The 144,179-nt window shown below is 34.9% G+C and overlaps 1 protein-coding gene and 1 pseudogene across 1 annotated transcript; one reads left to right on the top strand and one right to left on the bottom strand.

Moving 5' to 3' along the window:
* The first annotated feature begins 23,012 nt into the window (after positions 1-23,012).
* Positions 23,013-143,307, top strand: SEMA3D (semaphorin 3D). The gene is made up of 17 exons (XM_016219562.2): positions 23,013-23,201; positions 41,397-41,557; positions 59,762-59,824; positions 67,976-68,095; positions 72,782-72,875; positions 75,426-75,554; positions 84,282-84,424; positions 99,960-100,074; positions 101,218-101,287; positions 103,951-104,095; positions 115,673-115,895; positions 118,042-118,130; positions 120,589-120,630; positions 123,478-123,635; positions 125,820-125,884; positions 131,737-131,876; positions 138,989-143,307. Exons 1-17 carry the CDS (start codon positions 23,051-23,053, stop codon positions 139,406-139,408), a joined length of 2,328 nt encoding a protein of 775 aa, XP_016075048.2. The 5' UTR covers positions 23,013-23,050; the 3' UTR covers positions 139,409-143,307.
* On the bottom strand, positions 53,888-53,971 carry LOC148092261 (U6 spliceosomal RNA; annotated as a pseudogene).
* Positions 143,308-144,179: the final 872 nt, after the last annotated feature.

Here is a 144,179-nt window from a genome sequence, read left to right as displayed (position 1 = left end):
ATAGGTATGAGTAGGTAGGTACTCATCATTCTTGTGATTATTTCTTTTTAATTTTTTTATTGATTTCAGAGAGAGGAAGGGAGAGGGAGAGAGAGAGATAGAAACATCAATGATGAGAGAGTTGTTGCTGGGCTGCCTCTTGCACGACCCAACTTGGGACCGAGCCCACAACCCGGGCATGTGCCCTGACCGGGAATCGAACAGTGATCTCTTGGATCCTAGATCGATGCTCAACCACTGAGCCACGCCTGGCCAGGCTTGTGATTCATTTTTAAGATGATCTTTTTGGAAATAATTTTTGCCTTATAGGTAAGGTATGAGTGACAGGGTTATGACTGAAAAGAGGAGAAAAAGTTTAGCGAATCGCCAGAAATAGACTTGCTTTTGCTGTTCCTTTTTATAATTAAGGTGTCACTGTCTTAGCATTTGGCATTCCCAGAGGATTCATAATGTAGCTCAAGAGAAAAATATTCAGGAAAAAATATATAAGATGGGTTATATTTATTTTGAGAAACTATCATTCAACCAAAGAAGAAAAGGTTATTACATTCACATCATGTTGCTGGGCTGGGAATCTTTCTAGTGAGAAAGCAAAAGGAGCCATAAAATTAAAGAAAATATTGACAGGGTTTTTAGACACTAAGAAATGACATCCCACTTTCCTTTCTTATGAAGAACCTCATCCTGGGATCTCTGAAACCAAACAAATATCAAAAGCCTTTGTTCTTTTTTCTAAACCTTGTCTGCATCCTGCTTTCTGAGATCCCGTGATGAATGCAAATTGGAGGAAATGCCTTATTACCACAGAGAATGATTAAATAAAAATAGGAAAACCATGAGATAGATTCCTCATTTCCCTGATGTAGTCTGTGTCTTCAATAAATAAATTATGACATCCTCAAAAAGTTTTTATCAAGTTTTAAGTAAGGTTGTAATTTCATGTCTAGAGAAATAAATTTTGACTCTAAAACAATAAAATTCATCTCGAAATACCTCTAGTTGATACTGAGGTTGTAGATAAAACTAAGCACTTTTTCAACATTTGACTAGATATTTTTGGTTCAAAATCTGTTATATTGATAAATAAGTCCTCAAGATTTAAGTAAACAATTGAATAATTTAAGAATTGGGAGAAAAATACTGAAAAATTACCTTTTTTCAGTGTTGTCGATATATTGTTGCTTAGAAATTCTTACACACCCAAACAAACCAAAATGCTTTGCCAACTTCCATATAATTCAGAGGAACACATTTTTTTCTTTCTTTTTTAAAATTACTTTTTGGGGGGTGGTTGTTACAATTTAACTTATACATTAATGTATTAAAGCTCTGTGTAAATGCATATTTTAAAATTCTCTTTCTGTTCTCTTTAAGTGCAAAGTGCATCGCACACATCATAAATTAAAACTGAAAAGTCCAAATTTACCCCAATAGGGTCTCTCAGTGCCTACTTTATGAACTCGGCCCTTGTTTATTCTGTGTGTGGCCACTTTGGTTATTAGTAGGGGTTACACTGACTGCCTTTTCCCAGATTTATGAGACTTGGCAAAAACCTTGAGAAAACAGAGCCCAGCTTCCCTCGATAGAAAACATTATTAGATACTAAATAAACAGTAATTTAGGTAAACTGGTAGTACTCAGCCCAACACTAATACACCTTTATTTAGATTTTAGTCTGGTGGGTGAAAGAATACATGGGGGGCAGGGACTTGCTTTATAGAGACCACAGAGAATAATAGCTGAGCCCTTGTCCTCAGAACACCTTCCTGCTCGTTCTTGGCGAGCGGTGTCCTCTGCCAGGGCGACGTGCAGCATGTCCTGCTCCCGGTGGAGAAGCGTCAGAACACTCAATCTTTTTAAAATTAGCTCAGACCCATGAAAGCAAAATGATTAATTTTCTCAGGATTTCAACAGAAGCTTTGAGAAATAGGCATACTGTGCAGTTAGTTAGCACATGGTTTTCAAATAACTTGTAACTTTTGATAACTTTGAAGTTATGAAGACATTAAAGCATTTTTTAAAGGATAACTTGAATCTATCTCTTGCCAACAAGTTAATGGCCTGAAAAAGTAAAAGAGGGGTAATGTGCGTGCTAGATTAAAAATGATGGAGACACTACTAGGTCCAGTGTGTCACATTAAATTTAATCCTGAGTTGGACAGACCGGCTATAAAGAACAGTTTGGGACAATCTTGAAAAATTTTGTACGGATTGGATAATTTAAAAAATGCAAACTTATTGACAGGTAAAGTGGAAATAATTAAATTATAAATAAGTTGCACAATAAATATTTGTTATAAGCTCATGTGATAAAATGTATTTATATATATGCACAGGAAAATATGGAGAGGTGAACCAGATTTTAACAGTGATGATTTCTGAGTGGAGTGTGACTAGGAATGGAGTTTTGCTTTTCTTTCTTTTTTTGGCTTATCTGTGCTTTCACTTTGTAGAGTGCAAGCATACTACTTTTGTAATAAATACAATCTATTAGTAATAAAATCAAAGGTCCAGAATGGTTGCCAATTCGTGAAAGCCCTCGCCCAGGTTCATGGTTGGCACCTTCTCACTGTGTCCTCTCATGAAGTAGCTAGGAATCCCTGGTGCCTCTTTCTATAAGGGCACTAATCTCATTCATGGGGGTTCCAACTCATGACTTAAGCACTTCCCCAAAGCCCCTACTAATACCTCACCTTTGAGGATTAGGATTTCAACATACAAATTTTGGGGAGGGGTACAAACTTTCAGACCATAGCAAGGTCACATAAATTATCTAAAAAGAAAAAGCTTGCTGGTGGCAGAACCTGACCTCAAGTTCATGTTGAGAACATATGATGATACTGCTTTCTTCAGATCAATAGTCAGATGTTTTGTTAACAATGATGTTTTTCATTGAAGACCATTCCACCATTGCAAAAAGGTGTAATGATTGCTGTTATGGTGGCTGTTAAAAATAATGAAAAATTCTAAAAGGGTGAAAATAAAATTTCTTGAGTGTGCACTCTGTGTGAGGACTATGCTGATTACACTGAATGCGTTTAAAGTGATGGAGTTATTAAAAAAATTTGTGTTACCATCTAGTCTGATATTAGCTATTTTTTAAATATCAGTAGTGTTATTCCAGGTTAACTCATAAAACAATTCCAGGCTGTACTTTTCTTTTCCCCATGCCTTTATTATGTTTGCAGATAAAACATACATTTTCTGTGAGCCATGAAATGAAGTCATGTTTTATATTTGCCCCTTCTTTGTTTTAATTCTAATTGATTTCTAGTTGATTATCATTATCAGACTTTTGATCCACTTTTTAACAGTTTATGAACTAGTACTTCAGCAGGAGCATTATCTTTCTAGTTACTGATACAGAACTTGCCTGTGAAATTCCATCGCAAAGATAAATAAGGAATAGCATCTCTATGCTGAAAGTAAGACAGAGACACAGTAGGCTATTGATTAAGTACTGCCAAAATATGTTTGGCCAAGAAAGCCGGAATCTTATAAAGATGAAAGATAATCTAATCTGCTAATTCTTATCTTCTGGTCACATAAAAATATATTAAATCTTTACTTCCTAATAATTTTAGGGCAAATATCATTCTACATTTGTACTGTTTGTCAGATTCTTCATTACAAATTTACATGTGATTTCCAGGTTATTCAAGAATACCACTTATTTCTCTTAGAAAATTTATAGCATCTGGCATGGCATGCACAGAATTAATTTAATGTTTTAAGCCAGAAGAGCAGATATTTTTATTGTTTTCCCTTTATAATTGGTTTATTTCTTATCTATCTAATAAACATTTATTGGGCTTCTACTTTGATTCTATTCAGCTACTTGGACCATTTGAGGTGGATTTAAAAGAATATGCCATATATGCATAGATCATGGACACAGACAATAATGCGGTAAAGGCCTGGGGTGGGGTGGGGTGGGGGCTGGATAGAGGAGAGCAAAAGGGGGAAATGGGGGACATCTGTAATACTGTCAAAAATACAAATAAATTTTTAAAAAGTGCGCATTTTCTGTGTTTAAGCATCGTTCAATATTTTTAGAGAGGGAAGAAGTGCATACAATTCAGTCCATATACAAGATAATTTGGCTATAAGTTAAATGTGGTAGAGAAAAATGTGCCGTTGTGATCCTGATAGTGAATGTTTTGACCTGGAATTTATCCAGAAATGCTGTTTGGATGAGCTTGGATCTGAGAAGGAAATGAACATGACTTAGATGGTATGTGTTCGTTGACCATCTTGACTGGAACAGGGAGTGCACATTGAAGAACAGAGAGAGAACGTAATTTATTTAAAGAAGGAACTGGCATGCCAAGCTAAGGAGTTTATTAAATTAGAGATGGCATTTTGAAAGCAAACACTTTAAGAAAACAAATCTGGAAACATCAGGCACTCCCAGGACTGGAGTCTATGGGCAGAGTCCAGAATACCAGCCGTAGTAACCTAGGCATACAGTCATAGCAACTCAGGGCTCCATTAATGGCCTTGAAGATGGGGTAGAAAAAGTTAATCCTAGAGACAGAATAACATGCACGTTATTAAAAGACATCACTGACATTGATGACAACTTTGCTTGGTGGTTAAAGAACAGATTTCCCTTTTTCTTCTGCTCTACATGTTACCTTTCTCTTTGATAAAAAGAAGTTAGACTAAATCTAAAAACATGTATTCTATTATCTGACTCTGCATTAGATAAGATCCAATAACACTGATCCTTAAGAAAGCAAAATTGAATTAAATTTAAAAAGTTTAACCTTTTCTTAAAAGATTTTAATTTTCTTAAATTGAAACGTGTCTTTTAAAAATTATATCTTCATATATCTTGCCTGTTAATATTTTAAAAAATATTTACATGCACTGTTCTTTACTAGAACTCTGTAATATCCCTGTTAAGGCTGATGACATATCAACGACCTAAATTTACTCAAGACAACTCTTTTGAGTGGTTAATTCCTGAAGAGAAGATGTCTTGTATGAGGCAAAGCAGAAAAAAAAAAGCTGTGGTACATTCACAGAATGGAATACTAACCACTCTGCCATAAAAAGGAAGAATTCTTACCCTTTACAGCAGCGTGGATGGACCTGTACAGCATTATGCTGAGTGAAATAAGCCAGTCAGAGGAAGACAAGTACCATATGATTTCACTCATATGTGGAATTTAATGAACAAGTTGAGTCAGGTCTTTAGGCTCTCAACTCAGTGCTCTTTGTGCTATAACATGATTCATCCATCCTCATGTCTCTGCATCCTTTATGAAATAACTCGAAGCTGACATATATTTAAAATGTCAGGTTTTAATAGTTCAAGTTGTGAGACAAATATCTGTAAATAGCAAAATATTGAAAATGTCGTCTTCTAGTTGATGCAAATTCATTTTTAGCAGCAATAAGGCATAATTTGCTTTCCGATGGTAATGATTTTCCCTTGTTATAGCATTTCAAGTAAAAACATATTGTAGACAATTGTATAATTTAACTGATATAAACTTAAATAATCTTGAAACATACAGATTGTAATAATTTTTCCTAAAAATATGAATTTATAAATTTGCACTACATACATTACATATGATTGTTTTAAATGAATCAAATGCAATATTTGAAAAATCAAAGTTGCATGACTACTGAATAATGATGCTTGTCACAGTTTCTGGCAGTTAGCGCTCTTTGAGTGAATAAGTAGAACAGTACATAAGGTAACTTTTAGAAAGGAAACTCTTAATTTTATTAGAGTCATGCAGTCTGAGAGTTTTACTGAAAAGCTGATTTTTAGAAGTGCCATGGATAGGAAAATACCTTTTTAATTGTTCCTATTCAAGAATTTTTCCAGTTTTATTGAGATGTAATTGATGTACATCAGTGTCTAAGTTTAAGTTATACAATAGTCAAAAATTCTTTGTTCTTCTTTGACATTCCAGAAGATAAACACATGCACTATTACAATTGAACTTCACATTCTTTCTTGCCCAAGACAGCAATAATCTTTACATCACTACTTTTTTTTTTCTAAGTGGCTTGCATATTTTATCACTTAGACACTGCTTTTCCATCCCTTTTTAATCTGGATGTGCATTTACTTAGGAAAAGGTAAGTGCCATGAATGTTCCTGGAATGTGGGAATTATAAAGACAGGATGAATGTTAAATGGATAATTCTTTTTTAAAAATTTATCTTTATTGTTCAAAGTATTACAGATGCCCCCCATCCCCCATTGATCTCCTCCACGTGGTAATTCTTAAATGTGTGCTTAATTTCTGATAATGTTCAATTTTATGTTTCATCTTCTGCATAACTCAACAATCGACAGAAAGAAAAGAGAAATATAAGGAGACAGTAAAAATCACATTAAAATACCATTTTCTAATCATAAAACTTTCTCTACTGAGACCATGGGGTTAGGAGGGTTGGAGGGAACTTAACAGAATTTCCTGAATTGCTAGTGAGCATTTGCTCACTTCCAAATCATAGGTACCAGCAGGGTTCTTTGGCAGACCATACCCAGCTGGGGGAATGAGGCTGTCCTCATTTGTAATACGGAATAATCATTGCAATGGCCTGTGTTTATTTTATACTTACCATGTGCTTGTAGGGACTTTACTATATATTATTTCAAATTGAATAACAAGAAAGTTGCCATTTTTTCCTGAATTTTGAAGAATTGCTTGTTCAGAAAGTGATAAAACTGGAATTCATACCCAAGTTCACTTGACTCCAAATTTCAAATTCGTCACTATTTCACGGCCCCATTTTACATAGAGTTTTGTGTAACATTCTCAAATAAGGTTAGAGAAAAATGTGATTCTTAAAATCTTTGAAAAAAGATACCTTAGGGATACCAAGAATGTCCTTGACCCACCCAGTTACTTCTTTTATTTTTATTTAGGCCTGAATCTTTGGAGCAGCCATTGGTCATTTCAGTTTGATCTCCAAATTCCCACATGTTTCTGGTGCTCTTGAGGTTACACAGTTTCTCATGTCTTCGTGATTCATGATGACACATACAGGGATTAAATATAGGGATTTTAGCTACTTCATTGCCATACACCATCAGGTGAGCAAGTAACAGAAAAAAGAACATTTATTTAACAAGTATATGGTCATCTCCTACTCTGTGCCAGGCTTCAGGTTAGGCTTTAGAGTTTCAGTGGTGAATGTGATTGATGTCCCTGCCTTTATGTGGCTTAAAAGAAGTACATGTGTCCCTAGATGGAGATCACACTTGTTCTGGAATGTACAAATGCAAATTGTGAGATGTAGGCAATGACTTAAATATTATTGGGAACAGGGTATTTTTTTAACTGTGATTTTACTGTATTATAATAGTTTATTGTTTTGAATACTTTGATAAAGTACAACAATTATAATTAAAGCTAAAGTTCTTTATTTGTATAAACTCTTTTGCCTTTTATATATCCAAATAAGCTTTCAGAAGTAGCTTTCAGTTGGCTTATTGTCAAAACTGTTTATAAATATTAATCTCTGTTCTAAGACATCCTTTATAGACTTTTGTTCAAATGTATTTCGTAACCCCAAATTGAATATTTTAAAATAAAAACATTTCTTTTTCACTCTATTTATTTTTATTTTCTAACCATTTCCATATCCATTAGAGCAATTAAGTGTGTTATTTTGTTTAGGATTTCATTTTGGCAGTGCATTTGGACTCAACAAATTGGAAGTTCAGAGAAAATAATGTATTATTATTATTGTAATGGGAATCTTATCTAATTATGCATTGAAAAACTTCACAATATGGAATGAAGATTGGAAACTCTAATGCCAAATCACACAAACACATTTGCAAGCTGGATAGGAGAAAATGGGGGTTTCCAGGTTTCCTTTTAAGTTTCATATTCAATTAATATTTTTGGAAAATTAGTTGCTGTCACAGTCCATACAAAAATGGAAAACCTTTAAGATAACTTTTTTGAGAACTAGCTATGTGCCAGACAAGATACTAAGTGCTTTCCATGAGTTATTCTGGCAACAATCATCTCATAAGAACTGATAATCCTATTTTATAGATGAGGAAACTGAATTTAGAGAAATTAAGTGAATTTTCTCAGAGTGTAAAGCTGATAAGTCGCAAAACAAGGATTACAACCCAAACCATAGCAGAGCCAGGGCCAGAGTTCTTCTTAGACTCTGTTACCCCTGGGAGAATCAAGAATTTTATCTCAGTTGCTATATAGCACATGGTAAAAATAAATGCATTCAGTTATTGAGGATTTTGAGAGATTATTTAAGATGAATTCCGTATTTTAAAATCCAGACTACAGTGCTAGTTTCACTTCTGAGTCAACTTCAGAAGTCACGTAGCAGACGGGTATAGGACATTTTCTCTAAGAGAGAAATATGTAAAAAATAAAAATGGGAAATATCACCTATAGCTGTGTGCTCAACTAAGGAATCCCCTGTTTATCTAAGTGAGGCAAAAAGATATGAGATGGTCATTTAAATCTAGTTTTTCAGATATAGCTGAGAAAATAAGGATGGGATTAAGCAGTTCAGAAACTGGTATTAAAGATACACAATGTCACATATCAATTATATCTCAAAAAAGAGGAAAGAAGCTGATTCTAATAAATAGGGAACTAGATAAAGATATGATTAGGGTGGGAGAGGAAACTGCATAGTTCAATATTCAGCACATGGCTTCAACAGAGCAATTATGCAAAAAAAAATAAAATAAAATAGGCAAAATATGTGTACATAAGGAAGACCAGGAGTGTGTTTAGAAATAAGGGCTGCCTGATAAAGAAGTTGAAATTTCTGTACAATTTCATAAGATAGCGTCCCAGTCTATTCTTTAAATAGGTATACGGCTCATGCACTGAGTAATTGCAAGTTCCTATTAAAATATGAATATGTGAGTCCAGGAACTACTCTCTTATATGTATTAAGAGAATGTAGGTAAAAGGGATTAATTTAGCTTTAGCCCTGAACTTTTTAACAGGGTTTACCACTGTGCTTCTGTATTGCATATTCAGTGAATCTAATAGTGTTTCTGAAATAAAATTTTGTAGAGTCATACTTTATGGTGGTGTATATAAACAAAGTTTAAAACTTGTATTAATTATAAAACAATATTTAATCATTTTACAGTAATGCTATTTGGTATTATACAATAGTCATATTTCTTTTTAGTTTTATTTGTTTCGGAATGACATGAATTAATATTCATTTTGAGAGCAATAAAGATAATATTATACAAACATTGAATTCTTATGCAAATGTTATTTGAATAATTATTAAATATGGAAGTAATTTGTAATGTGTGGTATTTATATACCATCTCAGGGCTAGTAGATACATTAAGATGTTCTAAGAGATATAATAGGTCTTTGAATTTCTGGGAGAGACAACCTCAAATCTTTGGCATGCTATAAATACAGCAATCTTGAAACCTATTGTAAATAATACTTGGCATGTGTACAGATCTGGAATGGTTTAAAATATAATTGAAAGTTTTTTGTATTTTTTTAACTTACTTAAACCTAATTAAATATTAACATAATATCTAATTTTGTCATACTTTCAGTCAGGAGGTATTGCTTCCATGTTTTCTGGGTTATTATAGCCAATAAGCTAAAAATTATTTTTGAGTTACTACTATATATCAAACATAATAAGTTTTGTTGTTATACTATAAGGTGTTAATAATGAAGTTAGATCATCCATGTTTTGTAAGCTCACAGGAATTTCAAAATAATACTTAATAATAAAATGATAATTTTAATGTAAGTAAAAAAACTTGTAAAAATTGATCTTGGATAAAATATAACTGCTTTTAAACATGACTCTTTTTCATGCAGGAAAATTATTTTAATTACCTATTAATACTATATGACCTGGCCAATGTGGCTCAGTTTGGTTGGGCATTGTCCCTGCACCAAAAGGTTGCCAGTTTGATTCCCTGTCAGGGCACATACCTGGGTTGTGGGCGCCACCCCAGGTAGGGGGCATGCAAAAGTCAGCTGATCAACATTCTGTTCTGACATCGATGTTTCTCTCTCTCTGTCCCCCTCCCTCTTTCTCTAAAAATCAATAAAAATATTTTTTAAAATTAAAATAATCCTATATATACATCAAGCGATGTCAGCAATTTATTAAACTGCGAAAACTTCTTAAGCACCATCATAATTAGTCATAGTAATTTGTTTAACGAAAGTCAAAAACAAAGAACTTTAATAAGATTTTATTAAAGATTTTTATGCCCATTTTAAACATAAAGGTGAGGTGTGGTAATGCAAAGTAGCACTACATTGAATTAAATAGGATAGATGGATAGCTGCATAAAAATTTAAAAGTATACATAAGGGAGTTGCAAGATTGGGTAAAAAATGGGGAAGGGATTGAGAAGTACAGATTGGTAGATATAAAATAGCCATGGAGATGTAAAGTGCAGCATAGGAAATATAGTCAGTAATATTGTAGTAAGTATTTATGGTGTCAGTACTGGAAATGACAGGGAGAAAACTTTGTAAAATATGATTGTCTAACCATTATGCTGCACACCTGAAACTAATACAAACTAATATTGAATGTAAACTAATTGTAATTGAAAAAATAAAAAAAATTAAAAGTGTATATATAACATTATTATTCAATACAAAAAATAGAGGCAAAAGTTAATGCTGTGCTTTGAATATATCATTAAATATACTCTATCCTTCAATTTTGTGTAACCCAGAAGGTTATTTAAATTCCAATTTCCCTTTTAAGGCTAGTATCCTGTCTGGAAAAGACACCAAGAGAAGCCCAATTCTTTTAATCTTTTTAATACAAGTGAAAATCTTAAAGTCAAGTATTATACGTATTGACTTTATTATTTTATTGGGTATCTAGTTATTTTTCCTTTCTTGAAAAATTACATGATTAGATTTAGATGAATAACATTGGAAGTACTCCAGATACAATTATGCCTCGTTCTTCATAAATTACTGATTATCTCTTCATAAGCCATAAAAATGGAGTTTATCTGCTTGCATGCTCATTTGTTTGTTTTGATGATCTGCTATAATTATTTTCTGCATTTGGGTCCATAATCTTGGAGGTTATATAATATTTTCCTGGAATCTCTATTATAAAGGACTTATAAACTGTAAGCATATGTTCAGGTTGTTATTAACTGTCTTTAAAACCATAATTTGCTGTTGTACTTAAAATAATTTTAAAAGAAAATTAGAATAAATTGAATACAATAATTTTTAAGTGGCTAATACTCCTTGATTATTTTTTATGTACTGGACATAGGGCTCTAAAATAGAACCAAGGTGGAAACCATTACTCTATGTCATTATCACTAGAAATATAAACAACAATCATTAAAGAACTATTACTGTTAAAGTGCTGGACAATTTTTTTTATTTGTTGGATAAAACTGCTTTCATATTTTTTAAAGAAAATATATCTTTATTGATTTCAGAGAGAGGAAGGGAGAAGGAGAGAGAGACAGACAGAAACATCAATGATGAATGAGCCATTCATTGATCTGCTGCGTCCTGCACTCCCCTGACTGGGGATTGAGCCCATAACCCGGGCAAGTGCCCTGACAGGGAATCAAACCATGATCTCCTGGATCCTAGGTTGACGCTCAACTGCTGAGCCATGTCTGGCAGGGCTGTCTTCTTTATATTAATCAGTTGTCCAATTCAATATTAATTTATTCATTTATTAATATAAAATAACATTAATTACATTTACAGTCAATTGTTATTTTATTTATTCAATTTTTAGTAGCCAAGTTGGATCAAATATCCTGAAATTCAAATCTGATATGAAGACCGAGTTCCTAAATTCTACATATGCACAATGTTCTTTTCACACACTGCTTATTTTTAATCCTAGATAGTGTTATGTTTGTGAAGTGAATTATTTAAACTCTTCTTCCTATATATATGGAACTTACCTTGTTAGAAATGTTTAATTCCCTGGGCTGTTTCATTAAATAGTGAAGAAATAAACAAATTAGTGTTAATATGTTTAGCACATCTTTTACCTTTAAAAAAGAATAAGACAACATAGGAGTCATTTAATTTACTATGTTTGTTTGTTTTTTATCTCAAAATACATGCATTCCTGGAGAACTTTTGTGGATATGAAGTGCAAGCTTCCATTTTTTCCTGTTATATGCTGTTTTTCAATAGTGTGGTGAAGGCCTGGGGTGTAGGATGGAGGGGGTCAATGGGGAAAAAAAGGGGACATCTGCAACACTTTCAACAATAAAGGTAAATGTTTAAAAAAAGAAGGTTGCTGTTAAGTATTGGAGTTGCTAATAGGTTTGATAAGATTTCATTTTTTTTTCTATTGTTCAAAGTATTACAGATGTCCCTCCTTCACCCCCCACTGATCTCCTCCACCCGGCATTTCCCACCCCCACGTCTTCTCCACACTATTGTCTGTGCCCATAGGTCATGTATATAGGCATCTAAGTCCTTTGATTAATCTCTCCCCCACACTCCCCACTTCCATCTTCCCTCTGAAATTCTTCCTACTCCTCCATGCTTCTATGTCTCTGTATCTATCTGATTCATCAGTTTATTTTCTTTAGATTCCACATATGAGTGAGATCGTGTGATATTTGTCTTTCTCTGCCTGGCTTATTTCACTTGGCATAATATTCTGCTGGTCCATCCATATTGTCCCAAAGGGTAGGAGATCCTTCTTCTTTACAGCTGCATAGTATTCCACGGTGTAAATGTCCCACAGCTTTTTTATCCACTCATCTCCTGATGGACGCTTGGGCTGTTTCTAGATTTTAGCTATTATAAATTGTGCTGCTACGAACATAGGGGTGCATAAGTTCTTTTTAATTCGTGTTTCGGGTTTCTTAGGATATATTCCTAGAAGTAGGATCATTGGGCCAAATTGCCATTCCATTTTTAATTTTTTGAGGAAACTCCATACTGTTTTCCATTGTGGCTGTACCACTCTACATTCCCACCAGCAGTGTACCAGGGTTCTCTTTTCTCCCAGCACTTGTCATTTAATGATTTGTTGATGGTAGCCATTCTGACAGGTGTGAGGTGATATTTCTTTGTTCTTTTAATTTGCATCTCTCTGATGATTAGTGACTTTGAGCAGTTTTTTATATGTTTCTTGGGCCGTCCATATTTCCATCTTGGAGAAGTGTCTGTTTAGGTCCTTTGCCCATTTTTCAATTGAATTGTTTGCCTTCCTTTTGTTAAGTCGTATGAGTTCCTTATATATTTTGGATATTAACCCTTTATCACATGTATCATTGGCAAATATATTCTCCCATACAGTGGGCTCCCTTTTCATTTTGTTGATGGTTTCTTTTGCTGTGCAGAAGCTTTTTATTTTGATGTAGTCCCCTTTGTTTATTTTCTCCTTTGTTTCCCTTTCCCTAGGAGATGTATCAGCAGACATATTGCTACGAGAGATGTCTGAGATGTTGCTGTCTAAGATTTCTTTATTTAAAAGTGTTAGTTTTAAAAAGAATCCTTAAAATTGTTCTATACTATATGTCTTAAAAATGACTTTATTAGTTTATTATTATTGACTAGTTTAAATAGTTACAATCTTAAATTATAAATTAAATATAGTGGGGACCCATGTTATAGGTTAGATTTACTATAGGAACTTACTTAAATACTTTTTCCTATGCATAAGTGGTTTTGTATAATAGGTTGATAGCAGTTTTACAAATTGGTAACTAATAACCTCCACATATTGTTTTTGAGGTAATGATGAGATAAATCTCTGATTCATAGTCCTATAAAAAATGCATTAAGTGATAAAAGATTTATTTTCTTCCTTTAACATAGTACTCTTTTCAATAAATATTTTAAGTTGAAAAATATAATTACATGTGCAAATTGTAAAATACAGGATCACTGCACAGATCAGGAAACAAAAAGGAATTCATGTTATTCTCATGTTGGTACCATGCTCTTCTCTTTGTAATCTTTGCATTGGTTCCACTTTAGTATATGTGCTGCTGAAGCAAGCAGCATGATCTTTTTATTTATAATATAATAAAATAACTTGGCTACTTTGAAAGACAGGTTTCCAAGTGCACAGTTTTTCTGCTGATACAAAAACCATGGGCTACAAAGTTATTTTGCATATAGACTATTTTGTGCATTTTGTCATTGGAGAGTCAATTTTTAAAAAAAGGTTTTAAATCCAGTTATTGCTCACAGTAGCAGAAATGTGAATCTGGGAAAACCTTTATTGGATATATAACTCAATGTCTAAACTAATAACTGAATGTGTACTTCAGGGAAGAAAGTTAAAATTTTGGGGTATTTACCAAAATATCACTCAGTTTGGTAATAATGATATTCCTAAGAGATATAAGGAATAAAATAAATTAGAGAGAGGACCTTCTCAATAACAAATATATGGTTATTCTTATATTATTATTTCAAGAAAATGTACTTATTTTGCCTTCTTGATTTCAGTAATTTCTAATTTGCTTTATTCAATATTCTATTTATAAAATAAAATTCTTTAAACAGTAGGGGGCACATACCAGACTATTTGAAGTGGAGGGTGTTGAGTTTTAACAAAACAATCAGTTTAAATAACACGTATGTATATTTTGCATACAAAAGCCAGACATTAAAATTTGACACTTTTTCTATAATTTATATAAATATTTCTATAAAGTATCTATAAATATTCTACAATTCTCAAAAAGCATATCAGAATACCAAAGGGTAAGGAATATGATTATCTTGGTCATGGAAAGGTGCATGATTTAAAATGCTCTCTCAATTGTGAGAATTTGAAAAGGAAAATCATAAATCTTTGAATTGTGGATTAATTAAAATTTAAATATGTTTTTTGTGCTTTCTCTGACCTACAAATTGGTAACTATCAGTGCTCTGCTTTGAATAGCAAATTGATATAATATTTAGGATAAGGAAGATGATTAGCAGTAAGATTATTTACAGTAGTATTTTATTATTTTTATGTATATGTGTAATTATTTGAGCAGTTTAGACCCTAGGGACTCTTGTGTCTTTAGGACCACTTTACAATGTAAGAATTGTTTTGTTGTTACTGTTACGTTCAGGAAAAAATGCAATCCACTATATTAAATCTAACAGGTTGCACATGTATTTTCTGAAATATCACTATTATATTATTTTCTATTGAGATGGATTCATTAAGGGTAAGATCCTGAAGGATTTCATCTGGCTATAAGTACAAAGCTGTAAGGCAAGCAAACCCAAGCAACATGTAACAATGGTGTTTTGTTGAGCAGGTATTTACACAACACTATATTTTCAATATATTTTATAAATGTAAACATTGTGTTTAAACCACTGCAAATAAAAATGTAACTAGTGTAATTTATCTTTACTGACAGTTACTGACAACTGATTACTGGTATGGTCATATTTAGTTCTATATGTAGTGAAATATCACTGGCTATTATCATAAAGATGTCAAAAAGTAGATTAACATTTAATTAAATATAAGTGTCTTTGAAGAGTTTAAATATGGTGGCGGACTGAGTGGAAGCTACACTGAACTCTCCTGGCACCAAACTGGAATTACAACTAAAATATAAGAAAAAAATCTTGAATAAACAACTACAACTGAAGGCTAGGTAGCTGGAGAGCACCCTCATAACCAAGGACCTAAAGCAGAGACTGCATAGAGACTGGTAGGAAGTGTGGAAGCACGAGAGGGCTGGCTGGGCTCCCACAGACAGCAGCTGAAGGTCTGGAGGGATATCTCAGCTGTGGGGGATTCCCACTGAGGACTCTGGGGACTAAGCCCCAGGGTGGGCTTCCCAGCCAAAAGCACCAGAACTGAGAAAGGTTCCCACATACCATCTGGCTGTGAAAAGTGGCTGGGTTTCTATGTGCCAGGGGAAATGAAGGCACCCTCTTAAACAGCCAATGCACAAAGTTTCATGTGCAGCCATTCACCTTGGGCTCCAGCAGAGGGAAGAGAGGGTGGACTGGAGCTGTGTGAGGAGAATCTAGGATTGTGGGCTTTGGAGATAGAGCTCAGAGTGCATCCCCCTGGATGCCTGTGCTGAGTCATTCCCCCATACTGCAGAGGACATCTTTCTCAAGCAGACATTTACCTTCCAAGCAACTTTTGCCTAGGCAGGGGGGATATTTTCCACCCTGCTGGAAAATATCTTGCCCTACCCACAGGAGTTTCTATAGTCTGAGGCTCATTAAGAAACTGATAATAATTAGCCACCCTCCTGTGGAGTTTCTACAGCTTGAAGATCATTAAGAGAATCACATTAATCAGCCTGCAGGCAGAGGCAGACCTCAGAGTGCTTTGAGCCTTTGCTTGATCTGCTTCTGGACCTGAGCCTTGGAAAAGCAGACTTTGGTGTGCATCTTGGTTTTGTCCAACCACGCCCACCCTGCAGCAGAGGAGACCTCAAACTGAGAGTTGTTGATAGCTCCAAATAGGAGCTATCAGGGCCAGTAACAAACTGCGTCTGACATTGGCCTGCAACAGAGATCCTCTAAAAACACTAAGAGTCCTAGCAGATCTACCTAATACATAGAAACAAATCCAAATACGCAACCAAAATGGGGAGACAAAAAACAAGCCCCAAATGAAAGAACAAGAGAAGTCTCCAGGAAAAAAGAAAAATGAAATGGAGATAAGCAATCTATCAAATATAGAGTTCAGAATACTAATCATAAGCATGCACAACTGCATGAAAAAAAAATATGGAAACTATGAAGGAAATTAAGAATGACAGCAGAAATAGGGAATACATTGGATGGAATAAACAGCAGATTAGAGGAAGCTGAGGATTGGATCAGCAAACTAGAAGACAGGGTAGGAAAAATGAGTCAGAAATCCAAAAAAAAACCCAAAAACAACAAACAGGAGGGAAGTCTAAGGGAGCTGTGGGACAGTATGAAATGTAACAATATTTGCATCATAGGAGTGCAAGAAGATGTTGAAAGTAAGCAAGAGTTAGAGAGCCTGTTTGAAGAAATAATGGCAGAAAACTCCTTAACCTGGTGAAGGAAAAAGTCACACAAGTTCAGAAGGCACAGAGAGTCCCAAACAAGAAGAATCCAAAGAGGCCCACAAACAGACACATCATAATTAAAATGCCAAGAATTCAAGGCAAAGAGAGAATCTTAAAGGCAGCAAGAGAAAAGCAATCTGTTACCCACAAAGGAGCTCCCATAAGGCTGTCATCTGACTTCTTTTCAGAAACTCTACAGGCCAGAAGGGAACCGTACGAAGTATTCAAGGTAATGCAAAACAAGGATCTGAAACCAAGACTACTCTATCCAACAAGGCTATCATTCAAAACAGATGGTGAAATAAAGAGCTTCCCAGACAAAAAAAGGCTAAAGGAGTTTATCACCACCAAACCAGCATGGCAGGAAATGTTGAAGGGACTGCTGTAATTAAAAGTAGAAATAGAAGCATTGCAAGAAATGTTAAAGGGACTGCTGTAATAATAAGAAGAAACAGAGAGAGAAATATAGGCATAAAGAATTAAAATGGCAATAAATAAGGATCTATCAATAATAACCTTAAGGACAGTAAGGGAGAGATCAACAGCAATACAGTCATAGCCATGGACTTCAGCACCCCACTGACTTCACTGAATAGATCCTCCACAGTCAGCAGAGAAACAGTGACTCTAAATGGCATACTAGATAAGATGGATTTAATTGATATTTACAGAACATTTCACCTCAAAGCTTCAGAATACACATTCTTCTCAAGTGTACATGGGTCATGCTGAAAGATAGGCCACATGTAAGGACACAAAATAAGTCTCTACATGTTCAAGAAGACTGAAATCATATCAAACATCTAATATCACAATGCCATGAAATTAGAAATCAACAGTAAAAACACTCAAAAACATTCAAACACATGGAGGCTAAATAGCGTGTTATTAAACAATGAATGGGTTACCAATAAAATCAAGAAAGCAATCAAAAACTTCCTGTAAAAAAATGAAAATGAACACACAAAAACCCCAAATCTATGGGACACAGTGAAAGCAGTCCTAAGAGGGAAGTTCATAGCAGTGCAGGTCTATCTCAAAAAGCAAAAAAACTTTTAATAAACTATCTAATCCTACAACTTAAAGAATTAGAAAGTTCTTCTGTGAAGCTGTTCAGACCATGGACTTTGTTTGCTGGTAGTTTTTTTTATTACTGCTTCAATTTCATCAGTTGTTATTAGTCTATTCAGGTTTTCTGATTCTTCCTACTTGAGTTTTATGTGGTCTCACTCATATATGAAATCTAATAAACAAAAATAAACTGTGGAACAAAATAGATCTAGAGACATAGAAGCATGGAACAGACTGATGAATCTCAGTGCAAGGAGGGGGGGTGGGGAAGTGGGTGGAGAGAGATTAATCAAAGAATTTATATGCATTACCCAAGGACACAGACAATAGTGTGGTGAAGGCCTGGAGGGGTCGGATGCAGGGTGGAGGGGATCAATGTGAGAAAAAGGGGGGTGTCTGTAATACTTTCAACAATAAATATTAATTTTTAAAAAAGATTGTCTTCTACATGATATCTGAAAAATCAGATGGTCTTCCAGATTCTATGGGAATGTATCAATTGATGAAGGATTCATAACATCTGAAAACAGTGAAGTCCATTAATGGACCTTTAAAGTTTTTCAACCAAAATTTGCTGCCCTATAAATTCTACTCATTGGTAACAGTATTGTACACTTGATTAGTGATTGCCTACCCCTCACTGCAATGAAGTAGCAGGATATTATGTATATTAGAAAACAAAGAAAGACATTTAGAAAGGATGAGATAAAATAAGTGTATATTTTAACATTCCAACTTAGCATTCCAAGCTCTATCCTGGTGGATCTTTCTACATACTACTTGCTTTCTTTGATAACACTGCACTTGATCAGTGGAATATAAAATAGCCTTCTGCTAACATAAAGCTTTTTGTTTACCTATATTGTTTCTTTGGCTCTCAAGTTTCTTTAATTTCTGTTTGGTTTCTTGTCTGTATTTTTGACATGAAGTAGTGGTACTAATAATTCAATTTTGTGTACCTTACAGGAAAGCCACCTAATCAAACAATAACTAAAAAATATGAGCTACAATTAGGCCAAAGTGAGATTCCACTTTTAATTTGGGGGTGGTCATGGCTACTTGTGTCTCTTGAGTTTAAAAAAGTTCTCAAGTGACCTCCCCTTTGTGCACTACAAAGGTATGGAGAACAAGTATGTCTTTATAAATTTAAAAAAACCCACAAAAACCCCCACATGGGTTACTTTCCTTCCTTTCCATACCTACCTACCTACCTATACACACACACACACACACACACACACACACACACACACACACACACACACACAGAGCCCTGAGAAAGGAACTGAAATCTGTTTAAGGCTTTCATGTGTGAAGATTTAGTGTGTATTTCAGTTCATGTCCTATGTATAGAATCAATTTTTTCACCATAATTATACATTATCTTCCCTTAGTGACTTTTGGAACAAATGGATATAACTAAAGAAGGCAAATCTATGAAGTTCACTTATAAAATCATCTATCCCTTACTCCTCAAATAATATTTTTGACGAGTTACCATCCATCTAATAAGTTCTGAACTCTGCATTCTTTTGGAAAATGGTACAAGGCCTTTTTGAGTGTTAGATTATGCATTTGGATCTCTGATTTAGTGGAACAGTGTAAAAAATCTCTCATAATCAGAACACTCCCTATTGGCTCCACATCTGAAGATCCCCAAGAGTGCTGTTTGTCCCAGTGAACATCTGGAATAGATTACATGCAGTTAATTGGCTCCAGGTCCAGCTTGTTACAGACAGTAGCATGCAGTATAACCTATGCAATTCACTAAATCCACCCACTTGAGGTTAAATCGCACCTACTTCTCTCTATAATTCTTCCCAGATGCAGGACACACACGTGTGTGCATATACAAAATGTACACAGACAAACACACACACACAGACAGGCAATGGAAGATAGCAAAATATGAATAAATTAGTGGGGAGGTTGTTGGCAATACATTTAAACCATAAATTATTTCAATTAAAAGATTAACTATTGAATTCAAAAGATTGTTGGGAAGAAAAACAAAGAATCAGGAGCAGCAGATTTTAGAGAGTGACTGTTTTATAGTAGAAAAATATTTAAAGTCAAATAAAAAGTTCCAGCAGGTTCAGGATTTGTGTTTTATTTTGTCCCTCACCCTTAGCATATGCTTCAGCACGTGTAGGTACTTATCAGAATGTCATAGTAGCAAGGAAAGCAGTGCTTTGATTTTTAACTTATTTAACAATATTAATGAGTTGGGTTACAAGGAACAGTATGACTACTGTTCATTGAAAACCAAAACATCAATCTTCTTAACTTATAGTGTTGGAGGCACAGGGCATGTCATAGCGATTAATGACCAGTTGGAGGAGTAGATATCTCAATACATAGCCAAGGGCCATTAACCCCAACTGGCCATTAATTCCCAGGAAATGTCCTGTACTGAAGTCATTATTGCTAATAAAATGCACACATGGAAAATTTCCTCTCTTTTGCCTCTTTGCATAAACATACATTCACATTACATGCATTGTTGAATGTCATGAAAAAAGTAGTATTTCACATGTCCAGAGGTCCAGAAAAACTAAGCCTAATGAAAAATTTAACATATACTTAATCTCTACATTCAATTTGCCTTTCGCTTTTTTTTTTCAAAGGGTATGGCTAGGTGGAGGAATACATGTTTGTATGTCAAGGCTGTGGATCTGCTGCAATCGGATACCTGTGTTCTGCTAACACGTGCATATAGGGAAAAGTGAAAGGAACAGGCAGATGGGATGAGAGAAACCTGATGAATATGGACAGAAGCAGCACCCATGATCTATTAGCAAAGGCAGTGGGGAGTCACGGCACAGTTTGCGTCATAATATATTAGGTACCGGGACAGGCATGAGACACATTTAAGAGTTAGGTCAAGTTCTTTGGTGTCTTCTCTTTTCCACCTTACTGGATTACACTGCCGTCTCTGCCTTCTCCTCAGCAATCTAACCAAGTCTATCATGCTTCTGGCTTTTCAGGAACCCTTAAGTAGGTTTCACTATTTTCTTGAACTGCCTCTTTTTTGCTTTCCATTCTCCTTTATCTGTCCTCCATGAAACTAATCTTCCTTAAACCTATGTGCTGTTTCTTTGAGCTGTCTTCCCTAAAATTCCAGAAATATCTCAATTTTAGGAATTATTTCATGGTAATTTAATTATTTGTATATAACCAACCCCTCTTTTCAGAAAAGAATCTTATCTTTATTTTCACTTTACTAAATGAGGTTTAGCTGTGGTTTTAATGACTATTAACTGTGGGTATGTATGTATATATATATATGCATGTATATATATATATATATATATACATATATATATAAGCACACGCACACACATATTCTTATATGTATATAAGCAGGAAGTTTTGAAGGAGAATCAGGAAGTCAAAGAATGCATCTATTTTACTATGTAAGTGTCTAATTGAAAAGTTACAAGGATGTATGTTTTAAGTGTCTGAGTAATTCAAAAACACATAATTTAAAATTAATCCAGATAAAGTGACTCTGTTTTGTGGCAATGGCAAGATCCTTTCTGTGGGTGATTTCTTAGGAAGATAGCAGTAGCTTTGTGGAGAAGGAAGGGAAGTTGAAGGACTGCATCAAGAGTTGAAGATCACTTGAGTCTGCCATAGTGAAAAGCACCCAAAGACTTAGGGATTTAGAAGGCCAACTTTAGCTAAAGCCCAGAACAAATGTTTTAATACATCTCTTATTCCCTGTGTGACCTTGAGAGAACTATATAAATCCTACCTTAGTTTCCTCATCTGTGAAATAATTACCCATCTTTCTTGGCTGTCATTGGCATCAATAAAAACAATAAAACAAAGGGAGGCTTATTAAAATTCTTAAAAGTTTATTTGAGCAAAAATCAATTTGAAATGGGCAGTGCCAAACCAGAAATGGTTAGGAGCACTCCACCATCAGGAGTCAGGGAAAAGACTTATATAAAGAAAGTGCGGAAGCAAAGAAAGGAAATTATTTGATTAGCTGTAGCTTAAAGCTTAGTTGGCTCTTTGTGATTGGTCGTCCTTAGCATTTTGAGTTCATAACTTTTAGTCATTCATAGGCTTAGATTTCAGTTTGCTTAGGTAGGCCATCACGGCCTTTGAGCCACATTGGTCTAATGGCTTCCTTCTTTAATTAATGTAATAGGATTAAGTCATTTAATTTATGTAAGACACTTTAAAAACTATCTAGTATATATAAATGCTCACTGAATGTTATTTGTAATGACTGTTATTAGGGTTATTTTGAAATATGTGAGTTTTGATCTCGTTCGTATCTTAACAAAGACAACCAAGGCAGCTTCTTTATGGCAACCTAATAACCACCTCCTTCCTCCCATAAACCCTTTATTTTACAGTTTGTTTTTCTATTCATAGTGTTGTCCTATGTAGAATAGTATAGGTGCAAGTAAGACTGCATTGTCCCCGGCCTAAAATTGTACTGGTGGCCCTGACCTGATCATGTCCAATTTTCCCAATTTTAGGTAGACACTTAAAATATCTTTTAAGTCAGAAGCAAAAAAACTCCCTCAAAACGACAGCTTTTATTCATTTTTGCTTGGGGATCTTTTCCTTTGGGGATGATATGGGGAAAGAGTACGCTTCTACCTGTGGTTTTATCTGATCAAGGAATTCAAGTTACGGAAAGAATGGGTTCCTCCTACATTCGCATAAAAAATTTAGTAGAAGATATGCTAATTAACATAAATTGTTGATTTTAAGTTATGCATTCATTTCCACAACTGAGTAAAGCCAGACTTGATTTCATTCTCATTTTTGAATCATTTTCCTGGAGACAATTTGCAAGAGCAAAACAAGAGAGAAGGAGCAGTTATTTTTTTAAAATCTATTATAAATTTATAATAGTAAGTCTTGGAAAATCTGCAAACTGCTTTGTTAACAGTTCTTTTCTTATTTTTAGATTGTTTCCACTGTTTTAAAGAGAACATTGTTTTCATCATGAATGCTAATAAAGATGAGAGACCAAAGTCCAAAAGCTACTATTTTTACCTTTTTCATGCCTTGATGATGCTAAGCATGACCATGCTGTTTCTTCCGGTCATTGGAACTTCTAAGCAAAATATTCCACGGCTCAAGCTAACCTACAAAGGTAAGGATGTAAATGTCTTCAGATTGTCTTTTTGATTACTGTATTTCTTTTATTTAGAAATGAATGCTGACTTCACTGACATATTTATAGTGTTGGCTTCAGTTAATAAAAAATATAGAACACAAAGGCCAATTATTTATTATTTTGTGAGGAAAGTAGGTGCCCAAACTGTACGTGTAGATACACTTTTCATTCAGTTATTTACAATGATCAACTACTTGTGGGTATAATTAGGAAATTTTGGTCTGCAAGTTGTAACAGTTTTGTATTAAAACAAATCAATACCCCAAAACAGACCCCAAAAACCCCACACCATTATTTAATGTAGCTGCTACTAATTAGTTTATTCCTAGAGGAATTTTTTTTAAAAAAACACAGTAAGATATCTTCAAAAAAATTTTTAACACACTAAAATACCTTTAACATCTGAAGCATATACATATTTTATTATTTTAAAAAGGTGGTATGAAAGGTTTAAAAGGATCAAAAAACTGTTTCAGAAATGAAATCTGTTAAGCTAATTGGTTTTTAATATTTAAATTAATATAAAAGCTAAGTTCATATAAGTTATATTTAATCATCTTGTGATCTTGTGTATATGTATGTACAATACATATATGTATATATATATATATATATATGAGAGAGAAGACAGAGTGCCAAGTTTCATGCTCAAAGATTTCTTTTGTTCTCTTTTCTATGATGTACTCTTGGCTTCTTTAATACCTTAAATAATGAGAGGAATGTAGACTCCTCTATTCTGGACTTGGCAGGTAAAAAACTATAATGGTGGTTTTAAAATACTCTGATCTTTAAGACAACTTATTTTCAACTTAAATTAAATATCAATAATAAAATCTAATTTGATGTCAAGTGTAAGTGGAATTAGCATACCTATTACACATTTTTATATGTTGGTATTTGTTTGGAATTTATATCATGAATTAACATACTATTTTTGAGTTTTTATAGTCGTATGGAATTTCTAGAAAGATAAAACTAATCTATGGTTAAAAAAATTCAGAACATTGTCTTTCTGTGGTCAAGGGAGGATTGACTGGAAATGGATAAGAGAGGAAACTTTTCCAGATTGTGGAAATGCTCTCTCTTCTCATAAGCATGTTAATTGTTTAATTATATGGATTTTTCATAACCCTTCATATCGCACATGCTAGATTTGTTTATTTTAAAATGTATTTAAAATTATCTTAAGAAAATAACAGAAAACAAATATTAACACTAAACAATAAAAGATATATAGAAAGATTGAAAATAAAGATATTAAAGAAAAAATGGCAACATTATCTGATTCTACAATTAGTGAATAACAGGAATATTGCATTCATAAGATGAACAATATAAAATAAATCAGACTTGTGAAGAAAGTTTAATAGTAGTTAATAATCAGTAACTGGATTTATTAGGAGCAAAGCACTGGTGTAAGAATTGTGTGTGAATTATGTCATTTCATCTTTACCACCACCCTGTGAGGTGGGAATTATTTTCATTCTCTTTACTATGTATGAGGTTATTGAGGTGCTGAGAAACTGAGAAACTTGTCAAGGTAGAAAATTAGTGCATGGTTCAGCTCATGAGTCAAACCTATGCTGAATAGAACCTTGATGCTTAATCCTATTTTGCAGACCCTAGACATAACTGGTTCTTTCCTGAGGCACTTACCCACCAGGGTGAACTTTATGAGTTTCAATAGTTAAAACTGAATGGAGTCGAAGAAGACCACATGCTATATTTAAGATCACTGGATGGCCAAAAAGAAAGAAAAAAAGATCACTGGATGGCCAAAAAAGACTTACAGATTTATGGAATTTTATGTCCTTTGATAAATTTCTGGAAAAAGCTAAGTAGATTGTCATTGTGATAATTGGTGTTCATAATCAAATTTTCATACAAGGGATTACTCAAATGCAGTAAGCTGATCATTTAAAAATAACATGTTATTAAAAATAGAAAAACATTAACAAAGTTTTTCCCAAGTTAGAGGTTTTTTTTGTATTAATAAATGTTTTTGGACTTGGACTCAACCCTATAAGAGATTAAAATCTTGTTTATCTCATAGATTCTCATGCCTCTCAGCACCTAGTGCTTATATAAAAGGAGAACTGGTATAAGTGTTGTATTAATAAATTAAGAACTCTTCTTTTGATGGTTCTTATATTCAGTATACTTCGGAAATGTAGTTTTTAGTTTTTGATCTACATGTAGGTTATCTACATATCAAGGTTTCTAAATGTAGCAAAGATTGAATGCAGGGTAGGAATTTTAGAAAAGTCTTCCCAACTCAACCTCAGTAGTAACACAGGCACACTCCAGCTGGCTCCAGTAGCTGCTATTAACCATTCATTTCCAGGTTGTATGCCAATAATAGTCATCTTGGCTATGAGAATTACTGACAACTCTTCTATTTCCACTTTAAAGAATGTGGGCACTCTCTTTGGAAATCATCAGTTCAGCACTATGAAGTCTACATTTCCCATCCACTTTTACAAATTTCAACAGTTGCCTTATCTAGAAAGTTCAGTCCTGACATACTGCTTCTTAAAACTGGCCTACTCCTAAATATACAAAATTATGACGTAGAAATTACTGCTAATTTAGGGTTATGGCAAGAAAAATTCCTTGTATACCACTTCCTACTTTTTTAAGAGAATAACCAAAATCTCCCTTGGCATTTTCTACCTTTCTTTCTCTTATGATTGTGACTAATGAATTGAGATCAGCTAGTACCACCTATTGCTTAGATAGTTTTAATAGAGTCTAAAAGTTTGTACTTGGGCAGTAAAACACTAGCAGAATGTGAGGTTAGAAAAATCAGCCAAAATGAAAAATTAAGTTGGGTTTCAAAAATAACTAATTTTTATGGGCACAAAATCAGGGTTGTTTTGTTTCCTTTCCATAATTCATGCTCCCTTAGGTGCTGATCAGAGACGCAGCCAATATCACTAGAGTTAGCTATTTCGAACAGCTGGAAGATTATTTTGAGGAATTTCTTAAAGGCCAAAGGAAATGTAACAGCCATTTTATCCAAAGAATGCCTTTTGATAAAGACTTAGCTTTGAACCTCTAAATCCACAGGAGCTTCTTTGGTTCTATTGTTGTATAAAGAGATTTCTCTTCAGTTGCATATTTTGCATTCTTGCACATTTATTCATGCTAAAGCTGTTTCTTGAGTAATAAGTAAGGAACTTTGAGTCAGAAAATTCTATATTTCTGGATTTTGTGTTATAAGATATGTATATTTTATAACATATATATATATATTACTACAAGATGGGCTTCTCACAGTGACTTGTACAGTTTATACTACAGATGAAGTAAAAATAATTTTTAAGAGATAATTTACTTCAATCTAGGAATAGTGTAAACATTTTCTATCTCATAATCATGAAGGAACTCACATGGTTTAAGGATATTTATATGTAGAATCACTAGTATTGCAATGTTATTTGTTTGGAAAACTCCAGAAGATGAGATAAATAACATAGCTAAAGAGGAAATGGACAAAAACTTTAAAAAGGAAGAAGAAATGACAGTTAACTAATATATAGAGATCCATCCCTTAAGATGAATATCTTTTATCTTTTATCTTTAAGATGAATATCTTTTATCTTTTTTTAATTTTTTATATCTTCTCTTTAGCCTTTCTTTTTCTTTTACTATTTTAGATGTTAGTATTAACTTATATTTTAATGGCTTATAATAAAATATAGATTTTTTTTTAATTTTATTGAATTTATTGGGGTGACATTGGTTAATAACAGTATATAGGTTTCAGGTGTACAATTCTATAACGCATCATCTTGTATATTGTATTGTGTGTTCACCACCCAAGATTGTATAGTCTATTTTCTAACTATATCCTTTAGAGCCTATAATGAGCATTCAGGCATGAATTGCATTTCAATATTTTACCCACAAAAGTCTTGCTATCCCAAAGAATCACAGTAAACCTACAAAGCACCAGCTAGTTAATACTGAACCCACACATATAAGACATCAGGAAGGACACTAACTTGCCTAATAGTTACCATATATTCACCTGTTCTACAAATATGTATTGAGCAATCACTGTGCCTCGCACTGTCCTATGTCAGAGAAAAGTCACTATCCTCTTGTAATTTCTTTTCCAGATAGGGAGACAGACAATGAACAGGTAAACAAAAAAATGAACATTGTTTTAAAATAGTGGGAAGTGCTATGAAGAATATAAAGCAAGAGAGTGACTGGTTCAGGAACCTTCCTTAGATTATACCATGTTGAAGTTTTATGACACCCTGAAAACCATCGTCTTTATACCCATTATATAGATAAGAAACCTGAGGCTCAGAGCTGTAAGGCCTTGCCCCAAAGCAAGAAGCCATTAAATGGCAGAACTAACTTGTGTATTTTCATCTCTCTAGTTCAAGGCCCATGCTCTTGCCACCTGATGCCCAGGTGTGTAGGAGAGAAATCAGGAGTTTCGTACAGAGTAAGTTAAATTCAAAAAGTAAAGGAAAAGGGATTATCAGTAGTGTCATATTCAGCTAATGTGCTATGAAAGATGACAAATAAAAATTAACATTAGATTTGACATCAACATTTCACTGTTGTTGATGAGACCAGTATCTGACTGTGGGAGCCACAGCACAATTAGGGTGTATTCTTATGAGCATAAGCTGGGGGACTAGAGACAATTATAGGTAACTTTTTCAAGGACTTTTCCTGTAAGGGAGACACAGGCAGTAGTAGCTGGAAGGACAATGTGATGAAGAGAATTGTTTTTTAATGTGCTAAATAACAGCATGTTTATATGCTAATTTAAATGATCTAAGAGAGGAATGATTGATGTGGTGATGCAGAAAAGATATGGGATAATCCATACACTATTGAAGAAAATATTAAAGAAACTCCATTTTTCCCCCTCTAAAAATAGGCTACTTTTAGAACTTATTATTATTATTAGAAGTTAATAAAAGTGGCTTATTTTACATAATAAACTATTATTTGGTTCATTATCAGTGTCAACTGTTGTCTGTATGGAAAGAGAGGGTAAAAAGATTTAAAATATATTCAAGGAAGAATGTGTTCAATTTGATATAGTGATATGCTATAAGTACTATACTGTATATATATAGTATAGTGCTATATAGTATAGTTTAGTTGGAACTAAAACTCCAGAAAGATTAAATAATAACCCCAGGGTCACATAAATAGATAATTCAAAAACGGATCCAAGTCGTCTACTTTTCAGTTCAACAGTGTTTGTACTTCAACTTACCTATGTCCAACCCTATTATTCAATAATAATTAAAATCTATTTCACTGTATGTGGTGCACTCTTCTAAACATTAATTTGTGGAGGTTCACAAAGTGGTGGAAGTTACACAATTACATGAGGTAACATATGCTGTCATCTTGCCATACAAATACCTTTACAAAACACACTCCTGGAATTAAGAAGATCCATAAAAATCAGTGAGATCTGCAGTGGTCAGTGATGTCCTCCTGGCAAGGTCAATGAGATGCTTTGGTGTGTCTTTGGTTATACATAAATGTGGAAGGGACTTTAGAAGAGCCATAGTTTAAGTAAGGGCAATATTTTGAGGGATTAAACCCAGTCAACTATTTTTGGTTAAAAAATGTTTTGTTTGAACAGATTTTATATGTAGTTGGTTTACTATTCTATAAATTATTGAGGAGATAAAAACTTTTATATGCAACTACTTGTTTTATTTTTTCACTTACCTAAAATTTGTTTTCATTCCTTAGGTCTTATTAAAGGAATTTTTACAGTAAATTCTTTCAATACATGTATAAAATATAAATTTATGGACATTTTAAAAATAGATGTTATTGGGTCTTTTTTAACAGAAAATCTGACAAATGGCCCTCTGTTTCTTAAGAACTAGTAATATACATTTTGCATTTTTGTAAGAGTCCGATAAACATGATTTAATTCTATTAATTCAAAAGAGGCATACATTAGAACTAAAGTGCTTTTTACTTATAAAGAAAGATACTCATAAAAAAGTTTATTTGTCTAAAGCCACAGTGTGCTAGACACAGTAGAGAAACTAAGATAAATATTTCAGTAATCCCAATGGAATGGCGAAGTGGAAGAAGCAATAGGAGTGAACTTGTCTGTGGGTATAGTTCATAAACGTAAGTAGAGTTGTTTTGATAAAGAATTGTGTTTTTCTAAGTAATGCTAAATCTTAAAATATAAACTATAGCTGTAGTGGCTAATGGGGATTAGAGATAAAAGACATAGATAGGTTTTAGCTCTTTCTCTGGCATGTACTGTTCATGGTGCATTAGAATGACTGTTTGCTCTGACTCAAGGTTTTCTCATTTGGAAATTAAATAATATAGGGAAGCCTCCTTGGATGTTATAAAGCACAAAATGGATGTTTGCCAGGCTACAAAGAGAGAGCAAACATATGTTATTGAATTAATTGAAGTAAGATATGATGAAAATTTAGGGTCTTTAAAAATATAATTATATTCAGGCATCATAGGTAGAATTTCTGCTGCCACAGGTAACAGGAAATTTACTTAAAAGTCCCTAATAAATCACAGGTTGTCATCTTTGCACCTTCCTTCCAGGTTAATGCATATTAAATGAATGTACTTTCCTTCTATGTATGAGAAAACGGGTTTAAAACATCATTGGTTTAATCTAAGCAGGTCATTTATCACTTATAGCAATTAAGCTCATTATAACTTAAATTAATTAAGTTAGGGATGTACAAATTTGACCAATGTAGAACTGTAAAGGAAAAAAATAATAATTTGGTCATCTTGCATAAAGTACTACATGTTGTCATTTAAAGGTTTGAGAGAGATTCTCATGTGAAGAAGGAAGGCGTCCAGCTCTGCAGTGCAATGGGCCACAGTGTTCTTTAGCTTTCCTATTTCAACTGTGGGTCAAGGACCAGTAGCATTAGCATAATCTGGGAGTTAGAAATGCAGAATCTCAGGCCCCCTCCCAAACTTCTAAATGAGAGTCATATTTTAACAAGAATCCCCTTTGATTTGAATGCTTGTTTAATTCTGAGAAGCACTGCCCTAGAGTGTTTGTTTCAGAACAACCCCCTTTCCCCCCCTCCCCCCGTGCCCAACACACACACACACACACACACACACACACACACACACGAGTATTTGGAGATCACTGCGGGAGCCTCTTATGATTGCAAAGCATTAGAGCCACAGTTGGATCTTTAAATGGCACATTAACCTCTCTAAATTATTAATAAGCCTGTAATAAATCCTGCCTTAGATGAAAGGTAGATAAACCAATGCAAACAAGAATCACTAGTTTGAAAAATCACTAGTTAAAGGTTTATTAGACTTATGTGCAAGAAAAGATGAGGAATTACCACAGTGATTTAGGCATTATTCTTATCTGCAAGGGCCTCTAGTCTTTTTAAGGGACAAAATAACTGCAAAAATTAATGCCATAGGATTAGGGTAAATAAACTAAACATTTACAAGAATTTCAGAGGCAGATGGGTACGAAATTGAACTTTGAACATTGGAGGAAACTTAGGGTTTACTGAATGAAGTGTATGTTGGCATTTGAGGATTTAGATCATGAAATTGACCTAATTTAATTGTGATTTATGGGGGGAAAATGAAGTAGGCAGCATTATGTGGTAAGGATTGGCAAGGGAGGGGTACATAGAACAAGGTTGTTTATGAGCCTGTTACAATAATTTAGAGAAGTAGTAATATAGATCTTAGCCTGGCTGACAATAGGAATAAATATTTGATGAGAATATTATAGTTGCATGACGGAAACTATAATGCTTTAAATTTAGCTGGATGTTGGTGTAAGTGAAATGAAATAGACTTAGAGCTACCAATTAAATAGGGAAAAAAGAGTAAAGGAATACAGAAGAGAACCTAAAAATGATTCTCATAATTCCAGCGTGGGGACTAGGTCATGTCATTAAAGTCAGTAGGATGAGACATTTGAAGGAAAATGACAATACATAGCAGGCTATTGGAATTTTTTTTTAAATTTAACTTTATTGTTGAAAGTATTACAGATATCCTCTCTTTTTCCCCTCATTGATCCCCTCCATCCTGAATTCGCACCCTCCAAGCCTTCCTAATGCTATTGTCTGTGTCCATAGGTTTTGTATATATGCATATAAATGCTTTAATTTTTCCCCACCTACTCACCCACCCCAGCCTTACCTCTGAGATCCCTCAGTCTGTTCCACGCTTCTATGTCTCTGGATCTGTTTTTTTCACCAGTTTATTTTGTTCATTATATTTTACATATGAGTGAGATCATGTGATACTCTTCTTTCTCTGACTTGCTTTTTTGCTTAGCATAATACTTTCCAGTCTGTTACTTTGAAGAGGCAGTGGGATTTAGTTTTGTCTATTTTGAAGTCATCAGTAGAAAACTAACAATTTATGACAGAAAAACAATTTATGGGAAACATTATTTCATTTCTTATACCCTATACATACTGCCTAAATTTCTGGAGAACATTGTTTATAATGTATTTTAATCTCCTTTTTGGAAGTCCATGTGCATATTCTGATACAAATTCCCTGCACACCTATACCAGCAGTATCCTACTTGGGCAGTTGATCAAAGGATCTTTTCTGGAGAAAACCTAGAGAAAAGCTCCACAGGTAATTGGCATCTGTTTATTCTGAATAAATAGCCAAACTGAAAATTTTCTGAATCAATGGAAATTAAATTTCAGATCACTTCACACTGAGTACCCAGCATGATGAATGAAAACAAACAAATAAAAACCAACAACAAAAAACCAACACATATTAGGGCCAATTATTTCAAATTTTCATAATAACAACAGTGAGGCACTGATTCAAATAACTACCAAGAAAAATAGAAACATTCAAAAGCTTGGGAAAGGTATAGCATCAGACTTCTCGACTGTGACTTTGGAAGCTGGAAGATAGTGTATAATGCCCCAGAGCTCTGAGGATGAATGCTGTTCAACCCAGAATTCTGTAGTGGGCCCAACTATCAATAAAAGTAAATTAGAAACATTTTCACACCTGGAAAGTTTCCATAATTTTAAGTCTCAGTCAGCCTTTCTCAGGAAACTTCTAAAGATGTGCTCACCAAATTAAGAAAATAAATCAAGGGGGAAAATGTGGGATCCCGGATTCATAATGGAAAAGAGGTAGATGGAAGTTTGAGGTAGCCGTTCCTCAGGCCAGAGAACAGCCAGTCCAGATTGTAGAAAGAGAAAGAAAGGCTCTAAAAGGAATAACTCCAGGAGAAAAATAAAAACACTGACAGAATTTCGTCTGAAAATTTTGTGGAGGCATTTTTTTAGAAAGTGTAGAAAAATTTGATCGTGATCTTATGAAATAATAAGCAAATGTAATAATTGGGAAATTATTAATAAAAGCAACATTATTTAAAGAAAGAAAGCATAATCAGAAAACACTATTTTTCTAAATAAGGAAGAATATTTACCTTGCACTAGTAATGGAATCATTAAATGCATGTTTCATAAAAATTGACATTATAATAAGAGCTTGGTTGGAAAGAGAGGTGGCAAAAAGAAGCTAAAGTTCTCAACTTCTGTAAAAAGAAATTCAATGGAAATGTCTAAAAATTACACTTTAAAAGATAGTATTATATACATATTACATATACATATGAAAATGAATAGAAAAATAAACTACTAAATGTGTTAATGTGAGGGCTAGATTGGGGGTGACCAGAAGATGGGAGAGGAGACAGATGGGCTTATATATGCCTTTTAACGCTTTTTGATATGCATATCCTTAACTTTGATTAATATAATTAGTTTTTAAAGTAATATTTTAAAAATTGTTATCTTTTCAGTTATTCTTGTAACTCTTTGCTGTATAAATTAATTTGTGGTGATCTTAGTTTGAGAAATTATTTGCTCTGGCTACATTTGTCTTGATTTTTAGAATCAGTAGTAGATGGTGCATTAAGATATGATTTTTCTGAGTTTTTAAAAATTAAATTCACACACTTGATTAAAAACAAATCCACATTCATTTATGATAGGTGTCTTGAAATTTGAAAAGGGAGAAATTCTCAGTACTTCGAAGGGAGTTAAGAAAAATAATTGTGCCCGCAGGGCATGGCTCAGCAGTTGAGCATTCTCCTAGGATCCAAGAGATCGCTGTTTGATTCCCGGTCAGGGCACATGCCCTGGTTGCGGGCTCGATCCTCAGTCGGGTGCATGCAGGAGGCAGCCAATCAATGACAGCTCTCTCATCATTGATGTTTCTGTCTCTCTCTCTCTCTCCCTCTCCCTTCCTCTCTCTGAAATCAATAAAGATATATTAAAAAAAAAAAAGATTGTCGAAGTAGAATCAATCTTCCTCTGAATTATCCTCTATTTCTTAGGAAGTTTATTTTATTATCACATTGTTCTTGAAATTTACTAGGTATTTTATAATGCTAACCTTTAAAATATTTATTTATTTATTTATTTATTTATTTATTTATTTATTTATTTATTTTTGAGAGAAACATCAATTTGATGTTCCACTTATTTATGCATCCATTGGTTGTTTCTTGTATGTGCCCTGACCAGAAATTGAACCTGCAACTTTGGCATAATGGGACAACGCTCTAAACAACTGAGCTACCTGGTCAGGACAATCTCAACTTTTTTTTATAAGTTAATAGGAAAAATTAACATAGTGAAGTTTTTGAGAATTTAAAAGGCCTCATAAACATAAAATACTAATCTCATATGTGATGGATTATATAGAACATCTACTATTGAAAGCTAGCCAAATATGAATAAACCTGTGATTTAAAAGCATGAATGTAGATGGAAACGTGACAGTGTAAAATTTCCACACTCCTACTCCACATCCTGTCTTGGCAAGAACATATCTCTGATGATATAATAAGTTTTATTTGTTTCTAATTTATGTTTCCCTATGTGGTATCATCTGATTTATTATTGACATAGATAATGATCTAAGACCTAATGAACTGAATGGTCTCCAACATTCCGTTGCAGAAGATTAAATGAGAATTTTAATTTATTTTTTCTGATTGGTACTTGCATTTGGAGAAAGAAGAGATGGTTGGACTTCTCACCTAGGAACGTATAACAATAATATAATATGCACCTATAATTCTGAAGTAGTCTTTTGTAAGGATTTTAGGTTTAACTGATACTCTTTCTTTATATACTTGATAATTTTTGAGCAGTTAGCTCTGGAGAGTAAATGTATATAGGTAGAGGTTAATTGGTATTTTTGATAGGTGGAGGTAACCAAAATCTTTTCATATTACCTCGATCCTCAGAAAATCAATTGGAAGTGGTGGGGCCAAAATAAAATGAGTTAATTTTCCAAAGATTGAATCCAATAGAGAATTCATGCTTTGCCTTGAACTAAAAGCTGGAGAAGCAAATACCAGTTCACAGAGAGCCAGAGGGACTCAGTGAGCCAAAACATTAGGGACTGATTTTCCTTTTGGATTGGAGTGAACAGTTTGCTCCCTTTACTCAATTCCTGATCCAAACTGAGGATAAGCTTTTTTTTTTTTTTTTTTTGGTGGGAGGGTGGAAGGTGGGAGTGGGGTAGGGGTGGTGCTTTGGTAGCCAAAACATTTCTGGAAAGGAATTTCATAGAGAGAATCTTTGGATACTAAAAGGCAGTATGAAAGCCCTGGGAATTCAAAGATCAAGGAGAGAAGCTGAATTTATGGTGATGGCAGGAATAGAAATTTCTTCATTTTTTTATTCAGACAGTTTTGCAAACACACTGGAGATATGACTGTATTTAAGAAGCCTCAGAACCGCCCTACAGATATAAGGGTTATTTTCTTGCAGGAAAAGAGGAATGGGTGGGACAAGAATTTGTGCTGAATATCCTTAGATGGTAGGGAAATGTGACTGGGTTTTGATTTGGATTCATTTTTGATTGTAGGCTATCTCTGCTGTGAAAACATTCTCTCCTTAGACTGGAGTAGGTTGGAAATTGACTTTCCTCAAGGGTGATTTTCTTCTTACCCTGTATAGTTCTGTCTTTAACTACCTTGATTTTCTTCTTTAAAAAGAAAAAAAGTTTCCTGTTAAGTGGTTTGTTTGTTTTTAAGACTATGGGAAACCATTTTTTAGCTACATGGCCTTCTCATGAGAGAAACTGTCAACTCCACCCAGTTCAGGATTTCTGGCAATAAATGCAGGGTTTCAAGGGTTTGGAATCTCGTTCATTTAACAGGCAGACATTGAGGAAGTCTTTGGTGCTTAATCTTAAATTTATTAGATTCAGTGTGACTTAACCACTCCCTTCCTTTGTGAGGTGAAGAGGACAATGTAGACCATCAGGTCAAATGTTTCTTCAGGTTGCATGAACTATTGTATTAGGGGACACTAAAAGGGAGATACAAAGAATTTTTTTCAGAACAAACATTATTTCAAATACGAGCAAGGATTATGGGATCTTTAGCCTCCCCTGCCCCCATATGAGTAACTTCTGGCTGCGAGTGAAAGGATTTATTGTGACTTTGTTCCACCACCAAGAACAAACTGGTTTTGTGAAGCTTTAACTGTTCTGCACTTCACTGAATTGGTAATTTAGGAGTCAAACAGAATTATTGACAACATCTTCCTGTAGCTCTAGTTGCTTTGGACTGTATTTCTAATCTTCCAAAAGCTTGGAGATTACCTGCTCCAAGCAATGGCCATAGACAGGTGAATGGCAGTTTGTTACTTGATGCATCGTCAGTTTTAACAAAGTTAAACATAAAGTTGTAATGCCATAGGTCTCCAGTGTTGAAAGGAGATTAGTGATCATTTGTTTTTTCTGTCCACATCTATTGATGAGAGAAGTGAAGTAGCATTCTTTGGCTTGCTAAAGGAAATGCAGATAGGAAGTTCCTTTCATTTTACTAGTAAAGATATTTAACAGTCTATTACTTTCAGAACTAGTCTCCTTTTTCAAAAGTATATTTTTATTTTCGTTGTGGATAAGCATTTCCTTTCCACTAGGCTGTAAAATCCATGAGAGTGGAACTTGTTATCAGTCTTTGCATCAGGTGCAAAGTACCTGGCAATCTTAGATGAGTCCGTTGTTTGCCTTCAAAACTCAAATTTTATGAGGATAGTGACTCACTTTCATGTGCTAGAAATGAGAAATTATTCTAACTAAAATTATTAGCTATATCTGGGAAAGGTACAATGTTCTCTGTGACTTTTTCACCCCCCCCCCTGTAAGATATAGGAGTTGTTGATGAAGACTCTGGACATACTCTTCAGGAAAATGCACCCATACATACAAACATGAAAATATCATGTTGTTTACAAGGTTTTGGATCCTCAAAATCGTTCTGTTGCTCTGTAATGGTTTACTGATCATGGGTCATGAACAACTTGTCTGTCATCATTCCATTAAAATCCATCATGTGCATGATTTCCAGACTTAAACTAGTGGAATAAGTGATCATATCTTTGCTTTGTTAAGTTAAGAAAGAATCAGTTTGTAGATTTTCCAAGAGTGAATACAAGAGTAGGGACTTGAGGATCTGGGCAATTGAATGAGATTAGAAACTGAGAACTAGGTGATAGGACAATGAATTGCTAAAAGAACAGTTAGAAAGAGTGATTATGGAGGATTAAGTCAAAGGTTTAGGTAAGTAGAACAAAGAATGCATTTATGGTGGAGTTATGTGCTGCTGGCATCTGAGAAAAGGGAGGCTGGTTAAATAAGAGAAGAGCAGCCTCCTCTGAAAGGCGTGTGAGAAGCAACAAGCTCACCCCCCTCCCAAAGGGGGGCGGGAGACAAAAATTCCCTTTCAAAAGGATTATAAACTGTGGACAATATTAAAAATCACACACTTGAAAAGAAAATTGAGCTCTGAAATATATTGCCAAATTATTGGTGTTTAACTTTCATGAGTTTGCCGCCTGCAGGGCCAGCATCCATTTCTGATTTCTGAAATCCTGGGTGTGTATTAGCTCTAGGTGTTAAGATGCAGTCTCTGGAGTTAACCTTTTTCCCCCCCTCTTGGCTTTAGTTGATGATCCTGTGGAAACAAAAATGAGTTTGCTTAGTTTGGCAGAAATGCAAGAAAGATAAGCTGCTTGGGGAAGAGGGAACCTGTCCCAATCCCTGTCCCAAGGTCTTTTCAAAATGTGTGCGTCAGCCTGAGAAATTTTCATATGTAATGCCTAAGTCTAATTATTTAGTTTGGCTACAAAGGACTGGTGAAGCATGCTTTAATCGTTTTGATGCTAACATTGTCACAAGGCAGCATTAAATCATTTTGAAATGATAATACATCAGGTTAGTCACTATTTTTGCAGCTGTTTTTCTTTGTCAAATTTGTTTGAAACTGAACCCAATAGAATTCGTTATGGTAAAAGAAAATAAAGCAAAAGACTACGTCAACTTTATATTTCTTTTCCTCATTGTATAAGTAGAAACACAACATGAGATTCAGGATTCTTAAACATCTTCCTCCTCCAGTTGGCATTGCCAGAATTCAGGACCCACCATCTTCCAGAAACTTCTGGGTAGTTTCCCTGCCCCCACCTTTCCTGATTCTCTTCCATCCTGAACACTGCAGCCACTTATTCTCTGACATTCAGTTATAGTATTTGTCACTTTCTAATAAAATATTTTAGTGCCTTCCAGTTACCTGCATAATACCCAACTCCCCAGCCTGCCGTCTTAGGCCCTGATTACCTGGAGGCTGCCTCATGTCTAGCCTTACATCTCAAGGACCCCACATATTCTCTGTGTACCCTCATATTAAACTACTTCAATTCCACAAATATTTATGAAGTAAATTTGTCTCAGACTCTGAGCTAGATGCTGGGGATTCAAAGGTAAGTTTATAACATGGTCTTTGCCCCAAAGGAGCTCCCACTCCAGAGTAGGAGAAATATTAAAAATACAGGATGTAACTGCAACATGTGGTGTTTTATGCCGTTTTACATTCTAGTGTTGTTCTGCCTAGAATATAATTTTCTTTACATCTTTCCTGTAAGGCTCTTATCTGTTTTTCAAGACCATTCTCAAATATCACCTCCTTTTGTAAGATGATGAGCTATTAATTATTAAAAAGATGTATTGACATTTTGTGTATATTTCTATTAGAATTTATTTTACTTAGGTTATATTTTATGTACATGTTTATTTGCACAATGACCTGTGAGCCCCTTGAAGGTGGGACTCAGTCATTCCAAGACCTTAACTATGTGCCCAATTCTTACGTGCTAGATCCTAATATATATTTGTGGTCTGAATAGCCTTTTAGTATTGTTTCAATGTTATAAAAAAATAGAGATGTTCTAATCTCCATAAGCCAGGTTTAATGGATGATGACATAACATTTTTCTTTTATTGGACTTATTTGGTCCAAACTGGAGTTTAATAATTATGTTCAAAATAACAATTAATGTTTTTCCTTTTTTATTTTATTTGGGCAACATTGGATAATAAAATTTTATAGGTTTCAGGTGTACAATTCTATGACACATCATCTGTATATTGCATTGTGTGTTCACCACCCCAAGTTTATAACAGTGTATATTCATTGAACTTTCCTATCTTCAAGGCATTGTTCTAAGAACTTTATATAAATTACTTCATGAGAATCATATGAGTTGGGACATATTATTCCTTCCTTTTTATAGATTTTGCATAGAGTTTAAAAAATACATCATCGTCATTATCATTATAATAACTCAAAGTTACATAGCCTTTACTGTGTGCCAGGCACTATTCTAATGCTTTATATATTAACTCAGTTATTTCTCACACCTACGGTATTTATTACATAGATTTTATTATTATCCCCATTTTATTTTTTTATTTTTTTATTTTTATTTTTTTAAATAAATATATCTTTATTGATTTTGGAGAAAGGAAAGGAGGGGGAGAGAGAGAGATAAAAACATCAATGATGAGAGAGTCATTGATCGGCTGCCTCGTGCACTCCCCTGACTGGGGATCGAGCCCGCAACCCGGGCATGTGCCCCGACCGGGAATCGAACCCCAATCGCCTGGATCCTAGGTCGATGCTCAACCACTGAGCCACGCCCGGCCAGGCTATCCTCATTTTATAGATGAGAAAGCTAATGAACAGAGAAGTGAAATTTCTTGTCCTAGATCACACAGCCCGAGTTGTGTGGTCTGGATATGATCCAGAGGCCTGCACCTCAAGCTCCCACTCTTACTTATTAGGTTTGACCATGTTTCATTTTGTAAGTAACATTGCAATGCATGGGTCAAAATAGTTGATTGTTGTCCATGGACACTTCAAATAATAAGGATCTATATCATATAACTTATTTTCTCTATTAATTGGGTTGACATATACTCTTGGAAATCCCCTTACATACTTTCCACTTTGCCCATTTCATTCTTCGTTAAACAAGGGGAACTCCCATGGAAGATACAGAATTGCCTGATTGAATTAAGGTTTGTGTGTCATGTTTTCTGTTGTTAAGGCTTTAGGTCATACCTGTCTTATCTATTCTCTCCGTTTCATTCTTCTCTCTTCAGTTCTACTTAACAGTAAGTATGGACTGCTTTTTAGATATTAGCCCTGCAAAAATAGGTTTATTGCATTTGGAGATGCTAAAATATATTATTCCATTGTGTCTCTGGTCTGAAAACCCACTAAAGTTATATTTAGTTTAATAGAAAAATAATTAGTATAGAGTTCAGATTTCATCCAATGTACACAAAGCATGATTCATAAATATTAGTAAGATATTTATGTTTGGTGAAGCTACACTCACTTGAGAATTCATATAGTATCACATCTTCAACATATAGCCTTTTGGTTTGTCAAAACTAAGACAAAATCTGTCCTAGTGACTAAGGGAAATAAGATTTAATCATTATAAATTAGAAAAGAGAGTGAAGGGAATTCTCAAAAATATGAAATAATCATGAAGCCCACAGTTGATAGATGGAATGTATTGGCTTTAAATTTAAGGGACTTAAATATCCATTCTACAAAGGTTGAAACTGCCATAATACATTCTAAAAGTATGTTTATATGCCTGTTTCAGTAATATTATCTTTTCAATTTTTTTTAAATTTATTGATTTGAGAGAGAGAGATATGTTGTTCTACTTATTTACACATTCATTGGTTGATTCTTGTATGTGTCCTGACCAGAGATTGAACCCACAACCTAGGTGTATCAGGATCATGCTCTAACCAACTGAACTAGAATTAGTTGAAAATAATGATTTTGTTATAATATCCAGCAGCATATAATGGAATAATGGACTTTAATAAGTGATTAATGATATCATTACCTTATTGGTATTTAGTACTCTAGAGTTGTAGAAAATGAGAGGGTGTGATAAGTACTTGAGGTAAAATCTGAAAAAAAAAAAAAAAAAAATGGATTCCTATAAACCCAGACCTAAACTTAAATAGAACACAATTATAAATAAAATAAAGAATTAGGACTTACAGACAAGGGTTGAAGAGAAATGAAGACTGAGACTGAGATCATATTATCAGCTTTGCCACCACATAATTTTGTGGGGCATGTGGTTAACTTTGCTGGAATAAAATACTTCATTTATAAAATCATAAATTTGCATGAATTGATTTTCAAGGTCCCTTCTTGCTTTCCAGTTCTGCTTTTATTACTAGTTTAGGATCATATCTCTTTCAGAATCCACGTTTTTTGGATTCGGCCTCTTTGTTTACATCTTCCTGAATATATGAAATAGGCACAGTGTAATCCTGCAAACTTGGGCATCAATCTAAACACTATTAAAAATAAGAGGGGGAGGAATGCTATAAGATTTACCACACACTTAGTTTGAGGCTTAGTTTACATATATTGATTAATCAGTTTGCAAATATTACAGTAGTTATTTTATGACTTAAGTAGTTTATTTATAACTTAAGGTGAACATGGGGTCGTAAAATATTTTACATTTAATTTCTTTTGTATCAGCATGTTTTATATTCATTTTAATATCATCCATTTTATAAGTTAAGATAAATGTATCGATAAAATAAAAATACACTAATTGCAACTATTTCTAAATAAGTATTTTACTAAAAACTGTATATTGTTTGCATATATTTAAATTGGAGTTTTCATGCTATATTTATGCATTTACAAAGTGGAACAATGTATGTATTGTGGTAAATAAATATTGTGCATATTAAGACTTTTTAATTTCATTTTGTTCTTCTTTTACTTTCCCATAGACTTGCTGCTTTCAAATAGCTGTATTCCCTTTTTGGGTTCATCAGAAGGACTGGATTTCCAAACAATTCTATTAGATGAGGAGAGGGGCAGGCTGCTGCTGGGAGCCAAGGACCACATCTTCCTGCTCAGTCTGGTTGACTTAAACAAAAATTTTAAGAAGGTCAGTTTATTTATATATAGTTGACTGGATGCATTTATTTTCAGCTATTCCCTTCTCCTTCTCTGTTTTAAGTGACTCAGTGTCAAATGCCATTGGTCATTTACATGTAAAAAATAACATATTTCTTTTGATATACATTTTAGATTTTTATGGATTTTAGTAAAAATACATGCTCTTTGCTAAGAATGAATGAGTATAATACCATAACCTTTTGAAATATGAATAAAAGAAATGAAAAAGTAATAAATAGCTAGTACTGCATTATACAGTATGAATGCAAAGTTTTGGATTGAAAAGCTAGCATGTGAGTTATTCATCAAGTGTTAACATTTTATTCATAGCAATTCTTGTAAATAAGCCTACTTTAAATTGATAGCATGACTATGGTAGCAATTTAACACCACACTCTCTTCACACTCCCATTTATATCTGAACAGCTTTCTCCTAAGGCCCAATCATGCTCAGATAGTGAAAATTAATGATACACTAACTATGGGTTCAATAAAAATAATCTTACCACTGAAAGAAAATATATATTACTTATTCAAAACACAAAAGGCGATTGCTGCTCTATTCCACATTTTCAACTAACACCGTGATACCCAAAGCAAAGAGTTCCTACCTTAGGCCTTGTAATTATTATTAACTAGTAGTTTAGCAAATATCAGTATCTATGCAAGCAAAGATATCAAGGCTAGAAGGGATTGAATGACGGTTGAGAAGACATTCTACATGACCTATTCTGCATCTATAAGTATCTTTGTTTTTTTCCCCTTTTTCTTCTTTTCTAGAAGTATTCCAAAAGAAATACTAGGAGTCTTTGCAAGATTTCAGGTGACTAGACTTCCTCCCCATTCAAAAAGAGTTGTTTATAGGTATCTTAGGACTTCATTAGCATTCACCTACAAGGACCACGTTAAATTAACTCTGTAATTTTGAGATGCTTTTAATAATTAAATATCAGTTGCTCAGTTATTTGAACATTATCGGCACTCAGGGCTTTAGTCCACACAGGGACATTATCTCCATATGTATCAATATTGCTTAATTAATGTCTGCATTAGAAACAATGGCTTTTGCTTTTTAATCATTTTAAATTTTAACTTTTCCACACATTTCTGAGTGAGGTCCACTGAAGGAAAAGGAGTTATGTCTAGTGAAAACTCAGATTTGATAAAAAAAAAAATAGTCTTTGAATGCAAACGTATATGCATGCATTTCATGTAATCTGTATCTCTAGAAGAAAGTGTAAGGGCAAAAATATTACCAGAGGTTGTTTTTGACTTATTTTAATCTAAACACACTTGCAAGCACATATGTGTATCTGATTTAAAAGAAATATTACTCTATAGCCTGGATATTGTTTATAATAAAGTGAAATCAGCAGTTGCTTGTGTGCTAGAATTAAAAAAGCTTGCCCTTACTCTCCATTCCATTTATCTTTAAGGGTGTGTTTTTTTTCTTTAGGAATTTTTTTAAGGACTAGTACTCCTAGGAGAGCCTATTAATGGTGTCAGCTATATCTCTGTCTTCAGTAAATATCTTAGCAGGGGATGCATCTTTTTTAAAAGAGCCCCAAGAAAATCTTAGTCAACTCTGCTGTATTGCTTTAAGAGATACTACATAGCTAACAGCATTTTCCCAAATATGTCTCAGTTTTAATATAATAGCAAAAGGCAATTCATACTTTTAAGGGAATTTATTTTTGTGCTGTTCCCTGCCTTTAGGGATTGGAAGAAAAAGTCCATTTATCTGAACTGAGTGTATTAGATCATTGCTTAAAATAAATTCTGATAGCACAATTTCCTTCTGTGACTATTTTAAGCAAATCTCTCTTTGGCCATATTCCACTCTTGAAATGTGCTAATATTTAATAAAATAAATATTTATGAAATATTGATTTCCCTTATGATGTTATTGAAATAAATGGTTATTTGAACACATTATAAAATTAGGGTCTGTGCTAGAGATTTTCAGGCTAACTGATATTTTTTTATATTTTTATAACATGTATAATTCATAACTGGGTTATGTATGTAAAGGTATGAATTTATATTTATGTAGGTACCCACCTTTAACATTTATATAAATCACTCCAGTGTTAAAAGGTACTCCACAGCAGCAAGTAAGTGTCAAGATGTAGTACTTCAGCAGTGTTTAGACCTACATGGTTTGCATTGGCTCAGTGCCGCTCGGCAAAAATCCAAACTCCTCTATAGAAGAAACCACACAAGTTGGAACTCTGTGGGCTGAAAGATATCCTTTGTACTCCTGAGAGTGAAAGCAATATACAACACATAATTGAGTTATGAGTGACTGGTTGGGAATTTTTTCCTCTGGGAAATTTTAATTTTTTTATATTTTTACTTTTTTTATTGAATTTCTTGGGGTGACATTGGTTAATAAAATTATATAGGTTTCAGGTGTACAATTCTGTAATACATCATCTGTATATTGAATTGTGTTCACCATCCCCAATCAAGTCTCCTTCCCTCACCATTTATTCCCCCTAGACCCTTTTCTACCTCCCCCCTTCCCCTTTCTCTCTGGTAATCGCCATACTGTTGACTGTCTATGAGATTTTTTTCTTTTTGCTTACTACCTTCACCTTTTTTTCAATCAGCCCTCCAAACCCCTCCCCTCTGACAGCTGCCAGTCTATTCTCTATCTGTCTTTTTCTATTTTGTTTATTAGCTTATTCTGTTTATTAGATTCCACAAATGAGTGAAACCATATGGTATTTATCTTTCTCTGGCTTATTTCACTTAGCATAATGCTCACCAAGTCCATAGTGCTGTCACGAAAGATGAGATTTCCTTCCTTTTTACAGCTCAGTAGTATTCCATGGTATAAATGTACCACGGCTTTTTTTTATCCACTCATGTACTGATGGGCACTCGGGCTCCTTCCGTAGCTTGGCTGTTATAAGTAATGCTGCAGTGAATGCAGGGGTTCATATATTCTTTTGAATTAGTGTTTTGGGTTTCTTAGGATTTATTCCCAGAAGTGGCACCACTGGGTCAAATGGCAGCTTCACTTTTAATTTTTTGAGGTATCTTCATACCGCTTTCCACAATGGCTGCAGCAGTCTGCATTCCCACCAACAGTGCACAAGTGTTCTCTTTTCTCCGCACCCTCACCGACACTTGTTTGTGATTTATTGATGATAGCCATTCTGGCAGGTATGACGTAATATCTTATGGTTTTAATATGCATCTCTCTGATGATTAGTGAGGTTGAGCATTTTTTTAAAATATGAGATCTTATTTATTTAAATATCATTTTATTTATTTCAGAGAGAGAAAGGGAGAGGGAGAGAGATGGAAACATCAATGATGAGTCATTGATCGGCTGCTCCTTCACACCCCAATGCTGGGGATCGAGCCCGAAACCCAGGCATGTGCACTGACTGGGAATCGAACCGTCATCTCCTGCTTCATAGGTCGACACTCAACCACTGAACCACCTTGGCCTGGCTTATGTTGAGCATTTTTTTTATATGTCTCTTGGCCATCTATATGTCTTCTTTGGAGAAGTGTGTATGCAGATCTTTGCCTATTTTTTAATTGGATTGTTCGGTTTTTTGGTGGTTAGCTATATAAGTTTATTTTTAAATTTCAAAAAAAAAATTATTTTAATTAGATTTATTGGGGTGACATTGGCTCCCCAAACCATATAGGTCATCATCTGCACACTGCATCGTGTGCTCACCCCCCAAGCAAAGTCTCTTTCAACACCCATTTCCCCCTCTTTTCTGCCTCCACCTAACTCCCCAACCCCCTTTTCTTCTGGCTGTTACCACACTGTTATCTGTCCAAGTGTTATTTATGCATGTTTTTTGGCCAAGTACTTCACCTTCTTTCACCATCCTCCCCAAAGACTTCTTTTTAGCTGGTCTTCAGTTGGCTATTCCATATGATCATTTCCTCTGGGAAATTAAACACCAGTTCTATGGAACATATTTGAATGAAGTGTCAAAATTAAGGATATATGTTTCCTTAAAGTTTTTGTATAGACAAGATTGTGCCTATTGAAAATGTGATACCTCACATTTTGAGTCTTTTCTAAATTTGTTCTATAAGGCCTCTCCTTAGTTAAGGAATGCCCTGTGGATTTCTCTCTAGGAAAGGTTTGGGACAGATAAGCACATTTATTTGACATACCTTTCCCCCAGCACTAGACTACAATAGAGCCATTAGAACCAGTCAGAAGAGATCCCATTCCAAGGGCAAGACATGCATCTGGAACTGTATTTACTACTCCCGACTATTTTGTTGTAGATTGAGTTCCCCCAGAAGCTAACTATGAGATGAAGTTAGCTTATAGGATATTTTTAAGGTAGTGTTCTTGGGATCAACACATGTGAGAGGGTCGCTAAGGAAGTAGTGTTAGACAAAGGGAGGCTGAGCTCTGATGCAGTTCCAACAAAAGCTTCAGTTGACAGGCCAAGCTGATAAGGTGGCAAACATTTCAGTTTTTCCCTCTAGTGTAAGTGATAATACCATTATTTAGCTGGATTTATCTTATAAAAGAGAATCTCTATTTTCTCTCTATCTAATCTATTCACCATGACCATCAATGTTATCTCTTAAAAAAATAAAAAAAATAAAAATCATCACATTTCTTACTGGCTTATACACTTCTGGCAGTGCTTGATTTCTGAGGAACTTGAATGAACTCCAGATTCCTGTTGACTTCTAAGGCTCTTCCCAGCGCATGTTTTTATCCACTGTTCATTGTTCCCTCACTCACACTTTATGGAGATGGTAATATCATTTGCTTAATGATGTTATCAAGGACCCAGTTCTCTCTGTCTCTTCCGTCTGCCATTCTGGGTGTTGGCATTATCCTTAAGACAGTAGCAAGATTGCTGGGACAGTTTCATGGATCACGTGCAGACAGGAAATGTGAAGGGATAAAAGACCATCATTTATTATATCTCTTTCTTAGGAGCAAGGAAACCTTTCTCAGAACCCTCCCTCACATCTCATTGGCTAGAAACACTTCCATTTAAATCCTTAAACTCAAAAGAGGGGTTGGTAATTACAGTTTGCCTATGTCAGTCAGTTACCTCAGGTGGGAGAAATGTTTAGGAAATCAATCACACTAATCACTACACTTAGTGAGAGGGAATAGAAACCAAGCTTTCTGAAAAATTTAATTTACTTAGAGGACTGATTTTTTTTCTTTCATTAACATAGGTAACCTGAGCCAAACAAAAAAATTTTCTCAGCCCTGGCCGGTGTGTTTCAGTGATTAGAGCATCGGCCCTCTCACACCGAAGGGTCATGGGTTCGATTCCCAGTCGAGGGCACATATCTGGGTTGTGGGTTCACCCCCCACACCTGGTCAGAGTGCGTGCAGGAGGCAACCAGTCAATGTGTCTCTCACACTGATGTTTCTCTCTCTCTTCCTTTCTCTCTCTCTCTCTCCTCCCCTTTCACTCTCTCTGAAAAAACAATGGGAAAAAATATACTCTGGTAAGGATTAACAAAAAAAAGAGTTTTTTCAGCCAATCAAAAGGAAGAGTGTTATCAAGAGAATTTGAAGAGAATTATCTCTCTTTGAAGAGAATTATCAAGATTAGTTAGTTCTATAAAGAAATTATCTTTAAAGATTTATTTTTCTTTTAGGAGATAGTCTTGGAAAGTATACAGTGCAAATAAACATCCTTGAAATAACTTGTTTTTCTCCACCCTGCATGGTAAAAATTGAAAAATCTTCTAACCTTTACAAATACTCTCTTGCTTATGTAAGAGTTTATTTGTCTCAATAAAAGTTCTCTGTTATTTTTACGTAATCCGATCTTTATGAAATCTAGTCTGCTGCACATAAACTACTAAAATTCTGTGACAAAAGATATATTTTTTGGCCAATCTGACAAAAAAAAAAGAAAAGAAAAAGAAAAAGTATAATTTTGATTCATTCACGCCTGATGGCTGTTGTGTTGGTTTGCCATTTTTTTGACAGTCTAAGGTGAAAGAGGTCAGTGCCCCTTACTGGTCAGGTATTGTGTGTTTTAAAAATTCTTGTGACACACCAGTTGAAACTTGCTGGTTTAAGTTAAGGAAACTAAATTTCCCTGCCCTAGCCTTTAATATCCTACCGTATCTCTACGGTGAGAGGAAGTATATATAAAAAGCATTTTAATAGTCCTTGAAAAAGGTTTAACTGTAGATGGACATTTACATCCATTTATCATTCATTTATAAGTGATGCATTAGAAACCTGTTCAGGACAGACATCATAATAACAAAAGTGTTTGACATTTTTTCAATATGGTTTAAGGACCAATGATTTCTAAACAAATGATTTTAAACTACATGCCATCTGTCACTGTGACTACAAGTGGACATTCTTCACTTTAGCCAGCCTTAAGTAGCCCTAACAATAATTCATATAAAACCCAAGGCCCTCTCTATGTAAACATCAGGAGTAATATACACAAGCTGAAAGTCTCTCCCTCTTTTTTTAATAGAGTCATAGTTGACAGTGAAAAAAAAATGTCCAGTATTCTCTGTTTGGTTATGTTACTTAGTTGAGCTTCTGAGTTAATGAATTGTTGGGATCTTTCCATCTGAAAATGTTACTCATTTTGGAGCCAGTTCAAACCATGCATGGGTGGAATGAGTCTCTAAACCAGGATGTAAGCAAACAGGTCACAAAGGGAATGATTTATTAAACTAAGCACTGCTTTTGTATCTATTTTATTCAAACATGTGTTTCTTGGTTTCTTTTTCCTTCTTTCTTTTCATGTGGGCTATAGAGGCAGATGAGTAGACTAATGAGAAATAAACTTACTCTGAGACTACAGTTATTATTTATTTCACCTACTGGTCTAATCACACCTGGTATGTGAACTCATAGAGAGTAATAATAAAGAATTTTATTTTACCTACCATAATCCCTTTCAGTTATTCTCCTGGGCCAATTTGATAACTTCAGCAGGCCCGTGGCTTTAAAAAAAAAAAAAAAAGTTTTTATTGACTTTAGGGAGAAAGAAAGAGAGAGGGGGAGAGAGAAACATCAATGTGAGAAACATCGATTAGTTGCCTCAGGTACCCACCCCAACTGGGGATCAAACCTCCAACCTGGGCATGTGCCCTGACTGGGAATCGAATCAGTGACCGAATTTCGGTGCACAGGACAGTGCTCAGCCATCTGAGCCACACTGACCAGGGCAGGTCTGTGGCTTTTGAGGTCACTATTGGGTAGTATAGACAGTTGTTATTCAACAGTTAAAAGGTTCAGTCCAATGTAATAAAACTTCCAACCTCGTTTAAAATTGAACCTCCTGCCCGGACGGGCGTGGCTCAGCGGTTAAGTGTTGACCTGGGATCCAGGAGATCTCAGTTTGATTCCGGGTCAGGACACATACCCAGGCTGCGGGCTCAATTCCCAGTTGGGGGCGTGCAGGAGGCAGCCGATCAATGACTCTCTCATCATTGATGTTTCTCTCTCTCTCTCCCTCTCCCTGAAATCAATAAAGAAATATTTTTTAAGAAAATTGAACCTCCTCTCCCTCTACCTGTCTCTGCTTGGGCATGCCATGTGAGGGAGGGCCCCAGCGTACGGAAATGTTCAGATGCTGCTTCTACCTAGTGCTCTTCCTTTTCTGGAAGCTTGTTAACCACAGGGTTGACCCCTCTGGAGTCAAATCAGGACAAGGGAGGAGGAGAAGGTTCAGAGAAGTGTCTACTGTCATTGTCTCAGGGAGCTTTCTGGCCTTGTCAGATATTTGAGGGTAACTCCTTTCATAGGCACCTTTGTGAGTTTTTAGAATTCCCATTTTCTGGAGTTCTTTTCTTTGCGGTTCTCTGGATTAGAATGACTGCATTTTTCCTCTAACTGGTATGTTCTAATTCTTTATCCTGAAACCGATTGCAGTTTCTCCATGTGTTAACTTCTGAAGTATTTTCTTGACTCTTGAGCAAGACCTAAAGTGATCTCATGCCATCCAATTTTTGAGTGAGTATGGCTCCCATCTGTTCCATAGGAAGCTCACATGCGTTTTCCTGGGCACACTCTGGAAGTTCAGGCTGATACCAATATAGCCATTGAGCCTATTCTTTGTTTTCATTGTAGCTTGTTAGTCTCTCTCTCAACCTTTAGACATTAGTCCATGATGTCCCATACATTACATGTTCAGTAGCAAGTGCTTCTTAGCATCCCACTGAAGTCTCTTCCCTGTCACCTTCTCCTTGCCTTAGGGGTAGTAAGAAACGTGATACATCTGTCTCAGTTAAAATATTCTTCTCAAGTTTCCAACTATTTTATAGTTTGAACATGAGTGAAAACATCTAAATGATTCTTGGCCACCTACTTTGAAAATTTGTGCATCTTAAGCTAGCATCTCTTTTTGAATTTTTTTCTCAGCTAAAACTTCTCTTTTAACATCTTGCTATACTATATAAGCCATAAAATGAGCTTTGCTCTACCTCCAAATGTAGTGGGTGAGCTCATTGTATATCGTTCCTGAAGTAAACACACTGGAATCATAGGAGTAACCAAATGGAAAATGTTATTATTCTTATTTATATTATTTACCTTTTGCCTATTAATAGTCTCAATCAAAAACATTTGCTCTTTTACATCTTGTTTCCCATGCTTTTCAATAGTATTTTTATTGGACTTCAGCAAAGTTAAGCTATAACCAAGCGCCTAGATAAAAAGTGTAGCCCTGGCCAGCGTAGTTCAGTGGTTAGAGCATCTACTGAGCCCTGAAGGGTCTCAGATTAGATCCCCAGTCCAGGGGATAAGTGCAGTAAGCAACCAATCAATGTGTCTCTCTCACATCGATGTTTCTCACTGTCTCTCTCTTTCTTTTTCTTCCTTCCTCCTTTCCTCCCTTCCACTCTCTCTAAAAGTCAATGGAGAAAATATCCTTGGGGTAGAATTAACAACAACAACAAAACAAAAGTGTAGGACCTGTACTGATCCATTTTTAAATAATCTTAGAAATTAATCTTTAAATAGTTTACTGTCATTTTGAGGTAATACTGTCATCTTTATTCCTTTTTATTTGATTAATTTTTTCTCTCTTGAGACTGTCAACATTAAATATTGTACATAAAATGTTCAAAGAATTGCTATGTTAGCTAAGCAAAAGTGAAGCTCTTTAACTGGGCCCCACCCAACAAAATCATTCTAGATAAACTTATGGTATTGAAGGCAAAAGCAATATAATACTTAACATTTTTCTGTTTAAAGTATTTATATTTGCTTTTAAAGTAAAAAATTGTCAAATATTTTGGGGAGAGGGGGGATCTTACTGGTTTTAAAATGAAAAAACAATGTACCAAAGCAATGTGTACATTATATAGTCTATTTCATATTTTTGTGGAATAACTAGAGACAGTTTCATTTCACCTTGCTAAAATTTAGTTCCTCATATTTGCTTAAGAACTTGACTCTGTTGGTTTTTTAACCAAAAAATAATCAGAATTATTTAAAAGGAAGCATTGGATAAACTTAAAGATGAAATGCTTATGCTAGAATGTGGATACTTTAAGAGGATTGACTTTTTTTATTTAGCAGAATGTTAAAAGAGTAATTCTACATTTACAAATATTTTTTTCTTCCACCTGGCAATCATAATGTACTTACTGTATTATTTTTCTTCTAATTGAACGTGAAAACTAGGTATATAATTATAAAAATTAGTCAGATTACTTGAAATTCATGAAACTATGCCTGTTTTAAGGCATTTTTATTAGGAAAATAACTAAACTAAATGAATTTATAATTTTAAATATAATATTTTCAGTGGAATATCTAAACACCCATCTTTCTGTAGCATGAAAAGACTCTGTAATTTTCCCTTCCTTAAGGAGGTCTAAAACAAGAGGGTTTTCATGCATGAGGATTCTATACTTGCTTGCTTTATATTGAATATAAGAAGAAATGCTTTTATACATCAGAATGACCTTCTGACTCGAGTTCATTAACTCACTTCATGGTTGAATAAGACATTCTCATCTAATGCTTTACCCTGTAAGTCTATTATTTAGGGGGAAAGATTCAGAATACTTTCTTATTTAAAATAAAATTATTTTTAAAAGAAGATTGCCATCCTCTTTATTCTTAGTTAATACATGAAATTAAGAAAACATAAACACTTGGAAACCATGCAGACAACCCAATAAATTAACTTTTGGTATAAGGCACCCTGCTTAGTTTCATGGTGATTAATCTGTTCCTACTGCCTGGGCTCGGAGCACACACTGTCTGTAATCACAGAGGTGAAACAATTGCCCCGTTCATGGATGTGCTGGCTCCCCAGCTCGGGTGCCGATGTGCAGGTCCCATCTGGTCACTGTAACGGACCGTCAGGATGTTGTCAGACTGCTCACACGTCTGCCAGGACTCTGACAAGAACTCTGTCTCCATTGTCAGGGAAACTGTGCAGATCACTTTGTAGTAATTAATGCTTATTATGTATGTGATACTGTGCCAGGTGCTGAGGATGGCAGGAAGAACAAGCAATGTCCCTGGTCACTCAAGAATGGTGGCCACTAACCTTCAATGAGCCATACACCCCTTTAACGAGATAACGGAGACTATGACCTGCATTCCTTACAAAATTCTGAAATCTGGCAGCAAGCATAATTGCACCACAAATTCAAAATTACCAATCCATTTGTGGACTCCTTAAAATTTTTTAAAATTTGTGTAATACAATAGCATTTCTTTCACTTTCTTACAATACATATTTACTGAACGCCCACTGTGTTCCTAGTGCTCTTAGATGCTGGGAATATAATGGAGACTAAAGCCATTTAGGCCTCTGTTCTCATGGTGCCTCTAAATTTCAGGGTGGCGATGGGGAAGGTTGATGGAGAAGAGAAAAGAAAATAAGAAAATATCACTTAGTGTTATTTTAAAAATGTAATATTCTTCAGAAACTACTTTCGATCAGTCTTCAGAGAAGGCCTTTCTGGGGAGGTGATATTATAACATGGACATTTATAGGAAGGGACCATCCAGAGGAGGTCAAAAGTATTCCAGGTAAAACAAGCTCATTCTGAGATATTTGAAAGTTCAACATTAGCTACTAATAATCAGTACAGTAGGGACTCAAACTCATGTCCTTGAATTCCAGTGCATTTCGCTGATGTTTATGTAGGAAAATATTCCAAACTGAACTTACTTGCAGAAAGAAAGTGGCAGATGGATATGGTAGACAAAAGTGTATTAAAATTCCAAGTTTGTTGGGGGAAGAAAGCTAAATGCAAAAGAAATTTTGAGCTGAGTCCTAAGAAAGAAAGGGACACTATTCTCACCCAAGACTTCATGAAGAAAGCTCCATGGGCAGATCAGACCCCAGACTGGAGAATTTAAACTTCCCATCTGTAAAAATGTCTACCCCAGCCAGTTTCAATTATGCAAGCTTTCCTTTGGTGGTGTTGACCTTCGTTTGCAATAGTCATTCTCTGAGCTCAGAACTCTTACCTCTCTGTCCTTGGAAGCTAGAGTGGTGATTGCTCCCTTGATTGTTTGAATACTTGTACCGTACAGCATTCAGAGTAGCATTTTCCCAACTTCTTTGCAACCATTCAGAAACGTGGATCCTATTCTCCATTAGAGATGGCCACTTGCATTTTTATGGCTCTGAATTGTTTATGTTTAATTATGTTTTATGGATCAATTGTGACTTCCTCTTTTGTATTCTATTCAGTTGTTCTGGCATCTCTGAATTAGGCCAAAGGGAATCTGACTGACCTTGTACTTGCTAACTTGAGTCAATTAGTTTGCTTCTCCAAAGATGAAACAAAGACCAGATATAATTAGAATTTCCTTAGGATGTTGTTATAAGGCCTTATCACTATTTGAATGTTCCTGTAACTTGCCTAGAATTAAATAATTAAAAATAAATTGCCTGACATTTTCACCTTATCAAATGATAACTAATGATTAATGAATTATAAAAATTATGAATGAAACAATAATTGTTAGGGATATTGCAGTATTTTACTTGTGAGTTCCTCCTGCCTATTTGTATTCAAAGTGAAGTAGAAAGCTTAAAAAACAAAAACAAAACAAACAATTTTGGTTTTTGGATAAATATAAACCAATAACATCAATAGAAATAACTAGACCAAAGGTTGTATTTTAAAATATGCAGCCCCCACTGTGTTTTCATTAGAAAATTAATATTAAACTCTTTTGCAAAAATGTGTTTAAAATATAACTTTTTATCAAATGAACATATGTAAAGTGACTGTACACTTTTCATTGTATTAGAATGCTGTCTCTCATACTGGTAAATCTATGTTCTGTAACTCTAAAAGGAAAATATATACATATTTAGATTTACTCACATTCTTTTAAAAAAATATGGAATGCTTCACAAATTTGTGTGTCATCTTTGTTCAGGGGCAATACTAATCTGTGTATGGTTCTGCTGAAGAGAACACTACATATATTTATTTTTTGATGTTTTTATTTGATTCTTCCTCATGTAAATGCAAAAATTAATTTTTTGGAAATGATTAATGTTGATTGTGAAACATTATGAAAACAAACATACCAGCATGGTTAAGAGTGTAAGTTACAGAAAACCAGACATACTTGTTTTAAAGAATTAACACCATAAATGATCACTTTGAAGTGGAGAAATCTTATAAATTTATTTACTCCTGCTTCCCACAGCAGTTCTCTGTTATCAGCCTCATCTATAAGATTGGCACTAAATTCAAACCAATTTGCAACCCCTTATTTAGTGGTGGTAAAATTAGTGGTTACACCCTGGATAATTATACTGAGAGGGATTCTTGGGCTCATCTGGACCCACAGAGATCTGTTTGATTTCTGATATCTGTCCTGCATGTAGGTGGAGAAAGCAGCAGTAACTTTTCTACATATTTGAGATTTTTTATATCTAAGCTCCAAGACCCCAGAGACTACGCCTCTCCAAAATTGTGTGGGAGTATTTCAGGACAGTGAAAACATGGCAGTTGTGCAAGTGGCATCTCCACTTCTAGTATGCCTTTCTTTGACAAGTAAAGGAAAAATATTTATGGGTAACTTTCCAGCTGCAGGAACTTTAGATGCTATCACCGCACAAAGCTTGCATCAGCTTTTAGAATGAGGGGTGTCCGTCTGTGTTTTGTCCTGCTTCACGAAACTTTAATATGGCATGAAACTGCTTGTGCAAGGCAAGGAAATGTATAGGTTATTTTCCTGCCGATGAATTAAAAAAGCATTGAGGATATTGATAATTGTTGCCTGAAAGCTGTTTACATTACTTAGTGTTCAGGAGAGATTATTAGAGATATTGTGAACATTGTATGTTTAAGTGTGAGGTGTGGTTTCTGTCTAAGTGTGAGGTAATCTCAAAGTGTACTGACTGGGCTACTGAAATAATCTCAGGATGTTAGGTACTTCTTGAATGTTTGTATTAACTATGCTGGAACTTAAAGCTATACATGAAATACGTTATTTTACCCAATCTCTGTCTCTTCCTCTGTGAGTCTCGAGTGGTGGAATGTTTTTACATAGACAGAGATAGAGATATATATCACATAATCATTTCAAAAGATTATTGAGAAGCAAAAATGTTACTTAAACATATTTCTGCAGACCCTATGTAAATATAAGTGTGGTTTATTTAGTTTCTTCTGGTTTTAGATTGAATTAAGAAAAATTGTTTCTTTAAATTCTTAACCAAAAAGAAATCAAAAGGAATATTAAAAAAACACACACACAAAAGCACCTTCTAATGACTAGGTGGCAAATAAAAGAAAATCCCAACATAAAATTATAACTTTTAAATATTGGCAAAACTACAGTGGTTTTTCTTTTTAAGTAAATGTTTGGAGTCTGGAAGGTAATCAGATATCTCCTAGGTAGTTGTTACTTAGGTAATTTTATTTGTTATTTCTAGATTCGTGACAACATTGTGTCAAAATAAGCCAACATATAATCCCTACTAATCTTTATTTTTGAGGCTTGAATGTTACTTTAAGAAGTAAAATTATCTTTGTGATACTATCTTAGAATTCCTGTGCAATAATAATAATGTTCCAGGGATAATTTGTATTTTTAACAGGTGCTAGACTTTATGGAATTGAAGGTAAATGATGAAAAATGAGATAACATCTTGGGGAAAATGTCCGCTTCATAAACAGAAAATAGAAGATTTTATTAAAATTGGTTTCTGGAGTCCAACAAATTCCCAGTTTTTTGTATCTTTATATAACATCTACCCACTGTTCAAATACCAATTCTCTGAAACTTGTACTTTTAGTTTTATTGCTTCATTAACTAGGATGACATATTCAGTTTGTAATTACATGACGTATAATCAATAACTGAAATGTACAAAGCCATTAAAATATCTTTTGGATGTTTATATTTCTTTGCAAAGAGAAAAAAATCTAGAATCACTCTTTTAATGTCAAGTTCTTAAGACAAAATGAGAGTTGAAATTATTAAACTAAACTATTACATTAATGTTGAAACTATTAAGAACAAATAATTTAAAGCATTGGCTCAGATGTCAGGACTGACAGAAACTTTTGTTTACCACTCGGTGTTCTTTGGAGCCCCTGGAGCACAGTGGCTCCATCCTTCATGCTCTCTCTTCTCACTCTAAGTGCAGTTCCTCTATTTACAGAGCTGGCTTCCTTTCTCAGATCTTAGCACCTCAATGCCACACCTTTCTGGGCATATCCTTCATAATCATGTGCCTAATGAACAAATGATTAATGATCAGTAATTACTTTATGGTCACTTTGGGACTTTCATTTAGATTTCAAAAATGATACAAGATTGCTTCCACATTTTGTCAATTTTTAAATAACTCCTTCCTTTTTGAAGCCCCCATAAATATACTTAACTTTCAGAAACATAATTTATTGCACAATTTTCTTTAACTCAATCACCCAGTACACTGCCTTAAGGTTAAAAATAGAATCCTCTGATGACCTTTCTCTTCTTTAAGTCTCATTTACTTTATATGAGAGGTCTAGATTTTTTTTTTTTTTCTGTAGTATTTATACCAATAAGATATTCCGCTTTGACCAAATCCATAAATACTTGTTCTAAATTTATTTCTGAAGTGTGATTAAATCTGACCATCTTATAAAATAAAAAAGAACAGGATCTAACATATCTAAAGGACTCAAATATTAATCTAGATTAGAGACCAAGAAAATGAGGTAAAGACTGAACCAATTGCCCTGCTGGGCGTGGCTCAGGGGTTGAGCATTGACCTAGGATCCAGGAGATCGCAGTTCGATTCCCAGTCAGGGCACATGCCCGGGTTTCGGGCTCGATCCCCAGTTGGGGGCCTGCAGGAGGCAGCCGATCAATGACCTATCATTGATGTTTCTCTCTCTCTCCCTCCCTCTTCTTCTCTGAAATCAATAAAGATTTATTAAAAAAAAAAAAAAAAGACTGAACAAATTGAGAGATCATAGACATGCATTCTGGGTACGATTTATTTTCAGACCAGTGATACAAAGCTGTCTTTTATAAAATCACTATAATAATGAAAAACCAATGAGTACAAAGTTGCAGTTTTTCGTGATGAAAGAATTCTGGAGATTGATTGCAAAAACTGAATATACTTAATACTGTACACTTACAATGGCTGAGATGGCAAATTTATATATATATAGATTATCACAATTAAACATTTTAAAAAAAGAATTAGCAGGAAAAAAAGTGAGAGGATACCTTGAGTTCAAAAGACCAAATATGGGGCAAAATTTTCATAAATTAAAGGTGTCATTTTTATTTATTTTTAAAAATTATTTCATTTATTTATTTATTTGTTTTTAAATGTTTTTCTTGATTTTTAGAGAGAGAGAAAGGAAGAGAGAGAGGGAGAGAAACATCGAGGTGAGAGAGAAACATCAATTGGTTGCTTCCTGAGCTCCCCCAACACCCTGAAGGGACTGAACCTGAATCTTGGGTGTGTCCCCGGACCTGGAATAGAATCAGAGACCTTTTGGTGCACCGGAGGACCCTCAACCAACTGAGCCACACCAGCCAAGGCTATAAAGCCATTTTTAAAGGAGATAAAAAACACAATCAGTTCAGTATTTTTCCTATTAGTTGTTAAAAACAAACAACAAAAAACACCCCAATAAAAAACAAGTTGAAGAAACTTTTAAGTTTCCTGCCAGCTACAGTGTTTTATTTTTACTATTCATTTATTCATAATTCCCAGTTGATGACTGACTATTGTCAATTGTCCCATGGACCATTTGGGCTTATTTTAGTTATTACTAACTCATTTTACTTAGTTGCTTTGAATTATGTGTTAAACACCTGAAAATGTGTCATCCAGAACAAAGGCTAAGATGTGGTAAATAACTTGCTTCTTAACACCAATTTTTTCTCTTTTCAATCTTGGGTAACCATCTTTCTGAATCCTGTATTCATGACAATTATGTTTTTCTCTTTACGTATTTGTTGCATCTCTCTCTCTCTCTCTCTCTCTCTCTCTATATATATATATATACACCTGAAACGTGCCTATTTTATTTTAGTTGTTTTTAACATTATTCTAAGGGGATCATGTTGTTTGTAATTTTAAGGAATATTTATTTTCACATAATATGAATTGTTAAGATCCACCCTTATTGCTTTTCATTCATGTTTTGCTGCTGGCTACCTTTTTAAATTGTGTGCAAGTATAATTGCAGTGATTTAAACCATGTCTGAATAACTAGCATCTTTAGGTCCTTATTATGAACCATGTGAAGGTTAGCTCATCATTTGAGCTCCTGTTGGCTCAGCCACCCTGCCTGTGTACACCTTTGGATTGCAGGTTGTTAAAGTGTGCTCTAAATGAACAACCTTGCTTCATTTAAAATTCTCAGTAATTTCATTGCTGTTAAGAGTGTTTGAGCACAATTTTCTGTTCTTCTTTGTTCAAACATAGAGCCCTAAAATTTCACTATGAAGATAATATCATATAAACATTAGAGATTTCCAAATCATTTGTTAATTCCAGGTTTAACAAGTTTCTTTCAGTGTATTCCCTCAGGATATTTTCCTTTTCCTCACCTATTAAAACATTTTCTGTTAACATTGGTGAGAAACATAATAAAGGTTTGTTGGGAACTCTTGGAACATTAAAAGCAATTCAGGGCTTGCTTTTCTTGTTTCTTCTTGCCTTTAGCTTAATAGAGAGCATTTCTTTCTGTAAGCTAATGGAGTCATGTAACTCTTTGAACCCTATTTTGCAAAAATTTCCTGACAGAATTTCTAAAATTTGTTAAACAACAACAACAACAAGCCCTTTTTGATAAATTCAAGACTTTTAAAATATGATTAAAAGCTACCAACCAAGGAGTTTGCTGCCCTTGTCTTAATTATATTTGCCCCAGTAATATGTATTATGTGGTGGTTGAGACCCCTTTCCACCTGTAAGGTCAAGAGACAGTTTGGGTCATATTTTGGCTTTGCTGTGAACTAGTTTCACAGTCCTTGACAAATTACTCCATGGCTGTATGAATAAGCTTTCTGACCTGAACGTGGAGAGCGTAAGTACAGCTATCTCATAAAGTCTTGTGAGATTTAAATAAGATGATGCACATATAATACTTAGCTAAGTCACGGATGCATCTGAGCTCCATCTGTGTTAAATAGGGTGGGGCAAAAGTAGGTTCACTGTTGTGAGTACACAAAACAGAGTTTATTCTTGTATTGTTATTTATAACGTATTGTATTATTTTCCATACAAACAACTGTAAATTTACTTTTGCCACACCCTGAATTGTCAACAAGTTCACACTAGTTTTTGACTTGGAGTGATAATGTTTGCTTGTGACAAAGAGCGGTTGCCCACACCTCATTGCACATGTTTATAATGCACCACCAATGAGTAAACACAGAAAACAGGGTAAAAAATAGAATTCCTCACTTAAGCAAATGTTAATCTGAAATTCTGTTGACATCACAATAAGAACTTATGGCTCTATCAACATAACTGACTTATTAATAAGTGCCTTTAAAAATAAATAAGAAAATTAACAAATAAAAGTAGATGGTTCTATACAGTTTTATCTTAGAAATTTTTTAGGGTGACTTTGGAAAATATTTAAATCTCAAAATTTGTACATCATATCATATCTAACAACATGTTCTTGGCTTGATATTCACTCTTTAAATTTACATATTCACTTCCTTAATTAGAATTGTAAGGTGTCTTAGATATTCGATTCTAACAAATGTTGAAATGTTTTACAGATTTATTGGCCTGCTGCAAAGGAACGGGTGGAATTATGTAAATTAGCTGGGAAAGATGCCAATGTAAGTATGAGACTTTAAAAAAATCTTTGTTAAACTGGTACTGATATGATAATAAATATTTATATTGGGCTTTATTGAATTAACGGCATTAGTGTACTATTTTTAAGACTACACTAACTTATTCTGTGTGGAGATTATGCTATATTAAAAAATAAACTATCAGAAAATATTGTATTTTTAAGATTATGTATTTTGAATTTACTTGTATGCATTTTGTGAATGTACACAAGTCCTCAGTTTTAGCATTACAAACATATAACTGGTACCTAATTTAATTTGGGTTAAAATTAAATTTACAAAATCCAAAAGGACTCTTTCAAAACCTGACATATAGAGATATTAAGAAAGATTGGTTGAGAATGAACGACACAACGTTCTGGAATAAAAACTTGAAATATTTTACTCTAAAATTTACCAAAGCACAATTATATAAAATAACTTATAAAGGATAAATAGTGGGGTCCTAATATAAACTTCTAGTTTAAGCTGCCTTAAGGACCAGAGAAAAGCCTTAGATACGTGTGACCAACCTAATCATCTTTGGGGTGACCTGTCTGGATTGCATTTGCATTGTCCAAGTCGTCCTGCCCGCTCCCCCAAATTGTGTTGCCTGTTTTATCTCCAGCGATGACTGCGGAGTGCTGTGGCTCTGCCTGCCTCTTCTCATCTGAGTGCTCTGATTCTGGCCAGATGCTCTGTGTTCTGCCCTGACTTCTTGCACTGTGGTGATAGGGAGAATTGCTTTCTTTTTTTTGGCAAATAAATCACTTCCTGAATGTAACTCAAGATGATAAGAGGTTCTAACTTTGGGCAGAAACCTGGACATCTTGAGGCTTCTTTTGCAACACTCTCTAATGTTGCCTGTAACGGCAATACCCCAGGAGTATTAACCAGAGCAATGCCTTCATATTTAATAACAACTAATAGTGTGTTACATGAAAGCATAATTAGATTTTACAATTCTCACTTTATTAATGTGATAAAAGTAACATAATATGGCACATGATGCCGAATGAATTAAGGGAAAGATTAGAAGACTAAGAATCTGAGACAACAAATTGGTTTACTCATTTCTTCGGTGCATAAATATGTGTATGAAACTGATAGAGCATCTGCTGTCCTGGAGCTTTCAGTCTAATGAGGGATACAGATACTACTCAAAGGATGCCTTACACATAGTCCCAGTACTGCAAAACAAAATAAAACGAAACAAAGAAAGTTTGATTATGCCTGATTTGTATTCAGTGTTAAATGTGACCTTTCCAGACACATTTATGTTTCAAAATTATTTTGTTGATTTACAGCAAAAGCTTGTCACAAACACCTTACCATTTGTGTTTGACCAGTATTGAGTGTGTGATAAGAATGCAAGTAGAAAAAGGGGTAATTAAATTTACTCCAATAAACTAATGTCAGTTTTCCCATGGAGTTTCAGATGCGGGATAAACACTCAAGGTCAAACAGTCTGTGAGGGTTTTAATTGTGACAGTGTTCCCATTTCAGTATGTTCACCAATTCTAGTTATATAGTAACTCAGTTGCCCCTATTATCAAGTTAAAGCAAAGGGTGATATACTTTTCTGGAGGTGGCATCTTAGGGAACATAGGGCCCAGCATATGAAAACTATTCTTCCAATTCAGCTGTATTGGGGAGCTTAGTCATAACCTCTAACCTTTAAACACACCTCCTGCCTACCCAAGATTAGAGATTTGAGGAGCTTTTCTCTTTTTACTGAAGTCTGTAAAGTTTGATGTTGAATCGTGTAGGGATAATTCAAGTCTTTGTCTCCTTTTTAATTTGCCTCTTTAAAATAATATATTTCAGAGTTACTAAGAATAGCTAACACTTTTATAACACCATGTTCTGGGAATTGTTTTTAATGCTTTATATTTATAATCTCATTTAATCCTGTGACCACTGTATGCTAGATTTTATTATTTTTCATTTTCCAGGTGAGAAGGCTGGGGCCAGAAAGAATTAAATAACTTGCCCAGTATCACATATCTAGTAAATAGTAAAGCCAGGAATTGAAACAGAAGTCATGCCCCCACAATCTGTGCTCTTACACAACACAGTAGCCCACACATAAAGGTCTGCACTCCACATATAAGGTTTGAAATCTATGTTACCCTTCAAATAATTTCTCTCTTCAGTGTCACCGTAATACAGATCCTAATTCTTCAGCCTTGCATAGATTTCTGCCAGCAGAAAACTGAGACAAGTGAGGGGTTTTATTGACGTCTTTTACTGCCTTTGACATTGCCCTCTCTTTTCCCTTCTCTCTAGTAATTTTTACCTACTTCCCCAGAGTGTGTTTAGGATTAACAAGTGTTTAGAAAGACTGTCCCTTTACACAAAGGTACTATATAACTGAAAAATAGTGAATTATTTACCATAATGAAAGTTAGCTAATTGGAGCAGGGAGGGAGTAGAAGATGAAGAAACCAAGGAGAACTATTCCATTTTCTAGAACACAGTCCTCAGATTAATTCAAGGAAAGAAAGAGATGACAGGAAGCTATTTGGCAGTACTTTGTTTCTGCTTAGGATATTTTTCAAAAGAGAGTCCCTAAAGAAATGTCTTTAGTCCTGACTCTGAAGAGTGGGGTAAACAGGTCACTCCAGGCAAAAGAATGCACAGGGTGCAGGCAGCCTGGCCTCCGTCAGCTTGACGGTGGAGGCGCACAGCCTGTCGATGGAGACATTACATAGAGTTAAAGGATCTTGTTTCTCTAAGGTTCTATGATTAGATGTTCTTTTCTTTTTTTTTAGAACGTCTGAAAGTAAAACAAAGTGTTCATTGTAGAAAGTTTGCAAATTATATAGAAATCATCTGTAAATATTTCCTCCCCCATGAACATTACCCAGAGATAGCTGCTGACATTAGGATGTTTATTCTTCTATCTTATCTATTTACTATTTTTCAGACTGAAATCATTGTATACGTAGCCCTTAAAACACTTTTTTTCCACTTCACAGATTGCCATGAACATTTTCCCATGCCATTAAATTCCTTTTTATAACACTACTTTTAAAAGCTGTACTGCATTCCTCTATATACTATTTCATCAGTCCCCTATTGTTAGAAGTTTGGTATAAATCCAATTTTAATTATTGTAAATGATGCTGCACATGAAAAACCTCATATAAAAATATTGTGAACATCTTTGACTATTGACTAGAATTACTGGTCAAAGGATATAAAATTTTTTATGCACGTTGCAAAATGACCCTCTGGAAAGTTTCTGCCTCTTACGCTTTAACCAGCGGTGATGCTCATGAGAGAGTCTATTTCCCATATCCTTGCCAATATTGGGTACGGCACATAGTTAATATTTAACACTGAAACATAAGTGAATAAAATAAGCATATTAAATGTTTGCCAACAAAAGTAAAGTTATTTTGTTGTTTCACCTTGAAATTTTTCATTACTATTAAAACTAAATATTTTATGTACTTCTAAAATTAGAATTTATTTTTTGGAATAGCATATCCCTACAATTTGTTCATTTTTAAATTTTAGTGTGTTCCTTTTCCTTACTGATTATTTACAGATTTTCAAGATTTGCAGATATACAACTATATTTAAAATACAGAGTATATTATTACTTTGTGACCCACTCATGTAAAAAATATTCTTTCCAAGTTGTCTTAGTTGATATAAACTTTTAAATATTTAAGTAAGCATATCTCAATTTTTTTTCTTTAGGATGTTGACCTTTGCCCTTCTACCACAGCTGAGTTTAGCTCCGTAGAAATCTCCATTGTTAGAGCTTCCTTTTTTAAGAGAAAAATGTGATATTTGCGTTTTCGTGTATTTATTTTGAAGTGTTAAAATATTTTCAAAACTATAAGACCTAAACAGATATCTCTGGAGACTGGATTCTACCTGAGGTCTGCTAGACAAATGTAACATAAGACACAATGACAGGCATGTGATGAATGTCAAAAATGTTTCATGATTCCTGGCCGGCGTGGCTCAGTGGTTGAACATCGACCAGGTTGAACATCCAGGAGATGGCGGTTCGATTCCCAGTCAGGCCACATGCCTGGGTTGCAGGCTCCATCCCCAGCAGGGGCCTTGCAGGAGGCAGCTGATCAATGACTCTCATCCTTGATGTTTTTATCTCTGTCTCCCTCTCCCTTCCTCTTTCTGAAATCAATAAAAACACTAAAAAAAAAAAAAAAAAATTCATGATCACAACGTTCTGAAAAATACACTAAAAATAGAAACAGACCAAATTCTTAAATCATGATTGCCTTTCCCTATATAACCCAAATAAATAAAAATTAACAATTTATAAATCAATTATCAGAAATACATATAAAGTTGTACTGGATTTAATTGGACCATATCTAAGTCTAGAGAATTACATGTACTTCTCTTTTGCTAATATTTTTCCAGGTATCTAGGCAGAGACTAAAATTCCAAGTGTTACTACATAGACTAAAACATATTTGTCTTTTCTCCAACTGCTAACTCAGTTTTAAATTGGCTTTATTTAGTTAGTTACATAAACATGTATGGATGTACGCGAGAAGTAAAATATTGAAACAAACATTACTTGAGAGAATTTTAAAAGGTTGATAACTTGTTTTCTCTTTCTCTCCATCTCTCTTCCAACTGGGGGGGGGGGAGGGGGGGTAGCTGGTAAGGGGAATAGGTGGGAGGAATAGGGAAGGAAGGAGAAATTCAATACTTTTCCAAAGACAAGCATGTTACTCACTGAATTGAACTGTTTGGTCACAGGCAACAACCCTTGCCATTGTGGGCCATAGCTGACAAATTAGTCAGCTTTCAGGGAAAGTTGAAAAAGCTGCTTCTCAAAGTTATCTTTCTTCATGCCTCACAGAATTATGTTACCATTAATAGCCATGCCAGTCACTAAGTGAATTAAATCAAGTTAATTATTGCTCATACTATTTAAACAAAATTTGGAAACTTTGTGCATAAAAAGAAAACAACACAATCATTGAGACACAAAAAAATAAGTTACAAATTAAAGGGGAAATCATTGTAAAGTTTTTGCCTCACATCACTGGTTTGGCTGAAATGTCCACTCCAGGCAATTTTGAATTACAAGACCTTATCTTTTAGGATCTCTGTGTCCCAGGTTTCTTTCCTTCTGGCAGCCTGTGCCTTTTCATTGCCTCCAGGCTGTGTAGAGAATCAACCTCTATCAGTTTCAGTACAGAAAAGTTTGAGCAGAGCTGACTTTTTTGTAAACTAGGTCCTGTAATTCAGGACTCATCCATACATTGTTCTATTCCGCATCAGCCCAATCTGAGAGAAGGGAGGGATTTCATAAACAAAACCTTGGTAATATTTTACCAAGTCAGAAACAAAGTACCCCCAAAAAGTTCAAGGATATGCCCTGGCCTGTGTGGCTTAGTTGGTTAGGTATAGTCCAAAAGGTTGCCGGTTGGATAGCGAGGTCAGGGCACATACCCAGGCTTCGGGTTCCTTCCCCATTCAGGGTGTGTTGGGGATCCAACTGATCTATGTTTCTCTCTCACATGGATGTTTCTCTCTCTCTCTCTCTTTCCCCCTTTCCCCATCTCTCCCCCCATCTCTCCCTCTCTCATAAAAACATTTAAAAAAAGATTTTTTAAAAAGTTAAAGGATGTGAACTGTTTTTGGTGTGATTCAGAGTTTTTCTTTATAACCATTAAAATTATATCCTTTTGTAAAGAATAGTTTACTGATATTTAGAAAGAGAGGAAGGGAGAGAGGGAGAGAGAAAGAAACATCTGAAATGAGAGCACATCAATAAGCTGCCCCCTGTATGCCCCCTACCGGGGTCATGTGCCCTTTACCTGGAATCTAACTGGCAACCTCCTGGTGCACAGAACGATGCCCAACCAACTGAGCCACACTGGCCAGGGCTAGAATTATATCTCTTACCTGTATAAAACTGTCCTCTGGGCCTTATTTGCCTTTTTAAATAGTGCTGTGTTTCTCAGAGTCCTTAATCTTTCTGTCTCCATAATTTATAATCTAGAAAGGGAATTGTTTTATTTCTTTATACAAATATTTAGTTCAGAATCTTGTAGAATTAATGTCTTTTTCATCTTGGGCTACTCTAACAAAATATTGTAAACTGGGTGCCTTAAACAACAGATGTTTATTTCTCACAGTTCTGGAGGCTGAGAAGGCCAAGATGAAGGTTCCTGGCTGATTTGGCTCCCGGTGAAAATTCTCTTCTTGGCTTGCAGATGGCCATCTTCCTGTCATATCTTCACATGGCAGAGAGTGAGAAAGCAAGCCCCCCAATCTCTTCTTAATCCCATCAATGAAGATCCTACTCTTATGGCCTCTTTTTAAACTGAGTACCTTCCAAGTTCCCCCTCTCCTAGTACCATCACACTAGGGAGATAGAGTTTCAACCTATGAATTTTGGAAGGACACAGATATTCAGTCCATAACAATTACCCTTCAATTACAGGACAGTTTGGTAAACTGGGCTTTTGAAAAAATGATGAGATAACTGGCAGTGAATCAATTCCACCTCCCTCAAGCCATATAATTCTACTCTTACCCTCCCTGTGTACTATTCTTTGTGTAGATCTCACCCTTGCATAAATCTCTTCATGGCGGGAAAGACCAAGAGATAAAAGTCCTTCAGTGTGCACGAGTGAATAAGATAAAAGGAACATTAGAACCTTTTACCTTAGCAATGAAGCCATCATTACAGTTTATCTTGTGATTGAATACAGTTTTACACTTTTGGCCTTGACGTTTTCATATTACTGTGTTCCCATTATTTGTTCAAAACTATTAGTGTGGCATATTTACTCTCTGAGTTAGGTTTTTACTTGAGATTGCCTAACATGTTAAGAAACATGAAGCTAATTTCCTACGGTGCCTTTCTGCAAATAGAAAATAAGTTCTATTCAAACACCTTGGCGTGAAGGTGAAAATCGGGCGCAATATGACACTGTTAAACAAGACTATCTGCCAGAAAATTGTCTTAATGAATATAAAATGTTCCTTTTTAGGAGACTACATATAATAATTATGAGAACATAAACTAAACACATGAAAATATTCAATACAATAAATATGTCATGTCCGTAGTGTGATTTGTACATCCTTAGATATGACTTTTTTTTCCTTCAGTGTACAATCTAAGCAGCCACATTCAGTGATCCTGCTCCAGTTAGAGAGGCTAATTCTTACCTGATAAAGAAACATCCTTTTACTTGTGTAGCTGAGGGACTAATACTGTTTTTTCATATAGTCTTAAGCAACTGGGTAGAGTCCATCTAGAATAAAAGTAGGCTACAGCCCAGTATTTTCTCAGGAGTCTTTGGGTCCAAGAATCATGAAGCCAGGGTTAAGAAACTGTTTCCAATAGTTTTGTAATGATAAGAAGTCACTTATGGGAGGTAAATTGAAAATAATATATAATAACAAAAATGACTATGAAAAATTGAGAGTCACTATAAATAATTGTTATAAAGATAATGAGGTAGCGAAGAAATATTTTTAGGCCTAAGCATATGCAAGACAATTAGAATTGTAAAAATCTCTTAAAAAATTGGACTTTTTTATTTTAAAAAATCCATGGAAAATAGAAGACATTCTTGGAATAAACAAGAATTAGCCTGAGTCTTAAAGACTCTGTAATATTGAAAATAAATGGAAATAAAATGGTAAGGCTTTCCAGCCAATTAGAATAGAACACACATATAGGAATACCTACCTGTATTCTTTGTTTCTTCAGCGTCACTGAGACAGTTGATGTTGCAAACAGTAGAATCTATATGCGGGACAATATGTGAACATCAGGACATTATGGGTTTTGTTCTCTAGGTAATTTTTGAAAGTATGGATACCTCATTAATATTCTATGTATATTCATTCTCTAGACTGCATTGAGTACCACTCTAGAGATGTGCATTCTCGCACTCTGATTAGTGCAGAACCTTTAAAACTTCAAAAAGCTTCAAAGTCACTCATTTAAGCCAGTTCCTAATTTGTTTTACCTCCTTTGTGAAGTCGGGTGTTTAAACATTTCTCACAAGTCTTTTTCATTTTTTCCCTTATTTTTAATGCTTTATCTACTTGAAAACCAGGTGGCATGAATGATAATCTTCCAAAAACTTGAATTGTGTGCTAATGCTTTTGTGTGTTTTTTATGCCCAATAGACAGAATGTGCAAATTTCATTCGAGTACTTCAACCCTATAACAAAACTCACATTTATGTGTGTGGAACTGGAGCATTTCATCCAATATGTGGATATATTGATCTTGGAGTCTACAAAGAGGTAATATAATGAAATTGTTTGAAAACAATTTTTTGTACTACCTGACTACTAAAGATGGAGTCATAGTTTATGTCCTATATAAGAACCCATGTTCCCAACCACTTTATGGATTGCCATTTTGATTATACACTTTATCTACCTAATAAAAGTTTTTCTATTAAAAGTTTTTTTAGTGAGATGATAAAAATTAATAGTGCAAAATATTGAAAGTGCTTGTTTTCTATGGGCTCTTTGTATGTCTTCATTTTCTCTTAAGGTTCCTTTACAGCTAGATCTGTATTGTATGTTGCTGTTGGTAAAAATCCATTTCCCCAAAGACCTTGCAATGGAATTGTATCTTATAAGAAATTTCATTTTCCCCATCCAAACAATTTGACCTGTTATGTTTACAATGGTGGACACTAAATACAGAAAATTTAATGATTTTCTAATAACTGTATATAGTCATATTAGCACACGGGACCTATTATTTCTGCTGGACCAAATTGATATAGTGGGAATAAAATATGTGTTAATTTGGAATAATGCATTGCAGCTACCTATGAGCATTTCAATAAATGAGAAACATGCAGATTTCAGAAATTTAATTAATAACTAACATATTAGAGTGCTTTCTTGTGTCATGGGATAGTACCACACACTTTACATGGATTGTTTCTTTGAAATTTCACAACACTCTTAATGAAGTTAGTATCTTTATTATTCCCAATTTACAAGTTACTAAAATTACAATGGATTTAAGTAACATGTTCAAGATCACCCAACTGAAAAATGATTTAGTAAGGAACAGAGCCAAAGCAGCCTGTCTCTAGAGCAAGCATGAGCTTTAGAACATGTACTCTAAAGTGTATCTTTGTATGGGTGGCACTGTCATCCTATGTTTATGTATATGCTTATTGTGAGCAACCACACATATTTGTAGGATTATTGGCTACATGCTTAAACTTAAAGTCTGAGTTTATGGAACAGGTTTCTTTACATTGATTTAACTGATTCATGCAGAAATCAAACCCACAACCGTGGCTGGATAAATTTTACTCGCTCGAAGTTGGTTGATAAATTTACCAACTTGTCTAACCTGCCAGTCTCAACTGTTTGAAAATAAAGCAACCCTGATAGTTAAATCTCTGAGCCACTAGGAGACTTGGCAACTTGAATTCATCATTCTTTGTTGTTTGTGTAATGTTCTCTCGCCTGGCTTTGATGAAGGATAATATATAATAATAGTTCACAGCACAGGGTGTAATTATATGAGATAGCCCCACTGCTTGGATGTGTTTTGAAGCCTGAGGCTAAAGGCCAAACTCACAGCCTGCTGAGGGATGCAAAGAGTGTTCTTGAGCTCCTAAAAGTCACAAGTGCTGAAAAGGAATTTAGATGGAGCTAATTACTTAGCTTGGGACTGTCAAGAAACCCAAGGACAGTGAAATTTACAAGTTCTGTGAGAGTAAGAGAATTATGAGGGGACAGGGGTATTGAGCCTTGTGAGTTTGCTGCTGGCCCGGAGTACAGGTAATTGTAGTCAGCCCTGCTTGAAGATTGTTAACTTTGTAAATGAATTATTAGTCCCAGGAACTCATTGTTCTTCCAGAGAAAATTTAGAAGGCTCTCCATTTTCAAAATAGAATAAATAAGGTTTCTCAGGAGATGATTGAGAAGAGGGAACTAATATATAAAAGGGGTGGAGGAGAGAAGTATGGATAATCCCCTTTCTTTCTGGGGACTCCTGTTCAGTGCAGCTGGGGCAATGGGAAGGAGAATTAAAAGGCTGAAATGAATCCCAGATTTCTGTCTTTGGCAGTGAGTTGGAGAGTGATGTTATTTACTGAGGTGAGAATAGTCACAAGTTTGTGGGGAGAAGAGTGAATTCATTTTGTACATTCTGCATTTGAGAAATGTTCAATAGGTCATGCCTGTGGGAAGTTGGATCTGGATTTCAGGACAGAAGTCAGGGCTGCTGTCAACAACTAATCATGGGAGCTCGAGGAGCCAGAGCTTGAATTATGGCTCCAGTCATTTACCAGCTCCATCGTCTTATGTACACTGCATAAGCTTTCCAAGCTTCTGTTTATTCAACAAAATGATGATAGTAATACTAACTACCTCACAGAGTAATTTTGAGGATAAAATGAGAAAATTATAGTATAGGCTTTGACATTCCAGCCACTTAAATACTCAGCCATAGTAGGCCACAGGAACACAGGAAGGCAAGGATTTCAAAAGGATTATATAAATTTTATGCAAAATTAACATTTGCTATACATATACATATACATCATATACATATACATATACATACACATACACATACACATACACATACACATACACATACACATACACATACACATACACATATACATATACATATACATATACTCTGCAAAGCTTGGAGTGCCTGATAGCCATTAAATAATTAGATTGGAAGTATGTGCTTTCCCCCCTCTGCTGCTGAAAATCTCATCTTTAAATGGGAATGGTATTAATAATGATTTTGCCTAGTTGTGATGATTAAATGTTTCCTATCACTCTTCTTGCTTTATTTCAACAGTATTTCTGTGTGCAGCTTAAGATGCTTTTTGCATAATTAATTAGAATAAAGTAATTAAATGGGGGGGAAATCTTACAAAGTTGAAGTCTCAAAAGTTGGAGTGCCATGTAATTCAGTCAGTTTATCTGAGGAAGCCCATTTAATCAGCCATTATTTTTTACATCATTTTCCAATTGGTGTCCTTGACTCAGACTCAGGGAAACCTGCTTTCCTACTGCCTCCTTTCTCCAACAGATTATAAGGGAGACCTTGTCCTCAACCTCTACAAATACCCATTTTACAGGCTTATCTTGAGAATTTAATGAAATGTTGCATTTTGAAAACAGAAGTCTGTATAAGTAGAAGGGAGTATTTTTAGTACTCTGCATCAACTGTGACATTCTCTCAGATATTTTCTTGGTTTTCTTTTTCAGCTTTTCACTCTAATCTCTGGCATACCAGAATTCAGCTCACTTTTTCCCTTTACAATATTCCATTATAGGCGTTAGAGTCAACCATTCTGTTTGATCTGTAAAGAATAAAGTTCCCTTAATGATATTTAAACATAAAGAGCCACTGCCTATAAGTGTTTTGTTGTTGTTGTTTTTCCCTCTGACATATCTCTGCCCCATCCACAGTTGGAAAGCAGGCCCTGAATATGTTCTCACTGGACTTTTTTTCCTGCCTACTCTCCACTCTCATAACTTGTCATTAGCTAACCTGTTCTAATAAAATATACTTGGGCTTGATGATGTTACATGGTCACTGTGAGGCTACGATAAATTGATTTCCACACACTTTAAGTGCATGAGTTTGAATTCTGAGGTAGATTAAAGCATGAACTTTGAAGACAGCCTCTAGTTCAAGCTACTGCTTTGCGTCTTACTAGCTATGTGATGCTGAACAAGGCGCTTCACCCTTCTATCCTTAATATTTTTCTTATAAAGCTGGAATTCTTAAAGCAGCTTCATTGTTAGGTTTATGGTGTGGATTCAGTGAGACAAGGTACATAAAGTTTCTGGCCCATGGTTCCTGTTAGTGTTAAAATGCATTTACTTGGAACTATGGAACAACAATTTTTAATCATGCTATTTAAATCACTATTACTATTTTTTAAAAGGCTATAGCTATTGTTGGTCCAGTTCATAAGAAATAGATCTGACATGGCACATAATACAATAAATAATCCAATTCCTCTATCCCTTTTGTTTCATTGCTTGCTTTCTAGGTAAGTAACGTGGAATGGTCCTTTCTTATGACATGTATGTGTGCTCTGATAGAACTTTGTAGATACACCATCTAGACAGAATGTCTGAAATGCTGAATTTCTCTAGTGCTTAGGCAGGGTGAGTCATCAGCCTTTTTGCTGGATGGTAGTGTTGTCATTGTTTTGAAACACTCAAGCTCGTGGGACCATATTCATTATACATTCATATTTTTCTTGGAAAGTTCAACTTTAAGATGTTGTTTTTTCCTGAATATTAAAAGCATGCCAATATCATTCTGTCTGTGGCCACTATTGTACAAATAAATGTTTCAGCCAAAATAACTATGTGGCTTTTAATGTGTACAGTGTTTTCATAATAGTGAAAATACTGTAACAGGATATTTTTTGCCCGCATGCATCAGGCAGCTATGAAAATGAACTTCCTACCTTAGAGCTTTTTATGTCACTAAAATTACAAAATACAACAAGGCTTAAGTAATTTGGAATAGTTGCAAATGCTTAGGTAAATAGACCATAATAGCTATGAAAGTATAATTATAATAGTAAATTTATCTCTTAGATGGGGAAATTGGCTTGTTAGGCTCAGTAAATTAGTTATTAAGCTTAAGAAATATGTGTGTTTGATGGTGATATTGATAATGATAGTGGTCCAGACTAAATGAATTTATGAGTATATTAGTACTTCTGACTGAAAAATCCATTCAGTATTATTATTATTACTTTTGGGAAGTGAGACCAAAACATGGAGATTGAGTCTTGCCAAAAATAATATTTGCTAAAGAGTTAAGGAGCTCAGCATGATGCACATGCTATATGCGCAACCAGTTATTGATGAATTAATGAGTTAGAGTTGAGTTCTTACCTCCTATGTTCTTGCTGATTCTGGTATTTTAAGAAATCTTACTTGTGTTAATATTTCTCATAACAGGAAGTTATGTTCAAACTAGACACACACAATTTGGAGTCGGGCAGACTGAAGTGTCCTTTTGATCCTCAACAGCCTTTTGCTTCAGTAATGACAGGTAAGATGAATGACAGGCAGCTCTTGCTTTAAGTGTTTTTCTAAAAAGGTATGTGTAGATTAACCTACATTTTCATATTGAGTTAAATATTATTTTGGAATCTTCCACTGGCTATTGGTTTATAGTGTTTTAGTGCCAAATCTCTCTACACTTACCATCCTCATCAATAAAGTGAGGTCTTGGCCGTCCTTACTGTCTGCACAGTTACATTTTATATGAACTTCTGGTTGAATTCTTTTTAATGCAAAGGACACACATTCACTTGTTCTAAAATTTTACATTTAAATGTCTCAGATTTTCTTATACTAAGCTATATCCCTATAAATTTAGCAATTCCTTAAATATAGTATGTTACAAATTTTAAGATATAAATGAAGTATTAATAATAAGAAATTGGTGGATAAATGAATAAAACAAATGAATCAAACTGTAGAGTACAGAATGTTATAACGCCTTTTCTTCTGATTTCACATGCTAGTAAAAATTTCACATTTTCATTACTTTTTACTAGCACATTCAGTCTTCTGCTTTGTATACATCTTAAATTTTCTTATAAGATGACTGTTCTGTTTAAAGAAGGCAGTACTGTGTGGTCTGAAGTCTGCTCTGAGGAATGTCGGCCATTTCAGCCATTATAAGAGCTCTTTTTGTGTTGGTTTGGTTCGTGACTTTATTCTCTTTTTATTTAACTTGTCTATCAAATGCTTGAATAGTCTATGAGAGTGAAGCACCATGACATTTTAATTTTCACTTAGTGAGAACTAGTGATCTTCCTTTGAAGTGAAAGCTTGTGTTTTTGTGTGTTTTGAAAATCGTGACTAATGTTCAGTCATTATCCTAAAAAAAATGAGATAGATGATTTGTGATTCTAATCTGTCAAGAAGGGTTAACACACCCTTAATAAAAAAACAATAGATGGTAGGCATTGGTGACCCCTCTTAGGAATCTCTAAGTAATTTAAATACAGAGAAGACAGTTTTAAAGCCTGGATCTACAGAGTCAGTTTTGGAGTTGAAACATACAACTTTTTTCTGACAAGATGTTCAAATTTTTGCAGTTTTGTTTCAAACTAATCATTTGTCTTTTTTACTCTTACCTTTTTTCATAATGTCTTTGTTGATGGGTTGCTTTTTTTTGTATCTCTATTTTAAAAAATTTGATCCACAATGAAATATTGCCATTTACTATATATTTTAGGGGAATGTTTTAAGAGAGATGGAAGTAGTACCAGATCTACAAATGGTACATATTTACATAACTGACTATTTCTCTTCCGTGTTTTTTTGTTTGTTTTTTCCCTGGGAAGTTGACTATTGCCATTATTTAGGTTGGTTGTCTCAATTAGTTCAATAAAAACTTACATGGAAAGTATCTAAATCACTTATACTTAACCCCTCCAAAAAACCCAAAGATACGTTTCTGAAGAAAATTAGATTTCAGTAACAAAACAATGTCTTTAGTTGTCCTTTTATTTAGGCATTTAAAAAATCTAAATATTCTGTAGAGATTAGCCATTTTTATTTGGGCCTCTTAAGGGTAACCCAAAGTAGTTGGCTATGAAGATTTCTTGAATTAGAACCTTAGTTCTCAAGAGGACAACATATTCTACTATAGGGATAACATTCTTTTCAGGCCACCTTCCACTACCCTAACAGTCACTGAGGAACCTTACCCTCCGTCTCCTCTTTCCCCCACCAATGGTTTTCTCTGCTTTCCCCCCTCTCCCCTTCTCTCTCCTTCCTTTCATGTCATCTTCTCTCCTCCTGGCTCCTTTCTTCCTCCCTCCTTTATCTTCCTACCCACCTTTCCCCTCTCAGCCTTTCTTCCTTTCTAGCTTCATTTCTCTTTCTCCCCCTCTTCCCCTTCCTCTCTCTCTCTCTCTCTTTCTCTCTCTCATAAAACATGGATATGCACTTTACATAAATAACAGGACAAAGAAGTTTGGTATGCAGTAATAGCAACATCATTCCCTTCTTTCCCCTTTCAGGAATTCCTGTTTATCAGAACTATTAGAGACGTGACTAGCTGCAAGGAATGCAAAATGTTATAATTACAAAGAATGACTTCAGTGCTGAAAGCTCCCTTTCAGCAGAGATTAGGCAAAGAAAAGTTGTGGTCATTGAGGTTGTGTCGGTTAAGTAAATACTAATTACACAATCCATTCCTCATTATGGCATTTACTTTTTAATATTTCTTTGTTTTGCTACGGCGAGGAACTCCTAATTATGATATATCGTTGAATTATTTGTGAGGAGAAGGGAAAGAAGAGCTAATTCATAAGAGCAGCCAGTACGCGTGCAGTTCTTAATTCAGAAGACTTTGACCTTTTTCATATTCAAGTATCTAGCATCAGCTTACCAAAGTTTATTGAGTTATCTTTTCGTTAAGCAAATTTCTCAAAATCTGAATGTGAAATTTATGAATTATAACATCAATATATTCTGATGTTAAGCAATAAACCTCTTCGGTTTCATGCTGTGAAATTAGTATATTGTAAATAGCACTGCTGGTAAACTCTTAGAAGTCCTGTGTATTCTTTTTCCTACCCAGATGAGTACCTCTACTCTGGAACAGCTTCTGATTTCCTTGGCAAAGATACCGCATTCACGCGGTCCCTCGGGCCTATTCAAGACCACCATTACATCAGAACTGACATTTCAGAGCACTACTGGCTCAATGGTTAGTGATTTTCTCACTTTTGATTGTTTTGCCTTGCTTTGGGGAAGATAAGAAAGTCATTATTGTTCATTCAGATGTGTTTTGGGATAAGCAATGTAGCTCAACATTATAAAAAACATTTGAAATAATTTCTCGCTAAGTTGGACATATTGTGTATATAATAATAGTAGCTGACATTTATTGAGCATGTGCTATTGTCCTTGACATTTCTATGCTCTAATTGATTTTTGAATATTCATAAATGACCTATGAGGCATATAATTATTACACACTTTTTAAAGATGTGTAAACTGAGGTAGAGAGAAGTTGAGTAATTTGGTCAAGGTCTTACAACTTGTTAGTTGCAGAGATGGGCTACAAGTTGGCAGTCTTTCACCTGCAGTCTGTCTTTTAATGACTGAGCCAAATTCTGTCTATGACCATAATGGAAAGGGGTTATATTATAATGCTAACTTCTTTGTTTAAAGATAATTTATGCCCTAGCTGTTTTGGATCAGTGGTTAGAGCATCAGTACTCGGACTGAAGGATCCCGGGTTCAATTCCAGCCAAGGACATGTACCTCGGTTGCAGCTCCATTCCCGACCCTGGTTCGGGCACATGCAGAAGGCAGCCAATCAATGTGCCTCTCTCACACTGATGTTTTTCTCTCTCTCTCTCTGAAAAGCAATGGAAAAAATACCCTTGGGTGAGGCTTGAAAGAAACAAAGAAGATAATTTATGTTTTGATTAAGACATCTCCCTCCAAATTTTTAAGCATATTAATATTGACATTAGTTTGATTACTTTTTTGTTTAGGACTCATACAGCAAGTTTTCAACAAAACAAACAAATCCCTCCAAAAAACCCAAAACAAAACTTAAATGTATTTATTTAATTCAAGGAATAATGCAAGGATTTGTTTTCCTCCACTGTCTTCAAGTCAGGTTTTATCATGAGTTTTCTAATGTTTTTCATTTAACATAGAACTTTATTCCACTGCATGGCAGAATCACATAACATTGCTATGTCAGCAGGCTGACAGCATTTCTCATTCCCACCATAAATACTGGGCTTTAGTGGAGGTGGCCAGGGGTAGAGACTTCTTAGGGACTGTCTCTCTATCTCTCCATATCACTTAAGGAATGACAACATAAACAAAAGGGAAAAGCATTTCTTTTGTCAGAACTTCCAGATCTGTTTGTTTACACAACAATGTCATTTTCATTGACCAAAAGATAACCCTATTAATAGATAACACAAATCTTCCTGAGCATTGTGAGGTTTTGTGAAAATACTTGATTTGAGAGGGACCCCGTAGATTTCACCACCAGAAGAGCTTAGTTATCTGCTTAGGTACCAAGATACACTTACGACTTTAAAATGAAATATAGATTGTATTTTCCAGTCTTGGGATGGCAAATGTCATTATATTGCCATTTAAAAGATTATTCCACTCTTTTCCTTAACTGTGACATGTCCATAAAGAAGCCTGAATGCTGCTAGAACAATAAATGTAGGAAATATTTGTTCGACTATTATTTTCCTAGCATGCTGTTCTTAGGATTATGTAAAGAAAATGACAAAGTAAGAAGCCTTTGAGTTGGTTGAACATTCCCTTAATAAACATTTGAGGGCCTATGGCATAGTGACTGCTGTTCTACACAGTGGGCCTGAAAAGATTATACAGGAGGGTTGTTGACCTCATGGATGACGAAAGCCTGAAGCATAGGAAGAGACTGGGAGATGGAACTAAAAAGCTGTAAATATTATCCTGAAACCAATGAGAAGTTATTTATGGTTTAATTTATTTTTTTGAAGTATAGTTGACATATAACATTATATTAGTTGCAGGTGTGCAACCTAATGATTCTATATTTGTATATATTGAAAATTGATCACCACAGTAAGTGTAGCAACATCTGTCACCAGACATAGTTAAACAAATTTTTCTTTTCACGGGAACGTTTAAGATTTACTCTCTTAGCAACTTTCAGATATGCAGTACAGTATTATTAACTATAGTCACCATGCTGTATATTACACCCCCATAGTTCATTTCGTTTATAACTAGAAGTTTGTTCCTTTTGACCCCCTTCCCCATTCCCTGATGCTAATTAGAGAATCAGATCTTTGTTTTTGATAACGGTGACTGACAATGGCATGAGGGGAAACTAAAGGGGAATGAAGACAGAGAGAGAAGAGCCCGTTGCACAAAAAGAGGAAGTTGAGGAGGGGCAGGAACAAAGGTAGTGGCAGTGGAGGTGGACAGGAGACTATACAGGAATGAATATTCAAAATAGAGGATCTTTGTTTGGGAATAGAAGAATTTGAGGAAGATTTCAAAAGAAGATTTTGGATATTGGGAAAAAAATTGCAATTAATCAGAAAGGAAGAAATTGGAGGTAAGAGAAAGTATACACAGCAGAAAGTTTCAATGGATTGAATGCAAGCAAATGATTAAAAATTAAGAGAACATTTATGGTTCTAGAACATTCGTGGCAGATTGTTTAGTGGTTAATAACAGGGTTACCATATTACCATGTTTGCCTAGACATTTCCAGTTTGTCTCTCTTGTTCTTTAACTCTCAAGTGTTTCCCAGTTTAGACAAAAATTATAGCTCTGTTTCTGTGTAATTTAATTGCCCAGGTTTAAATACCTACCATCACTTATTTGTGACCTTGGTCAAGTATTTCTGTGCATCCAAATTCTTTGTCTGAAAATTTGGAATAATAAAAATATTACAGGGTGTTGTAGAGATTAAATTAAATCAAATATAGAGGTCTGATTGAAGACAGTTTTAAGAGCAATTCATTATCATCATTATCATTATTCCTGAAAGTAAGAGCAGTAAAGGGTGGGACTAAAACCATGAATGCTCTGATTCTCTGACATCTATTTAGCATTTTTGACACTAACCACCTTTCTCTCTCTCTCCATTTTATAATTCTGTGAACTCATCCATTCTAATAGTTTCATCTATTTCCTGTGTTCTAGTATTTCCTAAAACTGTATTTCCAGCCTTTTCTTGGAACTAAGTAGCCTTAAAATATTTATTTAGATATCTTATATTTTCATCTCAGGTTAGGAGAAACTGGTTGTTTAATATGAGAATAAAGATATCTAAGCCTTAGCCTTGATTATGCTACTAGAGTGCTCTGAGATTTTTACAAGCTGTGTAGTGATCCTTTGTTTGAATTTCCTCAAATATATACATACATAGGTGGATTTAGATGTGGAGATAGGTATATAAAAGACTAATTATGTCTAAAATCTAAAATTTTATTAGTCTAACTTTAAAATTATCTTATTTTCCCTTTGTAACCTTTCCTTTAATACCAGTTCCCTGAATTTTATTTGTTTTAACTTGCTTAACTTCATCTACCCAGTTACCTTGAAATTATCTTTGCTTCCTTCCTCTCCTTCACCCCCTTTATCTAATCTTTCTCTAAGGCCTTTACTTCCTTCAAAATATCTATTGACCTTGTTCTTTCCATGGCCATCATCTTCCTATAGGTCTCCATCACTTTATCCCTGGTTTATTGCCATTATTTTATTTGTTTGTTTGTTTGTTTATTTTTAATCCACACCCAAGGGTGTTTTTGCTTTGCTTTTCACAGAGAGAGGAAGGGAGAGAGAGAAAGAGACATCGATGTGAGAGAGACTCATCGCCTCCCGCACTTGCCCTGATGGGCTGGGGATCCAGCCTGCAACTGAGGTACATGCCCTTGGCTGAAATCGAACCTGGGACCATTCAGTCCACAAGCCAATGATGCTCTAACCACTAAGCCAAACAAGCTATACAGCTTTATTGTTTTTTTCAAAAATAATTTCCAGTCTAGCCGGAGTCAGTGAGTGTGAACATCAGGTCAGAGGTTTGCTGAGGGACAAGCAGACCAGAATTAGAAGAGCATAGTGCTTCAGAAGACCCAGTCAGTCCACAGTTTCTCAGGCCATGAAAACTGGAACAGAGCAAAGGAGAAATTACAGAAACTATATGATTCTTATGATGAGGAAGCACCTTACATGCCAAGGCAAAAAAGATGGGCTTGCTTAGGGAGAATTTCTATCCCCCCTTCTGAGAAGTGGTCACTTTTCAGATATAGTCAGCCTCAGGTCCAAAGACAGGCCAGTGGGGTCATCTGGCTAGCATCAGGAGTGTAAGGTACAAAACACAGTGATTGTTAGAGGAACTGTGTTGAGTATTGGAAATGAGTGTCGTCTCAGACAGTATCTTACTCAACCTCATATTCCACAGATTGAAACTTAGTATGAAGAAGGGATATGTCCAGGTCTCCTAACTGCCAGGCTCACCCTTCCTTTACAATGCCAAATTCTGGACAGAACAGCATATCATGTCTCCTCACTTTAGAAGCTTGACTGGCAGTTATGGGGATAAAGCTCCGTGTCTTTCTTAGCACTGTACCTAACACAGCAGAGTGAATGACACAGACTACTTACTCTATAGGTGCACTATCCAATATGGTAGACACCAGCCACATGTGAAATTTAAAATTCAGTTTCTTAGTCACACTAGTCATATATAAAGTGCTCAATAACTATGTGGGCTAAGAGCTACCATGTTGGATGGCACAGATAAAAGATATTTCCATCATCATGGACATTTCTATTGAACAGCAGTGGTATAAAGTGTATCTGTTTATTAATTATGTACAAGAGCCCACAATAGCATAATGCGACACCTGTGCTAATTTTCTTTACTATTCATTGAGCATGTAGATGTGAAACTCACCCCTGGGTTTTGTAAAATTGTTGCCAGATTGAAAGAACTGACAAATATTTGATATTTCAAACAATAAGGTCAATACCTCATTTCTAATAAGGTCAATACCTCATTTCTTTCTTCTTATATATTACATTATTGTATTATTTATTTCCAGTTAGACAGTTTGAGATTTTTTTTTTCTGTTAAATTTTGCTTTTTGTACTTCCATTTTCAATTTAAAATCCTACTTTTTACATGTCTGAGATGAACTAAACTCTTGTAAAGATAAATTGATATTGTCTTAAGTTGAAATGAAATAAAAAATTTAAATTTACAATTGAGTACTAATGCAGATTTTAAGTAATTAACCTTTTTAAAAATATGACAGTATAGGAATCTTTTATAAGTCCGTTTTTATCACTGAACCACTATGGGAGTTTAAAATCCTTGATGTTTGTGCATGCAATATTTTGTTCTTTGCTCTGCATAAAATTAGCCATAGTGAGATCAGTTAACCTCTACACTTACTAGTCCAAGGATCCTTGTCAGAACTTCTTTAGACTGTGTCTAATCCAGTTCCAAAAGACTTAGTAAGAATCCTGATCCTTTCTTTGAGAAACTAACCCATCTATTAAATACCTAACAGGGGAATGAAAAATTACAAAGGTGAAATAGAAATAGTATGGGGAGTTCTAGATGAAGACTTAGATGATTCCACACTTTTTTCCCCTCTCAACTTAATCTTAGAACATATCGGGAAATAGGAATATAAGTACAAGTCAGAGTGGTTATTCAAACACAGTGGAGTTTTGGTGAAAATTTTAGGATAAAACTAAAGTATGGAAAATGAAAACAAATGATGACCCCTCAGATGCATATATTTTTGTTTCCTTACCTGAAGTAAAGGAGAACTTTTGTTCTCATTTTTCATTTTTAACATATGGAGGCAGTTTTTACTTGGTTTCTTTTGGAGTGCTCTGTTATCTCTAAATTCTCCTTCCACACATAATAATAACATTTTTTAAAAAGTAGTAGGGAAAAGATAGTACAAGAAAAAGTAAAGGAAAGTAAGAAAGTCACTGTGTATTGCCATGGTGTAGGTGAGCTCATCTGGGTGAGAAGAGGTTCACAGGGAGAAATAAAAGTGATGTGTCCTGCAGGCCACATGGATTTATGCCATTTTCATTTGGCAGTGACTCTTGGTGTCATGCTAAAAGTTCATTTGTGAAAACGCATGAGTACAAACTCCATCCCTATTAGGACATGTGCTTCAAACGCCAAAGGGGGGAAATGTGCTGTAATAGAGCCCAGGTGTCTATTGCTATGATTTTAAATTATTTAATTCAGCAACAATGCATGTCATACACTGATTACACGATACCTCTTTTTACCCAAATTAGGCAGCAAGTTAGAAAAGAGTTTCCATCATGAAATACTAACATCAGCGTTCTAAGACCTCAATTGAATCTGCAAGAAAGAAACTTTCTATTCTTGAAACATGTATTTATTTTTAGCTAATAAATATGTGTATTGTTTAAATCACAGAATCTAGTACTGTTTGATACTTTTTTTTTTTTTTTCATAATTAGATTTCTTCATATAGTAAACATTTGGCTTAAACAGTTCCACCATTCAATTTTCTTACAGTACTCCCAAACAATTTTCTTATAGTACTGGAAAACAAACCAACATTAAAAAGAGAGTTCAGCCCTGGCCGGTGTGGCTGAGTTGGTTGAGCGTGGTCCCAAGCACGGAGAGGTCACTGGTTCGATTCCTGGTCAGGGCACATCCTTGGGATTCAAGCTCCATCCTCAATAGGAGGCGTGCAGGAGGCAGCTGATCGATGCTTCTCTCTCTCCCCCTCTCCCTTTCTCTCTCAAATCAATAAAACATATTTTAAAAATAAAAAAAAATAAAAGAGTCCAATAAAATCAAAAGTCACAGAATAAGCACAACATCACCTCTGTTATATACAGCAAAAATAAGTTTACAATCGCCAGTACATGAAACACAAAGTTTATTCTTGTATTATTATTTATTAATTATTGTATTATTTTTCATACAAACAATTAAAAGCCTATTTTTGCTCCATCTTGTATTAGTTGACTGTTACAATAAATACAACTTGGGAAAGTATCTACTTTGTTATTCCCCATTTAAGTCATAATGAAATTTCTGAAATGTAGACTGGTGTCAGACTCTAACTTTTGACCCTTTTAAATGATAATACCAGGCAACATTTGGATAATGCTTCGCATAACCAAAGTGGTTGTTCTGCATATCTCTGCAATGGAGAATATGAATTACTTTATTTATTTGTTCTCCTTTTAGACCGTGTACACCCTGTTCTATTGTACAATTCTGTTTCTCTTGTTGAACTCTAAAAACAAGTGAACGGCAAACAATTGGCCCACTTAACCACTTTTATTACCCGAGTGACCGAGAAAAACTTTATAAGCAACTCTCTACCTCACACTGGAATTCTTTTTAATGATTCAGATGACTGTTTTCTCTCTGGAAAGAGATTATGCAAATTTTGTACCACTATGTTATTTTTAAATTTATAAATTCAGCTCAATCATTAAAAATATTTCTGATAGGATACCAATGTTGCAGAGGTCATCATGCTACATGTATAACATCTATTTAAATCATATTTAAGTGCTATGATAAATTCCACTTGCATTAATCTTCATATAAGCTCACATACTTAAAACAAGCCAATAATATTCTTATAATTTCTGTAGAGTTTCAGTTTTATGTTCTTTCTGATTGGTGTTTCGGGTTTCTTAGGATATATTCCTAGAAGTGGGATCACTGGGTCAAATGGCATTTCCATATTTCATTTTTTGAGGAAACTCCACACTGTTTTCCATAGTGGCTGCACCAGTCTGCATTCCCACCAGCAGTGCACCAGGGTTCCCCTTTCTCCACACCCTCGCCAGCACATGTTGTTTGTTGACTTGTTGATGGAGCCATTCTGACAGGTGTGACATGGTACCTCATTGTGGTTTTAATTTGTATCTCTCTGATGATTAGTGACTTTGAACATTTTTTCATAAACAAGGAATTAGTAACTCAGATTGACTTGTCATTGATACAATACAAAGGGTTTAAAGTATTGCCAATATTATTTTCACGTACTCTGTATTATGGACATCTTTCCATGACTGCACATTTAGAACTATTTTATTATTAGCAACTACATATTATTCTAACAATTGTTCGGATGTGCACAGTTTTTTATTATTTTCTTTTTTGTGGTCATAATAATAATGATTATCATCACAATCATCTTAATAATAAACATTACTGAACTTTTATGTGTCTGTCTCTGTCAGATATTAAGTGCTTTACACATATTAATTTGTGATACCAGTTATCTAAGGAAGTAGATGATATCATTAGCCTCTTATTAGGGTTGAGAAAATTGAGGCCTGGAGTAAATAAAGAATTTGCCTATGGTAACCTTTCCAATAAGTGGCAGAGACGTGATATAAACCTGGAGACAATGTCTCCAAAGCCTATACTGGAGTTGACCCCCACACTAAGTATTTGTGGGTTTTTTTTCCCCATTTTTCCCCCTTTGGCAAATACACAAAATACAGCAAATAATTCCATAATATGACAAAACTTAGGATATGCTTATAGATTTTCCTAAGCTTCCTATAATAGATATTGTGGCTAAAAAGCAGTGACTCCATAATTGAAAAAGACTATAAGTCATAAAATCTTTAGGTTTGAAAGGGCTAAGTAATTTAGTTGAGTTGCATAAATTGTGAATATCAGCCAGTCATGTTCTCACTTGCTCTTCAGAGTTCCTAGAGAACTTGCTCAGGACCTCTTCATGCAAATACATGTTTCTACATGTGACATATTTATTTTTTGTATATGTCTCATTTCCCACATTACACTCATGTTTCATTTTTTTTTAGTTCTGCTGATTACATGCAAAAGATGCCAGTAGCATTGTGGCTAAACTGTTTCACTATTTTAATTTATAGCTTCTTTTCTTTCAAACAGGAGCCAAATTTATTGGAACTTTCCCCATACCAGACACCTATAATCCAGATGATGATAAAATATATTTCTTCTTTCGTGAATCATCTCAAGAAGGCAGTACTTCCGATAAGACGATCCTTTCTCGGGTTGGAAGAGTTTGTAAGGCAAGATATATTTATTTTACTTAGGTATATATGTGTATGTATGAACAATTGCCCATGTACTGTGGAAGTAAAAGTTAATGTCCGTTATTTATAAGTTGTAGGATACATTCATACTATCTTACACTGATGGGCTGTATCCCTTTGCTAGTTATTGATATTCCATTAAAATCACTGCATTGTCTTAATTCATGGACGTTAAAATGTTCTTATACATTTAATAATCGTATTTTGAAATTGAAAGCAACTTAATGTAATCCCAAGAGTAACTTAAACACTAAAAGAATCATATCTTCTATTTTTAGCAAAACACAGATCTCATGGCACATCTAAAATATTTCTTTACCTGGATCAAATAAGTTGAAAATATGGTTATAGTATTACTATAGTAAATATGTTTAGAACATTAATCTAGTTTAGGGTTTGAGAAAAAATGAGATAAAGAGGAAAAAAGCCATAATAAACCAAAACACAACAATTATTTTAAAGAAGGAAACAATTAGTTTTTTAATATTGCTATTTTGTGTAAGTTACAGGAAAATACAGAAACTCTATGAGACACATTTTGTGCCATCAAAACTCTCATTTGAGTGAATACAAGCTTTGTAGAATAATAATGCTACTGGATCTATTTATAACTTTAGTATGTTATTTTTTTTGGTTGGATTTATCTTTACTAAAATAACTTTTTCTTTTTTTTTTCTTCTTTTCAATTCTCACTTGAGGACACACTTTCATTGATATTTAGAGAGAGGAGGGAGGGGGGAGAGAGAGAGAGGGAAACATCAATGTGAGAGAAAAACATCCATTGGTTGCCTCCCATATGAATCCTGACCCGGGATTGAACCCCTAGCCTAGGTATGTGCCCTGGCCAGGAGTAGAACCCAGAACCCCTTGGTGTATCAGACGACACACAAAATAACTTTTCTTAAATAGACAGACACCTTCAGTATAAACTCAGTTATTAAGAGGAAGAGATGTTAAGCTAATAAATATTCTCAGTGGGAAGCTTCTGAGGTCTTGTACAAACTTTTTCTTCCATCTGAGCCTATCTCCTTTTTCGTCTCAATCTGTGCCCTCAGGCTTTTGAATACTTCCAGGGACAGTAACACAAACCATCATTGCACTCAAAGGTGCTAATGAAAACATGACTTTTGAGTGCAGCCAACCTGTGAGCACAGATGATTCTTTACCTAGTGACTTAGCCGGTAATGCTGTCTCTCACTGATCCCTTCACCCCCAGGGGACAGATTCTCTAAAAAGCATTCTCATTCTTTCAGAGTCTAAGAATTCACATTAAATTCTCTCGAAGCCTCTTGCCTGGAGATGAATGGCCGTTGCTAATGTGTTGGTGTACTGAAGCATGCCTTACAATAGCAGGATCCAGGCCCTGAAAGGCCTTACTATGGCCTGACATCATTTGTATAAGTGAGCTATGTTAAATATGTCGTGAGATTTACAATCAATTAAGTGTATTTCAAGAGTCACTTTCTGATGAACTGGTTTACAACTGTGTGTTTTGTGAACCAGTGCAATACTTGTTTTTTGATAGGTTTAATTCAATTAATTGATAGAAATTCATTTATAATGTTGAATATTTTTATCCTATCAATATACTGAAAATTAATCTTAGAGGTGGAGAAATATATTAAAAAGAAATTTAGTTGCCCCATTTATGAAATTCTTTTATTAAAAATATAATCTGGACTTTAAGTGTCAGCCATGGGATATTTTATTTAAATATGAACAAACTCCTACAGACTGAAAAGGCAGAGAGAATTCTAATGCTTGAGTCTTCCCACCACAAAACCTCTGAGGCCACACAGCAAGATTTTGTCATGCTATTGCTTTTGGATAAAAAGCTAACAAATTGTGAGATCAAATAAGGACATGTGATGGATGAGTTTTCTTTTTTAAAAGATACAATAGAGGTTCTCACATTAGTATATCTCTACTCAATCACTGTTTTAAGTGAACACTATCTTTCGAATTTACCACTTCACATATGATTTATTGGTCAAACGTTGACATATAGTATTTTGTTCTAAATGCTTTCTTTGTAATTTCCCAATTGCAACATGCCCTGCCCATGTCTTTAACTTTATTTAATAATTTAGGATTAACATGTGGCAAAAAGTAAGCATTTCTAAATGGAGACATCACTGACGAGATTAAATTTTTTTTTTAAAGTCTTGTCCTGAAAAAAAACAAAAAATGTAATTAACAAACAGCTACTCAACAACATCATCATTACTGTTAAATTTTTTTTTCACATAAAAAATGTTATTTTGACATTATTTGGAATATCTTTCTCTCTGTTGTTTCATTTTTTAACCCCCGTTGGATTATTATAAGATTGTTTTTCTATTTTCAACAAATAATAACAAAATTCATCTCTGCTATGAAACAAAACTGTGTTTGATAGATATAAGCAAAAATCTAAGAAGGAAGGGATGATATCATGTTAGAGAGAACTAAGAGTTAACTGCATACTATACTGAGTTTACAAATCTTTGCACTAACATGCAAGTCCTTCATAATATTTTTTCACCAGAATTTTTCCATAGAACCTATTTATTTGGAAATATTCAGGTTTTGTTGCTTTTGCTATAATTGTTGTTTTAATTTTTAACCAATAATTTCAGCCCAATGAAAAACTATTGACAATTAAAAGCTCCCCACCTCTTCAGCTCCTAAACTAAGTAAAAGTTGTTTGATTGACTTGTCAAACATCTTCCTTTCAGACTGAGCAGTATATAGTGAGTGATGAGGAAGGTGTTTTGGGAGTAGGTTGAAATTACACAAGAATGACTAAAGAATCATTTACAGAATAAAGGGAATCTTATTAAATTTCATAACCCATTTATTCACTATTTTATTATTTCATTATTTCAACAATAAAATATAAGTTCTATGCAAAGTGCAGTACACTAGGCACTGAGAAATAAGTAAGCTATTATCTTTTTGTTTTAGAACCTCATAGTACAGTGAACGTAATAGAAATATAAAAAGATAATCCCAATATAATGTGATAGAGCTCAGATCTGAGAACTCTGAGTATTCAGTAAAGCTAAAAAATTGGGTCCTAGTGGGGAGGCGACAGGTATTTTAGGCAGCGTTGTTACAGAGTATATTTTGTTTCCAGAACCGTGAAATCTTACAAGTGGAACTCAGAGGTGTAAATGGGAATCATGTCATTTTGAGATTGGGGTGCTAAATTGGAAGATAAGAAGTCTTGTTTCTATGTTAAGGTGTTTAAACTCTATGCTGTAGGCAATGAGAAGTTATAAATTTGTTAAGCAGATATGTGACTTGATAGGTAATATATATTTAGCAATAATTTGAGGAATGCATCTGGGTTGAGAAATATTTGTGCCTAGGAGACATGTTAGGTGGTTTCCTAAAGATAGTAGGAATGAAGATATATGAGTAAGTCCAAAAGATATTTCTAAGATAGAATCTATGAGTAGATTTTTAAAAGGTCCTTAATTTATCACCACTCTTTTATTAATTGTTTGTTGTAGACTAATGCTGTCCAGTAGAATTTTCTGTGGTGAGGGGAATGTTCTTTGTCTTTACTCCCCAACACAGTATCTCTGTCTTTACTCTCCAACACAATATCCATGTGGCTGTTCATGTTGATATATGACTAGCATGACCAAGGAAATGGATTTTAATGTTGTTTAATTTTAATTTTAATAGTTTCATGTGGCTAGAGGCTACAATAGGAATGTAGACTACCAAAGCATTCATTTACATAACACATTTATAGATAACTGACCCTGTGTATGACACTATGCTAAACAGTAGTTTTATAGAAGTTTTCTTGAAGAAAAAGGCATACTTGTACTCACTGAGCTTTCAACCTAGTAGATGCTATATGCATTAAATAAGGAAACAGATTAATATATAATTGGAAAGTGTGATAAACACTATAATGAAAACATCAAAGGGTGCAAGTAGGAAGAATGAGTAGAACGTATCTCTGAGAAAGTAACTAGAACCAAATGCTGAAAGTTATTAGGAAATTGTATGGCAAAGATGGCAGGGATGAAAAAGAATATTCTAGGTGGGCTATGCAGCTGTAAAAAAGAAGGATGTCATCCCTTGAGACAGCATGGATCGACCTGGAGATTATTATGTTAAGCGAAATAAACCAGTCAGAGAAAGACAAATATCACAGGATCTCATTTATATGTGGCATCTAATGAACAAAATAAACTGATGAACAAATAGGTCCAGAGACATGGAAGCATGCAACAGATTGACAGATCTCAGAAGGAAGGTGGGGGGTAGGAAGAAGTTAACCAAAGAACTTACGCGCATATATACATAGCCCAGGGACACAGACAATAGTGTGATGAAGGCCTGGGGTAGGGTGGGAGCTGGGCAAAGTAGGGCAAAGGGGAGGGAAATGGGGGACATCTATAATAACCTCAACAATAAAAAGAAACTTAAAAAAAAAAGAATATTCCAGGTGGAAGGAAAAGCACATGTGAAATCTCAGAGATTGGTTTTTCAAAGCATTTAAGGAATTAAAAGAGGTTCACTGTGACTGGACTATAATGAGTAAGTGGAAAATTATCACTATAGTGACTGTTTTCCCTTTAAAACATACATAAAATTTCAACAGTCTTCAGAAGCCTTATCTTTCTCATTTATAGGTTGGACTGACTGATATTGCAGATATTGACTCTACCATATATATGCAAGTCTGCAACAAGCTCTTGTCCTATTAAGTCTTCAATGCATTTTATTTCTCCCTAACTCCTATCCCAGAGACTTTGATACTTGCCCTGTAGACAAAGACTCCTATATTCTTAGTAATTGTGGTTTCCAGAAGATAAGGCAGAGGTTAAGAAAATGTGCAAAGAGATACATTTTGATATTTGGGACAAGAGACACCAAAAATTTTAAGGGCATAGATTTTATATTTGGACATATTGAACTTATTGTGGCTCTGAGATATGCTGTCATAATATCCAGTTGAAAAATAAGAACCAGAGTCTCAGTAGTGTCTGGACTGATGAATTTGGAAATAACCAGTATAGTTGTGGTTCTTGAAGTTATTAAAGTGTCTGAAATTGCCCAAGAAAATTTGTAGTGCAAGATCAAAGAGAAAGGACAGAACCTAAGAGAAAGTGACATTTAAGAAAGAACAGAGAAAAATGTCTACAAAGACAATTGAGAAGAAAGAGTTTGATATCTAGTCGGAGAGCTGGGCACGAATATTGTCCGATGTCAAAGAAAAATCCTCAAGAAAAAAGCAGTTGTCAATAAAGTCAACACCAAAAGGAAGTCAGGTAGTAAGGATGATAACTTTTGCCCAAATGAAAAGAACATTCGACTTAAGATCAGATCTAGATTTACACCTCTGCTCTACTTCCTCCTAGCTCAGTTTCTTAACCTAGAAAATGAGGACACTCCTCTCTTCTGTGACTCTTTTGCCAATCAAATGAAAGGCTTAAACGAGATCATACGGATTTGTGCAGATACTGAGGGAGTGCCGGGAAACAAGGGTGACTTAGATAGATTTTTGTTTTCAAGCAATCAATCTAAGAGGCTGACTTGTAAATAATGTAAGTACATAGTCATACCACAGTGAGTTAAACAAAAGTCATACACACACGCACATATGTCCTACATGCACACTTTTGGAGCCAGATCAACTAACTGTGCTTAGGAGCAGAAGAGTGGTCATGTATGTGTATTGAAGGTTGGAGAAAGGTTAGCTACCAAAGGTTATTGGAAAGAGCTAATATTTTAATAGTTTTAAAGATTGAAGCTACTGTTATTGTTTTGCCCTCATTTTTAGCAATATTTGGATCTTATGTCTGGACGTAGTCAAAAGAATTTGGAGACGTATCTGGTGAAATTGTATCAATAATTTGAACAATGCAAATTTTGGACAAAAGGTGTGGACAGGGAGAGATACTAAATAGTAAAGAAACTGACTTAGAAGATAATTTCATAGGGGTATGTTGATCAGTGACAATGTCAGGAGAAAAAGTACCTTCATCCAAGAATCTCTTCCAATTCAATATGCTTGTCATTGCACATGGCAGAATACATTTACTTATGAATTATCCATTAGTTGTGTCAATACTTCCCAGTCAAACTACCTTCACAGTTGTTTTATATTTAAAATAAGGGACTTAGCCTGGCCGGGCGTGGCTCAGCAGCTGAGCCTCCACCTAGGATCCAGGTGATCGGGGTTCGATTCCCGGGCAGGGCACATGCCCGGGTTGCAGGTTCAATCGCCAGTCGGGGGCGTGCAGGAGGCTGCCGATCAATGACTCTCTCATTATTGATGTTTCTATCTCTCTCTCCCTCTCCTTTCCTCTCTCTGAAATCAATAAAGATATATTTAAAAATAAATAAATAAATAAAATAATAAAATAAAATAAGGGACTTAGCCAAGAATGATTTCTAAAGTCCTTCCCGGGCTCTGATTCATTGATTCTATAGAACAGGCGATATTTTCAAGCACTGAATGGTGCACCTTACACCCTGGGCCACTTTCACGGGTGGCAAGTTACACAGATCTTCTTGGTGAGGTTAATGAATGCTGACTGAGCCAACAGGTGAAGCAGCATGAAATGAAAACCTCTGAAAAAAATTTTCGCTATTTGCTTTGCAAGTTAGGCCTTTCAGACACTATTATTTCTCTGTGATGTTCACTGCTGAGTGTGTGTGAGTGTGTGTCCCTTGAAGACCCACCCTGCAAGTTAATGTGTGGAAATTCCAGTCAGTTCAGTGAGGCCTGCTTACAACTTTCCGCCTCCAGGCTGTTTGGCATGATTTTTGGATTCTATTCCTTTTTGGAAGCATTGTCCGGCAGCTTACTTCGCTAGCCCACACCGGATTCCAGCTGTAGGTTATGCCAGTGCTCTCTTTGTTCTGCAGTGTTTCCTTTGTCCATGCCAGGAATTCAGTTTGGATGGCCCTTTCACATAACTTGCCCGGGGGGCTAATTAATAGCCCTTTGCCTCGATTCCACTTGTATTGTCTATTTTGATATATGGTCCTATTTGGACAATTACTGCCTTTGAGGATTTGTGTTTTTAGGCTGATGACACTTTCCGTATTTATTGATCTCCGCCAGGTTGTGGTTTTTTGCTTACTTTCAGCATGTCACTTACAACCTAAATGAGAGATTTAGAGCCCACGAGTTACAGATGTGCTTTTGCTCCACCACCATCTGTTTTCCTGTCAGAAATTCCTAGGCGAGGGTTTATAGGGCTGGCTGTAGCTTTTTATTTTTAATTTAATGAACTCTGATCCTACCTGAGAAAGACTGCCTAAAATGCCTAGATTCACCTCATTTTAATCTGTTAAACCTTAGAAACTGAATTATTTAACATTGTATGTTACCCAAGTACTGCATTTTTAATTTTTACAAGATTTTGAAGTAGTTACAAAAACATGTTCTCCATTTTGACTCTTCAATGGCAAATCAAAAACAGTCATCTCTAAACACCAGAGTTCTTTTTTAAGGGAAAAAATTATATTTTGCCTTGAAATCTTCTACAAAGTTGATTGCTCTGAAAACCACTGTGTTCAGTACCTGCCGTGCAAGCTTTTTGTGTGCTTTTTCCTCTCCTCTCCTTTGTGTGAGATGTTTGAATTTGTATGGTTGTGTTTCTTCTACTATACATAGGGTATTTTGAGATTATTAGAAGATGAAGTAGAAGACTTTTTTTTTTTCTTTTATATTTTAGTGGTCAGAACTTTTGGGGGACATATCAGTGAAATGGTTACATGACACATAGTTGTAGCACATTGCAAAAGAAGAGTCATAGGCTGAAAAGGAAAATGCAACAGTCCTCTGGTTTAATTCAGTGGATGGAATTCACCATCTTTCATTAGTTCATTTAATGTATTAAAATATCCCCATTTAAGTTCTTCTTCTCAGTATAACAATCTATTTTAATATAGTATATGGAATGCCCTTCTAATGAGGCCCTTGAGATTTTATTCCAGGTTTTGCTTGTTTCTTTCACATCATGATCCTAATTTCAAGCTTCTAAATAGGCCATCCTATATTTGAATATTTTTTTATTATTTACTTATACACACCCATATAGACCATCCTTATCAAGTTTCCAAAGATTCTAAAATCTATTCCTAGAAATAACTAAGTGAAGACTGAGGAAGCACAGAGAGAATAGATTGTACAATTGCTCTGAAGTGTCAGTCGCTGTGATCATATCTCCAGTATTTCCTGGTGCAAATGGGTCCGTGGTGATCTGAAGGCATATCTCAGCACAAGACTATTTAAAACTGCTAGGTACAGCTGTTGTTATAAATGGCATATCATATTAAAAATATGAACAATGTATTGAAACACAACAGACATTATATTGAAAACACAAGAGTATTAAATTGCCCTAATATTATTTGTTAAATTTGTAAAAAGGGTCAACTTTGTGTTTGCCTCAGTGTGATAATTTCAGTTACAGAAACACATTTTTATTGATTTAGATTGCTCTAGTATTTAGATAGCACTTTAAAAGAAGGTGGACAGAATTAGTTCAAGTTAAAATCTCTGAGATTAAGTGTTATTAATGGTTTATACTGGGGAGAGGGTGCATGAAAGATGCTTAGGGTGTTCAAAGTGTTTCAGGGCATTTTTGCACAAAGATGCAGAAGAGCAGCATTAGGCAAAAGAACTACATTTTAAGCAAAGGAGGGTTTATAACCTCTGACTCCAGCACCAAATCATTTTTTTAAAGTGCTTAAGGTATGTCATTCTCCAATGTTTATTGATCAGAAAGCCTAGTGTCCTTCAACTCAAACTCACCAGTATGGTTACAAATTTCTGAACTCACATCCATATTTTAATAGAATACAACGTGTTCAAGACTGTCTTAGAGATTTAATCGATTTATAAAATCTTCAAGATTTAAGAGCATAGGAGCTGATAGTCAATCATTACATTTTCCACAAGCTTCTGTTTCCCAATATACAGGTGAAAATGACAATATTTATAAAGTGCTGAGAGATCCTCCAAGAGGATAGTACACATAGATAAAACCGTGTTTAACAGATGACCTCAGCATAGTGACCCAAGGGTCAAAAGACACACTCAATAAAAGTTCATGTGTGACAGCTTTTAGCTACTCTACATGTCTATGTAAGATTTATAGGGATGTGCATTTGCTGGGACAGTGGAAGGAAAATGGAATCACCAGTTCCCTGCTTCATGACTGATCTATCCATTAGTAGTTACTATGATTAGAAAATCATAGTATTTCATAGCATACAGCCATTACCCAATCAAATGAGTCAGACATACTATATTTTAAAGTTGTTGAAAGTTTGTAGATTGTTTTGTTTTGAATTTTTTCTTTTTTATATTAATCACTTTAAAATTTAAAAAATATTGCAAAGGTATAAAAAACTATAGGGAATAAGAAAACAGGGACCCTCTGTACTCACCATCCAGACTGAACCCATGTGGTTGGGCTTGTTTACATTTAATTTCTTTGTTACTTTCATCTGCATCTTTGTGTAGAGGATGTCAAGGCTCATGGCAATCGACCACAAAGAAGCTGTGATAAATAGAGTGGAGACACGTAGGAGTGAAGGGTGACTAAAAGCTGCTGATTCTGACATCTCAATAATAAATCTATTGTGTTAGTGAGAGGTTGTGTTCTTTAGAACTTCACAAAAATAAGCAAGGAGGTGACACTTTAATACAAAAGTGGTTACCTCCCCTTTCAGCCCCCTTCTGGGCTTAAAGTTCTCAGGGGAGATTGTGTGGATTTGCAAACAAATCCAGGGACTGAGTGCTGGTCAACAAAGTCAGCCAACTGACACTTTCCTGCAGGAGAAATACAACTCCTTGTGAATTGAACTTTGCCATCCAGGTCATGCTTCTGGATGTCTGTAAGAGTTACTATCCAGTCATTAAATGCTTATAATCCATTGCTGAGAGCTATTATCCCAGAAACTATACTTGTTTCCTTGCTGACAGCAGGTGGCTTTCATCTCTGACCTGGATTTTTCAAAAATCTTTTATTCCTGAGGGGCCAGGGAATGCTGCTAGATGGGTAGGCAAGGATATTTGAAGATTCTTTTGTTCAAAGGATTGCAATTTCTGTTTGTCAGGTTAAAAAACATGCAACTATGGCATAAATCCCTTTTCTGTCTAAAATTTTGAGCTAGTAGAATTTTTTTCATGGTTTGTTTTAAATATGGATGATAATTGCAATTAGAAAGAGGAACAGTGTTTGAAAGTGGACTTTCATTGTCACTTTTATCTAATAAAATGTTAAAAAGAGAATATGACTGCTCCTTTTTATGATCAAGTAGGATGTGTACACCTTTTAAGGGAATGTTGTCAAGCAAATATTCAACCTGTCTGTTTATTCATTTAGCAAAATAATTTGAGCAACTACCCTGTGCTAGGGGTAAAGCAGTAAACCAAGCATAGTTCCTGGTATTATATTCATGATAGTTGATATATTTCTTCATATATATATATATATACACACACACACACACACACACACACACACACACACACATATATATATGTATATATGTATATATATATTGAATCAAACACTTTTTTGTACTTATGCTGGCTCTCTCAAAATATACAATTAGGCAATGAAAATTTAATAAATATCTAAGTGTGTAAGAAGAATACATTAAAATAGAAAGGTTTTAACTAAAGTTTTGTTTAATATACCTAGGGCTCTGCTAAAAAAATACATAAAGGTTCTGTGTGTGAATTTAAAATGTTATAAATCAAGGATCATGTGAAAGATGAACAGATAACTTACCTTGTATTTTTAAATACATTTGAAAATATCTTTCTTTTAAATAATTCCAGATAACATATTTTCTCACTGAAATACTGCTATACATTAATGCACGATTTGTTATTACATTAGGAGGAAACGTCAGTATTTCCTCATTCATATTAACATCTGGATTTATATTTATTAAATGATCTGAGGATATTAACATTAATAATAAAAATCATATCTAGATAAAGCTGCCTTCACATTTACAGACATATGACATCATCCAATAGCTAGCTGACACTCAGGTTATTTTTTTATTATTGAGAAATGATAATTAATAGAATCTGTATACAAAATATAATTTTAAGAGCAATTATACACGTTTCTAGAAAGTTATTATATAAAACATTATGTATTTTTTTTCTTATAAGAAAAATTCCTATTTCATTTCTTTACTAATTACCAAATATTTTAGTAATTCTTCATTGTGCACTAAAAACATATGGTTGCTTTGCCTGGTATTAAAGCTTTCCTTGATCTTACTCCAATTTGCTTTTATAACATTTTCTTCCACTATTTCAATGTATCACATTCTTCATCTAAACCAAATTTGTCCTGGTTCTCCATATATGTTCTGAATTATTCCTCCTATTGTCTTTTCCCCCTAGTTTCCAGCACTTAGAATATTTCCTGAACTGATCTCTGCATGTCTGAACCAACCTGTCATTTTAAAGGCAGTATTAAATCTAACTCTTCAAGGAAGTCTGTTCTCAAGGAAGCCACTGAAAAGAAAATTCAGAAGAGATACAGATTTTTTGGCATTTATCTATAGTTTTCTCTAAACTTTTCAAGACATCAATTTTATCTTGTAATTTTAGTTAGTCACTAATTTTTAAACATGTGTTTATTAAACACATGGCAAGCAGGGTGTTAGTGACATATCTCGAGTAGATGCTGGGTAAAAGGAATATAAGGGAGTACATTTTCTGGTGAGAATTAAAAATTATTAGCAAATCGACTAGATTTTTTCCCCTTTTTATTATCACTATATGTTAGCAATTCTAAACAGTAGCAGTGCCAAAATACAACTGCCAGAAAAGGTTTTTGTTTATCCAAGGTCTAAATAATTGCTGTAGTTACCACCGTGTTTCTATTATGTATATGTATACATATATGTATAGTCAGCCTCCAACACACATGAACTAACTCTTCAAGGAGGCCTGTGCTCAATTTCCCACTAAAATTTCCCACATCAGCTACACAAGTGTTCTAAGAGCAAGTTCCCAATGACTTGGAATCATTCAAAATTTAAAACAGTGAAACATAGTGCAGACTGTGAGGTGTGATACCTTGTTTGCTTTGTGCAAATTTTAGTTCATAAATGAAATATGTTCTTTAATTTGGATGCTTTAAAATTTCAAAGTTACTCTTTTCAAAATTTTTGTTATAACCCTAAAGAACAACCCAATAAAGTGTAATTATTAACCAGTAATTATACAGAGAGCTATTCCTGAAAATAATTCTGTTGTTTAGCAGAGAGGAACGTAAAACATGATTAACTCTGGGTGTCATGGTACACCCTTGGTGTGAGGTGCTAAAGCTAGAAAGATAGGTAGAGTCTCCAGTCTTGAGGACCTTAATTGCCTTTTTAGCTCTCCCCCAAATCTAAGAGGTTTCTGAGATTTGCTTTGTAACTATCATTATATCATCTTAAAAATTGGATGTCCCTGTCACACATCATGTTAATACTGAAAGGGATCTCTCCCTCCTCCTCCCCCTTTCTTCAAGAACAGCAACTATTTAGATGACTTTCAATTCTCCTGTTTGAAGTAGTCATTTAGATGCTTTTCGGGAATTTAATTTAACTTTCAGAGATAAAAGAAACATTCACAAGGCAGTTCCTAAATATTCAGACTGAAATTTGACAGTGAACTTTGTATATTAGCTTTACAGATCATAGATTACATGAAGGATATATTTTTTTATAGAGTTTATATTTAAAGATAAATACATTAATAGAAATAGTGGTCCCAAAGGTAATTTTTGTAAATCAAAATTAAGTACTTAATATACCATGAAACAGTCTCATTATATTTATTATAAGCATAGCAGATCTAGTTGAGTCAAACAAAAAGTCATATTAATTTAGTGTTCATAGGGATATATTAAATTAAAAATAATAACTGTATCTTTGTATGGTGAATTATTTAATAGTTTGACCATGTTGGGTTGTATGACAGAAGAAAACTAAAAATTACTAAAGACTGGCAACAGTGAAAAATGACTAAAGCAGGCTTAGAATTCTGAACACAGTTTTTCAATGACTATCAGGTAGAAAGAAAGAGAATCATTAGAGTAGTCAATGAAAGGAGATAGAAGAAAACAGCAAACAAAAAAAAAACAAACAAAAAATAGGAGATCTCTTCCAGAAGATTCACAAAATGAAAAGGAAAATCAAACCTAAACTAGAAATGCTAAATGCCCACAAGAGAGTGCACAAGAGAGTGCATTATCAGACCAGGAGAAAATAAACGAAAAATGGAAACAGTATACTGAAAACCTATACGGGAGAGACAAAAGGATAACATAACACTACAGAAGATTTCTATGAGGAAGAACCTGTAATTCTAGAAAGACAAGCGAAAGCTGCCCTGTAAATATTGGGAAGAAATAATCAGGGTTAGATAGGATACCGACAAAATTATGTCAAGCCACAGAGACTGAATTTGTCAAAATTCTAACAAGAAAATGTCAAGAAGTTGGAAAAGAAAACAATGGCCTTAAACAATGTTTAATATAGATCCCCATTTTCAAGAAAAGGAATGCCAAGGAGTGCAGTAGCTATAGGACCATTGCTCTCATTTCCCACACAAATAAGGTGATCGTCAAGGTGATGCAACAAAGACTTCTACCTTATATGGAGCAAGAAGTGCCAGGTGCTCAAGCTGGATTCAGAAAAGGAAGGGGCACCCTAATTGCAAGCATTTGTTGGATACTGGAGAGCTCCAAAGAATTCCAGAAGAAGGTCAGTCTATGTTTTATAGACTACAGTAAAGCCTTTGATTGTGTGGATCATGAAAAGTTATGTATGACTGCTCCGAAAGAAGTGGGCATGCTCAGCATTTAATCATCCTGATGTGTAACCTGTATTGTGGCCTGGAGGCCACTGTCAGGGCAGAACCTGGAGAGACAGAATAGTTTCCTGGCAAAGGTGTCAGACAACGGTCCATTTTATCTCCCTATTTGCTTTATCTGTATATGCAGAATGAAAAACTGGACTTTACTCAGAGGAAGGAGGAGTGAAAATTGGAAGAAATACCAATAATGTAAGATACGCAGGTAACACCATCTCACTGAACAGAAAGTAGCAGCGATTTGAAACATTTTCTTATGAAAGTGAAAGTAGAAAGTGCCAAAGCGGAACTCCACTTAAACATCAAGAAGAGAAAAATCCTGACTACAGAAGAAACACACAATGCCAACATGGGCATTGATGGCATTGAAATTGTTAAAGGTTTGCTTACTTTGGTTCAGTCATCAATTTAAATGGAGGCTGCAGCCAAGAAATCAAGAGAAGGCTGAGACTTGGAAGGGCAGCAATGGAAGAATTAGGAAAAATCTTCAAGAAAAAAAGATATGTCATTAGAGACCAAGGCTAAGATCATCCACACCCTTGTATGTTCAGATACTATGTATGAATGCAAAGGTTGGATAAAGAAGGCTGATAGGGAAAAAAAAAGTTCACTTGAAATACGGTGTTGGAGGAGAGCTCGACAGATAGCCTGAGCTGCCAGGAAGACCAACAAATGGATCCTAGAGCGTTGTCCTACTTATGGGTCATCATGAGAAAGCAGGGTTCTTTGGCAAGGACAGCAATACTGGGGAAAATAGAAGGCAGCGGGAAAAGAGAAAGGCGAAATGTGAGATAGATTAACTTTATAAAAGAAGCCATAGGCACGAGTCTACAGGAGCTGAGGAGGGCTGTTGAGGACAGGACATTGTGGACATCACTCACTCATAGGGTCACCAGGAGTTGGAGCTGACTCAGTGGCATATAACACACATAAATCTGTTTATTCTATTTAATTGATTTAAATGTTTATGTTTTACTAAATATCTAAAAAGTATTTTAATTAAATATTTCAGAGTAAAATAAAATATGGGAAAACAAGGTTGCTTTTACATGTATGTTATTATATATATGTTTATGTTGCCTTGGAGTTTAATTAGTAGGGTGCTAAATTTGGAAAAGATTATTTTTAAGTCTATACTGAGACCTATTTCTAAGGATGCAAATATTGACCTAAATCATATGCATAATATACAAGTCAGTGCTAGCATTTATACAAGTTTAATATACTTAAACACTTAATACGTTTTTCATTTAGTCATCAAAATAATCATGTTTAAAAGCATTCATTATGTTTTATCTATGAGAAAACAGAGACTGGGAGAAGTAAATAGCTTTTTTAGGTCATTGAGCAAGAATTAGCGGAGATGGGATTGATTCCAAACCTGCCTTATTTACTTATAGACTTTCATGCATCTACTCATTCAGTACATGTATGCTGCTTACATTGCATTCAGTTAGCCATGAGAAAAGCATTTAATGTTTAGATACAAAACCATCTTTTCCCTCATTTGAAAGTTCAAAGACTGAAATAAGTAGGCTCTCTGTCTTTGTAAGCAATGACATTAATAACATCATGTGTAATCACCACCAGTTTTAGTTGGTGATAGAATCATGATGGTAAATCTGTATCTTGATTTACTTTTTTCAGAATGATGTAGGAGGACAACGCAGCCTGATAAACAAGTGGACGACTTTTCTTAAGGCCAGATTGATTTGCTCAATTCCTGGAAGTGATGGGGCAGATACTCATTTTGATGAGCTTCGTAAGTCCCATGTTTCATTTTTCTTAAAAAAAGTCTTATTGCCTAATTTATTAAGCATTTATTTTATTTTAACCCCAAATACCCAGTACATCTTGCAGGAGTGATTCTTACTAAATTTGCACAAGTCTGAGTGCCACTGTAATGAAGAAATTCTTCTCTTTGTAAGCACCCTCAAAGTTAAGAGGGAACCTAAACTCTACAGCAAGAGACAGAAAGATACTAGCTCTGGTACTGCAGTGCCCATTCATTTGCCATGTAGTCTTTCCTTTTGGAAGGAGCCACTGTCTGTGTGTAGGTAGCAAGACCTTGGGTTCCTTATTCTGTGGTTGCCCCCTGCTGGCGAGCATGGGAGATTTGGTGAAGTCTGTCTCTCCAACTTGTTCATAAAAATACTCAGAGAAGCATTAGACAGCGTCTTTCTTTCATTCCCCCACTTTACTCCTCTCAAAGCTAATTCAAGGAGGAATGTTTTCAATTTCATGTAAGATTAACATTACTAGCTTTTATCTTTTTGAACTTGTCTCTGTTGGAAATGTAAAATGGTTGTATCATTAATGATTCTGTCAGGATTGTATTTTGCAGTATTAAAGTATATATTCAGCATTCATGGATGATCTCTAATTTTGACTATAAGCATGCTCACGTCTTAAATAATCTTTAAAAATATTACACAGACTTTAGTATCAATGCTGCACAGGTAATTAGACAAGTAATTAACTTGTGCAGTTATTTTCATACTTTTACCAAATAAGTAATTGAATTACTAATAAATTGACATAATTACAGGACAACACTTTTGACACTGGTAGATAAAAATTACCTATGTTTTTCATTTCTATTCTATGTGAGATCACATACTCCTAGTTGGAAATAGTTAGGGAGATTACCAAGCAAACCATCCCATTTACAGGTGATTGAAGTAAATACCTAAGAGGTTAAATGTCCAACCTCATGTCACACAGCTAGTAAGAAAACCAGTCTTTTACCCTTAATTTCTTATTTAGTAATGTAATGCCTTTCACTGTTATCTTCATTTTATATACTGTTTACAGTCTCAGAAATATTGTATTATTAAAGAAAAAAGCAAACTTGTAAACTCAAGAACTAAAAATATAGTGAATCATTATTTTTTCCCATTAATAGAAGATATTTACTTACTCCCCACAAGAGATGAAAGAAATCCCGTAGTATATGGAGTCTTTACCACAACCAGGTAAGTTTAAAAAATACTTGTAATTCTAGAGAATTGTTATGTATAAGTAAGAGACTACAGTTTTATGTTCTTTTGTCCCTTCCTTTCATGTGAAAAAAATACACATTTTTCATTTTTCTTTTCACCTACTGTTTCCTAGAAATCTTTTAATATCAATACATAAAATGTGTCTTTGTTCTTTTACCCCAGCAGAGTGTCCCCTATATCATTTGCCACTGTTGATTCCCACAGTGCCCTGTACCTAGACGTTTCCATTGTTTCCAAGCCTTTGCTAGTACCCGTAATGCTTCAGTGACTAACCTTATGCAAATGCCACCTCCTGTGCAAGCAAGTATATCTGTGAGCTAAATTCTCAGACTAAAATCACAAAGGCGTATGCATATACTCATCATAATAAATATACCGAATTGCGTGACAGAGAGGTAGTGCTAAAGCGCTACATGTCTCAGTCTTTGGCTAAGCTGTCATCAAGACATGGGACACTCTTGACGTTTAAAATGTCATCACGTGCTGTCTTAGTTGCGCTTCCTCATCACCTTATGAAGATGGGAGTCTGGCTGCTATTATCACCATATCCTCCCTGCTCTACTAATAAAGGCAAAGGAAGTTTGCATGCTTGCCTTCAACAGAGGAGCCAGTTAGTAATAAAAATGGGACTAAAACTTAAGGTGTTTTCCTAATTGTTATGCTGCATTTTTTTCTTCTTTAGGCATAATACTGTCCTGTACTTGTCACTGAATCTCGGTGACTTCCTTAAAAGTTTTTCTTGCATCCATGAAACTTTCTTAACAACTGCGTGAACCCTACTTAATCTTATTTAATATTAATTTTATTTAATTCAGTAAGTTACAGTGGACCGTGTTCAAAGTGCACCATTGTTCCTGCTACATATTGCTGCCTACAGTACATTCTTTGAAATACTTTGCACTTTTTCCACAGCTCTGCTATCAGTCTTTATCCATGTATACTTATATTAGTACTTTAGAAATTGGCAGTGTTACTGTTGGTGTTAGAGAAATGGTCTTACTACCTCCTTTTGATTAAATTATTAAAATATCTTTTTAGGTAAATTATAATTTCCTTTATGTGGCATTACTGTCATTTACATATACATTATACTTTATGTATAAACTCAAATCTACTGTTGGCTCAGAATATATCAGAAAACATCTGACTTGTTGGTTGATTATAAGATAGAACATGAGAACATTTAAATGTGAGATAAAGAAGATACTGTAAGAAGCTTCTATTTTCGACTCCATTTTTCTGCTAATTTATTCCTGAACTACAAGGTGCAGGAAGAGCAAGTGCCTGTAGTTACTCAAGTTAAGTATCTCAGCCCTAGTCTCTTGGCCTCTCTCCATTCACAGAACTGCCTTTGAAGTCACTGTGTGTTCCACACACAAGGCATAGCTATGTGCCAGGGAGATGTAACCCCAAGATAGTTCTCTTTTCCTCTTACCAAGTTTCTGGCCACCCAGAGTGTGAAGTTACAAGTTAGTTCTTTGTTCTTGGTGCATTTTATTATCTTATTTTTATAGCTGCCTTGAAGACTGAGGTAATGTTGGGATGCATGTCACAGCCTTTGTCCAATGAGAAGATGTAATTAATCTGCAATAATAACAATGTCATTAAGCAAGATGCATCATCCTTTTAAAATATCATAGGCAGTTCATGCGATTTTTATGGGAACATCACCTTCCTTCTTAGCAGCTAGTTTTCTCCCAGACTCCTGTCTACTGTCAGCTCCCAATGTTTCCCATGAATGTCGTCCCAAGACTATTAATGAGTGAGTTACCCCTGCTAAGAGAATTCCTAGCTCATTTGTGTAGCATTGAGATGATATGTCTCAGGTTATAAAGGGTGATCTCGCTTTTAAGAACAGGCATCATTGAAAGTTTTAGACTCAGAGAAAATGTATTTTAATTTCCAGAAATAAATCAAATACAGAATATCTGATGGCTGTGTTAACAGGTTTTATCATTAGTTGGCAAAACTTTGTTAAATTCCCATGGAGCTTTTCTGCCTCTTAATTATATGTGCTCCAATCCTGTGTAATTATGATTAATTTTAAGCATCAGATAAGTTACATACATAAACTCAAATTCAACAAGGGGCAAAAAAAGATTGTTTTGAGACTTTTAAATTAAACATTGTATGAGGAAATGAATTGCCAGTGTTTATGGTCATTCACTCACTTTAATAAAACAGACACATAATTATTAACTGCATGTCTAAATTATTCAGTTTTTTAAAAAGTAGGCAATGCACTTTTTTACTTTATAATTTCTTTAGAAGGCATTCTGCTCTAATATTTTCAAATAAAATTTAAGGGCATGTGGATAAATATAATACTCTTTTCTACATATTTCTATCTTCCAATTTTTCTAGGAAATTCTTTTTTACCCATTAAGTGTCCATTTAGATGCCACTTACTCCCTGAAAACTTACCAGACAGCTCAGTATTGGGTACCCATTCACGTGCTCTTAGCTCACTGTAATTGCCTGTGATGTAACTGTTAATACACTTTATCCGGGATCACTTGGCTATAAGCTCCTTGAGATCATACCTACATTTTGTCTGCAGCTCCCATCATATTTGTGCTCAATAAGTGTCCAGTGAATGACCCAGCGCAGGACTGAATCATGTTGCTTTCTTTCAGCTCCATCTTCAAAGGCTCTGCCGTTTGTGTGTACAGCATGGCTGACATCCGAGCAGTTTTTAATGGCCCCTATGCTCATAAGGAAAGTGCAGACCATCGCTGGGTGCAGTATGAAGGAAGAATCCCTTATCCCCGACCCGGCACCGTATGTACCCAGCTTAATAAGGAAATAACTTTCTTAAGTCCCTATTCTCTTTCTAAATCTATTGTAATAAATTGTGTTCTTCAGCACAGCAACAAGTACTGTGGGTTTGTTGAATAACTTTTATTTATTTACAGTGATGTTTTAGCATTTCCATTCGTCACTGAAACTTAATATTTTTCTTTTGAGTAAGAATTTTAAGTAATACAGGTAACAGTGGACTCCATCCTAAAGTGCAGACTATGCTGAGAATATACTGTAGAGCTTTTTTATCCTCAGCAAGTCTATGGAATCATCAAAATGACTTAGTATCTACAATGACAAATATTCTCAATTAGATGGAAATGCCAAATAGGTATTATTCCCCACACACAGCAATATATATGGCTAGAGTTCCCACTCCTACTCTTAAAAAAGTACATCGATTAAAAAGGTTCATTTAAATTATTTCGTTTCATGTTACACATTTATCTTTTTTTTATGTTGTACCTTGGAATAATATGCATATTTTAGATGGGAAAATACTTAGAGAATCCTCCATACAAAATCCCATTCAAATACTATAAATCATGTTTAAAACACAAATGAAACAAGAAATGTGTTTTAGAGTTTATGCATCCGTTTTAAAAAAACATTGCAGTTTAAAATCAGTATGTGCATTATAAATGGAAGGCTTCTGTTTTATTGTTGATAAACAGTTTGTTATTTAAATATTTTAAGATTGGTTATTGAACCAATAATATTGTTCTAATTCAATATATATTGAATATTAAATATTATATTGAACTGATATAAAGAAAATGCCTATTTTTAAATTTAGGATTCATTATAAATATTTCTACCAAGAGGTATAAATAATCATCAAAATCTCTGGGAAAAATTGTTGACTTAACCCTTCTAATTCTACTGAATTTTGCTTTTTCATATGTTCATTCCTAAAGCGGAAACAGCTGGCAGCCAGGCTCTCTGAATTCTCTCTTCTTCTTCTTCTTATATGACCAAATTAAATTTGGGAAACACACTTTACTGCCATGTCTGTTTCTCCTTCACAATCCCTCAATGTAAATATGCTTCGGGGATGATTAAAAGATAATCACAACTTTTGTGGAAATAACTTTTTTGTAAATAATCTGATATTCATGATTCCCTTTATTGTCTTTGTACATCAAAATCGCACTTGCTTGTCTTATTTTTATATTTAACAGTAACGTAGTGTGTAAGTACTCTTCTAAAGGTTTTACAAATCTTAACTTTCATAATGACTCTATGAAGTAAGTGCTATTATTATTAATGCTATTTTGCAGATGAGGAGTCTCAGGCACAGGCAGGTGCAGTAACTTGCCCAGAGTCACGAAGCCAGTGACTGGTGCAGCTGAGTTGTAAACCCAGATACTCAGGAGGCAGAGTCCACGCTCTTAGTCTTTGTACTCATACCATATTAAAAACTTGTGCTGTTAAAGTATATTTATTTCCCCTTTCCATGAAAGATATTTTACTGAATATACATTATACACACACATGTATATTATATGTAAGGAAAATGTTATGTATTTGGGGGGTTAAGGAAGAGTATTAAAATTCAGAGGGAGCTCTGGCTGGGAAAGTTTTTTCATACTAGGATAGTCTAGTATCATAGACTATCACATTCTGAGCTGTTTCTACAGGAGTTTGTTTTCAATAATAAAGACTATGACTCTTCAGGCCGTTTACAAAAGTTTTTTTGTTTTTTCCTCAAATATGTCTTTATGGTTTTCAGAGAGAGGAAAGGAGAGGGAGAGAGAGAGAGAAACATCAATGATGAGAGAGTCATTGACCGGCTGCCTCGTGCACTCCCCTGACTGGGGATCGAGCCCGCAACCCGGGCATGTGCCCTGACCTGGAATCGAATCCCGATCTCCTGAATCCTAGGTCGACGCTCAACCACTGAGCCACGCCCGGCCACACTACAAAAGTATTTTTAAGCCCTGGCCGGTGTGACTCAGTTGGTCCCATGCACCAGGAGTTTTCCAGTTTGAGTCCTGGTCAGGCACATGCCCAGGTTTCAGGCTTGACCCCCAGTAGGGCCATGCAGGAGGCAGCTGATTGACGTTTCTCTCTCTCTCCCTCTCTCCTCCTGTCTCTTTAAAGTCAATGAAAATGTATTTTACAAAGCATTTTTAATTACGCATTTGAATGCTACAGGAGAAAGAATTAGGGACATTAATTATGGAAAGTTATTTGCATACCTACATACAGCGGTTGATTATTATGATACTAAGAAATTGAAATGATCATAATGATCACCCAGATTACATTGGGTTCCAGTTACAGTGTAGGTCAGAGGTGCTGCAGAGGTGGTCGCTGTCACCGCTTCCCTGCCCCAGCCTGAAAAGCTGTGAATGCCACATGAAGCGAAAAGACCATTCACATGTCGTGTCTCTCTCTTCATACGGACACAGTCACTTCCCTGAAATGTGAATGTGTGACCCTCACATAGTAAAACATACACGTCAGTGAGGAGGGTTTTTCATCAGTGAGAAGAGAAGGGCCACACTATGGTAAACAAACCAGTCTGTGCTGCTGAGAACTTGAAATATAAGGTGTTCACAGAGTAGGTTGTTTTTCTTTTTTGAAGAATTTAAAATTGTCTAGGGAGTAGCTGGTATCCACACTACCAAAGAAATATGTATGTTTCCTTTTATCAGTTTAAAAAAGGAAAACTATTATCAGGCATAAGGAAGTGCCATTTAACAGCATTATTCCTTGATCATTTCTAAACATCAATATTTCTCATTGAATTCCTATGCTTTTTAAAAATGTGTTAAACATATTTAGGCCTGAAGCTGAGCTTTGAGAATTATGCCTATAAGTCATGTTTCATCCATAGCCCACTGTCAGGCTGCTGTTGGTGACGGAGACAGAGACGATGTCTCCCTCAGGAAAACAGCAGAACAGTGTTTGATCAGGCAGATTATGTCCTTATTTATAGAGCTTAGATTTTTAAAAATCATTCTAGTTACGATCGGAGGTTATGTATCTTGCTTTATAGTTTTGATTAAAAGGCTGGGGTAGAGTCTTTCTCATTGTTCTGAACTAAATTCAGATTATGTCTATGCCGATTTTAGATGGGGAGGAACCAAATAAGGCAGTTTAAAGAATTTATTTATATAAAACAAAAATACTGTGGTATTTTAAATTTATATTTTATTGGCTAATCTATTCTAATTGGTTTTGTGTGAGAATAGCGATGGCCCCTCCTCTAGAAAGCTACAGTATCCAAAGGATATCAATTCTTAGTAACTAGTTATTTTCATATTCTCTTTGAAATCACTAGGACCAAATTGAAAATGTCTAAAATCATAAATAAATGTGTAACCTTTTGGCTTCATTACTTTAGTTATTTTAAAAAAATATTTTATTCTTTATTTGCATACAATTCTATTTAGTAGGATTTTCCACATACTATTTTATATTTTGGAGGGCTAGTGTTGAAGTTGTTAGGAGCATCATATATCTGATGTGAAAATCTGTTACACACATATACTTTTTATAAACTAACTTTACCATTTTAAATAATTCTGTATTCATAAAATCATTGAAATTATATTTCCCAGTGTAACAAGTAAATACCCTTGTAAGATTTTAAGAATCTAAGAGCAGGAACGGGTGATCAAGACCACATCATCCCCCTCAGTTTACAGAGCAGGAAACTGATGCCTAGAATAGTTAAGTTTCCCAATGTTATATTGCTAAACAGCAGAACGAAGAAGAATGTTGGCGTTTCCTGACCAGTCTTCTCTCCTTTATTCTTTAATATTCTCTAATATTCACCTATTCCTGAATTCACCTGACTGGTACACCACTGTTTGCCCTCGCTAAAATTATGTCTGCACAGTTTTCTACATTCTCTCTCATATGTTTTTAAGCAGCCTAATTTCAATAATTTTTGTTTACATAAAGCTATGAATCTTTTTATTTTCTACAAACCTCCAGGTCGGAAATTGTAGTAAAACAACCATTACTGAACATGCCTCAGGATCCAGACACAGTGATAAGGACTTACGTGTTGTCTCAACATAATGTAGATGTGTTACAGATAAGCAAAAGTCCAGTGAGGGTAACTCATGCTCATGGCCTCACAGCTTATGAAGTGATGAGACTGTGATTAAACTCAGATCTAAGTAACTGCAAACCAAATGCTATTACCCTCCATGCCACTGTACCTTCATAGTAAATAAAAGTGACCAACCAAACAAAACCTGGCATTGTTTCCCCAGGGGTGGATGTGTTCTCTGCACAAATAATAATGAAGTTTTGAAGCCTTATTGCACTTGTCATTCCTTTTATTTTAATTGGGGGGAAACACATCAGACTTTAATAAAAGCATTGCTGAGTAATTTGCATTCTGTGAAATGTCAGAATCTTGACTGAAAGCCACTTTCTACTCAAGTGAAAAATTTTAAATAGATTATTACGAACCACCTTTGCTTTTACATTTTCTGCATCCATATTGCTGTCGGAGTTGAGTTCTTGCTGGTTCTCCCAGGAGTACCTTCTGTTGACATTACCACCCAGGTAAATAAATACTACAACTTTCAGGTGCCAGAGCTACTTTAGTTTTTTAGTTCTGACATAGTTATGTACTTCCTGTGACAAGTCAAACCTAAAAGCTTAGCATTGCAATGATATCACTACTCTACAATGTCAATTAATAAGCCTGGAGACTTAAGGATACACTTACAGAATTCCTTCACTTCAAGGGATTCTTCTGCCCTCTGGTGTCCAAATGGCATGTCTGAACAAGCCACATTTTGCTCAGATGGACTTTGGAAATTATTACTACACTGTGGGTCTTAGTAATAAGAAGCTCCAAGTGAAATGAAATATAGACTAATGTATGATACAGGGAGTGGTACAGGCCAGATGTGGAAATCAAACTGAGATCATGCCCAAAATAACAGGATGCTAGAAAACTCATAATCTGGGGAAGATTTTTAAAGGCAGAAAATTTCTTTTTTGATATTTGATTTATTATAAAGGGTATATATTTGTAGTTTTATTCTGTTTTTATAAGGAATTTTAGGATTTATGCATAAATGCAAAATATTAATGTTTACTTAAAAGTGAGTTTCAGTTCTTAAACCAGTCTGTTATCAAAAAAGTGAGAAGAAAGTACTTAAAAATTTTTTTGTTGTAGTAAGAACATTTAATGTAAGATCTACTTTTTCAACAGATTTTTAAAAAAATATATGTCTTTATTGATTTCAGAGAGAGGAAGGGAGAGGGAGAGAGAGAGATAGAAACATCAATGATGAGAGTCATTGATCGGTTGCCTCCTGCACACCCCCCACTGGGGATCGAGCTTTCAACCTGAGCATGTGCCCTCACCAGGAATCAAACCATTATCTCCTGGATCATAGGTTGATGCTCAATGGCTGAGTCATGCTAGCTGAGCTCCTAACAAATTTTTAAGTGTGCAATACAGTATTGTTATCTATAGGCATAATGTTGCACAGTAGATCTCTAGAACTTACTCATCTTGTGTAACTGAAATTTTATACCCATTGATTAAAAATTTCCATTTTATACTCTCTCCAATTTCTGGAAAAAAAATCGTAATTATCTTCTTTGCTTCCATGAGTTTGACTTCTTTAGATAACTTATATAGGTAGGATCATGCAATATTTGTCCTTCTGTGACTGACTTATTGCACTTGGCATAATATCCCAGGTTCGTCTCCATTGTCATATGTTGCAGGATTTTCTTCCTTCTTAAGGCTGAATAATATTCCATTGTATACATTTACCACATTGTTTTTTTATCCAGTCATACATCAAGGAACATTTAGGTTGTTTCCACATTCAGTATTAAGGTTCCTCAAAAAATTAGAAATAAAACTGTATGATGTAGCAATCCACATCTGGGTATTTGTTCCAAAGAGCTGAAATCAGAATCTTGAAGAGGGATTAGCACCCCCTTGATCCTTGCCACACTATTCCCAGTAGCCAAAAATGTACAAAGTACTGGGTTTTGAAGTTCAGATATTTAAGAAATGTATGTTTCACTACTCATGAATCATTTTGTCAGTTTTTGACAATTTATAAACCTCTAATTTTGTAAAAATAGCCAATTATGTTCCCCCCAAATGGTTACTGTCTTTACTGTTAAACTTTTTAACTTTATTTTTAAAGATCAAAACTTACACATGAATTTTCTGACTGAGGTTCTGTTTTTGGTAGGGAGCAAAGTGAGATAGTTATAAGTACTATTTTTTAATTTTGTAACTTGATTTCATTGATTTTACTTTGTGTATGTTGGTCAATGATAAACAAATTGCAATCTCCACTCATAGCTTAAACCCCCCAAAATCTTTATCTTTTTAATAAGAAAAGAAGAAAAATATAAAAATGTCCTGTAAAAAACTGGAGTAATAGTTGTTATATTTCAAATGGTCCCCTGTATATACATTTCCCCTCTCCAAACCTATTTTGGGAATTCAGATATTTAGAAAAGTTAAAAATACTTTTTCAGAATTAATATTTATATATTAACATATTAGCTATTTAATGTAACTGGCCCACTACAAAAACAATCTTAAGTGATGTTTGCACCTACCACTTAATGTAAACTAATGAAATCTCTCCCTCTGTGTAACATTTCAAATCTTCACTAAACAGGAAGCCCCACTATGTGCAATTCCTCTGAGAAAATCAAATGTAAAGGAGAAATAGTTTCCTCCCTTTACAGTAGGGCCCTTCTGCCGTGAGATGAAATCTCCAAACTGAGGTTGTGGATGTGGATAGGTGTAATATACCTAATTTATTTTCTATCACGTTATTAGATTTTCTAACACTATAAAAGACATTGAAAAATCACAAAGTTGTTTTGATTCCAGATTCACTGAAAAGTTCATCATACCAAATATGCTCCTGTGGCCCAGCTCTGGGCCCTGGCATATCCACATGTTCTAGAAAGGCATTTTTTACTTTCACATGCCAGATAAGCATTGCCTTAACTGAGACCGGTTTATGATCTTGCTTTAACAAAGCAATTCCTGGAGGGATTGCATCATAGAATAGTGCTACCTAATGTCAATAACTCAATCTATCCAGCAGACACATCTGTATCTGTAATGGTGCTTAACCTAGAACCAGAATGATTGCTGAGAAATCCCAACTTACCCTGGAAACAGCAGGGGTTTGAGATGACTATGGAATCCACACGTTCCAAAACTCTTTGGGTGCCCTATTTTCTCTCCTGACGTACCTAAAATGTTTGGCTTTTGCACGGTCACATTTTCTTAGAGAGCTGATGATTCTCAGAATTTTACGTCTTCATTAATTTCCTAAATTTGATAAATAAGTATTTTCTTGTTTATATTGTAAATAAGAGATGTTTAAAGGTTGACTTACAAACATAAGTATGCCTGACCAAAGAAAATACGTAATTTACAAATAGTATCCTAAACTTCCTTTCGATCTGTGGAGTGTTAGGCTGTCAGTCTTACCAACGGGGACTGGAAAATACAGAAGAATTCTCTCACAGTGTCTCATGCCATCTTCTTATTTATGCACCTGAGGAATGTAGCTAGCATTTTGTTGTTTGTTTAGTTGTTTTGTTTTAAGTAAGGTTTTCCTAATTTAAAATCTGTGGAAAACTTTAGGGAAATCTCATTTTATGCATCACTGGCTCTTAGACATCTCTCTGTCATGTGAAAATGCATAGTTCTATTTTCTCCTCAGCATTCACTGCCTGGCCTTCCACTTGTTAGATAACAAGCTATTACTTTGTCATTGCTTCTCCAAATTACCGAGGATGTCTTTAATTCTAGTCCTCTTAGGTTTTGGATTTTGGAATCAGAGGCAGGACCGGAATCTGGGCCTCCTGATGCCAAATTCCTAACACTGGCTACATGGAACGGGATATATGACAAAACATCGCTTTCACTTCCCTTTGGCAGTGCGTAGGCTGTGTTTCTTGGAAATGATGAGAGGCAACTGATTTTAACTTTCTTTTCCATAGAGCCAACATTCACTTTTAAAATTAGGTTCTCCAAATCCCAGACTACCTATTATGTTCAACAGTGTTTTTCTTTTTCTGGTATAGAAATTCCTCTAAAGGAAAGGGAACCTTAAAAAGAAAGAGGGAGACAAATTTACCTCTGCATTTGTACCCCTGGCCTTTCTCTCTGATATTGAATGTAGGATCTTTCCTGGTCCATGGCTGTTATAAACTGACTCTGAACTGAATAAGCCAAGGATAGGATGGTCCCTATTAAATCTGCATTTTTTACTTTATGAATAAAAATCTGACTTTTTTTTCCTGCGTTTTAGTTTATTTTTCCCAGTTTGCTAGAAATGAAAGCCTGGTTTAGTTTTTTCCTTGTGCCAATTCTTCCCTCATGTTAGTCATTCTTCTGATTTGTTTAAAAGGAAACTGCAACCTGCAGAGAATAGCCTGAAGCATTAGGGGGAGAAAACTTGTAACAGCTGTCTGGTGCCTGGCCAAGGGGCAAAGTTCTCTCATTGGATAAAAACCATTTTTCTTCTCTTATCCATTGCTTCCCACTACACTACTAAAGGCCCTCTACAAACACACAGATCTGCCAAGCATAACATGATCACACCTAGCCAGCTGTGGCCGCCAGCCACGAGAGATAGGCCCTGAACCCCGGATTGTTGCGTGGGGTTTACCCTTTCATCTCGTGGTGTGTCTGGGCAGGTCTCTTTTCTCTTCTGCCCTTTTGCCGGTATTATTTCCAGCCAGATCGTGACATTTAAGCTTTTGTTAATTGCTCTCTTCTTTTCCCCCCTCAAATTTTAATCTATCTTAGAGTTTTCAAAACAGAAGATGGAGACACAGATAAGCTCCTTGATTTGTTCCCTACAGTTATAGGAGCTAAATTAGTGGAAGTGAAGCAGATGATAGAAAGCTGGAGGCAGAAATAAATGGACCTCTACAGTATATTCAGATGGACCATGTTAATTCGTAGGAAAAAAGGGGAGGACATCTGTAATACTCCTCTCAACAATAAAGATAAATTTTTTAAAAAAGTGTATACAGCCCTGGCTGGCGTGGCTCAGTGGTTGAACCAGGAGATCGCGGTTCGATTCCCAGTCAGGGCACATGCCCGGTTGCGGGTTTGATCCCCAGTGGGGGGCGTGCAGGAGGCAGCCGATCAATGACTCTCTCTCATCATCTATATTTCTCATCTCTCCTTTCCTCTCTCTGAAATCAATAAAAGCATTTAAAAAAAATTTATATACATGCAGAGAAAAATCCACTAGATTTTTAATACCTGGTATATAAAGCTGCAATAGGAAAATTTTATAGGATTTTCTGAAGGAAAACAGTCGAATATGCTCGTGTGCTTTAGATGTGCCAGTTTCCCACACTCTCCTCTTCTTTACGGGGTTTTTCTTTCTGTTTTTCCCTTACCTGCATCCTTTGCTTAGCCTCTCAAGGTTATTTTTCGATCGGTGTGCTACACAGCTATATGATATCAAAGGAAAAATTCCTCCGGTTTTTAATGTACTACAATAACAATATTTGGTTCGAACTGTACTATCTTAAACCTCAGGGAGCAACTCTACCAAATCACTTTCATTTGTGAAAGCATAGTGGACCTGGGAGATCACGGGCAGCAACCTAGAGGAACAAGATCTTATGCAAACATTGGCAGCATGCCATGAGGAAAAGCTGCCATAAAACAACATACATTTTCAAAGATCATTTTATAATAGTCAATAGAAACCAGGTTTTCCGTCTTCTCTTTTTTTTCTTAGATTTTATTACACTTAAACCTTTTTGTCAGTGGTGAGCAATGAGGAAAATTGTCCTACTTGTTTCTTTACTAAATGTTCGTATCTTCATTCATCTATCCTTTCTCACAGTAAAATTCCTAATTATTTGAAAATTCGATATCAAAAACTGTGGTATCAATGTCATATTCCTTTTGAAATTTTGGCTACTGCATAACTACAGCTGCAAAGTCAAAAGACTTCTTTTTTCTTCTTAAGTTGGAGGACTGTTTCGAAAACATAATGCAGGCAAAATCTTGCTTTTGCTTTGATTTTAATGACAGGCCAGCCAGATTGTACCGCAGGCATTGTAAGCTATAAGCTCACTATAAATTGCCTTTAACTGGGCCTCAAACATGCAGCCTCTAATTGGGCAAAAGCTTTGAATCATTTGAGCTCCATATCCATTTTGAGTTGCAGCTTAATCTATTTAATATGGAGTTCCTTCCATTACAGAGTTGACATTGCACTCGGCTGAAGCCTGAGTGCTAGAAGCAGTGCCTGCAGACACAGACTTAGATCTTTAGACCAGCATCCAGCTGAGAATATGCTAAGTAATTACCAAATGAGTAATATTCTAGGATATTTCTAACCTCTTTGGTGCAGGCCTGGGACAGATAGATAGATATCAAGAAAAGACCGGTTTATTAAGATGTGTGTGTGTGTTTTTGTGATAAAGATATTTTCAAATGAATTTAAAAAATCATTAACAGAGTCTTTTGTACAACTTTTAAAAAAAATATTTTTTTAAATTTACTGAGCCATTGGTGTAATATTGGGCCAGGGTCATATATTGTGCCTTTAAAGATATCAGTTCCCTGAGAATGACCCTATTGAATGCTTTAACCAAAAAGTATAGTGTATTTTGGAGTTTTTACATGATTTTAATTAATGGCTGCCTAGTATAAATGGTTCAGTTCAGTGGAAATTATTTCCAACTTGTCAGAAAACTAAAATATGGAGAAAGCAGCACGTTCTTAAAAGTTTTCCTCAGTGTCACTCATTTTCTTCTCCATGCCTGCATCATATAGCCAAAGTTTTCTATTCCAAAAGAATGTATTAGCTTGTTGAATTCAAATGAGATAACAGAATTATTCTGCAATAATTTACTAAATTACAGTATACCAAAATTGTAAAATAGGTTTAGAATATAGAAGTGGAGATATGTACTAAAAAGAGTCATTATAAAGTAATTATCTATTTATGTTCTTTGGATAAAGATAACAAATCATTTAATTGAACTAGTGGGAATTTTTCTCTTTTCCACCAGGGGGCAGGGTATGCTAAGTGTTGAATTGGTGGACACTAAAAGGCACCCAGGCAGTTTTAGACAGAAGGGAGAAAGTTTCAGAGATCTTTTAGGGGAAGAAGTATTCAGTTGTTCACTGTATTAATTTCCACACCAGTTATAATTATAGTTTTAATTTAAAACTGAAATCTTAAATTAATTGAAAGAAATTGAAAATAATGGTTTCTCACATCCCCATGTTTAGATTCCTTTCTTCATAGTTATTTCTACTAAAACCTTATGTATTTTTATAAGAAATAAAAATCTTCATAGGAGCAAAACTTGCTGTGGAAACTTTAGAAAATACAGATAAATACATATAATTTATAATATTTGGTGAGAAAAGATTGGATTTAGCTATATCTGAGGTAAACTGCATTTCTTATAAGTACAACTGACTCCACACTGATCCTGTTCACTGTTCCTTTAATGTTATCAGTGATAAGACTTTTTATTAGAAGGAAGTGGGAATTTCTCAGGTGCATGAACAACACCAGCCTCGTTTCTTTCCAGTGTCCAAGCAAGACCTATGACCCGCTGATCAAGTCCACCCGAGATTTTCCAGACGACGTGGTCAGTTTCATCAAGCGGCACCCTGTGATGTATAAGTCAGTGTATCCCGTGGCCGGAGGGCCAACATTCAAGCGAATCAACGTGGACTACAGGCTGACGCAGATCGTGGTGGATCATGTGGCCGCAGAAGACGGACAGTATGATGTCATGTTCCTGGGAACAGGTACCCGAGAACAGGAGTATGCTTTCCTTCCAAGGCCTTTTTTACCATTACCCGAAGAAAACAAAAACTTCAAAAATATTTCTTGGTCAAACAGAAAATGAGTAATTATTAGTTAATATCTAGTCAGTATTTTTGTGTTGTGTTCAAATGCCTCAGTCTTTATAGGAAAATTACCCCTCGCCCCTCTCCACACCCACATCTGCCTCTTTTTCTCATTAGTTCTTTCCTTGGGTTTTAAGTATCTAAAGATTCTTGAGATTACCTTGCTGGGAAATTCTGCAGACCAGGATAGATGCATTTTTTTCCAGGTGATCACTTGTTCGTTAGTATTTCTTAAAGTTGCATAATATGTGTTTTTAATTAACAGTCATAAATGTCCCCCAGCCTCCTTTAGTGTTTATTTGAGATTTCAAAATATAGTTGCTCATGATGACTGCAATGTGCCCGCTATAGGTTAGGTGTTCAATACCTATTTGTTGAATGACTGTGGACTAAAATTAAACAAGTAGGACATAGCGATGTTTCTTTATTTTCAAACTTCACATTTCCCTATCCCTACAGAGATATTTGATAACCCTTAGCCCAAAGAATCCTTTCACCCAGTTTTGAGAATCAGTGACATAAGATGAGTTAAGATGGCTTTCCAAAATAGTTACCATTGCTTTGTAAAGTTCTTCAAGCAGAAACTTCTTAAAGATATTTTTTCTTACCCTTGAATTTTGTAGATTAAATATCACTTTCATTATTAGAGCCTGTTTTATTTATTTATTATTTTGTCTGCCAACTTAGTAATTATTAAATGAAAAAAATGTCTTTTTTCCAGAAAGAGAGTTATTGCTTATTTAGCACATCTCAAAAATAAAGGTATTATCTAATAATGTCATGTATCATTAATACAAAAGCATTACATCTTAATATGTAATTTAATGGATCAAACATTGCATAATGATAGAAATTAATGAGTTTTCAAGAAATGAACATTTTTATTGGAATAGGTTTTTAGAAGTTCAGAACAACTTTAGAATAATTATATCCTAAAAATATAAGGTAAATTATATTGATTGTACAGAAGTTGGGTTTATTAGGAAGCTTGTGTGTGACAGATTCCAATAGCTCTCAAGAAACTAGTCAAACCTGACTGTGTTGCAGATGGGAATGCCAAGGCCAAGGAAAAAAAGTGATGTTCCCAGTGCTGCAGAGACTGCTACTGAAACGTCAGAACTTGAAATAATTGTGTTGTCACTATTTCTAACAAGTTTGCCACTTAACTTCTCCTACCTACCCAAAGCTCATTCTGAGGTTTTGAACATTTCATGTCATAAATGCCATTCTGCCACTAGGTGGTACTACCTAACTTTTACTGATTAAATTATAGGGATGCTAAGATACATTTTCAATTAGGACATTTGGAAAATTTATATTTAATATTTTGTAAAGATCCCAGAGTCATTTAAAAACAGAGGTGAATAATCTAGATGAATTTTTGCAAAAAGGATTTTAACCATCCATGTGAATATACTCCAACCCCAGTGCTTAGAACTTTAAAGGCATCTATTTGGTATAAGTTAATTTGCAAGTGGGATTCTTTTCTTTTTCTAAAATGTTCTTTAGACTGTCTTTCTGTCACCGTATGCCACCTTGAGGAACTGCAAAACAAGATTCATACTTAAGACATCTTTTCAAAATGTTAATTTTGGGTTTATATTATTATTTTATAGCCTTAAACTTAACTAAAATAATTTTAAACAAAACTTTAGTTTCTAAATAAATATTTCTTACATTGAAATAATTTTTTACTTTAATATATTTAACTTTTTAAATTAAATTTCAAAATATCATTCCACTTTTGCTATCTTTTAACCAATATTTAAATGAGACATAGATATTGTTTTTATTAGGAATATATTCTTAGCATATGTCTTTTAATATTCTCTTTATAAATATGTATTTTATCAGATAAAAGCTATAATACTTCAGAAAGGGAGAATCTTATTTATCAAGCTCCACTTCTTGCATACTTCATTTAATCTGATTTCTTGAAAGACATTTAAAAAAAAATAGGGTGTCACGTGAAGGTTGCTAGGAATATACATACAATTGAACATTGAACGAGAAATAGCAGGATCATGGGTAACATTTTTTTCAGACATTGGAACGGTCCTAAAAGTTGTCAGCATTTCAAAGGAGAAGTGGAATATGGAAGAAGTAGTCCTGGAGGAGTTGCAGATATTCAAGGTAAGACTCTGTCCAGAGTTCTGGTGAAACTGAGTGGGCTCTGATATAAGCCATCAGCACTTTTCCAGGAGAATTCTTTGTGAATAGCACCTTTATTCTCCTTTTCCTTAAACAATGGAAAACATGTTTAAAACAATTAAGACTAGGACTCACCTTTCCCTGTAGAATACCACTGAATTCGGGCTCCTGGGGTTGCTCCTCATTACTGCGTTCTCTGAGCGTATGGCCAGACAAATTGCCACAGTGGATGCAAGCCTGGGTCTCTTTTACTATCCAGATGCTTTTCTACTTTATTAATTTTACTTTTCAGTTTTTCCTCAACTGAATTTGAGAAAACTAGAAGAGTTCTTTCATGTGCCCTTGCTTTTCTGTAAGGAAAATTTTTTTAAAGTTTGCATGAAAATAAGTCTTCATGTATGTTTAATTTCCCTCACCAATCAAAATAGTAGATCTAAAATAATAGCTCTCTGGATTTGGGGAATGTCTTTAACTTTTAATAGTAAATTTGAATTGTGATATTCTTCGTAGATCCTTAATGAAATTCAATATAAAATTATTTTCTGAAAATAACATTAGAGATAAAATTGTATTTCTTAGAAAAGCTTTTAAAAATATTCTGAGCCTTTTATAACATTTTTGTTGAAACAGTTTATTAAATTGGGCTGTTTCCATGTAAACATTTATTGCCCTAAAAGAGAGTAGAGCCTTCCACTATGAGGGGCTCAAGTTAATTAACATGCTGGGTTCCACAGGATCCTGTTTACATAGTGAAGATAATAGTGGTCAAGGAGTTAACAGGAAAAAGACCTGCTGTCTGGCATTTACCCAAAACAAAACCTTGGGTGGTTTCCGAGGGAGAAGCTGATGTCAAATAGAAATATGAATCCAGAGGCCAAAAATAAAGCCCCACACACATATAGGTACCTTAGAATAAGTCTCATTCAGTGGCTGTTAGCGGTCAAGGGGAATTGTATGGATTTCACTGTTAAGATTAAATAATGAACCTGTTTTCTTAAATACATAACAAAAAGTTATTGGCTAGAACTTTCTCACTTGAAAATTTTTTCTTCATATATTTTCTTAAATTTTTGACATATACTACTGTTTGTCCATTAGTAAATATTGACTGGTGAGAAATAAATGAATTTAGATAGTAGGTAGGTAGATGATAGATGATAGATAGATGATGATAGATGATGATAGATAGATAGATAGATAGATAGATAGATAGATAGATAGATAGAGAGATAGAGAGATAGATAGATAGATAGACAGATAGATGATAGATAGATGATAGATAGATAGATGATAGATAGATAGATGATAGATGATAGATAGATAGATGATAGATAGATAGATGATAGATAGATAGATAGATAGATAGATAGATAGATAGATAGATGATAGATAGATGATAGATAGATGATAGATAGATATAGATAGATAGATGATAGATAGATAAATATAGATAGATAGATGATAGATAGATGATAGATAAATAGATAGATGATAGATAGATAGATGGTAGATGATAGATAGATAGATAGATAGATAGATAGATAGATAGATAGATAGATAGATAGATGATAGATAGAGATAGATAGGTGATGGATGATGATAGATGATAGATAGATGATAGATGATAGATAGATAGATAGATAGATAGATAGATAGATAGATAGATAGATAGATGATAGATAGATAGATAGATAATAGATAGATAGATAGATAGATAGATGATAGATAGATGATAAATTGGTAGATGGCAGATATAGATAGATGATAGATAGATGATAGATAGATGATTAGATAGATAGATGGATGTTAGATGATAGATAGATGAAAACTTTTTAAACATTCCATCCTTTTTAGTTTGGTAACTTTTGTGTTCAAGTTTTCTGATTTTATATTGCATGCATAGAGCCACCTTTTCTACAAATAAAACTGGCCCTAGTTTATACCAAGAAATCATGTGCATCAGCATCTTGCAGTGTTCCATAAAGAATGTGGTCATCCACAAGGAGCACTATAACTCTTCAGAACTCTGCTACTTGAACAAGTGTTTCAACTACTGATCTAAGTAAGAGCAGAGAAAGGTAATAAATAATTATGGAGATGTCCTTGTCAACACTAGTTTGAATTATATGGAAGCAGTTAAGATAAGCAGACTGAGAAGGAGAAACCTTGTGGGTAACTGGGAACGCTTCTCAATGTAGTGTTTCTCATACAGTTAGGTGATTTTTCTTTAATCAGATACTTTAAAGTAACTGTTTTGATCATTTCTGTTAAGGTAGAATCACTACCCATTGGGAGGAAATAGCGAACATTAAGATCATTTCCTCCCCTATATAATGGAGCCTTGAAGTTTATTTCATTGATCTTTGGTACAAAATAAAACAACATACTGTCTACTATAAAAGACTGTTAATGATTATTAACATTTAACTTCTTTTTTCAGCACTCATCAATCATCTTGAACATGGAGTTGTCGTTGAAGCAGGTATTTTCTAATTTTTGTGTAAAAATTAACCACAGAGCAACAGGGCAATTGAATCAAAGTTCATTTTTTAGGGAAAATCCATTGGAATTGGAAGTTACATTATAAGTAATAGAAAAAGCTTTAGAGTATGTGTTTACTTCATAACTAAAGGTTACCATTTCAGCCTTGCCTTAAGAGAAATGAAACCAAATTTCACTAATTGAATAATATATTCTCCTCTTCCTTTGGCTCTTAAAAATTAAATTCACTTTTCTAGTCTCATGAGGATGTCTTTCTGTTCAGGCTGTAAAGTAATTCATGTAGAATACCAGCCCTAATCATTAAAAATGGCTTTTAATCAGGGAGTCTAGCAGTTAGACTATGAACTGTGGTAGCAAATAGCCCAACATTTTACCTCCAACGTATCATTTAACATCTGACTCTTAGAATCAATTTCCTCAACAGCAAAGTTAGAAAAATAATATCCACTTCTTCTAATAAATAGGATGCTGAATGCAAAATAATTTTAGACTGACAGCTGGTACACCAAGTGTGAAGTAAACAGTAGCTAATAATAATAACTAATACTTAATATGATTTCACAGTTCTGGGATATGATACCCCAAGTCCCAATTGATTCAAGAGATTAAGACTTGCATTCCCATTTCCACATGTACCCTTAAAGTTTAAGAAAATCATGTGATAATATGTTCAACATTCAAGTTTTGCTAAAATTGTCTTAGACTACTATGCCTGGTATGGTACAGGGATTACTAGGGAAAAGATCTAACTAAGTTGCTTCTTCAGTATTTTCCATTAATTTTTTCATTCACTCAATGTTTAGTTCTTGAAGGACTTCTGCTGTCCTTGGAGGGTAAAGAAATGCATGGATGGCACAGCCCTTAGTCTCTAGAAACTCATGGTGGAGCTGGGAGACAAAGGAGCTGCTGATAGTGTGGAGAACATTGGAAGCATGTACGAGGGAGACAGGAGGGGAACTGGTGTAAAAAGAAGCCAGGCGGCCGGGAAGACAGCTGACAACAGAGATATGTAACCTGAGCCATCAAGGGTGTTGCAGTCAACCAGATCAATGTAAAGGGAGATGGGGTGGGGAAGAGGAGAAGCTTTGAAAAGCTGTGAAGAGGGAGAGACCACAGGTTATTCTCTTAAGTTTCTGTACATTTAGAGCAAAGGACATACCTGTGCTCCTGGGACAAGGGACCAGAAATGAGTCTGGGGAAATAAGACAGAGCAAGATTAAGTACATCTTTGTGTGTCCTCCTAAAAAGTTTACCAGTTTTATCTAAGGACAGTGAAATCTTTAAGCAGGAGGGTGTGGCAATAAGATTTTCCTTTTAGAAAGATCAGTCTAAAAAGAAAGATCTGTGTGGTGGGGCAGTGCCGAAGATGGGTTGATTGAGCTTTGGGTCAGAGGTGGGACTTGTTGGAAAACAAGGCTGAAGCCAGCGGAAATATTAGGACACTTAGAAGTAATCCAGGAAAGAAATGATAAGAACTGAAGCCAAGGCAGTGGCGGGGGGGAGGGAGGGGAGGAATAGATTAGAGAGTTCTCTTGGAGAGAGTGGCAAAGATAAAGTGACAGACTGAAGGAGAGAGAGAGGAGATTCAAAGACAACTCCCAGACTTGTGTCTTGGGTGACTGGGGTGGTGCCTCTTGCCAAAGTGGGGTCACAGGAGTAGATTTAGGGGAATCAGTGCATCCACATTTTTATCTTCAAGATACCTCTACCTCTTTGCACAATAAAAAGGGTAAATAAGTGAGAATAGGAAAGAGAGAGATCCAACATTTAATGCAAAGAAAAGAATTATCAAAGGAAACAGAAGTCAGGCGGGAATAAAGAGAAAGAAACAGAAAGTAAAGAGGGTTTCAAGTCCTTAGTGTCAAACACTATAGAGAATTGAAGTAAAACAAATACTAAAAAATGCACATTGCATTTAGCCACCAGGAAGTCTCAACTGACAGTTTAATGGGTGGTAGAGGTACAGGACAGATTTCTGTAGGTTGAGTACATATATGTTATTTGTGCCAATATCTGTTTTCTCAGATTTTTTTTTTTTTTCTCCATATAAAGGTTCACGTGGTCCTCTAGAGTTGACCATGAGTCCTTGGAGGCACAGACTATGGCTTATTCGTTTGTACCACCCCCTTCCCCCCACTCTCTCACCACTACCACATACATTCAAATGAATACACATAAAGAGCAGTGCATTATTTTCATAACTTATTCTCAAAATATAATTTTATTTGCTGGGTTTTTCGGCATCCTATAGCCTTTATGTACGATATGGTATCCCTCAAGTCCCCTCAATACTTTCTTCACAGTGATACCAAATACTTTTCCTCCCACTAATAACCCATTTGCCTTCAGCAATCAGTATGCACTTCATTCGCAAATGAAATGGTTAGTTAAAACCTCAGGAAAGTTTTCTAAATCTCTTTTCAGTCATCTCTTATGCAAGAAATGATGTCAGGTGAGGACCATCAGCATGGCCTATAGCATGTGTGCTTGATATACTCTACCAAAGAATATTTTCATCTACTGAGAAGGAATTTGACATCTTAATTCCTGTCTAGCAGCTGGTTTTTAACCTTCTTAAATTACTGCCAAGGTTAGTCTAGCCCTAGAGAATGCTGTCCATTTCAGCATCAAGGTCTTCAAGCCACCATCCTGCCAGAGGTAGGAGTGATTGACTTATCTTACTCCCTGTTATGTGACTGTACAAGTGTTTATTACGGAGACACCCGAGGAGGCAGATTTAGATCTGTGATGTGGTATTCAAGAAAGGGAAGTTCTTAAGACTAGTTTGAAAGATGCTGCTAATTCATTTGTTTTGCCTGCTTTGCAGCAACAATTGTACATTGGTTCCCGAGATGGATTGGCTCAGCTCTCATTGCACAGATGTGACACTTACGGGAAAGCTTGTGCGGACTGTTGTCTTGCCAGAGACCCCTACTGCGCCTGGGATGGAGCTGCATGCTCTCGATACACACCCACTTCAAAAAGGTAAGAGGCACGTGGAGTTAATAGGATGCTTTCCTTTCTATACAATGAATATTTCACATGAGTACTTTGTCTTATAGTTTAAATCAAAGACAAAACATTATTATAGAGAAAACATGGTCTACAGTAGGAATATTAAAAATAAAATATTCTTACAGTTTTGCATAACACCAAACTTTGAAGAATAAAGAGAATGGTCTAAAGTTCCGAAATGTGGAACTTTTAAAAATTCTGATAAATTGTTTATATTCTTTTTCTTCATTGATGTTAAACACCATTAAAAGTTTGTTTTTCTTTATTACTTTACTCTTTCTACATTCCTTCCTCTTTTCCTTCATATTTCTACTGTTTTGCATATCATGTGTAGATGTATGTGTTTGTAAAAGTGTGGGTTACATAGTCATAACACATCCAGCAGCTCAGTACAATTTTACTTTTATAGTAATAACTCAACTTGGCCAATTTCTGTCACTCATATATACTTAAACATCAAAATGTGCCCTGCTGTTTGTAGATCATGGCTTTATGTGCCTTAAAAACAATACTATTTTGAATAAATAATTCCCAGCTCGGGATTTATGCTACACATACTGGCAAAAGTACGACAAAGTTATATATATGTTCAAAGATACTTATTTCAACATCTTATTATTAAGAACCTGACTGCCCATCACTATGACTGATGCTGGCTAAATATATTATGATATAATTATTTTGTAAATGTGGAATGTAGTTGTAACACTATTTTCCTAAAATATTGTCAAAGTATGTTTTCCTCTAGGAAAAACAGCAAATTATATATAGTATTTTTCAAATCTTTAGGTCTTTATTAACAAAATAAGATTAACAGGTGAGCATATGTTAGTTCCACTACTACTTATGCACTTTAAAAAAAATAAATAAATTTACTAATTTGTCAAATTGCAAATTTCAGGGATCACAGATTAAAAGTATAGTACAATAGCAGATACTGCTTAAAATTAGGAGGCATTTTATAATTCTTGAAATCTCTGAATTAAGTGTGAGTGGGGATTATTAAAAGTTGAAAGTAAAAAGTCATCTACATTTTGCTCCAGAGATTTTGTTCAAGAATGTTCTCATCACAGTGAGTACTTGGGGACTGCTCTTCTTCAAATTAAAAAACAAGAATGCTCATTAGTTGGTAATGAACCTTCAGTTTGATGAATTGACCCTGTTTCTTAAGAAGTCAAGATTTAAAAACATTCTTGATCTATGTACCTTATACCATCGTAAGTTTTTCTTCACGTACTTCCCAAGACTCTGGGTGACCTGGCAGACATGCCACTGTGATGTTTCCCCTACCAGCGTAGGGTCCACAGGAGCTGAAAACCGTGTACGGTAGATGATTCTCGCACAGAGTTGTCGTCTGGTCAACATTGCTCTTTAGGAACACTCTAGAGATTGCAGAAGGTTTACTATGATTATGAAGTGACGATATAAAGTTGCCAAAGCAAATGAAGATAGATTGGAATGATGTAATACTTGATTAACTTAGATGTAGCAATTTTTTTCTTTTTTTATACAGTAGTTACTATTTTCTCTTAAGGAAAATGTGTGACAATAATGCATGAAACCATTATTTTTTTTTTATTATCATCATCACTACTATCAGAAAACTGTGAAGTACGTGTCAGCAGATACAAACATCTGGCTATTCACACCATAGCAAACTTGTGCTTCTATTTCAGGTGACAGTATTTAACTTGTTGCTTAATCAAATCTATGTAAGACTGAATCTTCACATGATCAGGTGTTTTGTATTTGTGTGTGCTTTCCTACTCACTAAGTTTTTTTTACATCTTATTACTTACTCTATGACTGACTTAAAAAAGAGGGTAGGGATGGTTACTCCCATTTTATGTATATAAAACCTGCATGATAGTTGTCAACCTATTTTGTTTTCCAAAATCAGAGAAAAAGTACACTGTGGTAGTTAAATAAAATTCAGATCATCTTATTGCCCAAATAGGATTCACCCCATTAGGACTCTGCTACTACTAATATTTGATTTAATGTTAGAGTGATTGGAATATTGACCTGCATTTAAGTTGGGTAATAAGATAAGCGTAGTTCTGCATCTGCCACTGTTATTAGAGTTAGCTGTAAATTATCTGTGTTTCATTTAATGTGCATGAAGTTCTAAACAGTTTAATCCCTTTTTCTTAGACGAGCTAGACGCCAAGATGTCAAGTATGGCGACCCAATCACCCAGTGCTGGGACATAGAAGATAGTAAGTATAGGTTCAATATCCTTTTCTCTCATTTAAAACTTTAAGCCTAGTCTTTGTGTGTCTTTTCCATTACATAGGAAGATCTATTATATAGGAAGATCTTGTTTTGTGTAATGCTTATATTCTGGAAAAGCAACAGGAGATTTTATAAATCAACACCCTGTCCATGTGCCTAAGTGAATAATCCTTTGTTATATCGTTGTTCCATATGTCCTTTAAAATTTCTATACATTTTTTTTCTTTTTTAGTGCCTTATCTATCCTTGTAAAGTTTGAAAACTGCTATTAAAGATAAAGCAGGATATAGTCCAAAACATATGGACATTTAGAGAAAACTCAGAGACCCTGCCAGAAAGGCAGTGTAGGCTAGGCACTTTCTAGAAAGAAGATTTAGGTAGCTCATGCATTATTTCTATTCACTTATTAATTCAGGTCTTCATTCAGTCAGTAAATGTTTATTAGTGACTTCCATGTGCATATAATTGTCTCAGGTATACCTTGAGACAAAGAAACTCCTTAGAGAGCTTACAGTTCTTTGGGGAGAAGTCATAAGGCACAATTAGTGATACAGGAGTTTAGCAAAAAGAGAGATCACCAGAGGCTGTACAGTTCAGAGGAAATTTCATAGAAATTTGAGCATCTGAATATGATAAGTGCAGAGTGGAGACTAAAATAAATTTGTGGAATAAGTGTGCAAACAGGGAAAAATCTACAAAATTATATATTCTAGAGCTTTAGTTACTTTATATTGCCAAGCTCTGCCATTAGATAGAAAATATAAGCGCACATGTGCACATACACACACTCACACACACACACAGCTGGAGGAAGAAAAGAACTGCCCACCCTTCATCACATTGTTGGTAACCACCCTGTAATTGAATAAACTACCCAAATTTTATAGCCCATAACTTAGGATCCAGCAGTGTTTTATAATTTATTTTTTTAATTTAACTTTATTGTTGAAAGTATTGCAGATGGCCTCTTTTTCCCCCCACTGACCGCTTCCACCCCCCCCGCCCCCACCCCCCAGGCCTTCCCCACACTAGTGTCTGTGCCCGTGGGTTATGCATACATGTGTATAAGTTCTTTAGTTAATCTCTCCCCACAATTATTTATAATTCATAACTTCACTTTTTTTAAAAAAAATATATCTTTATTGATTTCAGAGAGAGGAAGGGAGAGGGAGAGAGAGAGATAGAAACAGCAATGATGAGAGAGTCATTGGGGATCGGGCCCGCAACCCGGGCATGTGCCCTGACTGGGAACCAAACCCTGATCTCCTGGATCCTAGGTTGACATTCAACCACTGAGCCATGCCCTGCCAGGCAGAACTTCACTCTTCTAAAAAATAAACTCTGGCCTAGAATTATATTTTGACTTCTCATTCTGATATGTACGTGACTCACTGTCATGTCCAGTGTTTTATTTGAAAATCATCACTGTGTGCCAAGTGTACAGTTTTCCACATGTGCATATGAGATTTATCAGGAAACATTATAGGCACTGGAGAAGATATCAGTGAACAAAAAGAAAACAATCTGCACACAATGCAACATACAGATGATGTATCATAGAATTGTACACTTGAAACCTATATAATTTTATTAACCAATGTCACCCCAATAAATTCAATTAAAAAAAAAGAAGAAAATCTGTGCGTTCATGGAACTTATATTCAAGTGTGTATTAGGAGAGGGAACATGCAATAAACATAAAAACAAGTAAAATGTATGTTATGTCAGATAGTGATAAATGTTATGAAGAGATATAAAACACAATTGCTGCCTAAGGCACTTACAATTATTGTCTCCACTTCACCATATCCCATTCTTGCTATAACCCATTGCACACAGGCTTTTCTAATTATCATCATCACTGTACCCAATCCATTTCCAATCAAGGTCACCAGCAGTTTCCTACTTGTCAAAGCCAGTGGCCAGTTTTCAGTTTCCATTTTTAATCTCTAACTCCTTCTTTCTTGAAACACTTTCATTACTTGACTTCCATGCAGTGATGTTCTGAAGCCAGTTCTTATGGCCCCATGAGAACTGGTTGTTGATTATTTAGGAAATTTGTGAGCTGGTTTTAAACCACTAGTCATTTAAATCAACCCTAGTGAGCATTTTACACCAGGAAAATCAGCAAACACTGCAAATCAGGGCTTTATATTTTCAGAGCTGGTGTCCCAGCACACCTATGCTTCACGGCACACATCTGTCTGGTTTTCCTCTTATCTTACAGGTTTCTTTTTGTTCCTAACTTTCTTTTTCATCCCACCATCTGAATATCCAATCTCCCCCTATTCACTCCCTAGTACCATCGGTGTCAATACTATCAGACTCTGAAATTCATAAGCTAGTACTGAACTTTCTCTGTGTGCAAGACTTGTATGCTCATATGCCTACTCAAAAACCCCTGGTAGATGCCTAAAAATCATCTGAAATTATATCTGCTAAAGAATTCTTGTTAGCTTCTCCAAAGCTTATCTGTTCTGCAGAATTTCTCATATTAATAAATAGCACAACTCTTCACCCAACTGCTTAGGTCAAAAAGCAGCTAGGAGTCCTATCTTTATTTTTCTCTTTCTTTCACATCCTATCACCAGCATCTCAGCTAGTTCTTATCACCTCCGGAGATGCCAGCGCAACAGAATCTACCATCCCTCCCCAGCATCTGCTCAGCCAGTCTCCCTGCTTCCATGTTTGCCTCCCTTCAGTCTACATCCCACTCAGTAGCCAGAGTAACCTTTCTAAAAACTTCAGTCAGATTATATTATTCCCTTACTCAAAATCTTCCACTAGCTTCTAAGAACAGTTAGCAGAAGCTCCACAGCCTACAAGATGCCTAGATCTGATTCCTAATACATGCCCTCTCACACCTCTGTTACATGGCTCACTCACTGGCTTTCTCTTTATCAGAAGCACCAGGCTGGTTCCTGCCTCAGCTATGTTTGCATTTGTATCCTCTGTACCTGAAGAACTCTTCTCTTCAGGTATCCACAAAGCCCCATCCTCACATCATTTAATATATGCTTTAAAAGGTTAGTTTCTCAGAGACACCCTTCCTGAAATAACTTTCTCCCCTTCTACCTTTTATTCCTTAATCTGCTTTATTTTTATTTGTACTGCATAACACTGCCAGCTACTGTATTCTTTATTTATTTTTGCACTTGATTACTTTGTCTCTGTCGCTAGAATGTAAGTTCCTTGAGGGCAGTGAGTTTGCCTGTCATAGTCGGCAGTGTACCCCAGCACCTAACAGTGTCAGTGTGGAAGCACTCAAGAAGTTTGGGTAACGCATGGATAAAGGGAAGGATACTCGGATGGACAGCATTTGAGCTTTGTTATAAGAAGAAAGTCAAATTTATAGAGTAGATGAAGTAATGATAATTAGAATCAGAAAGAGCTCACATAGGGGTGGGTAGTTTGTGTTATATCCTTGTTATTTTATGGAGTTAATGTTTATCCTGTGGGTGATAAGGAGCTATTTAATATTTCTATGAAAAGTCTTTTTTAAATATAAAAATAATTGATGCCTTTAAAGATAACTGATTAGAACAGGAGAAGCCAGAGAAAGAGACTCAATTGTGAGAATTAGTGATTGAGGGTACTTAAAAACTAAAACATTTTCAATCTTAAGGGCGAGAAGGGGTCAAGTTTGAACAATAGCCGATAGTAAAGAAGAAAAGAGATGATTTGCTTATAATTCACCATATATATGTGTTGTACTTTACTTAAGTCTTGAATAAAGTTGGCAAATAATTGTTTCTCCCCTCCCTCCCTCCCTCCCTCCCTCCCTCCCTCCCTCCCTCCCTCCCTCCCTCCCTCCCTCCCTCCCTCCCTCCCTCCCTTCCTTCCTTCCTTCCTTCCTTCCTTCCTTCCTTCCTTCCTTCCTTCCTTCCTTCCTTCGTTACTTTGTTGTATACTGTGATAATGTGTGGTCATTAATGACATACAATCAAAAATGCACTAGATGAACTGTCTTTAATCATGTTAAACACATCTAATCTTGATGAAGTGACTAATAATGTGGCTTCAGTGGCATGTCATATATTTGTTATAAAGACATAGTCCAGATATTTCATGATGAAAAAATTTTTTACTGTAATCTGGAAAATTAAAATATTATCTTTAAAATTATTTTGCACTTAATGAAGAGCTATTCTATTTTAAAACATTATTGTAAACAAGTTCTGCACTTTCAAACATTGATAGTCATAGAGTATTATATAATATGTATGTATGTGTATGTTATATATGTATATATACACACATACATACATGTATTTTTAAATTCAAAAAAATAAATTTAAAACTCAGAAATGAAACAAACATTATTGGAAGCAACAATAAAATTATTTCCAGTTAAAGTAATGACTTTGTGTCCAAGGGTCACTGTTTTTTATTGATTTGAAAAAGAATTTTATACAGTCAGTTCACTGTTTCACTTTATTAGTTGATTTTATTCATTTAACTTTTACTAAATTGACCAATTCTTTGGTTGAATCAGTCCAGTTGAGTTTCTCTTGAGCCTTTGCCTGTCACCTAATAATCGATATGCATCCTCCCTGCTTTGTTCATGAACCCCCTTTGCTCAGGAAAACTGTGTCTGTGGCTATGAAATGATGCATGCCCTTCTCTTCCAGATCAGCACTGGTGATCTTTCTGTGCATTAGGAATTTATTAACTGTGAAAACTGTAGTTATAATCTGTTCAGTTGGCAGAGACAGTGGATAGATCACAGATTTCAAATGGAATCCACACATTTTGAAGGTTACATTACAGACACACAGATCATAATGATGTCGGCATGCCTCACTTAACCATTGCTGGTAAAACACAAATAAGTTCAAAAGAAGTTTCTTGAAAAGAAGCCTAACCAATGGATGTATGTGCATTCATGCCATTTGCTGATAATTTTGTGTGCGTAGACTTAGGATTCACTTAGGTCTCTTAAGTCTTATTCTGGTTTATGCCTAAAATGCTAAGTAGGCCCATCTGCAGAATTGAGACATCTGAACAGACGATGAAAAAGTGCACGTTTGGGCCAGGCTGAACAGCCGTCATTTTTCATTTGATCAAATTTGAGCTACAGATCTTAGATCACACATGGGACACAGCCTTTGGCTACTCAGGATGGAATGTATTTCAGATGGTGCAGTTGATTTACGAGAATAAGGTGTCTGAGATGCTGCTCCTTTAGCATCCCATCAGCTATCTTACTGCAAATGCATGTTGGGCTAAGTATCCCTCTTTGAATAAAAGAACAAACATGGTGGGCCAAAAGTAGGTTTACAGTTGCTTGTATGGAAGATAATACAATAATTAATAATACAAGAGTGAACTCTGTATAGACCACTGTACTTACTTTTCTGACATCAGAATTTCTTAATGTTATATGGTCAGTTCTGTGGACCAATTTATGATAGAATTTCTCTTTAAAGGTGAAGTAAATTGCTTTTCCAGAACTATCTACAAAACTGGCTATATTTTATAGAAATGAAAAGGTATTAAAGCATTAAAAAATGTTAATGGTTTAATCATTTCAGCTCAGAGAAAGAGGCTCAATGTTTAGAGTTAGTTCTTATGAATTCTCATTTTAAAAAGTCAAATGCAAGTAGTTAATATATTGACAAAAGAGTGAAAATTGCAAGGAAGAGATAGAGTTTTAAAAATCAGTCTATTAGATAATATTTGACTTTTAGGTAACAATATTATAATATGAATTTCCTTTCTCTTTAATAATGTGTATGAATCTTTCCCCCATGGCATCTGTTCTAAATCAGTCTATTTTCCCATTGCTTTTAAAATCAGGTCAAGGTTAATCTCCTATTCCATGTTTGCTTTCCAGGCATTACTCATGAAGCTGCTGATGAAAAGGTGATTTTTGGCATTGAATTTAATTCAACCTTTCTGGAATGTATACCTAAATCCCAACAAGCATCTATTAAGTGGTATATCCAGCGATCAGGAGAGGAACACCGAGAGGAGGTAAGTCACCGTCATCAAAAAAGCTCTCCTTGAGGAAAATGGTATAAAACTTAAATCAGGTTTTGGTTGTGAGGATGTTCAAGTTTTAGTGCCATATGGTGCTCTCATCACTATTTGATAAAAAGGAAAATAACAGCTTATACTCACTAACACCAAAGGTAACAATGCTTTTGAGATAAGAAGAGCCTAATTTAATATAAATGTGCTAATAAAATATATTTAAAAGCAGGTTGAGTGCTTAAAAAAGAAGTTTGTATGTTTTTGAATTTTTATTTTTTATAGAATGCCTGTATTTTAGAACAATTCCCTCACCAAGCACAAGAACACAATATTTCCCTTCACTGTAGCACAAGGACTAAATTTTAGTTTGAATTCTGTTCAGTTTAGAACCTAAAATGAAACATGTCAAGTATGTATAAAAAAAAGAAAAGAAATATATACCTTATGATAGTTGGATAAGTATCTGGGCATATGTACATTTTCACTTTTATGTATTAAAATTAAACCTACAGAGAGGAAAGTAATATGAATGTTCTATTCGTCTTTTTACTTTTTTCTGGTCTAGTCATTCTAGCACAAATGTGTGATTGAAACACATTGCAAGAGATTTTGTGAGGTCTAACAATGTGAATTTAAGGGGATGAGTTTGAGTAGTCTGAAAAATACTGTATTAATATTGTTTGAAAATCATGAAACAAAGGTTAATTGGCAGAATATTTTTTCTATTTCAGTGCCTAAAAAAAAAATACCACTGCTACTCTCTCTAGAGTTATAAAATTCCTAATATTAAACTAAGGACACTGCAATGAGTAATGGAATGAATACAGGGTTCAGAATTCCTTTGGTCATATCACTGAGCCCCTGGGGGCCAGAATTTTATAACAAGATAAATTCAAAAGTTACTGTGAAAATAAAATGGGAAAATACATACAGGAATGTGAATTTCAAAGCAAAGTGTAAAGCACGCATATAAAATTGCAGATACTCTCAGCGAGGATGTGTAAAACAGGAAATAGCACTGATCACATGCACAGCCTGACTGCCGAGGATTTATGAGCAGGTTGTAACTTCTCTAACACTCAGTTTCTCTGTCATATCAGGAGATGACCAAATGTTCTCTAAAATACCAGCCTCCTTGATAGTCTATAAACATTTAAAATAATATATGTAATCAGCTAAACATTAGTATAGGGCAGTGGTTCTCGGCCACAGGGCACTTTGCTCTCAGAGTGTTCACATTTGGCAGCATTTTGGTTGTGACAGCCTGGGTGGGTGGGTGGGTGATGCTAGTGGGTGGAAGTCAGGGACTGTGCTAAACATCCCACAAAACACAATCTCTCATGATAAAGAATTATCTGGCCCCAATTTCAGTAGTGCCGAGTTGAGAAACCTTGGTGTAGGAGAATCAATTTTTTTTTTTTTTAAATATATCTTTATTGATTTCGGAGAGGGGAAAGGAGAGGGGGAGAGAGAGAGAGACAGAAACATCAATGATGAGAGAGTCATTGATCGGCTACAGCCTGCAACCCGGGCATGTGCCCTGACAGGGAATCGAACCCTGATCGCCTGGATCCTAGGTCCACGCTTAACCTCTGAGCCACGCCCTGCCGGGCAAGAATCACATTTTATCATAAGAAAATGATTCAAAGATATGTTCTACCATTATACAGGGTGGGGCAAGAGGAGGTTTACAGTTGTTCATATGGAAAATAATACAATAATTAATAAATAGCAATACAAGAAAGAACTGTTTCTTGTACTCACAACTGTAAACCTCCTTTTGTCCCACCCTGTATTAAAAAGTTAATATGATTCTCTTCATCGATCTTTAAGAATAAAATTTGATATCAAAATAATGACACAACATACTTAATACCAAGGGAATAATTTCATCCCTTATGATGTCAGATTGCTCCAGGAAAACTTGATTTTTCATTATTATTGATGCCCATAAATTCTAAAATTATGGCATACCCATATTTATACTAAATGTTTAAGGATCCTCTTTTACCAGTATATATTGAAATATTATCTGACATAGAAGTTTATTTAATTTCAACTTATAAAGCATTTCCTTTTAATCCAAGAAATATTGAAGAATGTTACCCGAATTTTTTAACATGCAGATTTTCTCATAGATACATTGCAATAGTTTATTTTTAAATGCTCCAAACCAGTATTTTAAATATTTTTATTATAAATAAAGTTTGATCATTTATTTTCAGTTAAATAAAATTTTTTAATAGTGATTTTTCCTTCATAGTAAATTTAATCTCTCTTTAAAAAAAAAAAATGTATGGTCCTTTGCTTGGGGTAATCTCCCAGTTACAGATACATGCATTTGACTATGCATGTTTGCATTCACATCTTTCATACTCCTGAAAATGTTATGCATTACTTTAGTTTACTTTTAAACAGTATATCATACAGTCACGGCGGGTACCATGCTCCATGAATTTCAATGGAGCAGAAATAGTATATTTATTGAATTTTACTTAAAAGTATCTGAGCTGTAATATTTCAATGGCATTTTCATTTATCTTTGTAAATAGCTAGTTACACGAAGTGCAGGCTCTGCCATTCTGCTTCCTGAGCTGGGGAAAGGGGCCAAATCCAGCTGAGGTTTGAAACATTTTTCCCAGCAGGATGCCCTCTGCTCCTTACCAGGAAGGTCACCCTTTGGAATCTTTCCTCCACCCAAAATAAGCCTGAGGGAGGGACCAGGATCTCCTGTGGCACAGGGGCTGTCACCAGGCTTTTCTCTGCCAGGGGGAGGACATTTCCTTACTGAGCCATCTCACAGTTGGGTGCTGTTGAGGAGGCCATGAGTCAGTTATCTGCTGACTTTCTTACAAAGCTGTGCTGGAAATGGATGATGTTTACGCTATAACCAGCGAGTTAATCGCAGCCCCCAGGCTTCTGTTGAACTTTTGGGATATTAATAAATAGGAGAGGCAATACCTCATACGATTTATGGCAGTCTTTTTTCTGTGGATTTTCAAAATATTTTATAAAGTATCTTCAAATATTTGCATTGTTTTCTGTGTAGGTCTTTGTTTTATTTGGTTCTTTTTATTATAACAGTGATATCAATGGTTGTGGAAATATAGTAACATATAAAGAACTATGAGGCCCCTAAGCATAGATGAGCACAAATACCGTATTTTGATGTCTATTCCACCTTTTCCCCACTAACCATTACATTGTGAGCATTTTCCCTTGTCATTCAATTTTAAGACCATATTTTCCTGTCCTCCACCTCCATTGTCTTGATGTCACAGTCATCATAAATGTTCCATGTTTTATTTAAAAAGCTTATGTTTTCTCTCAAAAGAAAGGTAATCAACTTCCCTATATCTAAATCTTTCTCTACTTTTTATTTTATTAAGACAGACACTTAGAAGAAAAATAAATGAGTTAAAGGCTTTAATTGTCTTTATGGCTTCGAATAAACAACTGAATATTGCCAATTTCCCATCAAAATCAGCATATTAGTGCCCTTTCTGAACTCCTGAGGCAAATTTTGTATTATAATTTAAGAAAATATCTGTGTTTGATAGGAAAAATGCTATATTGTGTTAATGTTTATTTCTTTGAATATTACTGGGTGTGAACTGCCTTGTCATGTTTCTTGGCTATTAGTTTCAATTGCATTTGGTAAAATGCCCTGTCATTTGCTTGGTCTGCATCAATGTATTTATTTAAAAATTATTTTATCAAACCATTTATATATATTAGATATTGACATTTCAATATACATATTAAAAGTAACTTTTTATTAATGTTATTGCTGAAACTTTTTGTGATTCTAACATACAAAAGTTTTATAATTTATATTTATAATTTATATAAAGCTATTGATTTATACTTGTATGATTTCTCACTTAAGTTTAAAAATTCCTTGTCCAATGAAACAGAAAAAAAGATTTTTTATGATTTTATTTTTAAAATTACAAGTTACATTTTATACTTAAATTTACTCAGAGATATTAAATAAATCTAGGAGTTAGTTATATATAAATTCAATTTTTTCTTTTAAATAATGAGCCAGTTGCCTCAGCACTATTTTTAAATGTCTTCCGTCTGTGTTTGTTGGAGAAAGGAGATATTCTTGAAGCCCCAGTCATATCTAAGACATGTGCAGTGCTTTAGCTGTGAAAGAAATGACAGGTGAATTATCTGCAAAGGAATTACCATTAGACTGCTCTTATCAGAGAAGGAAGTCCCTGACCTTTACCTGCTGCTTAGTACCTAAATGTCCTTTGTCCCTTCCATGTTACTCTTCTCATTTTAAATGAATTGCCCTTCCTTGAAGGTCTACATTTAATAATGCCAAATATATTATCATTGTTCACATTAGGCAAATGGATAGTCGACCCCCGTTCAAGCATGGTTTTGATTTGTAAGGGTGAGCAGTTTTTACTTATCACTTTTAGAGTGGAGAAAATTCCATGAGTTTAAATTAGTGGCCAGAGATTACATTATCTCTTTGTAGAAGAGCTGAATCTTCTAAATTGACTGTGCTGACATTTCACGGTCGAGATGTAGTCTGCATAATTCCAGCATAGAGTGAAAGCATTACAGTGAATGAGAATGTAAAGTAGGCAAATGTTCATCAACCACTTAATTTCTGGGTCACATATACCTGTCTGTCAATCACAAAAGCCCTATGAAAATATGTCATTCAAAATGTATTTTGTTAGAGACACCATTATGTATTTTTGAAATTTTAGGAAAAGTCACTTGCACGATCTGATAGACATTAGATAAATCCAGAAAGCCTAAAATGTATTAAAGCAAGTTTTATATCTGTAGGTCAAAAACCAAAGAAAAATTAAGCATTCCATGGGACAAAAGGAAAGGGGAAGGATCACAATGGAGCAATGAGATGCCAGGTGTCTGTGAAACTCTGAGTCCTGGGGGGACAGAGGCAGTGTGGAAAGACTTCAGAGTGCAGCAAAGTAAACAGGATACAAAAAGACAATAGCAAAAATAATGACCGAGTGTTGTATATTTGGTGTGAAATCAAAGTCATAATTTCTTCCTGTCAGAAGATTAAAGAGAACAATAAAAAGTAGTGCGTCACAGCTGTGACAATCTTTAAAGCCACATTGAACAGTTTAAACATTAGCAAGAATACCGGCCATGAAGGGAAATCTAGATGTGAACTGGAAAGGAGGTTGCCTGCTTTGATTGTCATGCTAATAACCATAGGCCACTTTCTACTAAAAGAATTACAGAAATAAAGGCTTCAGAACATCACCTCTCCAACAACATATAGTGTGCTAATAATACTTCACACTTCAACCTTCAAAGAGCTTTACTTTTAACCCCCCACCCCCGCCCCCAAAAAACACCATATGCTATGTCACCAACTTGATAAATGGGAGACCAAGCAAGGAAGATAAATGAGTTATCATCGGAAGCTTAGCAGATAGGGACCGGCAACTAGGCTCATGGAGTCAGTGTTTTGTGTTATAAGATGTATTTAAATTTTAAAAGGTATTTCTACAGTAAAATTATTTGAAATAAAAAATATATCTAGCTTGTTAAATTTGAGATTGTAGTTTCTGTTTCAGATTGGCCTCTTAGAACCCTACAATTCAAATTCACATTTATTTTAGGCACAAGGCTCCTATGGTTACTGAAGATATAAGTGAATTCAAGATTAGTTTGTGTTATAATAGCCTTTAAAAAGGTCCTTTTTTTTAGAATAAATTCCTTAGAAAAAATAGTACACACCCAGCTGACAAAATGGGCAAAGTAAGGGAGACAAGCAAACAAACAAAACCCTAATGGGGTGGGTTCCGTGCAGAGTGAAGGCAGGGCTGGAGACCATTCAGCCTCATTAACCAGGGGTCTGCTCTGTGACCTGCCTGTGGCCTCGCGTGGTACCCCACCAGCTGCACTTCTCTGGCACAGAGGGTGGTTGGCCATATACTTGTTAGTTAACTGGGCTGGTAGCCAGAGATGTTTCTTTTCCTTTTCTCATATTTCCAGAATTGAGGGATTTTTCCTACATATTTTTCACATAAAGATGCAGAGCTTAGTCCACCCACTGTGAATAAATTTAATTTAGTCGTCTTTATGCCTCCTTGATTTCCATCCACTGAAAGTCTACAGTACAGGGGCAGATGTGTAAACTGGAAATCTTCCAGACTTCTTTGTTGTTGTTGTGATTCTGCTTAATGCCCAGCCACTTAACAATACTTCACATTAAACAGGGCCCGGTGTCAGTAAACATGCCTTTAGTTTTATTGAAGATAGGTTCGCTAGTCACACCAGATTGTGGGCCTGGCCCGGCCAGCTTAAATGTTTGAATTGCCTTTCAGTAGTGCTGCTTCAAAGGGTAAAGAGCATCGCATTTCAGGGGAGGTTCTTTCTGTTCAATGAGCGTTCTCACATTTGAAATCACATTACCATGTTATAGTATATCGAGGTATGGCAAATATTTCCATAAATGACATCTTCCAAAGTATCGTATATACACACAGTATCAAAATTCAATCCAGAGTAAAGAGGGAAATTCAGCTTTAAATGTTGCTAACCTCCTGACTATGGTCCTGCTCACTTACAGCTCTGACAATCAAAAGGCTGTATCCATGCCTTTCCATTTGACTTTTAACAAGTCACCACTTACAGTTTCCATATGCTGTTCAGATCATTTATTTGGTGATATCTAGAAAACAGAGCAAATTCCTTTTGAAATCATTGTTCTAGTCTATACATGACTGTCTGTGTCACATTCTCCTCTGAAATTCTTAGAACACCCATTAGTATCTGAAATCTCTGTGAAGGTGGTCAGTTGATAGTTTCCAGTTTTATTTCATTCATTTTTTACAACTTTTCATTCTTATCCATAGACTGGGAGAAAAGCTAATTGTATTCCAAAGGTTCAGTTAGGCATCATAAGATGCAAACATGCATTTTGGGGGCTATTACTTCAGCTGAATTTTTTCACTCTTTGGCTATGGCTGATAATATTATACTTGATGACAGAGAAACAGGGAGCATATCTTAGGTTCATCTAAGTAAAACTATGTAGCCTGTTTTCATTTGCTCATAGCTCTCTCTGGTTTTCATTTATTACCTACATTTTTCCAATTCTGCAGTTGAAACCCGATGAAAGGATCATCAAAACAGAATATGGGCTACTGATTCGAAGTTTGCAGAAGAAGGACTCTGGGATGTATTACTGCAAGGCACAGGAGCACACTTTCATCCACACCATAGTGAAGCTGACTTTGAATGTCATTGAGAATGAACAGATGGAAAATACCCAGAGGGCAGAGCACGAGGAGGGGCAGGTCAAGGATCTGTTGGCTGAGTCACGGTTGAGATACAAAGACTACATCCAAATCCTTAGCAGCCCAAACTTCAGCCTCGACCAGTACTGCGAACAGATGTGGCACAGGGAGAAGCGGAGACAGCGAAACAAGGGCGTCCCAAAGTGGAAGCACATGCAGGAAATGAAGAAGAAACGCAACCGAAGGCATCATGGAGATAAGCTTCCTAGGGCGGTGGCCACGTAGTTTTCTATTTAAAGAAAAGAGTTCTTTACCTGCAAAATACTGTCTTCTGTTTGTACATCCTTTATACTAACTCATAAGAGTTTTCCATGGAGTTTTGCTAAGGCATGGGAAAAGTAATCAGTAACTCTGTGTATGGTGACTATGGCATAAGAAGGGCAAGTAAGTCATCTGAACCAGTTTTCCAAGAACTAAACTTGTACCCGCAGTGTATAAGAATTATCCTCAGAATAGGGACTTTGCATTTGTAAATGTCTTATGTTCTGAATTTTTGACTTTATGATGTCATGTAAATAAGTGAGCTAAGCAAACATCTCATTTGATAATGTACTAAGGTGCTTTGTTTCCCTTGCATGGCCATTAAGCAAGGAGTTTACCATGCTATTGTGCCATATGTTCTTATGAACAGATAAATCATTTCACTCTAGAACTGGCTACCTTGTGGTAGGAATTGGAGAGAAGACACAAAATCAGACCACTCATATACCATCAGGAACTTTCCCGGTGAGCCATTCACTCTTGGTGCATGGTTTAGGAATTTGGAGAGGTGCAGTATTTTTTTCAGACCACAGGGGTCATTTAGTGTACTACAGCATTGATTTACTGAAGGCTATAAATGTTCCTCCCGGGATTCCTTATGACTTACCAGGAGAAACAGGTTCACAGAGAGAAGTGGGTGCTCAGTTATGTGTTTTTAGATGGTATGCCGAGCTTTACAAGGACAGAATGCTTAATAAATATTTAAGCAAGATATGGGAAAACATTTAAATAAAAGAAGGGAAACCTAATGATGTATACTGCATCCTAATGGGAAGGCATGCAGATGGGATTTGTTAAGAGACAGAAGGAAAGACAGCTATAAATTCTGGCTTTGGGGAAAACTCATAGCCCCATAAAAAGGAAGAACAGTCACAAATAAAGTGGGTGAAATGTAACGTAGCTTTATTCACCAGAGTATAAGTAGCTGCCAATTTATAATACATCTGTTAAAAAAATCCTAGATTATATAAAAAAACACTGCTTGCAAAAGTCTGAGGAAAAGTAAATTTTCTAAAGGATCATGGGAAGAATGAACATGAATTTATTTACAACCACGGGGATGTCAGTATTTTTCCTAAAAATTCATCATACTCTATAAATTATTTTCATTTACTGCCTTTATTCGCTTGGATATTGGATTATGGGATTTTATTTGAGTGAATAGAAGAAAACAATATATACATACATAGAGATAGAATTAGGTAGACAAAGGTGGTGGGAAGCGGGGAGATATATTGTTAAGTAACAGAACGAATGCAAAAATTTGACAACGGAAAGGGTTAAGTTAACTCTTTGACATCTTTTTTTCCACACAGTCTTTTTGCATTTCTGAGATTATGTGCTGTAATTCAAGTAGCATTCTTTTAGTAATTTAATAATAAATAAGCCTACTGCATGTAAAGAAAACAAGCTCACAACAAACCTTTTTCGTATTTTGTTAGCACTTTCAAATATTTCCAGTTTGACTTTACTTCTGAACAGGCATGGTATATTTTCTGCCCATTTGAGCGGGACTCACCTTTCCTTCTTAACCACCAAACCCTTAGCCTTCTTCTGTTTTGCCTTTTCATGCCCTTTTTAGTGTGAAATGAAAAATTAGTCACTTCCTCACATGGAAGGCAGCTTTTCAGAAAACTAAATAGCAGGCATTGCTGGTTTCTCATGCATTCTACGTGTCTTGGAAGAAAAGCCTGTGAGAACCTGTGTGATTAGAGAGCAGCTCTTTCAGTGTTCAGCATCATGTCTATGTCTGACTTGATGTTCAAACCTTTCTATCTTACATTCATTTTATTCACACCCCTTACTTATCTCAAAGTACTCCCACTGATAGATGAGCTTAAGTACCCCTTTTGATAGGAAACTCATAGATATTTGTAGATGTTTCTGTATAAGAAAAACGTAAGGATTTAAAACTTAGGTTTTAAAAAAAGCAAACCAGAACAAATCACTCTTTTAATAATGCAGAAGAATAGTTGTAGGATCAGACAGCTAATTAGATACCATAGCAAGAGTGTTTATAAGTGTTGATTTGCTGGGTTAAAATGTTCCAGGAACTCATAGCAAGCTCAGAGTAAGTAAGTGGGAGTATGTTTTATTTTTTAAAGATTTCCACATATTTGTATGTCAGACAGTAATGATCAAATTATGGATGGCTTTGAGAAAATTACAAGAAGCTCAAATTCTAAGATTGACTAGTGAAAATAAATTTGTTTTTCATCTAAATATGAATGTCCAAGACATTTTTAAATTAGTTCTTTTTTTCATAGTTATTCAGACAAATTTGGGAAACCTATTTTAATTTACAGCTAATATTCTGGCTGCTTTGGATCTAAAACTATTGATTTATGATAATTACTTAAAATATTGTTGCTAAAATAGAATGTCATATAATTAAAAAAACATATGGACAAAGATTTATGTGTATTTATAAAGATAGAAGACATCTAAGCTACATTTAATTTCTTAACCATTTCATTGCCTAGAACACTTGAAGAACAGTGTGAATATGTTCAATGTAAGACAAGACACAATATATATACTTCCTCCCACTGAAGGTTTTACCAAATTCTCTTTGAAATTATGAAAAATAAAATTATGTTAATACTTTCAAGTACATTTAATTAGAAATTAGCTCTTTATGAAGATGTCTTCAAATGTCTATGTTTGTTCTTGGATTCATATTTTCTTCCCATTTTGAATACATATGTCTTTGACTCTCCTATTTTTGCCTGCATTTCATTCCAGCTATTTATGCTGCTACATAGAATCCTGCCTGTCTGCACTCATTTTACATTCAGTTTATTAGGAATTTAAAAAGTTTGTTTAGAAATGGATTGTTGAGTAATTAATTTATGTAAAACCCTCCCCCTACCAAAAAGCTCAAAATATTACATTCACATTGTTCAATAAACACTTTTGAAAACCAACCAAATTATTTAAGAGAAGGAAAAAATAGCCATAAAGAAATTTAGAAATTTGCAAAGGCCACACAGTAGTAGAACTATAATGGACACACAATCTCATCAACCTGTTGACTAAATAATGCTTATTTAATATATGCTGCCTGCAAAATGGTCTTAGTCTTGAATTTTGCCTTAGGCCTATATTTTGGTTCTTCATATGCTATCAAGTTTGTTCCTGCTGGATTGTACGGTCTAAACTAAAAAAAAGTAGTTAACAGTCGTCACTGCCTCCTTTTGAACGTTATCAAAATTAAAATTTAAGGATAATTTCATATCATCTAGATGTCGAAAAAATATTAAATTGAACAAAAACATTCATTTAACACTAACATTTTAAATAAATATATATTTCATAAATGTAATTAATACAAATGGAATTAAAACCTGAAATAGCTTCTGTTTAGAAAGTTACTTTTCTCTTTGACAATATGTTGGGATTGATTCACCTTGTTGGGAATGGATAGTTTAGAAAAAAATATTTAAAATTTTTTATAGAAAGATATATTTTCTCGCAGAAGAAGACCACAATATTTAAATAAATTAACTTACATGTGAGGCTAAAAAATAAGATCTAAAATTCCAAGATGCTACCCATTGACAGTGCAAAGGCAGGAACATAGACATGACTTTTACCTCTCATTTAAATATTTTGTAGTATAAAGTATTTATGGTAAGTTTACAATAGATGATTTTTTGGGGAAAAGGGCAGGAATCTGTCAGTTAATTGTATAATTTAATTCTGGTATTGTAAGTGCTTAGCAGTCAATTTTGAATTCATAGTTTTGCTATTTTAAGAGAAATGTAGTCTTGTAATCTAAAATAATTGAAATTTGTTAAATGTATATTTTGGTTGTATTATAATAAAACACAAACATTAGTATTCTATGGTGATAAACAGAATGTTGTTTTGTGTGCAAGTTTTGTTTTCTCGCCCCTGAACATGGTAACTAAATTTTATCAGTAATATTGCACTAAATCAAATACCAAAGAAAATATTTCCTGACAATTGTCAGTAGATATATTCTGCATTGTAAGTTTACAATAATTTTCCTTATGAAAAAAGATTAAGTGATTCTCCCCAATTAATACAATTACATAGTTAAGCTTTATTTAAAGTTTGGTGGACTGAGATGAATATTATTACCACAAGTGACTACTTTTAAGATTTCAAGTTACTATCTTATAAGTGAATTCTTAAAATACTCATCTATATGATTAGCTGTATAATTTATTAAAGAAGTAAGCCAAGGGTTTTGTTTTGTTTGTTTTATAAAGACATTTCTTAAATTTCTTCTAGAGAAAATTATACTTTTTTGCCAATCTGGTACACACATGAGGGATAGTTTATATTCACAAGCAGATAATATTATTATAGCATCTCCTCCATCCTGGCAATGAAATAAATTGTAGAGATGTTGCATGGAGAAATGTCAGATTTTCTGAGCACTTTGACAAGCTTCAAACATGAGAGTTTGAAGTAATGCATAATCTTTAAAAGAAAAAATATTTTTATATAGGGCATTCTTAGGTCCTAGATCATGTCCAAGCTATTACTTTAAACAAAATGCAACAGAAGATGAATAATTTAGAAAATCCCAGTTGTATTTGTTTGAATATAGAAAGCTATATGAATGATATCTAGGACTAAAGAAATAAGAGTTTAATATTTATGTTGAGAATCAAAAGTATTTGTAACCATACAACTTATCTTCATTAACATGGCTTACTTGTCCAGGAAACACTTGCTCAGAAAGGTGATGCTGTAAATACTT

The sequence above is a fragment of the Miniopterus natalensis genome, chromosome 10 (assembly GCF_054644295.1).
Source record: "Miniopterus natalensis isolate mMinNat1 chromosome 10, mMinNat1.hap1, whole genome shotgun sequence".
NCBI classification, from domain to species: Eukaryota; Metazoa; Chordata; class Mammalia; order Chiroptera; family Miniopteridae; genus Miniopterus; species Miniopterus natalensis.
This window is presented reverse-complemented; position numbering and strand designations above follow the sequence as displayed.

Bases quoted from the DNA above. Each gene is read 5' to 3' on its own strand.
- SEMA3D (XM_016219562.2), top strand. From the start codon at position 23,051: ATGAATGCTAATAAAGATGAGAGACCAAAGTCCAAAAGCTACTATTTT. The intron at 68,096-72,781 runs GTAATATAATGA...TTCTCATAACAG, and splicing joins ATCTTGGAGTCTACAAAGAG to GAAGTTATGTTCAAACTAGA. The intron at 120,631-123,477 runs GTATTTTCTAAT...CCTGCTTTGCAG, and splicing joins TGGAGTTGTCGTTGAAGCAG to CAACAATTGTACATTGGTTC.